At 36.4% G+C, this 144179-nt stretch overlaps 1 protein-coding gene across 1 annotated transcript; it reads left to right on the forward strand.

Moving 5' to 3' along the window:
• Positions 1-21479: 21479 nt before the first annotated feature.
• Positions 21480-118872, forward strand: ahi1 (Abelson helper integration site 1). Its single transcript, XM_088932562.1, has 27 exons — positions 21480-21583; positions 29025-29098; positions 29836-29960; positions 32632-33221; positions 34834-35024; positions 35574-35772; positions 38192-38384; positions 38901-38996; positions 39130-39315; positions 39647-39802; positions 41897-42029; positions 42247-42370; positions 44614-44843; positions 46077-46183; positions 48077-48195; positions 48661-48791; positions 49451-49591; positions 58757-58947; positions 62647-62698; positions 63168-63247; positions 72622-72739; positions 99324-99379; positions 102744-102812; positions 104833-104995; positions 105107-105204; positions 112630-112709; positions 116729-118872. Exons 2-27 carry the CDS (start codon positions 29092-29094, stop codon positions 116937-116939), a joined length of 3846 nt encoding a protein of 1281 aa, XP_088788688.1. The 5' UTR covers positions 21480-21583; positions 29025-29091; the 3' UTR covers positions 116940-118872.
• Positions 118873-144179: the final 25307 nt, after the last annotated feature.

Below are 144179 nucleotides of genomic sequence, written 5' to 3' on the forward strand. Positions count from 1 at the left end.
TTCCCATCTGGGACAATAAAGTAAGGTTTTGCTGTGAATTGTACAGATAAATCAAGATTTCTTACTAAATGCATACTACAATGCATTCCTTTGTGTGTGTGTTTTCTTCCCATAGTTTCTCTCTATCAGTTTGCTATTTATCAATGTTACAAATCAAAATTGCAGAGAGATTTAGGCCCACAGGTATGTGAAATGGCAGCAGCTTCACACCGTTTCCTGTTTTTCAGCAAGAGTTATCCTGCAGGTGATGGGGCATGTGTGTGTGTTGTTGAGGGGGGCACAATGTAAACATGCATTGTTTCTGTATTATACAGTGGTAAGATTCGTTTCCTGTCCTGGAGCAGTGTCCAGTCCAGGGGGAGAGCCGCCATTTGCTCTCATTCCCGCTTTACATGATGTTCTTTTGGGAAAGATTCTTACTTTGCTCTGACACTCATCAGAATAACCGTCTTACCAACCAACGAATCGTGCACTGATGGACTGCTTTCATACTGAGAAAATGCAAAAGAAAAAAAACTGCAAGAAAAATCGCATTTAAAAGAAATTGTGAAGTATGGAGTCCTAGGTGTAAAAGATTATTAATTATTTTTATATGTTAACCTTATAGTTTATGTAAAATTGTTGCACCTATAGTTTATGTTTAAAACTAAGCTGTCCAAGGTTATCTTTACTGTAGGCCTGGGTTACTGTATTGTAGTGCTGAAAGAGTAACCTTTACAGATATGGATAAGCTCCTTTGTTGTTAGTGTTTATCTTAAGCTGTTTAAACTTATTTGTTTTCACAAGAGTTTGTAGTGTTCTATCTGTATAATTAAAGCTGGTTTTAAACACTTATATCCAAAACGTTTCCAAAAATAAGAAGCCAATGCTTTTTCTGTATTAAAAAAAATATAATTCAACAAAGTAATGATACATTTTTGTACTCTTAATATTTGCAAAACATATCTGGGATTTGGTTCACTGATTGTTGTAAATATATGAATAGCATGGCTGCATATTCTACAATTAATTTGCATTGAACCGGCCTTCTTAGCAATTCTTAGTCTCTAGTGAATTTGGATAGACTGTCTGACAGAACTATTAGGGGAAGGGGCTATCTGGGTGCTACTGGACCACATATAGTGATGAAGAGTCATTAAGTTTGTTCACTGTTCGGTCATTTACAGTACATTATCTTGTATGTTTAAATACAATTTAACAGGTAATAATCTCAGGGGTAATATAATCTAAACTACCATCCTCTGTTATGGTCGTTTACAGGATTTCTGACAGAACAGATCAATTTTAAGGCATTGATTTGTTACAGTAATGCACTGGTTGTCAGAACAACAGAACAAGACCACCCACCGCAGAACATAGTCTGCTCCTAATATACTGTACTGTATGTGCAGGCCATGTGACTTACTGCATTACTGCTTTTTCTTGATTTTGGAGATTTTTAAACATTTGTGTTATTCAAGTCTTCCCATTCAATCTTTTAATTTCTATGGTCTGATTCCAGACTACAGTTTTAATTTAACATAATGTTCTCAGCAAAACGCCAGAGATTTTGAATTTTGTATTAAGCTTTAAGTGAAGTTACAAGCTTTGACATAAAAGATTATTTTATATAAGCCAGTGAAAAGGTGCAGAAACAGATAGATAAAAATCATGTTATTTTTAAAAATATCTTATATGGAATCTAAGTATGGTCTATATAAATTAAAATATGGTCTTAACATATAGTGTCCCTGTCACTATACTGGGGCATTAGGACCCAAACAGACAGGGTGAGCGCCCCATACTGGCCCTACTAACACCACTTCCAGCAGCAACCCAGGAGGTTCCCATCCAGGTAACTGACCATGTGCTGAGCTTTAGTTGGTTACTAGTTGTGACTGGCAAGTTGCTAGCTGTATCATTAATCAAAAGGAGCACAAAAAACGGGCAAGGCAAATATACTCAATGTCTTATTCGATTTACTATTTACATTAACAAAATAATAGGTTAGATAGATTACATACTTCTGAGCTAAAATTAATTGTCAAATTTATTATGTTTAATGATTGAATCCAGCTGGTAGCCACTTTAACATACAACATTAAATTACTTGTACATTGTGTCACTGCTTTTTCCTCTATTTTTAATTTTCCCTTGTGACAATTACAAAACTGCCAAAAACAGAAGCTCAGGAAATGCATGCCAAAAATTGTGTATCATCTTACAATTGTAGTGTCGTGCTATGGAGATGGGACTAGCAGCATGATCTTGAAAGGGAAAGAAAAGCCAAGTGTTGGGCGAGGGGAGCTGAGACAGGGGAGCCCCGCAGGCAGCAGGCAGGGAACTGCACTGAGCTGTGCTGAGCACACTGGAGACCAGGCTGAGTGGGCAGCGTGCACCGGAGGGAACTGAGCAGGGAGCTGTACTCACGTGGGGGTGTGGTGCTGTAGGCAGCCTGGGACACAGGGAAGATCAGTCTGTAGCAAAGGGCAAATCCAGGAGTCGAAGTCAAGTTTCAGTCCAAGTCCAAAGCTGGGTAGGGACAAGGTGATAAAAGGCCATGGGGAATCAGGGAGAGTTGTCAAGGGCGAGAGCAAGGGTCAGAGCCAAGAAACACACTATATACAACGAAGCCAAGGAGTGACCCGAGAGATGTGGTGCCACAGCTAGGGAAGAAAGCTTGGGAAACATTGGATCAAGGCTCGAGGGGTCTCCAAGTTAAAACTCAGTGACAGAGCCTCGAGTTCTGTCTGGTCCAAGTATTTGTCTTAAAAAACACCTGGAACGGACGCAGTTGTAAACTGTCTAAAGGTGCTCCACCTGTGTAATTGACTTCTAAGGCAACAGGTGCAGGGTGATGGGTTGACAATGAAGTAACTGGTGTCAAAGCCAGCTCGTCCCGCTGCTCTGCAGCTTTCTTTACAGCCACAAGAGCAGAAAAAAAAAATGTTAAAAAACACATTGATTGTTTCAGTGGTTTTCAACATGCTTTCAGAAAGGTACGGGTTGGAAGTTTCACAGCATGTTTCTCTTATCTCAAATGTGGTTTTGCTTTAGCAAAGTAGGACATTACAACTGGCAACAAAAAATATATACGGGCACATGGAAATAGGGAGTTCAAATTTTGAAATGATGGAACAATGTTTAATTACAAATCTACTTCCGATTGTATTCACTTGTCTCGATCAAACTTTTACCCTAAGAAAGAATGAATCAAATTTAAAAGTCAGATGAACTCATTTGTTTAGCACATAGAAGAAAATCTGAAAACAAGATTGCCTGAACATTGCAGGAATATCTGCTTGTCAACATATTCTTACTGTGAGGAGAGAAAGCTGTCAATAATAATAATCATCAGCCCTAATTACTCTTGAGTTTGAGCATTAAACTAAAGATATCTGCAAACCGTTTATGTCATAGGCTGAAATGTTCCTTTAGTATAGATTTGACGTCTTGTGAATTCTTTCAGCTCTCTTTTCTTACCATAACTGAGGAGAAACCATCATTAATTGTGATGGGGCCTCTTCTCACTTATCATCCAGAAAGGGCTAGAGGAAATGGGGGGGTGGCTGGGTTATGAAACCAACTCTTAACTCCCCTGACCCCATCTTCTTTTCACTAGGCTGTTTCAGAAAACCACAGGGCAAACCACATTCATGCAGAGTGAAACCTCACAAAATCATATACAGAACCTGGCTGAAACAAGAAACGAGTCCCTGCTGACGGAAACAATGTGTAAGACAAACATGGCAAAGTGCATCCAAGGAAAGCAAACTCTACTGTAATATTTCAAATCTTGGCTCATATATTGAGTGTAGATTTAATTAAAGCAGAGGCCTTATTACTTCTTTGTTAATATTGTAAATAAAACCGTTATGGTACCCAAAAGATAACATTTTCTTCAGTCTGACAGACTGTCTCAGTTGCACCAGTATTATGCTTTTCTTGACTCTGACGATCCCCACCAATGACAGTTTGTTGCATGTGTTCACGCAGCATGACTTTTTGCAACTGCTCTTTCATCCCAGCCAATTCATAACCTTTGATACTTTGTGCTTGTTTTCTTAGTTTTAAGAAAGGTGAAACCAAAGCAACGTTTCACATTCTAGTTTTTAATTCAGTTAAGAAGAGAATATATGGTCCAACACTTGTAAGGCAACAATTACGTTTTGCTAGAACACAAAGGCATTGTTTGGTAGTTGCACGTCTGGCTTTTATTATTGATCCATTTATTTAGTGTTTTTAATGATCACTTGTTGTATTTCATCCTCAAGATATTTATTTGTGAGTCTCTTACTGAAACTGTTTCTGAAAAATATTTATTTAGGTTGAATATGTCAGAGCTCTTTAGCATCACTACTGCTTACAATCAGATCTGAGAAATATTTTCCAATTCCATTTCTGTGGGAGCAGATTCTGTAGGTAGCATGGAAAATAACCAAAGCAAAATAGGCAACACAATCACACAAATTGTAAAAATCTGACAACCATAACAAAATGCAAAGTAATACATTTTGACTTCAGTAAAATGCCGCTTATGGGTTGGAGAATGCATTAAACTGGTTTAGATTAATGTTCCCACACAAAAAAAAACATTGGGGTAAAAACAGAGAAGTTGTAATTTCCTAAAACAGAAAAAACAGGAACAATGATTATGATTTAAACGAAAATGCCATTTTTACCCTTCGCCTTGCTAAAAATAATGCATTCTGCAAAGCCAAGATGTAGTGTTATTTTAGAATCTATAGAAAACACAGTGAGATTGTATGAGTTCTGTCAGTGTTGAAACAGTCCTCCCTAGCCAGTCATCTTACATATTAACTCAGGAAGCAACCCCCTTGCCTGTTTGTCACCTTACTTTTTTTATGAGATACTGATTTGCGTCATTTGGGTTAAATTGTGGTCACTGTGGTGAAGAATGTTGTCGAGTTGCATGTTATCCATCTTGCAGATGTTTTACGTATTCAGATCAGCAAATGTTGAGTTCTGGTGTTTTGAATTAGCAAACTAGACTATCTGGTATGCAGCAGAGCTCATTTGCACCCACCAGTTCTATATTTTGTCATTAAAAATAACTTCTAGACCATAACACGTTTTTGCCTTATACAAAAGCAGGATATGTTCTTAAAGGTTCCTTTCAAAAGAGAAGCGAGTCAGCTGTACAGTAAGCAAATATCTTCACTTTGGGGTGCCAGAAGGTCAAAACCAAAACATCTTTCTGACTAAAGAGATTGTAAGATTAAAAAAAACATATATTATTAATTCAGGTTAGCTTAAATAAAGTTGATATTAAATGTACTTTTCCTTTTAAAAAATATTTTCAAAAACTGATTATGGCATACAATTTATTACACAATATAAGAGTATATTTTCTTATAAGCAGATGGCACCTAAACCTTCATGGGCTGTCTGGATGGTCCCTAGAGATCATAGAGACATAGTTTTGTGCAGAAATATAGCAGCAGCTCTGGTATGGTAACCACATTATGGTAATGCATTGTTAACTTTTAATTGCATAAAAAAGCATTAAGGGTTAAACTAATCCAGTGAACCTCTAAGATATTTTAAATGGGTACATGCTTGACTTGTTCCTGGAGTCATGGATGCAGATAGATAATCATATCACTACAGCAATGTATTGGAACGGCAAAAAGTCCCAGTTTCACGCTAACATGGGCAAAATACTAACAGCTGTGAAAAAAGGACACCACTCCTACTGCAGCACTCATATCACCTGCACTTCAGGTCTGAGAATTCATTGTGGATAAAAGCACTATAATAATAATTATTATTATAAACTTTATTTTATATAGCGCCTTTAAAGGTGGCTTCTCAAAGCACTTTACAGAATCACAACAACAATAAATACAAAGAATATACAAGATAAAAACACAATTACAATATACAGAGGAAACTGTGGATGGTGGTAAAGAGGGGTGAAGAATGGAACCAGTTAAGTAAAGGCTCTTCTAAAGAAGAGGGTTTTGAGTCTGGAATTAAAGGAGTTTAGAAAAGGTGACTCTCTGATATCCTTGGGCAGAGAGTTCCAGAGCTTGGGGGCATCTATCTGTCTATCTGTCACCCATAGAATGTTGACGGGCTTGGGGAACAGTTAGGAGACCAGAATTAGAAGAGTGAAGGTTGCGAGGTGGGGAGTAGGGTGATAATAGTTCAGACAGGTACTGAGGTGCCAAGCCATGCAGAGCCTTAAAGGTGAGCATGAGGAATTACAGGGAATTTGACAGGAAGCCAGTTCAAGGACTCCAGGATAGGAGTAATGTGATCACTTGCACTGGACCTGATCAGGATTCTGGCTGCTGAATTTTGAACATACTGCAGTTTGTTCAAGGTAGATTTAGATACCCCAGCGAGCAGAGCATTACAGTAGTCAATTCGAGAGAACACAAATGCGTTGATCAGCTTTTCAGCCACAGTTAGTGATAGCATAGGGCGTAGTCTAGCGATATTTCTGAGGTGAAAAAAAGATGCCACAAGACATTTAATCACAACAAAAATGTACTCATGAATTAGGCATTTAAAAAAGTTATGGCTTGGGTTGTTTAGGCAGTTAGAAAGTTGAAGGAGTGCTTAATTAAGGGTATCGGTATTGTTTTTTATGTGAACAAGGTAAGCTTCTGATGACCAGTGACCAGGTAGCTTAATGAGATGAGTCAGGAATGCCATTATAAGCTACTGAGGAGGTAGCTCCAGTCTGGGGAGAATGGCTAGAAAATTACTATGCGGCGAATCTAAATTTTATGAGAACGTTATGTAGATGAAAGAGAAACCACTTATGAGACACCATGAGACCATTTTCATTAACAAAAAGAGGGACAGTAAGAGACACTCCTTGAGAAATGTGTAGCTGAAGATAATTTAAAAAATATATAAGTGCTGGAACTGAACTAATTTGTTTTGCTTTTCTTAAGGTGAAATGTTAGTGTATCAATGGATAAGATGTAGATATCAGATGTGCAGGGATGAAAAGAAGAAACAAAGGATGTAGAAAAAGCAGTGGATTCTGAGCATCTCAAGAAACCAAACATGGCCAGCACAAAGAGGGGTTCAAAAGTACTATACACCCATAGGGAGTGGTAACCAGCTCTGAGTGCATTGAATGTACTGCATAGTGCAAGGTGGTTAAAATTTGCTGTAAGAGGTGAACGTTTAGAAACAAAATGATTTTTGGATGGTATACTGTATGACATCGCAAGTAGATCCAAAAAGAATTGGATTCCCCTGAGATAGATTTTAATGGTTGATAACCCAATCTTGAGATTTGCCTCACAGTAGCAGATTGCTAGTCTTTTGAAAACCAATATCAAAGTGGATGAGGCCTTTGTGGAGGGAGTAGATGTGGAGGGTGTTGAGAAATTTCTATTATGAGAAAAACATCAAGGAGATGAGGGATTTTTGTGCTGCTCCTACAGATGCATGTTAAACGAACTGCAAAGTTGTTGTTGTTTTTTCCCACCAGCATACTCTGAAGACATGCCAGAGATCATAGTCAAGAGGCAGAATTTTAAAGGCATTGGTAATGTCTGCTTTTGAAAGCCAAGCTCCAGGCCCTGGTTTCTTCATAAGAGACATGGCATGGTCAATGGTGGCAAATCACTATGAATTCTGGGGGGTTGACAAAGTTAGTTATCAGGCAAGTATTTCCAGAATATTTAAGAATACAATCTCAGTGGAGCTGACATTAGTAAATAGGAAAAGGAGGTGAATCAAAGGGGCCAGTCATAAAACCTTTGTTAACTTCGGTTCTAAGTCTTGGGGGAAGGAGGTCGCATATTGCAGATTTTTGCAGATAAAGGGAGAAACAGAAAGGAAGGGCAGATCAGGAAAAAAAAAACATAGGAAAGGCCTTCGAGGAACCCAATCAGGACGATGGAGTAATTTGGAAGCCAGTCTGGGAATATCAATCGGAGTAGAGAGATGAATCATTGGCCGTTTGGGGGGACGTGGTGGACAGTGGGTGGGAGAAGAGTGACAAGGGCACACGAAGCGTGCATTGTGTCACTCGTAACAACATGAGCCCCCAAAACGGATGGAAACATCCAGTATTCTATACATATCCTCATCTATTTCTTGGTGATGGTCGTAAAATATGGAACACAAAATATTTCTGAAAATACAGAAAGCGAGACGGAACTTAGAAATTGTGAGGATAGAAGAGGAATAAAAGTCAGAAGATTTGAGAGTGATGGAAAGAACATTGACCAAAGAAACAGACCGTTGGCTTTGGAGGGAGTCAGTGTAGTGCAATAAAAGATGGCCAAGATTAACATCTGCACGATTTGTTGCCTGAGAGAGAGGGGAACAGGAGGCAGAGTAAGCAAGGCATTAGGAGGAGTAGGGAGGGACGTGGCTGAATAGAGGGAGAAATCTTTATTGAGGGGAGCTGCAACAGAATGCTTGGGATGAGGGTAAATGCTGGCTCTTTTGAGGACATTGGACTGGAGAATGGAGAAACAGGTTGGGTGCATTTGAGAGAGGAACTGCAGAAGGTGGGGGAAAGGGCTGAGGAAAAGGAGATGTCCCTGAGTTATTTTGGACACCAGGGAACAGATGAGAGAGAAGACTTTCTAGGATGGCTACTGACAGAGCCAGATTTGGGATGCCATGGGGACCTGGTGCCACAGGAACTGGGATCGGGGACAGCAAGATTGGAATCCGGACCTCAAGATACAGAACTGAGTTGGATAGCATGCTGGGGACCAAAGTTGAATAGTCAGAAGAGAGCAGAGAAAAGATTGTATATTTAGGGATTTCGACTGGATAGACCTGGAGCCTGAAACTCGGTGGGATGAGAATTTGAGGGAAACTGGGGATTTTGAGTGGAAAGATTAATATGCAGCTGTGGAGGAAAGAAAGAAGTGGCCGCTGAGTCGTTTTGGACACCAGGTGACATAAAAGATCAAAGGACACCTGATGACTGAACTACGTTTAGGGTGCTGGAGAGACCCTGGGCCGAAGAGGTAGCGCAGTGGAAGCACCAAGGACTTGAAAGGAGAAAACTGTGGCTAAAGGCACCAAAAGTGATGCTTTTGGGCTAAATATGATGCTGCGGACAGAGTTAGAAGAAAGAGTGGGAGTTGAGTTAAATACCACGGAGGAAGAAAGTAAACCATGGGGCCTAAGACTCAGTGAGTAGATTGAGATTTTGAAAGAGGATGAGCAGGGCAAGAATGGAAAGAGAAAACATACTGTAGGTTGGGTGTAACCGAGAGAAAGAAAACACCGATATGGAAGCGCTAACAGAGGTAGATGTGCAAGATACAGTACAACGGACTGGAGTTTGGAAACAACTGACTTCACATGGAAAGCTTAAAGGTATAAGGACCCAGGGATTCCTGTCCAAGGCCAAACACACTTTATCAGAGCCATAGTTTTGAAAATCAATTGCGAGATGAAGCAGCAAAATGCAAATTTGTACCAAAGTTCACGCAAAACACATACTGCATACAATCTGAGGGAGAGAAAGGGAATACATATAGTATTTATAATGTTTAGGCAAGAAAATGATGTCAGGACTGTTAACAAATTACTTACAGCTGAGGCTAATTGAACTTGGCTGTTGTCATCCATGAACTGTTGTTATAAACACATAATTTGCTAATTGTTCCTCCGAAAACAAACTTAAAGTTATGAAAAATAGCTGTGCTTTTCCAATAGAAGGGTTTATTTAGCTTTCATTATGAAAATGTAGACAACATTAATTATGCTCAGGTGTTGAGTTTTAATAAGTTGAATTTTGTACTGTACTGTACATAAACTTAAAACGAGCAACAAAATTGTTATTTTGTGAAACTGATGATTATAAAGGAATTTTAAGACCAGTATTTCAATACAAAAACAGGCATCTCAAGAACAGGTTTACAAACACCACATTATTAGTGCAAAGGCAGAAAAAAAGTTATTTTGTTCTGAATAGTAGTTTTCTAAGACTGTTTCTCTTACAAAATATAGTTTTCTTTTTAATTAAAAGTCCTTGGAAATTGTATTCTGTGAGCAACAGACATTTTGTATATCTAGTCTTCTTTCAGGAGCTTTTACTGTATTTCTTATTCCTTTGTGTGGTCAAGAGCTTTGTTCCATAAACAATATTTTCTGAGCCCTTTGTTATTTCTCTTTTATATTTCAAAGAGGAAGGAAACCTTTCTTCTAAAGCACCCTAATGAATTCCTGTTAATGAAACGAAAGAAATATAAACCATCTTGTCATATTAAAAAGAAAATTTCTTTTTAAGTTTATATGCTGTCATACTACTTTGCAGTAAGGAAGAGTTCAACAGATATTATCACCCAACCAGGATGACAGACTGGCTCTCTGAAGACAGATTAAAATTTAACTTCATTTAATTTTATACTGAAGTTTCAATGGGATGAGATGGAAGTGTTACATTTGTCTACTGTACTCTGACTCAGAACATTTTTGCTGTTGGACATATTGCAAGAAACAGGCTATTAGTATATTAAGTACATGTTTAAAAGTAAAGTAATGTGAATTTGATTTACTTACTTATTCAGGCATTTAAAATAAAAACAGTTTTTAAGGAAGGAATTATCTTTGTAAACCAAGAGATGGATGTACAGTATATCATATGGATAAACCGCTGAATTGAAATATGAGTTGCAAAGACTCTGTGATCCACATAACCTGTAAATTATATTTAATGGACTGATAACTCATACACATCATTTTTTATCAGCTCCTCTGATAATAAGTGTTACGCAGTGAAAATCTTGTATTTAGCGGAGCTTTAGTGGTTTTAACCTGAAAATACAATCAGCAAAAGTCAGCGTTTTGGACAAAGGGATATTTTGTGACCAGAATGATGGATACTACTTATCCGTCAGATAACAGTGATATAAAAACATCAAAAATAATTAAATTCTGCAACTATTGCAATTTGTCTTTGAAACGTAGCTAAGTGCTGCTCACAAATCAAGCATGTTAACTTTCCACTCAGTTCTACAGAGAAATTTTGTTTTTACACTTCTCCTGAACCACAAGATGTTGATTATATTTTTCTTACAGTAACTAAATTACTCAGAGTTTGTATGTACTGTACACACAACCCTAAACTAAAACTAAAGTAACTGTATTTTTTATCAACTAGGCTATGCAGCACAATGTGTCAAGCCCTAAAATAAAAAAAATAAAAACAATTAACTTCTGCAACTGCTGATATTCATTCCATTTGATCTGGAATAAGTGATGTCATTAAATGGTCTGCTTACTTACTAGACTTTGGTTTACTTTTTATTTGTATTTCAGAAATGCTCATTGTACTCAAGATCAGAAATGCTTCAAATGTTCTTTTCCAACAACTTCAGAGTACAGACCAGCTCAAACTATTACATTTGCTGCCTAATTGCATACTAAACAGCTCTTAATAGATTATGAATTAACCTTATTTTCATTAATTGAGCATAACACAACCAGCCATGTTTTCCTTACTAAGATCTTAAAATGTCGATTATATAAATTTATTTCAGGAACTGCTGCATTATTTCGCTCCTGCCAAGTTTGAATATTAAAACAGATAATTGCACTTCCTCTCAGTATGCTTGTGCATTTCTCACATAAATGAGAAGATTCTTTCTTTAATCTTATTTCAGGCTGAACACTTCCACCACATGCAAATCTTACCCAATGCAGGTACAGTACACAAATATTCTCATCACACTGTCTGTTCTCTCTACCTAATGGTTTATTTCATAAATACGCTACTGATCAGACAGCGTGAGTCAGCATTTCCATTTTGTTTTTGGTAGGGGTGAAAACAATCTGTCATTGTTCAGTCACTATGAAATATGTAAATCAAACTTCAATACTCAGCCATATGCAAATTAAAGTTAAAGAAGAAGGAAGGAAGCTAAAGAAGAGGAAGCAGGATCTAGACTTAGCTTATTTTTTAAACTGGATATTCTATCCATCCATCCATTTCATAATGGTTTTATCCAATACGGGGTTGCAAGGGAGCTACAGTCTATCCTACAAGCAACAGGCACATGGCAGGATACACCCTGAACTAGATGCCAATCCAACGCAGGGCCAACACACACTCACACCAGGGTCAATTTTACCTAAATCCGAAAAACCTATCAGTGTGTTTTTAAGACTGTGGGAAGAATTGGTACACCTGAAAAAAACCCACGAGAACAAGGGCCTCAGCAGTTCAAGGCAGCAATACTAATAACGGAGCTGCCATGCTGCATTAACTGGATGTTAATGTAGCTTTTGTCCAAATATTTTTGTCCAAATTTTGTCTTAATTAACAAGCAGTTATTTTTTAATACAATCATCCCCCAGAAGCTAACAGAAAAATGCAGCTTGCCGAACCTTAACACCTCCCTCTGTAACTGGATTCTGGACTTTCTGACCGAGAGACCTCAGACAGTCCAGATCGGTAATAATATCTCCAGCACCATCACAATGAGCACCAGAACGCCCCAGGGCTGCTGTTCACATTGATGACTCATGACTGTACTGCCAAGCACAGTTCAAACTGCATCATTCAGTTTGCCAATGACACGATGTGGTGGTCCTCATTAGCAACAACGTCGAGTCACCATACAGAGAGGAGGTGGAGCAACTAGTGGACTTGTGCACAAACAACAACATATCTCTTAATGTAAACAAAACAAAAGAGATAATCATTGGCTTCAGGAGGGCCCACGCTGATCACTCCCCACTGTACATCAACGGCTCCCCTGTTGTGACAGTTAGAAGCACCAAGTTTCTGTACATATTAGAGATGACCTCACTTGGTCCTTCAATACCACCTCCCTAGCCAAGAAAGCACAGCAACGTCTCTATTTCCTGCAGTGACTGAGGAGGGCAAACCTTCCCCTGCTCATTCTTACCACTTTCTACAGAGGCACCATTGAGAGCACCTTGACCGGCTGTATCACTGTTTGGTTTGGAAATTGCAATGCTTCAGACCACAAGACCCTGCAATGAATTGTGGAAACAGCTGAAAAGATCATTGGAGCCTCCCTCCCTTCCATTTCTGTCACCTATCACAAGCGCTGCTTACACAGGACCTGTAGCATAGTAGATGACCCCTCCCACCCCTCCCATAAACTCTTTGCCTTCCTCAACACCCTGGAATCTACTTGCACCCACTCCAATTCCAAAAACAGGGTTTAAATCCCCCCAGTGTGTTGTGTATATTTTACTATGTATATGTCAGTGTCCTGTCTGTACTGTCTGTATTTACACCATGGATCAGGAGGAACAATATTTCGTTACACTGTATACTTGTATATGGCTGGAATGACAAATAAATGTGAACTTGAACTTGAACTAGAGATATCATAACCTTTTTCAAAATTGAAATATAAACATAAAATAATATTATTTAAGAAATCTAGGAGAAAAATTAATTTTACATATGTTCTATACAGGCAGCATGGTGATGGAGTGGTTACCATTTCCGCACCAAAGACACATTGGTAGGTTTGTGTCTTTGGCTTCTGGGAAAATTGGCTGCTGTTGGCTCACTGCTGTGAGTTTGTGTTTATGTCTGTGTGTGCCTTGTGATGGACTGGCATCCCTGAGCCTGTTGTTTGCTGGATAGATTCTGGCTCTTCTGCAACCCTGAATTGGATTAAGCAGTTAGAAAATGGATGCATACATATGTCTATATACTGTATATTTCCCACCTACTTAAAATGCTTTATTATCAAGTTTTAATACAAACAGTAGCGAATCAGACTAATAAATTAGCCAGTGTTACAAAACACAAAATTAATGGAGATTAATACACTCAGTCAGTTACTGTACATTCCAGTTTATTATGGGTATTACTTTAAAACATGTAAAACATCTGACAGTCTTACATGGCACTCCTAGATTCAAGGTCTTCAGACAGGGTAGATAGGGTAATTTCATATGATGTCAAATAATGAGCTGGCCCACTTTTATCACAAAAGCAGGCTATGTCTCACATGGGGCATTAGAAGTATCTTTTAATATGATTCAGCTTCTTTAGGATTTTAATCAGAGGGACTTTGGGGCTTTTGTAAAGAATACATGAAGCAATTTTTCGCACAATACACATTTTCCATCCATATTTACATAATTTTCTGTGTGCAGTTTCAAGCTTTCATCCAGAGAAAACTGTTACAGATTTGAACATTTAATGGAAAATCTGAAGATCTTTGTATCTTAAATTGAGACATTTTAAGATTCCATTGACCTACTTGGTCCAAAAGCTAAACTGCCTATTTAGCATACAGAGATCACATGACCGGCACATTGGGTTTAGAGGTTAAAATGAATCTACGCTGCTTCTGACACATACTGTAAGTGTTACACTCACATTGCAATTTTAAGCGTCTGGTGACCTATACTGTTTCTGTCCCCAATCCTATAATGTCCCAGTGCTAGTGATAGGAGCTCCTCAACTTCTGAACCAATTCTTTCCTTGTTATAAAGAATACCATATGGATACTGTTGATTCTGTGAAACTTCCAAACATTTTCTTAACCACTGCTTCCAGTTCAGGGTTGCAGGTCTCAGAGACTCACACCCAGCAAGCAACAGGCGCAAGGCAGATAGACACAAACACACACGTGCACAAACTTACACCAGGTCTAAGTTTCCCAGAAACCAATCAACTTACCAGTATATTTTTGTACTGCAAGAGGAAACCCACATGAACACAGGGAGAACATACAAACTTCATGAAGACAGCACCCCAGGTCCAGAATTGAACCTAGGGCCTCAGTGCTGCAAGACAGCAATGCTAACCACTGCAAGAGCATCCAATACATTTTTTTCGAGGGCATGAGCCTTTGGGACATTGAGATGATAAAATTTAAAAAATAAAAATAATTTCCATTGCAGGACATACTGTAGATTTATGTGTGTTTTATTTCTCTACTTAACAGACATACAGTAGATGTGTAAAAATAGACAAGAAACAGATAGAAATGGAGCAGGAAGTGGGGCCTCACACTCTACTGGGCTGCTGACCCTCTGTGCAAACTGCCAGTGTAGACTATAGTATTGACTACGAAGACTGCAGAACAGGAGGAGCAGGCAGACATCAGATGAATCTAGAAAACATGTTAAAACGCAGCTAGTGTAGATCAAGTTTAGAGTCCCTGTTGCCTGGCCTACAACTTTTTTTTTGCTGCTGGTCCCCTTGTATCTATACTGATGGAAAAAAGAAACACACCATTTTCTGGAACGAGAATACTACAGTTATAGCTTATGTACTTTACCAAAAAGTTGTCCATTTGATTTAAGCCCCCTGACCAGCAATACAGCTTGTGTAGTGAGGCATTGCAACTTGCCAATCATACGAAAGCTCGTTAGGTGCACTTTTACCCAATGAGGTCCAGGTGGAACAATGCCTGATCAGGTCACCTTTAAAAAAGCCTTAATTCAAAGCTTAGGTCACTGCAAGAAAAAGGCCACACTTAGTCAGTTTTCTATGCATTCCATAATGCCTCGAATGTCACCAGAAGCAAGGGAGAGGGCCATTGGCGTGCTGCAGGCAGGCATGTCAAGGTTTCAGCAGACCAGCAGTACAGATGACCGTCCAAGATCCGGTTGCCCTCGAGTGACCTCACCAGAGCAGGACCGACACATCAGACTGGTCCATCTGAAACATCCTTTAGGATCTGCCACCCATACTGCTGCTGAAACTGCTGGCAGACACAATGCCCACATCAATGACAGTACAGTGAGGCTCCATGCTACTGACCGTAGAGCAAGGCGACCTGTCAGAGGCCCTCTGCTTACACCTCCTAGACGTTACAACCGACTGGCTTGGTCCAGACAGAGGCTGGATGGACTTGCTAGCAGTGGCATCAGGTCCTCTTCACTGATGAGTTACTCTTCAGTCTGTTCCATGCAGACGGGAGGGCCAGAGTGAAGGAGGAGGTGTTGCATTTCTTTTTTCCATCAGTATATACTGTATATCATATTTGTGTCTGTGTGCCATCTGTGCTGCCTGTGACTCCATAAAAAAATGATTTCATGGATGTATCTTTTATAATAAGAAGAGAATCTAATTTGTCTAATTTGTCAAAATAAAAATAAAAATAAAAATGGAGAAGCAGGCAAAATGTGTAAAACAGAGCTGGTGGTGATAAGCTCATGAAATGCTACAAATGGGTGTGGACTTAAACTCTAAGATTTCAAATATTCATCAAACAAGTGATCTTGACATTGGACTTCATCTTGAGTAAACAAGGTCTGAAAATAGGTAGCACGTATTCACACAGCAAAGCTAAGGAGCCAGCAACTCAAAGTGGTCAATCTAGGTCACTCCCATCACATCAACATTCATACAGTGGGACTACTGGAAAGGAAGAGAGAGATGATCCAGGTAGAAAAAATAAGCAATTTATGGTTTTGGTCTGGCATAGTGGGACAGGGAGGTGGAAGAGGTATGCAGACTCTATGGTGACTCCACAGGTGTCAAGCCTAGAGTGTAATTTGAAGTTCCTGTGACATGGAAAGGCAAATGCTTCTGAAACAATCTCAATCTGGCATTATTCACTTCTACCAGGGGATCCGTGCCTTGATGTCATTCAGATTATAGCCTACTGATTGCTCAGCTTAGTTGTGGATTTTCCGGTATGAGAAAATCACTGCAGGATGTGTTTATTGTATCCCATGGTGCCTCCATGCTGTCACACACCGTCTACTTCAGTGCAGGAAATATTGGTCTTCATTACATCTGAAGGGCTTATTTTGTCATCCTAATGGAATTACAACACTCTTGTTTCAAGTATATTCAGGTATTTTCTGCATTACTTTCTTATGGCTACTCCTGTGGGTAAAATCAGACCTTGATGTCTCCTACTTGTTCTGTGCTTTGCACCTTCATTAAGACTGACTCTAGTCACAGAGGCCCAGGTCATGTTATAAGAGGTCAGAGCTTTACATAAGAGATGGTATTCTTTAGATAATCTGCAGTTCCTCTCTTTTTCCATTGTCCAACTCTCCATCACTTTGGTAAAGGCTTACCTTGGTCTCATCTGTTCAGACAACTTTGATCCATACTGATTGGGCTTTATAGGCAATGCAACCAAGGTGTTCATCAGGAAAAAAGTGGAAACTCCTAGACTAGCCAAGTAGGCATCCAGATTTACAATCAGTTGATCATACATTTTGCATGCTGAATAACAAATTGAAGTGAAAACACCATAAAAATACAGTAGGCAAGAACCTAAAGTAGCTGCTTCAAGGCATCTCAAGTGATATCACAAAAAGTGTGGTGATACTGTATCTATACAGTAGGTCAAAGGCTATGTAGTTATAGTCTAACAGACACAAAGTACAGAATTAATATACTATTGGCGAATATCTGCATCTTACACAAAATTAAATAAAGGATATGGCACATGGCTATCAAGCTCATGATTCTCATTCACTAAAAGTTTTTCTTCCCACAGAACGTGATGTTTAATCAAGGAATGCCTAAATCTGGAAGGAGTGACGTCAGCACATTACTCACAAAGTACAAAGGTTAAGCCCATGCTGTGATGCCTCCATTTTTGAGCTCTGTAGCATGGAAATACCCCCCACAAATAAATCTTAGAGAAATTCTGGTGAAGGACTTAAAGTGGGTGTAATAAAAAACACTTCCTTTGAAACACTATTAGATATAGATTTAACTGTTGCTTGTATATTATTTGTGCACTTCATTTGCCCTGCATCTACAAAGTAGAGCTAAAGGAAAATCAAGCAAGAAAATATTAATGAATGGGCCTTTATAATTCTACTTTATCCACATGTTTTAAATATTCCACAACTGTCAGAACACTAATGATAATATATTAAAGGACTTGCACTTTAATATAATATTTTACACTATACTCTTATAAAGTTAGGGTCTCTGGAGCTCATGATTTTAAACATTGATTTTGCTTTCACACAGAACGCCCAAAGCAACAACAAAAAAAAAAGACTTTAATGAAGAGATTGCATGTAACCTAGGAGATATAAAGATGTAGCATAAATGATATGATAAACTCAGCAAGTGACCCCAGCAGGAAGGAAGGAGTCCGCCTGATTTAGTGAACTGGCTGAAAACCGTGCCAATGGCAAAGTTAGTGCTAACCTTCTAGGTTTGGGGAAAGGGTGGAGGTAGATTTGTCTGCTGCCTATTAATAACCTACTGCCAACATATATTTAAAGATGCATTTTTTTCTTTTCTGAAGAATCACAGTGGGTCCCTGGAAAAATGCTGTATATCAGCGTGTTAGCACATACTGTGACACACTGTCAGATGAATTAACTGATAGATAATGATCTATAAAATTAAGACACTCTTATGGCTAACCTGTCATCACAAAATGACATACAGGACAATCTTAAAGAGAAGTCACGGTGCTTGGTGAAAGCTCTAAATGGTAACCCAAACCTAAAATGGAGCTGCTCACATACAATCAAGTTCAATGAATGAAGTACATTTTCCTCTTACAAAAGTGAGCATACAGTAGATCATAATGAAATATAACAGCAATAAATTTATTATAATCAAGTACCCATCAAACGTTCACTAACAATATGTTGAATACTTTAGAAAAGTAATTTAGAAAAGTCATTAATATTTAACAAGCATTTTTAATTTTGTTTTAGTTAAAAAAAAACTTCATCATTTTGAAAGGTTTCCTTTTCATAGAAAAGTGGTTTTGTAATTTAGGTTCTGTGATTCATCTCTCTGATTAATCTCTTAGGTTCTATGTTTTGTGCAAGTCCTCTAAAATGTTTAGCTTCATTGCTTTACTAAAGATTTTGTAACCTGATTTGTAATAGAGAGTGTGGAATAGTAAAACGAGTAGTTTATAGATCACAAGAATCACATTTATTTCAAGTCACAGTACACGTGTTTTAAGAAGGCACAGGACAGTGGTCACAGAGAGAGTGTTATGGTAGGGGTTAGACAGAGAGAGAGTTAGATTCTGGTAGCTGCTTACACAACAAGGGAATGTTTGAGACGAGTGAGTGGACAAGGCATGTAGGAGAGAAAGGAAAGGCAGCCAGCTGCTAAATATGTGAGGGTGAAAGTGGCAACAGATATGAAGCAGGAGAGGGACAGATTATATACAAAATGAACAAAAGAGTTTTCATTAATATGAAAGAGGTGGTGCAGATCAGTGTGGAGAGCATAAAGCAACACAGCTGAGGTAGCTCAGTCTACAAAATGTATGGTTTGGACCAAACGTTTTATGGAGCAGATGGCTAAGAAAAGTATGGTAGAGGATTACCTGGATACTGATGTTCTCAGGGTAGAACAGGAGGAAAATGATGATAATATCAATGTTCTTTGCAGGGATCAAAAGATACAGGGTGATATAATTACACGAACAGAAAAGTCAATATGGAGCAGCATGGTAAGCATTGTTGCCTCACAGCTCTGGAGACTTGGGGTTCAATTTCTGGGATGCTATCTGTGTGGTTTGTATGCCCTCCCCATGTTTGCATGGTTTCCTCCGGGTGCTGCAGTTTCCTCCCAGAATCCAAAGTGAGTGTGTATGTGCATGTGAATGTCTGTGTTTGTGTCAGTGTGTACCCTGGTGTTCTATTCCAGGGTATATACTGTATCATGGTATATCTGGGTTAGGCTCCAGCTCTCTTGGTGCCCTGTATTGGATAAAGTGGTCAGAAATAGATGGATGGAAAAATCAATAGTAAGCAAGGAAGAAGATTAGAGAATATATAATATGTCTGACTTGAAAAATATGACCTTGAAGTAGAGGGGTTATTCCATGAGGACAAACTGTAACTGAAACACTGTTGCACAAATGCCAGAATTATGGAAGAGAAAGGAGAAAGGAATCTGAGCATTGTTAACAAAGAACAAAGAAGTGGTACCTGTGAAATAAGATTAGACAACCAAGAGACTAGGTGTGGAAGTAAATAAGGTGCCTGGGTGCTGATCCTTGCAGAATAACAGCTGTAGGTAAGTTAAATTAAAGAAGCAGTAGAATAACTAGAGAGCAGAAAAGATTACAATTCAAAATCATTGCAAAAAAAAACCTCAAATGCAATTTCCAAAGGAGGAAGGAACCATAATACAGTCAAGTGTATCACAAACCACTCATGGAATTAGCACCTGGAGATGAAGAAATGCCTGGTTGATTTGGCCCTTTAAACCAAAATGTTCCAAGAGACAAACTGAAACAGGTTTCCTGCCAAGTCATAGTTCTGGTTATTTTGTAAAACTAACTGTTTGGAATGAACCATAGACCGAATATACATTCATCCCGTGTTATATTTGGGTACAAGTCGAGGGGAACATGAGTTAAATTCTGAAAAGCATTTGTACAGCAGAAGAGAACAGTGGTTAAGGCCCTGAGCCTCTGAACCCCGAGAGACTTAATGAGTTAAAATCTTTTGGTGGGACTCTGCTGTTGTGCACTTGACATGGAAATATAGGTAAGATAAACAGAATAAGTAATATAAACAGAATAACAAAAGATTAAATTTCAACTCTAAAATAGTTAATGGTTATGGAAAGGAGTTTACAGACAGAATATCTCATAATCAGGCGGCAAATGCAGGACTTCTTTACTTTGGTGGTACCTGATCTCCACCTGGTGGCAACAACACAATGCAGCACAATTATGACAGTGCATTTTGCATTATAAGTGCGTACAGTATATTTATACCAATGATGAAAGGTTTTTCAGTGAAAGTAAGAAAAACAATAAAGAAGATTATGTTCAATAATTTGCAGATAGTTAAATACAGAGATGGTAACAATGATTGCATTTGAACGGTGTTTCTCATACAGTACAGCACAAAACATCGTTTAAATAGGTCAATGTATAAACATGCTAAAACATTTCAAACATTATAATCATATTTTGAAATTTTAAGGCAGAAAATTGCGTATAGAGTAAATATCAATTTATTATTACACTAACCAATCACTTGGTTGAAATATTAAGAAGGCATCCTGTGAAACTGAACGATATAATACTTTCAGTTGTAAGCATTGTACAGCTTGCACAATTTCAAATATGGGCATCCTGTAAGTTTAACTTTAAGTCCAACTCACATTCACCCACCAATTTATGCAAATCTCACACTTTAAATGTGATGCATATGCTATTGTGCCTTAATAGCAAAACGTAAATTATTTGACAACGTTGCAATTACGTGTGCTTCGTGCAGCCTTTCTTGTTTGGTGTTTTTGCACTTTTAATATATACTCTGTCGAGCTAATAAGAATTAACAATGATGTTCATTCACATTGAAACATGACTACGCCTGGAAGATTTAAAAAAGGGCGCACAACAGACCAGAGTCACAAACCCCACTTTCACTCTGGACTCCTGTAATTTGTTGATTTCTATGACCCCGCACGCACAGATTTGTTCCTTGCGCAACTGCACAAGCCACCCTACCCTGCTGTCTGACGCGGGAGAGGACGCTTGATTCTGATTGGCGACGGCGTGGTGTGGCGTCACACGGACAGCGGCTCTCGCCAATGTTGTTGTTTGAGAAACCATCGTGACGGCTTGACTCCATTGATGCGTTTGTCTGTCCTGGTGGCTGTGTTTGATTCGTGTTTTAATACAGTAAACGACACACACAAAAGTCCGCAGAATAACAATGTACACAGGTACGTGTCTCGAGACTTAGCATGCATTTCAGTATTTAAAATATGAGTTCAGCTTGTTTTGATTGTGGGAGTAAAGTTTGCGGAGGATGCTGTTTTCTTATTATTATGTAGCATCTTGGAGTAAATCTTAATCGCGATTTCATGTTTGGGTTATGTTTTGTCAATATGTCACTCGGCAGTGTTGCTAAGGACTAGACGTGAGTCATGTTGTGGTGTCTGATGCCAGTAGGGTTGTACAGTATAGAATTGACTGTTATCTCTCAATCATTCACCGAAACATCACCGTAAAGCTTAAACTGATGTGATGTTGAGATTTAGAGAAGAGCGTTAAAGTTTCTGAAGTCGCTACATAGCTTTGATTCTTCAGTCAAGAATATATGTGCAAAAAGAATGTAGTACTCCTGAAATGTAAACTAAGGGGGCAGCACTGGAGGAGTGGTTGGACCTATATAACTGGAGGGTTGTGGGTTCGAATTTCGTGTGGGACACTGCTGTTGTCCCTTGAGCCAGATTGTTCCAGTAAAATGTACGGCTCTGTAAATGCAAGCTGCACACGCTGTGTGTGGGATAAATGACAAGATGCTATGATGCTATTGAAATTCAAGCCAAACTAATACAGTGGTGTGAAAAAGTGTTTGCCCCCTTCCTGATTTCTTATTTTTTTGCATGTTTGTCACACTGAAATGTTTCAGATCATCAAACAAATTGAAATATTAGACAAAGATAACACAAGTAAACACAAAATGCAGTTTTTAAATGAAGGTTTTTATTATTAAGGGAAAAAAAAAATCCAAACCTACATGACCCTGTGTGAAAAAGTGATTGCCCCCTAAACCTAATAACTGGTTGGGCCACCCTTAGCAGCAACAACTGCAATCAAGCGTTTGCGATAACTGGCAATGAGTCTTTTACAGCGCTGTGGAGGAATTTTGGCCCACTCATCTTTGCAGAATTGTTGTAATTCAGCCACATTGGAGGGTTTTCGAGCCTTAACCGCTTTTTTAAGGTCATGCCCCAACATCTCAATCGGATTCAGGTCAGGACTTTGACTAGGCCACTCCAAAGTCTTCATTTTGTTTTTCTTAAGCCATTCAGAGGTGGACTTGCTGGTGTGTTTTGGATCATTGTCCTGCTGCAGAACCCAAGTGCGCTTCAGCTTGAGGTCACGAACAGATGGCCGGACATTCTCCTTCAGGATTTTTTGGTAGACAGCAGAATTCATGGTTCCATTTACCAAGTCTTCCAGGTCCTGAAGCAGCAAAACAGCCCCAGACCATCACACTTCCACCACCATATTTTACTGTTGGTATGATGTTCCTTTTCTGAAATGCTGTGTTACTTTTACGCCAGATGTAACAGGACACACACCTTCTAAAAAGTTCAACTTTTGTCTCATCAGTCCACAGAGTATTTTCCCCAAAAGTCTTGGGGATCATCAAGATGTTTTCTGGCAAAACTGAGACGAGCCTTTATGTTCTTTTTGCTCATCAGTGGGGTTGTGGGGTTTTTTCTGACCTCTTGGATGAGTCGTCGCTGCGCTCTTGGGGTAATTTTGGTCGGCCGGCCACTCCTGGGAAGGTTCACCACTGTTCCATGTTTTCGCCATTTGTGGATAATGACTTTCACTGTGGTTCGCTGCAGTCCCAAAGCTTTAGAAATTGCTTTATAACCTTTTCCAGACTGATAAATCTCAATTACTCTGTTTCTCATTTGTTCCTGAATTTCTTTGGATCGCAGCATGATGTCTAGCTTTTGAGGATCTTTTGGTCTACTTCACTTTGTCAGGCAGGTCCTATTTAAGTGATTTCTTGATTGAGAACAGGTGTTGCAGTAATCAGGCCTGGGTGTGGCTAGAGAAATTGAACTCAGCTTTCCAAAGATGTGATAAACCACAGTTGATTTATGTTTTAACAGGGGGGGCAATCACTTTTTCACACAGGGCCATGTAGGTGTGGATTTCTTTTTTCCCTTAATAATAAAAACCTTCATTTAAAAACTGCATTTTGTGTTTACTTTTGTTATCTTTGTCTAATATTTCAATTTGTTTGATGATCTGAAACATTTCAGTGTGACAAACATGCAAAAAAATAAGAAATCAGGAAGGGGGCAAACACTTTTTCACACCACTGTACATTTAAAACCACTGGTTTCACAGCTCATGACTAGAACTATACTTGGTGTTATTACAAGGTACATGAAGTCTGGAAGTAGTTCTACAGGTAATTTCCTCTGTGAACCAACCTTAAACATTTAAGTTATTGAAAGATAAGCAGTGCTGAAGCAATGAAACAGACTCAAACCTTGCCTGGTTGTTATTCTCAAACATCCCCAACTAATGTTTTTGTAATGGAAATTTATGATGCACAATATTCTGAATGCTGACATTTCTGAGGCAATACGAAGACCAGAAGAATACTAAGATCTTATTATTAATATTAGAATCTCATTTTTCAGTTACAATTACAACGATTCACAGATCATAATTCCCAGTAGTCCTGGTTACATAAATTCTCATTAGATAGTCTAATACTATTGAAAATTCATATCTGAAACCACTGTGTAGGGTACTAGATAGTGTAGACATTGCAGCTATTTATACAGTAACTGTGACAGTTAAGGAGCTGGACAGAGTACCAGGTGCTCCACCTCCGGTGCTGGAGGACCACTAATCAGTGTTTGTAAGTCAGCAGCACCTGAAGAGCTGGGAGAAGCTGATGTATTGGTACAGTTAAGTCAGTAATGAGATGATTTAAGTGCTCAGTTTGAATGAAAACCTCTGTGCTGACATATATTGATACACCAGGAGCAGCATTGGACCACCTGCATTGCTGCATTGACAAGAACCTGTTACAAAAAGAAGATAAACGTGTAATTCTGAAGAAATGAGGCAAAAAGCCTATACTGTATTCAGTTTCCGAAAAATAATTTGAGCTACATTTGATCATTAGGCATCTAAATGTAATATCAGGTGTAGCTAAAAGTTTTCAAAAACTTTTATGATTGAGATAACAGGGATATCTTATATTTGTTACAGTAGACACCCACTTATTTTGAGTCAGGGTAATGGTAGCTTGCAGCGACATCCTGATTGCTCAGGGTACGAGGTGAGACTGCCTCTTGTGAGGGAAGAGATCAATTCATTTGCAATCAGAGAGCATTAGCACCTGCTACTCCTCTTGTGGGCCCTCTAGCCCTCTCCAGGGCAGAGCAGCCAACAGGTCAGCGCCTGTTTTGTTTAGTAATAAGAGCTAATTAGTAATTAAAGAAGTGAGGAGCTGTTTCTCACGAAGGAATAGATCTGTGATACACCATTTTAACCAGAGGGCTATTAAATCCCCATTAACGGAATAAAATTAGTTCCTTCTGCGGTGTTGTAATCAGATTAACTGTATTAGTTAAAGGGATCTGGACAAAGCTGATTGAGATGAAAACTCTGACACAGAACTTGATGATGGGTTTCTATAAACCTGAAACAAAGCTGGAAATAAGATAAGATCACTTTATTAGCCATATGCTGTACAAGTTCTTGCATTAGGAATTTGTCTTTTCGCATACCCCAGCTTGCTCTCCATGAGACACACAGGGACACAGACGGGGAGAGAGAAGCTTGGGGTCAGAGCGCAGGGTCAGCCATTTATACTGGCGCCCCTGGAGTAGTTGGGGTTAAGGGCTTTGCTCAGGGGTCCAATGGAGTAGGATTTCCCTGACGGCCACAGGATTTGAACTGGCAACCTTCCAGCCACAAGCGCGGATGTTAAGCCACAGTGCCACATGAAGACGTTGCCTTTAACTGCTGCATTTGTCATTTGTGAGAGTCAGTGAGTTGAAAGTATGCTAAAAGGCTAAAGAGATATCTTGCAAACCAAAAAATGTTCCCTTTTGTGTTCCTAACATGTATGAAACTAAACTAATATTGACTATTGATTCATATGGGTTATATTAACCATTACAAAAGAAAATGCAGCATAGAAAATGTGAGTTTTGTACTTGAAAGACTGACATTTAATGCCCTGTTAGTATTTACAACTATGACACTTTTGACTATTTGTGTCTGTTTTGGTGCATTCAGTCTTATTCATTTCCTGGAATTTATGCTGGATGTGGTTTTCTTTTTTACTCTTCTGTGTTAGAGTTCAGTGAAGTTAAGGGAAATGGCTGATGATGATAGCGCATTAATTTCAAAATGTTTTCAAAGGCAGAACTTTATTTAGTTCAATTTGTGTTTATTTTCTGTCATTGCAATGCTGAGAAATAAATCCTCTCCCTTTTCCTGAGGGTATTGCATGACATTGTAGTGGGATTTCTTATGAGGTGAATGCTTTGACCTCTATTCATAAGGATCTGATGGCCCACTAGAGAGGTTGGTGGTCCATATGTCCTTTAATTGTACTTAACAAAAGAAGGATTATTGGCATAAATTTTGAGGATAAGGACAAATGTATTTTGTTCTTTTGTTTTCTTATTTTTTTTGAGGTACAGATATTAAGCAAACTTTTTAATGCATTTCAATGCATGACATGTAGGAAAAAAGAATTAAGAACTATGAATATTTTATTTGTAAATGAATATACTGTATGTGATTAGAATGGGTATACATTTGTTGTGGTGATGTCTGGGAAATACTATATTATGATTTATATCACACTGTCCCCAAATTCTTTACATTTAGGGCTTGTGCAGGATTAGTGAATCTTTGAAACTGTATGCTATAAATAAGGGCATTTTCAAAAGGCAATTTTAATAAATGTAACAATTAAAGTTTATAAAATATCCCCTATAGTAAGGAGTGATTTTGACTGTGGATTTGTGCTTTCTTTGTTCCTGGCAAAGGTTAATGGAGGAGTAATAAAATGAAGACAGTCCTAAAAGACAGACAAAAGTTTATTTACGAACTTGAAATGTTAAAAGTTTGAAAAGGTCTTGTTAATGTTAGTCAACAATGCAAAAGATGTAAAGCAATTTTTGCAAGTTATAAAATGGCTACAAATTTTTATCCTGTTGAGACAGAATCATTCATTCATAAAAGAAAAGCTGTTGTAATTACAGGTCTTGAATAAAAAAGTTGGAACCGGAGAATTTATGTATTTGCAAACTAAGGTCATCTGTTAAATAGGACCTGTAGTCTCGATTTCTCAGACTGGTGATTAAATCTCGGTAACAAAATAAATTCATTGATGGTATAGAAAAATTTAACAAATTTCAAATTAAGCAAGAAATTGTGAACTTTGTGAAAGTACTGTAAGTCGCCATGTTGTTGCAAACCCCTGGTCTCGCCATGGTCGAGAGTGAGGGTTCGTGAGAATTTTGACGTGACGCGGCCCTTCCTGCTCACTAGTCAATGTAATTACTACTGCAATGCGATATACAAGCGAATAAGCACAGGTTGTGCAGCAGATACAGTATTTCACTGCAGAAATGTTCCAACGTGACCTGCATGCAGAGTTAACAAGTAATATTTGTGGACAAAACCATCTCGAAGTCGAGAGAAATATTTCTGTTGGATTAAAAGAGATGTATTTGCAAGCCTGCTTCTTGACAATGTAATAAGGCCACTTCACATCACCGGAACTTATCTTGCCTTGTTCTGAATTCCAAAATACGGTGCAGTGCGTACCTGGAAATGTCGTCTATTTTGTGATGTAAATTGGAGGTTTTATGTGTTACTGTGTACATTTTACTTTTATCATGGTTTGAAATGCGCTTGTCAATGCTGATTCTTTCACACCCTGAAATATAAAAATAGCATTGCTGTTCCCCTTTAAAGGGACAGCTATGTGCTTCTGAGTCACTGAACCAGTAAAGGCTCTCCCCATGGTACAGGTAGAGCTATATGATCACCAGTTTGCGCCAAGGTCATTTCACTAGTCGACTGTGCCAGGGTTACCCAGCAGTGACTCGCCATTGGTTGAGCCCCATTGGGGGTAAGGTAGGATTAGTCCGTTAGGGCTCTTTTGGTGACATGGTGATCCCTGTGGCCTCATAAGTAATTGCTGAATTAATCAGGGAAGCACCTTTCCTGCAATCTTAAGCTGTGGTCGCTTTGTTGTTGTGAAAGGCGACTGTTTCAAAGGTTTTCAGAGGAATCTGCCTACTCCTCCTTCTCCCTCCCCATGTGCAGCTGGAGGGTTCAAAGCTATGTGCCTATGGCATGGGAATGACCAGAATAATCGGCAATACAAAATCATAACCTGTTTTCATTTCAGTTACGTTTTCCATAATCTAACTCGTGAGCTTTTTGAATTTTTTTTAAATGTTGGCACCTTGAGTATTACATTACAGGTGCCCTTTTAGCTTCTTGCGTTCTCCTGTTGGATTGAAAAACATGCTGTTACTAGGAGCTATATGTAATCCATACTGGTATAACGTATATACCCCAGGCACATAACAGCATGATAATCCAACATTTTTTTGCTTGGAGAGAAGGGAAAACTAGTTTAAAGTATCTAATTTGTAACCACGTCATTCAGTTTAAGGTCACAAGGGATAGATAGAAGCAACAGGCACAGAGTCCATCACAGGACAGACACACACACACGCTCACTCTCACCAGTAATATTTTTCCCAAAAATCAGAAGACATTGTAGCCATTTGAGTAGTCCCTGATCATTCGCTTAAAAAACGAAAGTGGGGAAAAAAGACAGCGTGTTTATCCTGTTTATTTTATATGCTGGTAAATCATTGGAAAAGGCTTAATCAACAAACGTTACAAAATGATGTAAATACAAAACATTAAGCTGCTTATAAAAGAATCATGATATTTGTTAAAGATAAAATACACATTCTGATTAGAAATTACATCACTATATATACTGCATGAATTATTTGGTATCAAGGACTGAGCCAATGGTGGAGATGTAGGCCTATAAGCCTTTATAGGAGTGATTATGTACAGTAGTGGTGTATATACAGTATATATGTGTGCAAAGGAACAAGTAATAGGTTTATTCCATGCTGAAAAGTGAAGAGAGAAAACACAACGTTTTGGCTGTGAAGCCTTCTTCAGTTCTCTCAGATCCTCTAAAAAGTGACTGTTCCGAGTTTCTCAGATCCACTACTCCTGTCAACTGCATCACACTAAATGGGTCAGATGGCAATATTTTTGACAGCCTCAATCAGTGATATCATGTCTTCCTGAGGCTGATTTATTTTGTTTTTGTATTTGAATTGCCAATTCTTTTTTGTTACTCTCACCCAATTTGGTGTCTCGGCGCTTAGCTGTGCACCCTGTGATCCGGCATCATGCAAAATCCACACAAAACTCATCATAGTCTGAATAAAACAGGAACCAGAGAGCTGTGAGGGGGAAGAGTTATCTTAATTTTCATGGTCATTCCATCCCCAAATCAAGATGATCACTAATCTGCTTTAAAGTACAGTAGTTGATGACAATTCAGACTGCTTCGTATTTTGCAAACGTTTACAACTGATTCTTTTTTTCTAGTTTCGCTGGACATTAGATGACTGTTGTTTACAAGCAATCAGCATGAATTGTACCTCAACACTTGAAAATGCCAGGTGAGCTCATGAGAGATTGAAACCAGACTTACTGTTATGATTACGTACTAAAAAGAGTTAACTTGTTTGCATCTTACCACAGCATTGTAAGATACAGTATTTGAGCTGTAAATTGAGATGCATCAGAAATTCTGCTGCAGGTGTGTTTTTTTCTAGGTTTCCATTGAAATACTGTTGCTGCTGTAAGCACAATCTGTTGAGCTTTTATGTGTCTATTTATAAGTCTTTCGTAAAAATGTAGATAAAGAAGAAATTCTACTGGAAGGAGAACAGTAGCTATTTCTTTAAGGTGAAGAAGTAAACCACTGCTCTTTGAAAATTCAGTTATCCATCTAACAGGAAATCACAAAGTGATTTTGTTCAGGAGGTCTGTTCAGTTCTTTTTTTAATAGTACAGTTGTTTCTGAATGTGAAAGCAAACAACAAACAAACTGTACTTACATTTAGTGATTCACCTTCGCTCTATGTTTTGCTAAACTGCCTTATATAAATATCACATTTTCATACTTGTTGTTTTTACAAATCAGCAAGTAGAGACGCTACAGCTTTTTGGTCTCTCTTGACAACACAATTTCTTCAAATTAATGCAAGTTCGTGCTTCCACAGTATAATTCTTACTAAAGGGCTTTAGGCTTAATGGTATGTCATAGTCCATGAGCTTTTTTATTATATTTAAAAAACAGCCATATGTCTTAGTCTTTGTGATTAGTTAAATATTGCTTATAATTGTGTCCTAGGGGAGAGTGAAGCAAAAGCAAAGACAAAGGCTCGATTTGAAGAATTATTTAAGACGTACACTGACCTCCCTGCACACAAAAAGAAGTCGAGAAAGAAAAGCACCCGCCCTGAAGAGAATATTGTGGTAAGTGACAACCGGACCTTTTAAAGTAACAGCTACGAATTTCAGTAATCGCTTAAAAAAATGTATGTTCCTGTTTTAAGTGTCGTGCAGCAATATAGGTAGTCAAATAAAGTAGAATTTTATGTTTTAATAGAAATGAATCCTAGAAAGTGTTTAGCTGCTTGTGTCCAGCAGGTGGCTCATTAGCACCATGGTAAATGAATGGTAATGGTATTGATTGAAACGTGATAGGTCAAGCTTGACCTTTTTAAATATTGCATATGAATGAGATTTGCTGGAACAAATCTTCTATGCCCAAGTGTGACATGCTGGGGAACTGTGAAAGTGAAACAGCAACCCATTTCTTTTGGAATTTCTTGTGAAGTTTTATAAGCCTGATGCTCTAGGCTGGTAAGACTACTAAGCTGTAGGATTTTTCTGTAATTATTTAAAAATACACATTCAGTGAGAAACAGATCCAGACAGTAATCCCAGTTGCCCATACATGAAGGTCAAGCCTTTTTTTCTTGATTCAGACTGTAATGTTATTCTAGTTCACTAGGCTTCTAATTCTTTGTAATATATCACATATCTTAATTCCCTAAAATCAAAATGACAGTTATGTCTTTTTAATTAGCTTTTATGTTTCCTTAATGTTTCATTTTTAAGTCTGACAGCTGTTTTAGTATGTTTGTTCCAGCCTGCTTAAACAAGTTTAACAGGATGAAATAGTTAGTGAGCCCTGGCCAGCAATACCATATTCGTTTTAAAATTTATTAGCATGGAAAGTAAGGTAAACTAATACAATGTATTATAAAATGTAATGATTAATATGAAAAAATACTTATTGGTTCTAAGTGTGGTGTATGTACAGTGCTGACTGTAGAAAAGCTATTTTTACATTAGAGAATAATCCAAATGATCAACTTTCACTGTGTTTTGAAACAAAAATGTATTTTCCACTCAGGGGTTATTCAGTAAGTTGTTTCCATTTGGTTGAAAAGTATCCTTTTCTATATTTTGCCTTCTTCCATTTCCTTATCTTCAAATCTGTACTTATCTCCTTTGAGAAACCACATCCTTTTTGTCTGCAAACCTTTGCACGAAACGGATATACTTGGTCTACCTAGCAGGAAAGGGTTAAACACCAATGGTTGATTTATTCTGTCTTTTATTCCTTTCTGTCTCACAGTGGTTATGGTTTTGTGAAGGTATATTTTAGCTATGGAATGTTTTTACAGTTTTAGGTTTTGTGAGACATTAAGGTTATTTTAAGTTGGTACATACTGTATTGTCATCATTTAGTAAAAAACAAACCTCCTAGCTAGGACTCAAAATGTGTTTCAGGTTACACATGTACTGTATTTACAGATCTGCAAATAAGCATGAGCTCTTACGGACAATACTGTAAGCTTACAGACTGCAACAACTGCAAGGATCTCTTTATTTTGGAAAGGCAATAATAATCTGGTCAGCTTTAAACATGACAAATGCTGGCAGTGTTTGATCAGTGAGCCAACGGCATAACCTGGATTCAAACCAGCAAATTCTGGATTATAGGGCCTACCCTACACTCTCAATAGAGTCTATACAGGCAAACTCAAGGGTGCCTCTACTGAATTATCTTGCAATGCTATAACTTCAGTACACATTTCCAGTAAATAAATCTCTGTGTGATCTCAAGCGGTGATATACATTCATCAGAGTTACATTTCTTGCAGCATGTTAATCCCCTTAAGTTTATTGCACATTTCAAAACCCATCCTGTCCTAAAAATTCCCTAGGTTATCGAGCCAAGTGAAAACCCCACACCGTTTTGAGGCCTTAGAAGACAGATTATTTAAAAAAAACGTTGAGGGTTATAAGAACTCCTACTGTATATTATGGGTTTTTCTTTTGGTGTTACTTTCCTTTGCGTGTTACAAAAAGTCTTATATTCATTTTTTGCTTAGTACAATAGCGACAAAAAAGTATCCAGATTGTGTTGTCAAATATCTGTCTCAAAACAGAATACAGTATAATATTATTCAGAAAAATTATAGTAAAAGTCCAAGTGAACTTGGAAATTTGGGGATTATGCTCTTGGAACAGTTTTCACAGTCAAATTAATAAACAATTGGAGAGCAAGTGAAGCCAGTTCTTTATTTTCCTGTTTAAACAAGACAGACTTGTTTGGGGAGTGTTTGAGGAATCTTCTGACAGTAATTTAGAAGTTTATGTCAGAATGCGTGCTGATTAGATAATGGACATTAATCATTATCATTCAATAAAATAATGAAAAGGCCATAATGCAACACATACACACATGAAGTGAGCGCAGGTTCAAGAGACTAAACTCAGCCTTACAGGTAACATCATTTCCACAATAATTTCCTGCAGTGGCAACCAGAAAAAAAAGGAGTTCAATCCTTCTGAGCCATTCCAGGTTAGCTCAGAACAGCCGTTTTGCAGATTTGATGCACCAGTGTTAAATACATATTAAACCCTTGTGTGACACTTCTAATTCTGATTTCATGGGGTCCTACATGCAATCATTATTACTTTGTGAATGAAATGAAACCTCTATAATACTTGTTTTTAGTTTATTATTTGAGCTTTATTTTTGTATTACATCCTACTAGTAAATTGTGGAATGTATACGTACTAATTTATGGATAGAAGAACTGTTGCTAAAAATATTTTTTTCTCCTAGCTTGAAACTTTGAAGAAAAGCCTAGACTTGAACAAGGAGACAGAAGATGATGACACTATCCTCAAAAACACGTACAATCCAGAACAGGGAAGTCCAAGGTATACAAAGAACAAGCTAAGAGAAAAAATCAATAACAATGGTCTGGTTGGGGAGGAGAGAAAACCACCAAAGACTAAGAAGAAGAAAGAAAAGACTGAAGCCATAGAGAGTCAAATGCAATATGAAAAACATCAGTTTCTGACAAGGACAGAGGAAGAAGATAATAGGAAGGGACCAAAATCGAAAGATGAGGGTCTTGAGATTAATGACACTGAAACTAGGCCCAGACGTAAAAAACTTAGAAGTACACAAGAGGAAAGAGATGGGGCGCCAAGGGATGAAGTGGACACGGAGGACGAAAAGCTTATCAAGGAGTATCAGCAACAAATTGCTGAGGTGGAAGAAAATGCGATCAGAAAGAAACTAAAAAAAAAGATTGCACAGAAGATGTTAGATTCTGCCTGGACAGAGGAAGATCCAGCTGTATTACTGAACAATGAAGCAGAAAAGAGGAAAAAGAAAAAACTGAAGACAACTGAAACAGAACCAAGGTAACAAAATAACTTCCTTTGTGAGGTGTCACAACCACCTCATTCTTTTGCAGTGGGGAATATTAATTTCTTAAATCCTCCATCCATTCATCCAGTCTAACTGTTTCAGCAAGCAACAGGCTTAAGGCAGGATACACCCTGGTCAGGACACCAGTCCATTGCAGGGCATACACAGACACACACACAATCACACATGGGTCAGTTTTTCCAGAAGCCAACCTACTAGTGTATTTTTGTGTTTTTGGAGGAAACCACAGCACCTGGTGAAGATGGGCAGAACATACAAACTCCACACAGACAGTACCTCAGGGCTTTTACAACAGTGCTAGCTGTTATATCATTACATGTTAAAATATATTTTATATAATTCATTGCACATTAAAACACTGCTTTTTACTAATAACCATCTGTTTCCATGTAGGGCTTGTATAGTCTGCCATCTGTTAACCTTTTTTTCAATTGCTGGAGGACAGTGACTGAAACTACAGCAAAATTCTCAAAGCAGTTAATTCAGACACAGGAAGCTGTCTCCCCAGGTTGTCAAAACTACAAAAAGAGTTTCGTTGGGTATCATATGCAAAATTTGTGAACCAGATGTACTGTTCCCTTTATGCAATTCAGTCATTTTAACAGTAGTTTCATACACTGTATGCATGCTCTCCTTTTCAAAACATCTATGTCGTTACTAGTAATTAAAGTATATTCCTTTAAATGAACACTACATGCATAAAAATAAAATTTTCCCCCTTTTTACTGAGTGTAACAAAGGGACTGTTCATTATGCTTTTTAGGCCAAAAAAGTAACCCTCGATATACTGTATTTATCAGTAATTTGTAAATATGAAGGAAAAATGTAAAAGGTAATAGTGACAAACATTGTGATGAAGATCCTATGCTTCTTTTGAACCAACATTTAAGGAGCTGTGTATGTTCCATATACGTTGGGTAATTGGTAAGAAAAATAAAAAAAAATTACTGTAAGTCAAAGCAGAGAGAAGCTTTCCTATCAATAGTAACATTACTGTTGAGAAGTATCACAACAACCCTTGATTAGAAGTGGGAAAATCCAAGTAAGAAACCTCTTTGATTCTGTAATTCTTTTGTATGGGAGGGATTCAAAATGCTGGTGAAACTAACTCTGCTTTGATTTTTTTTGTTTCTCTTTTTTTTTATACTTTACTATTCATTCAAATGTCCATCTGAACTAAATATGAAGTTAGAAAGTTAGAAAGTTAGAAATCTTGCACAGGCTAGGAATAGATTATGAATAAAAGGGAAATATAATTGAAATAGTAAAGTTTGTTAAAGATTATTATTAAGTAACTGTTGTGCCCATAATGTATGGAAAACAAGAATATATGGGGGTTTTTTCTGTTTGATTATATGAGTCTTAAAAATACATGAAACAAAGAACAGCTTAAAGGGGTATTTTCCTCTTATTGAAAGGATTTACATTTAAAATGTTGATCTGGAAATTGGATATTTCCAGATATATGTTTATATGTTACATATGCTAACCATTTTTGGTCTATGTGCTTTGGCTCCTGAGAAAAGGCTGCTAGGCAGATTTATATATTAAAAACAAATGTTTACATCTATATTTGCTTTGCAGTTCAGTGCCTTTATCTGAGCTACAGGACAGCCAGCTTGGTGAGGGGAGCAGAACGAAACAGAAGAAGCAAAGGGTTGTGTCCTCTGACGCAGAAAGAGAAAGTCTCGATGCAGAAGAAGAGGGGATAACTGAGAGCAAAGAGGCGGGTGGACAGAAGTCAGTCAAAGGAAAGAAAAGGAGGAAAAAAAAAGGTGGGTAAAAAGTACAGAACGTAGGGTGTAGGACTGACTGCCTTCCTGTGGGTGGTTTTTACTACATTGAATAGAATTCACAGCTTTGGAAGCAGCAGGTGAAATATGTTAAAGGAGTGGGGGTGGAGAGTTGCTGTTTTTTTACTGCTCCATCTTAAGCACAGTTCCTCTCCCCCTGTACTGCTTTCCTAAGAAATGTATGACGTACCGCACTGTCATTATACTCAGATAACTCATTAGGGCACTTGATTAATCAGAGGAGTCACCAGTTTCACTATTTAGTGTTTTCATTTTTGTGTATTGTCAATAACTTGTATATGTTAACTTGTTTCGTTTTCTTCAAACAGAACAGGTCTAATGTGTGGAGTTGTGGAGTTTGATTTCTGTGAACTTAGGGCATCTGTTGTTTGAGGTGTTGTGGCATCATGTGTTGATGACCAACTTCAGTTCACTTACTGCATCAGTGCTTTTCATTGTATTTGTAATACCTATTGCCTTTGTGCATTTCTTTGTTTCTGAATACTGATGTCCTTTGGTACTGTGGTCCAGAATTTACTGAAGATGTTGGTGATGGTCAGAGTGAGGCCCAGCAGAGTCATCTGAGACACTCTTTTGATGACAGCCTAGTGCTCGGAGTTTACATTCACCGGACAGACAGGCTGAAGACAGACCTGATGGTTTCACATCCTATGGTCAAAGTCCATGTGATCGATGAAACGACTGGGAAGTATGTTAGAAAGGAAAATAGGTAATGGTTTAAATATTTTATCCACAGAAAATCTAAATTCAGCATGGCTTCTGTTGCAACACATTCACAGTTACATCTTTGTCTAAATCATGCTGAATTGACCCCATATTTCTGTGTAACACTTATCTATACAACACTTATCTAAATGATAATCAGCTACACAAAATGCTATTTGCTTTTAGCAAAAGCAAAACAGAAGAAATGGGTGACATTTAAGCTAGAATCCTTCATTTGATGCCCGTTTACTGTTTTGATTATTTTTGTGTTCTCACATTAATGTTTCGCAGACTTGATTAATAATCACATAGGAGTAAGAGTAATGCCTACAAGAATATGAAAGCTTCAGTTCAAAATCAATTTTCTAATTAGGTGACTACATCTACTTTTTCTCACAAAACAAATAGTGAACTGTAAGTTGTAAGGGGATCAAGAAATAAAACTTGGGGGAGACATTTACAGAAGTCAATGATACCTAACCAGTAGGTCTTTGGGAGGTGGTTGGAGACCCATTTAAACCTCATGAGAACATGCAAATTCCACAAAGACGCCATATCTCAGTAGCTGTCAGGCAGTAGTTCTGATCACCCATTGCCCAATCTGCTATTCAGAAGTTATGTTTTACATTAGGAAACTAAAAATCTGAATGTTTGATTAATACAGTTATGTAATTCTTCATTATGGATAGTTAAAAAAATCAGATAGATATTCAAAAGAGTCTGCCACCGTTTATTTAGATATGTTACTTATTCAGGTACTGTACAAAGTGCATTTTAGTATTGTACGTCATTATGTAGACAAAAGCATCCATATAATGCAGCTGAAGTGATTTTTATGATTGACCACCATCTTGGAAGTAAACATTGCAGTATTTTTGACATTCCACCAAAAAATGTTGCAAACATCTGTTGTAAGAGGTTGGCTCCAATATTCGCTCTAAGCTGTGCGTGTGTGAGTGCGCACACAGGTTATGAAATCAGTGCACATAGGAAATTGACCTGCGCACAAAAAGTTAAATAAAAAAAGATAATAATAAAACAAACATGGTCATCAATTGAAAAATGCTAAATTGACCACATGAGACTTGCTGCAAGAGGCCCAACTTGGCTGTGTGCATTATTATTGCTACTCGATAATCAATATCTATGCTCTCATAGTCTTGTACCTCACTGCTCATGCCCGCTCGACACTCAGTCTCTATGACTGGGCTTGTTGAACTGCTTTCCCGGTCTTTTGGATCTCCATGCTTCTATGAGAATGACTATATTAACAAAAAATTATTTCAGGTTTTCAATTTTACATACACTCAATTTAGTGCGCACAAGTTTTTGTCACTGGGGAAAAAAATTGCACAACTCGAAATTTTTGCACACACAGGCCATTAAAAATTAGAGGGAACATTGGTTGGCTCCCTAGCGTAGTCTGTACAGTCTTTGGAAGAAATGGGCTGAAGATAGTTTTGTTTTATTTTTAATTACACAACTTGGCATTGCCCTTTTCCTACATTCTGAACATAAGAAAGGTTACAAAGGAGAAAAGGTCTGGTCCTGCACTTTTTTAGTGGCTAGTATCTGATCATAGAAACTAGCCGCTTCTTGAAAGATTCCAGGGTATTGGCTTCAACAATGTAGATGGATTGCTTGTTACACACACCCACCATTCTGTGTGTAAACAAGCACTTCCATTTCTCAATTTTAAATGCACATACATGTTTTAATATATAGAACTGACACACTAATTATTCATTTAGATCTTTGTGCATGATTCATAAACATAGTAGCAGTTAGTTTTCTTGTGTTTCTATAATACATTACCTCCAAAATATACAGGCATGCTTTTGATTTAATTTAGACTTAAGCCAATGCTTTATTAAAGTACCACAATGGCTCAGATAATTTCTGTTGTTTTTATTCAAAATGCATCACAGCAACACACTGCCACATGTACAAGATGTTTATTGCTGTATCTGTTGGGATAGTGGTATTTGTTTATATTTTTATATTTTTGATGATTTAATATATCCACAGTACTGTTTCTTATTCTGTTAGAACAGTATTTATTTATTATACTATATGATTCTTATTTGATTGTTTACTGATAAAATCTGAATTTCTGCTTTGATGCAAAAAGAATATAAGCTCAGGAATCTTACTGTAGTAAAGATTCTCACAGTTACCATGTTCTCGGGTTTTTCATTTTAATAGAAGTGCTGTCTGCTCAGGAAAAACGTAATGTTTAAAAAGCACATCAGTAAAACAAATTTTACTGTTTGTTGGTTTGATTGTTGATTGGTTATTCAAATTTCTGCAACTGTTACAATGCTTTAGTCTGTGTGATTAGACTAATGTACCTAACAGTTTTAATGTTATTCTTCCATTAGTGTAATGAAGGATTAATGGTTTCTGTAAATGTTTTTCTACAGTAAACGCCCAGTTTCCTCATTTTATGAAGACGAAAAAGTGGAGCACATTCTTCCTATCATGACTCAGCCATATGATTTTAAGAAAAATAAATCTACTATGCCAGAATGGGAGGAACAAATTGTGTTTAATGAGAGATTTGGCTATTTCCTGCAGGAAAATGAGGAAAGTCCAAAAGTGATACTGTTTTTTGAGGTAAGAATCATAAAAATATTACAGAATGCATCAAGATATATGAGCTCTAGTCATCTTAGACTAGACTTGCTTTAACAGCTGTAAAATGTCAGTCCATTATCAGAAAGCCCTTTACTCCTGGCAGAGGTCATGGCAATCCTGAGTCTTTCCCAGAAACTTAATTTTCATCACCACTTCATACCACACCCTGGATTGGACACCGGTCAATTGCTAGGGTTTTTAAAACAATTTCAGTTTAAAATGTTTCAGTAAAATGTTGTCTTTAACTCATCTATTGATATTTAAGTTCTCCTATGTAAGTCCCAACCAAGAAAAGACTATGCTGACAGTATGTTTGTCAATTTTTATAAAAGAAGATTGCTTCTAATGAAAAACGTATCAGTTACTTATTAAAGCTGAAATTGCCTTGCATAGTAGCTGTCCTATAAAAAGGTAGACATGTGTAGCGTTATTAGATCTGTAATATTTGAATAGTTGCCAATTCACTTTTCCTTTCTGTGTTTTATAACATGCAAGGTGTTGGATTTTATGAGTATGGATGAAGCAAGGGCCAGCTTTGAGGTAGACAGACATGAACGTGGATTTCGAAAAATTGCTTGGGCATTTTTAAAGGTAAAGTACATTAGCTATGATTTCATTATTCTTTCTTTTTTTAAAGAAAAGTGCTTGCCGGGATATTTGTGGAGTGTTGAGCTTTATTAACAAATCACTGCTTCAGTTTTTGTTATCCTTTAATTTGTTCTAGCTTGTTGGTACAAATGGAGTACTGAATGTAGATGGGAAACTCAGACTTCAGCTCTATTGCCCACCTCCCAGGGGGAAAACGCTGTCGAACACTGTGGAGGTGTTTGAATGGTGGAAAAAATACTCGAGAAATCGATACTTATCAACGCTGTATGTCACCGTAAAAGGCTTGAAGCTACCAGACCACGTGAGGGTTTTTTCCCACAGTTTATTACGGAAATCTGTTTTCTAGTTCTTTTAAAAAAAACTTTCACTAACTTATTCTGGCATTGCAGTTCCTTGCATCAGGAAGTTCCATTAACAAAGAAAATGTTAATTATTGTATTGTTTTACAGTATGTTATGTACAAAATATTTTTAATGCATATATTGATATAAATAATCTTCTGCTGTGTGCATAATGTGTTTGGTATAATCATGACACAAAATGCAAGACTGTACATTCTAAATATTAAGATGTTTTAAAGGACAGTCACATCAATGAAAGTGATGCTACAGTTTGTGTCTGTGCTGTCTCAGGTGGATCCTTCTGTACGCTCCATGATGGCCCTTCAGCAGGAGAGGGGCAGTACCACATACAGTGAACTCCAGAGTGAGCTTCTAAGAAAAGGAGCCAGCCAGCTTCTGGATGAAAAAAGAGCAGAGATTCTGAAGTGGAGCAGAATGCCTGGGCAGGTCACTATGTTTACACACGTTTACCCATCTTTATGAGAAAGCTGCTTGTTCCTAGTAAGAGTCAAGGCAGCCTAGAGCCTGCATGTGAATATATTTGATATATAAATAGATTTATTCGTGGTCCTAATGAAAGAAGGATCAATAAATGTCACATAACAGAATGTTTTGCAAACTGGACAGTATCTTATTTTATGACATTTATTATTGTTGTTGTTGTTATTATTATTATTACTATGATTATATTATTATACTTGATTCATTTCTCAGATGAATGTCATATTTTTCATGAATAATCAGAATCCTTAGACAATAGGGTCACATTTATTCACATTTAGTATTTAGTATTAATGTTACTTTCATAAGATTGACCAGACGTTTGTCTTTGATTTTTATGGTTATCTCCCAAATCGCTTGTCTCACACCTTGTTATTGCCCATTCCGACAGTATGTGTATGTCCTCTTCCTAGGGTTGCCATTACACCAGTAGTTTTAAATGTCTTAATAATACTAAATTGGAAAGTGGTAGTTTCTGGTTTTTATGGGTTCCTTTATAGCCATTGCCCAGCTTGTGCTGGTCAACAACAATTCGTCTGCAGTCTTAAAGAGCTCTCAGCCCTTAGCCATGTTGATGAATGTTACTACTGAATGTCTTTTCAATCCCAGAGCAACTAGAAAATATAAACTGTTAATATCTGGAAGCTTCTATGTAGTTCTTGGGTGTTTATTAAAAAAAAAATCATAGCATTATTTGTTTTTTGTTGATTTTATTTAAATATATACACGTGGGGATAAATGTCAACCTTGTGTTCCGGACTACAATGTACAGTGTAACATTTTTAAAAAGTTTTAAGCAAGACACATTATCCAAACTCAATTTGTTATAAGATATTTGTTCTTTTTCATCAGGGGAATGAATAACTCTGTGAACAGCACTGTCTACATGTCAGCATTTATTTTGTAGCCGCATGGGTAATGATAGGTTTAAGAAAGATGGTCTAAGTTGATTTATTGGAACACTTGAAATTATTTTCTTAGTAAAATTAGATTCAGTTTCTCAATCTACAGTCCTTTCTTTGGAGTTGCATGAAACATTGTGATTTTCAGACTTGAGAGAAAACAAAGGCCATCTTAAGCAGTTTTGTTTTAGCGATATACTGTAGGTATATTTGTAGACTATGGAATCATACGTACTTCTGAATTGCATGTTTATATACATTGTGTGGGTGGAAGGCTATGCTTGAATCACACCATGGTGATTTGCCTTTGCTACTCTTGCAAAAGATAATAGGTGGTTTCCAGCTCATTATTGTTCTTGCACATTCAGTCTTAGGATAAAAGACATTCTAGTTTAAGGTTGAAGACATTTCACTCTGAGTCATAGCTGGGATGAATGACAAGAAATGGAAACAAAGGAATTGTTGCATTTTCAAAAGTGGCACATGCTGTGAACAAGACTATATTTTGCAGAGTGGTAATACTGCTCTCCTGAGATGAGCTCAAATCTAATGTGCGGAAATTAAGCTCTTTGTGACAAAAACATGTGTTTATCATTGATTTTAGGTTGTATATGTTTTACTGCTTCTGTTTTAGAGCTATTTACAAATTAGCTTTCTTATAAATGTTCTTGGAATTATATGCATAACATTTAGAATGTGTTGTGATCTTCACACATTAAAATTCTCAATCCAAATGTTATGTTTTGTCCAAGTACCACTAATATAGGGTTTTATCGAGATGTTTGTAAGGATGATTTGAAGATTTAGTACATTTACCACATCACTATATAAGCCACTGACCATCTTGTCCATAGAGCATTCTTTGACCTTACAAAGCTTTTGAGCTGTGGCGTAAATAACACTGGCAGTCATGAATATGGGGTCACCTGTAAGCTTTACTTCAGTCCTACAACGAAATGGAATCAACAAAGCAGAAAAAATAACATTCTTGTTTTTGCTGTCAAACTGTTCTTTTTCTATTGTTATGGGAATAAGTAACATTTTTTAGAAGGACTAGTCTGCGCTTTAGCAGACACTTATAAATCATTCTAGAAGAAAATACATAGAGGATTAGTTCTGTGTTTTTTTTTCCTTAAAGGTATGCCGCATTCCAAACAAGCCGTTGTTGTGTTTTCGAGGAGGTCAGATGGGATGTTTTGCTGTGCGTTTCTCTCACAATGGAAGGACTTTAGCAACTGCATGTGCTGATAGGGATGGTTACCCTATTGTAGGTATGTTTGAGCTGGTTAGTTCTATTATTATTGCTGAGGGTGTATCTTAGCATTTGAGGAGGTACATCTTTTTGTCATATTCAATGTGTGTTAAGTACAGTTTTGAATTAGCTATTGAATATACTAATCTAATTTTTCTTTAACGAACCTGTATAATGTCTCAACATATTACCTTTTTTGTTTTGCTCGGTTAACATTTTATCTGTTTGTTTTCCAGTTTATGAAATCCCATCAGGTAAAGTGCTTGGAGCTTTCAATGGCCACCTTAGTATTGTATATGATCTCTGCTGGTCCAGAGATGACACGAACCTCCTGTCAGCATCTTCTGATGGAACAGTAAGGTAACTGTCTTTTCAAACCTTTTGCAGGAGCCACATCAGACTTAGGAGGATTCTGGTGGTTCCACGCAGTATTGATATGAGAGCTTTATGAAAATTCTTGAAGCCACTGCAAAGAGGGTGCAAAACCGTTAAGCTCTTAATAGTGCGTGACTTTTATTTGAACTGAACGATGTAATGTGAGTCACAGCACACTGAAAATCAGTAACAGGGTTTGAGGGTTGCTGTAGGTACAGTGCACCTGAAAAGAAAAACAAACTCACAGGACCTATAATTAAATTTCACAGAGTTCTGTAGTTAGTTACTGCTATACAAATTAATTTAAGATATCCACCCTAAAGATAAATATTTGTAAAAAATGGAATTGCTCAAATGTTTGGATGTTATGGATGTGTTATGAACGTATTTGAAAGCATTTGTTGTTTCAGAGTTTATTCATATTACAGTAATTTAACTTGTTTAAGGGTTTACCTAAGTTAATGCTTTGCACATCAATAGAATCTCAGTGAAATTATGATTATTGAGAATGAAGGCTCCTATAGGTGGGGATGCCAACAGTGGCAGTATATTAAGTAATAGCAGTTTTGACCTGTTTGTACCTGTTTCCACTGGGGGGCATCAGTGCTTCACAGAGAATGTTAAATGTTATTGATGGTTTTTGAAGAGACGCAAAAGTTATTTTCCTGTCCATATAGACAGTATCATAAGAGAAAGTATTGCATATGCTGTTTTTGTTTGCCAAAAAGATGGCAGGGAATATCCACCATCTAAACCCACAAAAATAAAAAGAACAAAAACAATAAAATTGTAAAACACCATGGTACTTTCACTTGATAATTTTGGGGGTTTCCCAATTTATCTTACACCAATTTATCTAACCTATCCTACAGTATGTACAGTGCATAGCTCCAAGTTTTACATCTATATTTTTTTTTCTTCATTTTAAGGATAAGATGGGTAGCAAGTGGAAATTTAGATTCAGAACAGAAACATCTGCATTGTGACTATTGCTTTTAATAACTGAATAATTATGTAAAATATATTTTGTTTAATTATTAAACCATTTCAGACAAAGCCAAGGATGGAGTAAACCTAATGTTATTCATTCAAATCCAGTATCTATTTACCAAGTTAGATACTGATTTCAGTTTAAAGTGATACAGTACCAAATGCCTGTATTAGTGAGATAATTTCAAAATTTACTTGTTAAATTTTTATATTCAGCCTCTCAGCCTTTCAGTTAGATCTGTGAACAACATCATTAGGATCTTGGATCTTGAATCTTGATGTTATCCATGAGTTCAGCTGTACAGAGAAACTAAGAATGCGGATCAGGGAATACTGTGTGCTGAATATATTGTATGTCATTTGCATTCTTTACTACTTTGCAAAATAATTGAGCCACACACGGATTTGGAGAGATGGTCTGACAAATGGGATTTATCACCTAATGCCACACCTTATATTTTAAAGACTTTACAGAGCTATATAGTTAGCTTTAGAATAACACAGTATTACTGAACATACTAACAATTGCAAATGGTTTTTGGCGAAAAGTAGTAACTACACTGTTTTTGATATACACCCTTTATTCTTACAGTGCATTTAAGATTCTAAATATAAAATATTTTATAGATGGTATAATTTAAGTAAACAATCTTACACTTGTAATAAATAAGTCTTCCTCTATCCTGTGCTTGTGAACTGTAGATCTGGTGTTTTCCCTCTTGAATTGTTGCCAGTATTCAGCTTTGTCCTGTTGCACTGTTCTTTTTACTTTACTCCCTTTGCTTCCAGCCAGTATCTATGCCTGGCACAGACTCAGTATTAAATAGAACCATGAGAGCAATTATAAACAAGAGGAGGTCATATGGCCCATTTTACCCAATCGATAGTTAGTAACTAATTGAACTAAGGATCTAAAGACCTTTCTTGAAAAATGGCTTGAATCAGCTTGAAGAACTGATTGGATAGCTTGTTCCACACTCCTACAGCCCTTTGCATAAAGTGCCTCTTGTTCTTGGTTTTAAATACACTTCCATTTCATATTCACTTGTGTTCTCTGATTCATGTTTCACTGTTGATTATGAAGAAATCCTCAGGATTCACTTTGTCGGTGCCTTTGAGGATTTTGAATACTTGAATCAGGTCCTCTCAATATGGGAGAGCTGTGTGTGGATTATGTGTAAATATAAGTACGTCTTATTGTAGATTCCAGTGCTGAAGTTCTTTTTTTTTTTCTTTAGAATTTGGAATATTGAGACACTTAAGAGCCTTGCTGAAAAGGTTCTTCCTCATCCTGCATTCATCTATGCTGCACGATATCATCCCTCTGCCCAGCATTTAGTTGTAACTGGAGGCTATGATTGTGTAATCCGTGTGTGGAATGTGACTGTAAAAGACATTAATGGTCATTTGCTTCATGAATTTGATGGGCATAAGAGCTTTATTAACACGCTCTGTTTTGATTCAGAAGGTATGTATTCGTCTGCCTTTTCTTTGTAGTGTGTAGTGTTCTGAATTTAGTAATATGTACAGAAATAATTGTACAGAATTATCAGGCCAGTTCAAAAGTATTCACAGCTCCTGCTGCTTTAGTAAAATTTCCATTGATGAATAAATAATGCCAAGAGAGAGGCTGCATAGCAGTTCTGAGTTTCCTCTGGCTTGTATCCCACTAATTCCAACCATTCTTAAGTATAACATGATCCCAAGCAGCAAAACCCTGCAATCCAGGTGTAAGCTTTCTTCGCCTGTTTTTCCTTTTGATTATCCTTTCATCAGAGAACTGTTGAATCTTTTTACTATTCACAGTTGGCGACTGATATATTGTGCCCTGTGGTAGTTGTAAACTGATAAACTTTATAGAAAAGAATAAAAAAGACAGTCTTACTAATTCTGATTACTGTTTTATAATGTTCCAATAACATTAAAAGAATTTTAAAGTACAAATTACTATTTACCTTGGCTCGATTGTTTTTCAACAATATGAAACAATACTGCTCATATTTTTATTGAGATGTCTTGCATGTTTGAGATATTTACATTTCTTCTCCCACTTCTTTAGAAATTAATCATAAGACATTGGAAGAAAAACAAAGTATGTTTTAAATTAACTGATTAAAGAACACATCTGTAAAAGTAATTTAATTTATGTATCAGTTATTGTGGAAATGATGTTCATCAAATATGGTTTTATTTTCTCCTCTTATGAAAAAAGCATAACATGTTAAAACATTGTTGTAATTTAAGAAAATAGTACAAAAATAATGTTTAAATAAAGTAAAAAATAATAAGTCAAAAATATTTTCATGTAACAAGCTCTCTCGTTATATACAGTATATATGTTCTACATACTGGTGGTAAACATATTTTTATATGACATATATTGCATTGTTTTATTTGATCCAGCATATTAGATATATACAATAAGAAAACCACATTTCCAGATTAAAGTTTAAAACTGCACACAAATGTAGGACAGCAAAGCTAAAACCAAGTTCAAAAGCAAGGTTTGGAAGTATTAAGCAATTTTACCTGTTGCACATTACAATGAAATCATTTTTTCTTTGCAATGGAAAGTTACTCCATAATTATATTCCACATTTTCTTGTAAAAACTAAACTGCACCCGTATGCCTGCTATAGTTGGAAATTGCACACGTTCTCTGAGAGTTTATAGAATTATGTTGGGTTTTTTTTTGTTAAAGGGCTGCGGATGTTTTCAGGAGACAGCTCAGGCCTGGTTGTAATGTGGAACACCGCTGTGAAAGAAGGCTCAAAACAAAACCCAACTCGGCAGTGGTGCATTGAAAAGGTACCAGGAATGCTTTAGCAGAGCCTGAAACTATCTGGTCTAGCAGTTTGTTCCTTTGTGGTTGGAAATGTTAGTTCTTCGTTTCAGTATATTGATCATCTTCCAATAAGGTAAACCACTGCAAGGATGTTGTGTTATGAACTGTCGGGGATACACCTATAGTGTAAGCCACTTAAAGAAATCTTTTTTAAAAAATGAAACGAGCATGACTTAACAGTTTTTGAAATGGCATCATCAAGTCAACAAGAATTGATTGAATAATTGAGGCCGTTTATGAAACTACAAAATGTAGTGCTCACCAAAAAGTCTAGAAAGCTAATTTATCTCAAAGTTACTTGTAGGTACAGAAACAGGTCGGATGAGTGTTAAATTGATCTTTCTTGTGGTTCGGAATGATTCCACAATCTTTTCATAAAGCAATCAGAGGTACTTTTTAGCTAATACCATTGTTATTGAATTTTGAAACAGACTAATATAGTCACATGTGCATTTGAATTTCATAAACTATTGTGCCCATGGTATTCAAAAAGATTTAACTGTAGGATTCATTCATATAGCTTAGATCTGTTCCCACAGTACCTATTGCTTTTGAGTTTGCAGAATGGTCCTTTCACTTTGACTTCATCAATGTGCAATTCGTCACCTGAACAGACTCTTCTCGATAAAAAAAAAACTGTATTGGTAATCCTTCTGGGTCCTATTGCAGTATTTTAAGTAAACATCTGATATAGTACTGATATTTTTTGTAGCGTATGATTTGAGAGATCAGTAAATTATCAGCTTTACTGTATGTATTTTTAAAATAAGGGCTGAACATCACAATCACACCTCTGTTGAATAGTGTAAGTCTGTAGAGACCAAAATTGTTGATAGTTTGTTTACATTCATGATTGTTAAACCCAGATTTGCTTGTGGAAGATAGACGCTCTGTCCAAGTATCTTAAATTAAACATTTACTTGTCTTCAAAAAGTAGGCTACTATGACGCAGTGTACATAAATACTGATTGTGACCTCATGGTTGACCACACCCTTATCTATTGATTTTAAGACTGTAAGGGCAAGACAAAATGGGGACAGTGCTTTAATTTGAATTTAAAAGCTCCTTTGCTTCTAAGTGTGTTCACATACTTTTCATATTTAGGTGCGTCCTGTACAGCTCTCTAATCTGTTAGAATGAAACATTTCCCAACCTGCCAAAATGTGCCAGCTTTTAAAATAATCAAAATAATGCAAACCTTAGCCTTCACAGGTTAGGCCCCTGTTTCTCATGAATAAAGCTGAGAAAACAAGTTTCTTGCTCTAAAATGTGCTGTGAATTTGGTCATCTCGTTTTGCTTGTTAGTTTGGATATTACTGATTGAATTCCGGTGAAGTGTGGAACCATTCATTGTTTTCAATGAATATCATCTGATGAAATTTTTGTGTTAGGAATTGCATTTCCTAACAAATGATTAAATTACAGGACTTTGAACTTCATGATTGATCTAATCTGTCTTGTTAAAGTGTTGTTTTTAAAACATTAAATATTGTAAAAGCTTTAAAGGCATTTCCACCTTGCCTCTGTAGCAGTAATTCATTTGTTTTAACTTTACTGTAAATATTGCGAGATTGATAATGAGAGTTGCAAAATGTTCCATTTCAGTATTCTAAGAATAATGCATTTCTTTCTTAGCTTTCTTTAATTTGGGCATCATGATTTGAAATGTATTGATTTAATCTTTTTTGTTACGTAACACATAACAGCAGGATGTAACAGATGTAAAAAAAAAGTGTTAAAAATTGATCAATTTTAGAGGGCTTCAAATTAGGCGAGACTAAAAACAGTATTTTCTGTTTTGCTCTGGGGGATTTATTATTTTCTCTGTGTATTTAATGTATCTCCTTTTTTGTAGGAGATAAAGGACAGTGAACTGGAGGGTATTCCTATTAATCACTTGGAGGTGCATCCAAATGGACGACGTCTGCTGATTCATGCAAAGGACAGTATTGTCCGAGTCATGGATTTGAGAATGTAAATACTTTCACAGTTTATTTTTGTAAAATAAATATTTTATAAACTTAAGATTTATTTATGCAAATGATATTAGCATAAATAGAATGTGAAATCGGTGATATTGTTGTCTTATGTATATGTTTATAGATTTAATAGAGCTTGACATCTTTCTGGAAAAATGCAGTGTAGAAGACATAATTCCACATCCACATTTTAAAAGACACTATTATGGTTTTATCAGAAGAGATTACAGTTACAGAAAGAAAGATTGCAATTATTAAATAAAGAAGACTGAGCACATACTGTACAGTGAGTTTGCATCAGACGTGCTGCCGAATTTCCTGTGATGCTTTTGAGCACAGTATCCCAAAACCTAAGAAAAACATGGTGTGTGTTCATGTACACATTCTAAACTTGCTGCAGATTGTATTTTTAGATTTTCTCTGCTATGATACAATAAACTGTTTTTGTTATCTTTCATAGTTTGGTCTTCAAAAAATATACAGGTGCCACAAACTATAGAGAGAAAATCCACAGCACGTTCACACCTTGTGGGAGCTTTATTTTTTCAGGAAGTGAGGATGGAATGGCCTTTGTTTGGAATGCAGAGACAGGTACAAAATGAAAAAAAGCAGAGTTTCTGAAGCACTCAGAATTTTAAACTGTAGAATTCTTCACAATAAAGGCACAGAACTGCGTCTGGGGTCTTGTTTTTAGCAAAACAGGTTGAGCTGACAGGAAAAGCAGTATGTTTTTAAGCAGCCTATGAGAGAGTTGAGAAACTTTATATTTCTTTTGCTCATTCCTGTCCTAAAACATTCATGTGAAATAAACATTTTCACCAGTACTGTAATCGGTTTTAAATGCTGGGACAACCCCTCTAAGTCAAACAGTTTGATGTTATAACAGGCATTTCTGAAATGTCTGTATTGGATGCTTAATAAACAGTGAACTGTGGCTTGACACGGGTCACAACCAATTGCTTTTAGTTTGTTTGTTTGTTAACATGTTATTTATTTTTAATAATGTTATCTAAGGAGATTTTTGAACTATGCCTAAAAATCTTTTAGGTGAAAGGCCTATAAAGTATATTACTAGTTTTTTCCTTCCACTGCCCTCTATTGAGCTAATGTTCTTGAATCCCTTTGATGGTTTATATGAAGCTGGTCTTCAGGTGAACATATTTCTAGACTAGACCAGACTTTTTCTTTTGCCAAATGTTTGTTTTCCTCTAAATAATATGTTATAAATTTGTGTTTCTGGTGTAACACAGGAGACCAGGTTGCGGTGTACTCTGAACTCTGCTACCCCTCACCTCTTCGAGATGTTGACTTCCATCCTCATGAGCACATGGTGGCCTTCTGTGCCTTTGGACAGGGCCTGCCAGTGCATGTGTACCTGTATGACCGCAAAGGTAAGCAGTGATGCGAAATCAAGGTATAAACAAGGGAGGCATGGTGATGGAAAGCAGTAGTGCAACCATGTATTTTTCTTTTGTGATCTGTTATGATCTGCAGGATTGCAAGCTTATTTTTCAGTTCCTACTTTCAGCTTTTTTTACCCTTTCAAGTTAAAAAAAAAATGAGCATTTTTATAACATTTTCAAGTTTGTGTGATGTGTAGTATTCAGTTGCTCAGTGTCTGCTCGTTGATTGATTTTGAAAAGTGGACGTCGGAGCTCTAGAAGATAAAGATACCATTTACGATTAACTCCTTTTTAACCAGTACATTTTTTGTCTCAAAGACCACATTTTCAGCAATGTGTATCATAATGTACCCCTCTTATTAATTTTGTAACCAAAACCCCAAACCTTGTGGATGCCTTGCATCAAAGTCAATAAATAATTTGTAACAGTTGTGGTCGTTCTAGTCAAGGCAGAGCTAGCAGTTTTTTTGTATTTTTTCTTTAAAAATGAAGCTGTAGCTTTCAGTAGTCAGTTAAGCTGTGTCTGGCATCGAAAGGGTTAATCATATAGTTCTTCTAATTTTAGTCATGAGTAATACCACAATTAGGACTTTCTTAAGACTTTTTTCTTTCTTTTTTGCTTGTGTGCATACAGTTGACTTTGCATTAAATGTATTTTGAATTTGAAGTTGACTTTTTTTTCTGAAGAAAATAAATGGTGACTCATTCTAGTTAGATATTGACCTGCATTGCATCACACATGACAATCGTGAGCAAAGCTTTAAAAATTTGCCAAATTCCTGTTCAGCAATGTAGTAGCAGAAATTGTTCTTCTAAAGAATCGCATTTCACTTGTTAAGCACAAAACTTATTGTGTTATAGTGCATGTACTGTATAGGTAATTAGCTTTTCCATTTTACAGCGTGATCTTGTTAGTTCTGGCATGTTAGGCAAGGTTTGACCTGGTCATTCCTGGTGTAGGAGACCTCTAAGGAACACTTAGGAGTTGCTTCTTTGAGTGGTGTAGGTGGACCACTTGGATCTAGCTCATCTCTCTGAAGCAGGATGCTAACCTGGAACACTGTGCTGTAGCTGGATCCTTTAGACCTTAATCCGAGGCCCTAGCTATTTTGTCATTAAAGATCCTATAGTACTTATAAGAGCAGGGGTGGTAATACTATTTTGCTGGTTAAATTTCACCCAGGGCTTGTGCAATCTGAATAAAGCTTACTCTTTATTCAGTTGGTGAGGCAGTTATTCTCTCCTTTATAACTGTTCTGTTATGTGTAGTGTTCCTGCTGGCATAACATGCTTTGGGATCCTTTAGGATGAAAAGCAATAAATAAGTGCAATAAATTATTTCTTTATTATTTTATCTGGGTTTAAAATATCTGTATTGTATAATGAACTCACTACGTTGTGTAGTCAGTCTTGTTCTTAAGAGCCAGAACTGTGATTTGTTTTGGTGGTTTGCTTTGTGAAGCTAGTTCACACGATCTGGTACAGTAATTCTCTATTTGTTTTGGATTCTTGTATCACAATGGCATTGAAATTCCCTGAAAATTCCAAAATGTAATATGTTGTTCAATGTACTGAGGCATTTCATTTCAACAGCCTGTTGTACTTGTGCAGTAATTTGTTAAGTAATGGCAATTGATTGTTATATAAAGTTCCTTTTGATTGTATATTGATACTTGCTGTTTGACAGTGGTGTTTTATTTTGCTTTAGAACATATGCAAGAATTATATATACGGTATATGGTATTATACTGTATATAGTTTTATGTACACATTTCCAGCTTGAAAAAAGTTGCTCACAGGCAATATCCCATGTTCAGTGGCACCACGTGACCCTTCAGTAGATGGGTAAAGGGCTTAGCTCTTCCCTACTGATGATCACAATCAGTTGTATCCCTGACAGAATAAAAAACGTGCCACCTGGAATCTGTTGCAGCTGCTCCAGAGGTGATGGCAGAGTAGTGCTCACTGTAATGTCGAGTTTTTGAAGTGTTACACTTACATAGAGTTGCAATAACTAACACTGGCTTTACTAATTAATTGTAAACTGTACATTGAAAACAACACCATTTCAAAAGAAACCCACTTGTGATTATTACAGTATATGTAGTGATTTGCCATTAAAGTGGTAATGTACATGGTGCCCTCTGTTTCCGACAGTAAAATACTTGTTGTTAAAGGCTTGACACAGTGGATATCCTTTGAAGCTCGAGATACACCTACATTTGCATTTTCCCCTTTGGTCAGAATGTGTTACACTACCATCTTCATGAGGTCACTACAGTACATGATGTTTTTGAGCATTAACACTTTGAGAAAACAACCGGGAACAAATTTTGCCTTTTCTTTTCTAGAAATTATTAATAACATTACTGTATAATATATATAGAGAGAGAATCAACATATGCAGTCACACAGGTTTAATGACTTTTTGTTATTTATACTGACTTAATTTGCTGTTCAGATATAAATTAATGTTAATTATGCCTTGGATTATAGCTAGCACGTTGTGATACATAAAAGAAATAACGATAACAAGAACCTCCATCATCAATACTGTTTATAATGGTGCCTTTATCAAGTAGAATTTAGTGATACAACATAAATATTTAAAAACCACAGCATTTGTAGAAAAAAATATGGATTACAGTATACTTCAACACCACATGCAAATATAGTTTTTATTTTTGCAACAATGCAGCATTTAATCACATTAGGTATTAAATATGCTGAATTAATGAATGTGTGTAGAGTATCTGTGCCACTTTTAAATTGAAATTTGTAAGTGTGAAAGAGTATGAGAGTCAAGTGGAAATTTTATTGATGTTTTCAGAACCTTAAGGAGAAGAAGGTGAACAGTAGTCTTTATTCTAAATTAAGATGTTAACTTAACATCAACAACACAGAGATAGAACCTTTGGAGGAAGTATGGTGTCTGATCAAATGCAGCCAAAAGATGTGACTGTTTCTTGAAAATGCTTTTTCAGTGTAAAACAATATACCAGCCGTTGACAATGAAGTTTATAGTTTACACAATGTAATTGTAGAGTGCATTGATTTAATTCAAGTAACCATGCTATACTAATGCACTCATGGAGTCATCAGAGCTGTTTGTATGGAATCCATGTCTAGTTAATTTCTGCCTACTCTGCATCTTCCAGCATACCGCAGCCACCCTTTCTTCCAGCCACCTGAATAAGACAGCTTTTTTTTCTGTTGTGACAGTGTTAAAAGTATTAAAGATAGCTTCTCCTTTTCTTCAAATCTAAATGTATTTCTATGACTTTTTTTAGTTCTTTATCGGCCAGTAAAGGAAGAATATGCGGTACACTATAATATACATCTCCTTTCCATCTTGCTCTAAATTATTTTTTTAATTCCATCATGATTATTGTTTTTGTGGGTATTTCAAAGGTTATAATGTTTGTCTGGGGCATCTGAAACCTCCTGAACCATGCTAATATGTGCTGTTCTATAATTTCATCTTTTTATTGTACAGTCTGTGATATCGGAAAATGCATTGTGTTCTCTTGCTAGCTGCTTTTTGTAAAATTGTGCAGCACTTCTTAAAGACCAGATGTTCAGCAGGAAGAAACCTTTTAAGGTTTAACTTTCTCAGACAAAGACCTGTGGGACTGAAGCTGGTGGTTTCCAGATGATTGTACAGTAAACTGCACAAGAATAGAAAGCAACTTAGTTCTAAAATGACTTTGCAACTGCTCTGGGGGAATTAAAGGGTTAATTTCTTTTGCTATATTGAGCGCTCTTGGTCATTAAACACCCCCATATAAGATGTTTGAAATGAAACCAACGTTTAAGCTAACAGTGATTCTTTAAGATTAATCATAACATTTTTCTTTAATTTAGTGACATTTCTAACTTAATATTTTGCCCACTCATTTTAGTCTCCTAAACTATTTTTTCTTGCTGTTTTTAAGGTTGGAATGTATTAATACTATCTGCTTAGTGCACTCTTGTGCCTTTTAAGTCTTTTTTTGTTTTTGTTTGTATTTGGAAAAATTGAGAATTGAGAAAAATTAGCAAGCTGGCTCACTGTAGTGGACGTAGTGCTTTTTAGTCCGCTGTAGTGTATAAAGTCCTCTGAGCTGAATTTGTTAGTGATTGCAGGAGGCAGGGAAAGCTTTGTAAAGGGTTATGGTACAGGAAATGCTAAAAGAAGAAGAGATGATAACTTTTAATGGATGATTGTTAATACATTTTAACAGTCTTTTACTTTTCTTGAAACCAGGAACCGATTTCTTGAGAGATACTGCAGTACATATGTTTTCTAGTAGTCTATGTCATTTAATACTACTTGAGCTACTGTAAAAAACAGACACATTCTTGACATCTGTTTCTAGAAATTAAGGAAAATAAATGTGTAAACTTACACATATGACAAATCAACTCCCAGAAGAACAGAAAATAGTGCATTTTATACTTGACGTAAGCAAAGACTTATTATAATGTTAAACACCTTGTGGTTTAGAGGGCCAGAAAAAGTGAAACATTGTTACAGTAAATCACAAGGAGAAGGTCATGCACTTAGTTTCATACCTTGCCTGGTTTTTATGATGTCTATCATGAATGACCGCCGATGAATCTTTTTTTTTAAAAAAAGGAATTATCTACTTGAAAGAGGAATGATGCAGTGCAATCTTTTAAAATAAGATAATACAGTATGTTAAGCATGGCTTTCCAAAAAAAAACCTGCCATTTATGGAAACATCTTTGTAATGTAAAAAGAATGTATTTTAAATAGAAGCAAAAATGCATTTGTACTAACCTGTATTAAGTGAACTTCACAGTAGGTATTGCATGAGGTTGGGGTTATTACATGCGGTCAGATTGCTCCCAAACTTTCCATAAATGTAGTTTTTGTTTCATCATAGTTTATTGAACAACACTAAATTATAAGATTAGAAGTAGTTTAATCTAGTCCTTTTTGTTGTTAATGCTGTTTCTGAACAGACTGTACCCACCACCAAAATGTGAAGTGGTTGAGATACTTCCACACTACCCTTACGTCTGTTTAGACATAAAAACACAAAATGTTCTCTGTAGTGAATTATCATATTAACTTTTGTTTCAGATTTGATGAAAAAATAAAAGACAGTGTCCTGCTAAAAATAATTTTAGTAAATAGCACAACATTCTGTCAAATAAAAAGCTTTAAACTTAAATTTCAATTGGAAGTATTTTTAACTGGTTCTGTTCATATCTGACTTGTTGATAAGACCATGTCAGATTATACGCAGCCATGGTCTTCAGTTTCCTTGTTATGCAGATTATACTCAGATTTACATTAAAACTTCTTCCTCCTCTCCCACCTATGTCACATACTCATTTACTGCATGACATCTAGCGCTGGTCGACTTCAAATTCCTTGAAACTAAATAGTGACAAAACAGAAATTTGACTGGTGGGCAGCAAATGTCAGCTGAAAAGGCTGGATAGCTTTATAGTAATGGTGAAGGGTTCCCCCATCCAGGTGTCAGCCATAGTCAGGAATCTGGGAGTCACACTTGATGCTCTCCTGTCTTTTAAGCACCATGTGAACATTTTGATAAAGACCTCTTTTTTTCACCTTTGAAACATTGTGCGCTTTAGGCCATTTCTATCAGTATCTGATGCTGAGTGCTTGGTTGATGCATTTATAAGATCAAAGCTTGATTTAATAATAATAAACTTTATTTTATATAGCACCTTTAATGGTGGCTTCTCAAAGCGTTTTACAGAATGACATAATCAATAAATAAAAAGAATACACAAGATAAAACACAATTACAATATACAGATGAGACCGTGGATGGTGGTACTAAGAAAAGCAGAGGGGTGAAGAATAGAACCAGTTAAGTAAAGGCTTTTCTAAATAAGAAGGTTTTGAGTCTGTATTTGAAGGAGTTTAGAGAAGGTGACTCTCTGATATCCTTGGGGAGAGAGTTCCAGAGCTTGGGGGCATTACAGGAGAAGGCCCTGTCACCCATAAAATGTAGACAGGTTTGGGGGACAGTAAGGAGACCAGAATTAGAAGAGAGAAGGTTGCGAGGTTGGGAGTAGGGCGATAATAGTTCAGACAGGTACTGAGGTGCCAAGCCATGCAGAGCCTTGTAGGCGAGCATGAGGATTTTAAAGTCTACATGGAATTTGACAGGAAGCCAATGCAAGGGCTCCAGGATAGGAGTAATGTGATCATTTGTACTAGACCTGGTCAGGATTCTGGCTGCTGAATTTTGGACATACTGCAGTTTGTTCAAAGTAGATTTAGATACCCCAGCAAGTAGACCATTACAGTAGTCAATTAGAGAGAACACCAATGTGTTGATCAGCTTTTCAGCCACAGTTAGTGATAGCACAGGGCAGTCTAGCAATATTTCTGAGGTGAAAAAAATATGTTTTGACAAAAATGCACACGTGGGTCGAATGTTAAGCCAGAATCGAATATAACCCCAAAGTTCTTCAATTTAGATTGAAGCTCAAGTACAGACCCATCTACATATAGAGTTACAGGATTGGCTTTATGAAGTTGATGGTGGTGCCAATAAGTATGACTTCAGTCTTGTCGCAGTTAAGATGAAGGAAATTTTGAGTCATCCAAATTTTATGTCAGAGATGCAATTAGATAGAATAGAGACAGTTACATCAGTGTCAGGTTTGGTATGGATGTATATTTGAGTATCGTCAGCGTAGAAATGATAGCTGAGGTCATGTGATCTTAAAAGCTGACCAATTGGAAACATGTAAATGCAGAATAGCAAGGGGCACATTATTGAGCCCTGAGGAACATTAGACTTAGACTTAGTTTCAGACCTATACCCATTAAGAGAGACAAAGTGACAGCGATCAGTGAGGTAAGACTTGAACCATTTGAAACTCACTCTCAAGATGAGAAAGTAAGATGTTATGGTCAACAGTGTCAAAAGCAGCACTGAGATCAAGAAGGATGAGTATAGAAAGAGAACCAAAATCAGAAGCTATTAGAAGATCGTTAGTGACTTTGATCAGGGCGGTTTCTGTGCTATGAAGTTGACTGAAGCCAGATTGGAGGGGTTCGAAAAGGTTGTTTGTCATGAGGTGGTTATGTAACTGAAGTTTGATAGCACGTTCTAGAATTTTTGCAAGAAAGGGTAAGTTGGAGATGGGGTGAAAATTGTTAAGCTTGTTGAGAGCCATGTTAGGCTTTTTTGGCACAGGGGTAATGGCAGCAGTTTTGAGGACCGTTGGTACAGTGTCAGTGCTCAAGGATTCATGTATAATATTGAGGACAATGGGACAGAGAGAAGAGAAACAGGACTGAAATTAAGTGGTGGGAATGGGATCTAAAATAGATATGGTGGGTTTCATATGTGTAACTAGTTTATTGAGGGATGCTAAGTCAAGAAGAGAGAAGCTGGAGAGAATGGAACCAGAAAATTTGGATGAGGAGGGAGAAGGTATGGAAATGATATGCGTAGTGAAGAGAATGTGATGCCGGATGTTGTCAATCTTAGAACTAAAGAAATCTAAGAATGTGTTGCAAAGTTGCGATGAGACAGGCAATGTGGTGGGGCAGTTTGGCTTGAGCAGTCTGTTGGTGGTGGAGAAAAGATGTCTGGGGTTGTTTTGGTGCTTTTCAATTTCTGCAACTCTTTGCTCTATGGGCCTAACACGTTTCTTTGTAGGTTGCAATATGTCTACAACTATGCAGCTAGACTTCTAAGTCACTCCAGACCCTGGCAGCATATTACTCCTACACTTAGGTCTCTACATTGGTTGCCTGTAAAGTCACATTTGCAATATGAGATTTTGTTACTGGCTTTCAAGACTTTAAATAATCTGTCTCCATCATGCATCTCTGAGCTCCTTCACGCTTGCACTCCCTCTCTCATTGTACCAAGGACTAAATCTCATACACGTGGTGAGCATGCTTTTTCTGTCGCTCCTGCATTGTTACAGAATGCCCTTTCTCTGAATCTTTGAGTGACAAATTGGTTGACTCTTTTCAAGTCTGAACTTAAAACTCACCTTTTTACTTGGGCCGGTGTCTGATTGTCTTGTAGTTTATCCTGTGTGTTGCAATTTCTTTTTTTTTTTGCTTGTTGTTGTATTTTTGTTTCTATTTTTCTTCTTCACAGGCAGTGTAAAAACAGGGCTTGTTTCTCAGATCACAGAAGCCCAAATTCTGTTTTTTTTTTTTTGCCAAAAAGTTACAAAGCCGGGAACAGATTTATGTGCCAAAACTGAGTAGCTGGAGACTGCAGTCAACAATTTAGACTATATGAATGGAGACGCTTTTAAAAAAAACCTTCCTAAGTATCTTCTGTGATTCTCTTCCTACAGAGTTCTGCCTTAAAATGTGCACTCTCAAACATTGTGTGACAGTATCCTGTTCTACTATAGCTTCTACTTGAGTAACTGCATCTTACTATGATGTGTACTGTAGAAGGGTACACCATCACATACTGCTTTTTAGTTTTCTCTTTGTGCCTGGTGTTTCTTGCCATACATACTGTATCATTACATGGAGGCTGCTTTTTTCATGGCAAGGCCCAATGCAGCTGAAAATCACCTACCCACTATAGTTGTGTTCTCCTGGATCACCAAAACCTTTTTTCTTAGTAATTTCCTACACCATCTCTTCCATTAGTCAAGCACCTTGACAATGTTCCTCCGGACAGCTGGTGACTCGGCAGCATGATTGTTGTGATTAGTGAATCGGAGAATGTGTCATAGACAAACAAATGATGTACTACTTCCACAGATCATAGTACAGGCTTCAGTGACACTGAGCTGACAGGTGCCTGAACTGGCAGAGCAGCTTCAGATAAGTGGGTGACTCACTTCTGGTAATTCAGTAAAATTGATCTTTGGGTTTCCTCTTTTTCATTTTAAAACATACATATTGTAATCCTTCTGATCTAATTAGATTTCCTAATGGGACTATGTAATTTAATTAAGATATTTAAGGTGTTTTCTTTTGCCAGTGGTCAGTCATGAACTATTTTGTTGCAGTATTAATCAGGGAACTGTGTCTATGTGCATCCTGCAGAGGAGGGAGACCAGATTAATTTTATACTGAAAAAGCAAAGAGGAAAAAAACGTGCTTTCTTATTACCATGCAGTGCAGAATTTCCTTGTACCTTTAAATTCATATATATGTGTGTGTTTCTGTTTTAGTTGCTCAAATGGAAGCTGAAAGCATGAAGAGGCCAGCTGGGTCAATGTCAAAACAGCCCAAGATTTTCAGTAGTACCAATGATGCTTCGGCTTTGCAAGACTCATCCGTGTCTTCTATTGATCACTTTGCAAGTTCAGCAAGGGCATCATTGAGGCTGCAACAAGTTAAGCAGAAACTAGATTCTGTTTTGGTAAGTTTTTCATTACATTACATTACATTACATTGTCGGTGTGTGACTCAAAAAAAGATGCAATGATGTCAGGGAATGAGCAACTCCAGTCCTTCTGGAGTTCTGTTTTTTTTTTTCCCCTTTCCACCTATAATCTTACGTAATGAAATTTATTGATTGGAGAAATTTTCATGTTACATTCCTAATTGGTTTTAAGGTCTTAGTCAATTACTAATTAATAATAATAATTCCTTACACTTATATAGTGCCTTTCTGGAAACTCCACTCTTAGCGCTTTACAGGTAATAGGGACTCCACTCCACCACCACCCCTTCTCTTTTCGACAAACGCCCTGGGATTTTTAATGACCACAGAGTGTCAGGACCTCAGTTTTATGTCTCATCCGAAGGACTGTGCAGTTCTGACTAGTGGAGCTTGTTAGCTCATTAACTGGCCAATGAGAATGTGATGTTCATCACATTCTAAGGCCTCACCATCAGCAATAGGCAATCAGTAAAGTATTTAGGCAGACCCAGTAGATTTTTAGAAATGTACATCTTGCAAACCAATTGGGAAATCATCTTTACTATTGCAGTCCAAAAATGTGAAGTTTAAAACACGTGGATGATAAGTACCCTTTTATTTGATCAAATTTTATATAATGTTAAATGACAGAGACTTTTTAAACTGCTTTCAGAATTGGCAAAGACAATGGAGTTAACTCCTCTTCCCTTTTTTGAGTTTTAACTGGTCCCAAACTTCTATTATGTGTCTGAAAGCCTCCAAGTCACCTCTTGGGGAGTATTGCATGATGTTGAAGAATAGTGTTGTAATAAAAGAAAAATATTTAATAATAACAATGCTCTTGTGTTTTGTAGTATTTTTATCTGCTTCATTTTTTATTTCTCAATCATGCCAATATATGTTATTATTTCCAAACTAGAAGTATTATCATATTTGTCCTAGTTTAGGAGGTATTCCCATAGTGCCTCATAATTAATGAACTACTGTAAATTATTTATTATTTCGTTGTGACTCCATAGTAAAAGAGGGATGTGTGCTCCTTGCACAAATTACACCACTTTGTGGTTCTGAACAAGGGAAGTTTGCCAAGGGAAGTCAGTGGCATACAAATGATCAAACATTTCCATTAAACAAATTTATACCACAGGGAGAAAACGTTGCAAGGCTACTAGAGCAACAAAGGGAGTGGAGCCTTACACTTGGAAGAGGTATAGATCAAGGGAGTAGGTCCTTCTTTTTGTCAATTATGAGATGATGAAGATTAAAAATAATGTGGGCTCCTAAGAAGATGTTTGTTCTATTTTTTAATGAATGCAGAAGTGGCATTCTGTCATAACCTTTCTTTTTATACATGCTCTTTTGCACAGTTTTTTTGTGAGTGGGTGAGTCATTTAATTCCGGTTTAACTCCCAAATGTTCAGGGAGCTCTACTTGTCATGTAAGACCTTAAAGAATTTACATTTCACTATTTGTGTATACACTTTAAGCTATATTTGTCAATTACAAGTATACTTCAAATTTATTTTCTGCGTAAATGCATCTCAAAGCTCTGTATTGGCCACAGAGTACTGAAAAGGTCTTGCTGTAGGGTTTGCTGTCCTTCATAGGAGACATTAAAACAAGGGTCCAAACTTCTTCTAGTCTTTCAAAGTCCTGTGGCATTGTTCATGGAATTAGCTTTCCTAACACTGAGCTTCTGGCTAAATTACAGTTCAGTCTTTCTCAGTCTAACCTTCATAAACCTCTCCTTCACTTTAATTATTCACTTCTCCACTTTAAGTGCTGTATAATGAGTTGCTGGCACAGAATAGCCACATGTCACCTTGCTAGGGGCTCCATTTAAAGGTAGATGAAGTGTGTCCTCTTGTAAACTCTTTGTGATTTGTCTGAAGAAAAAGTACTCAGTATAATGCACTGACTTATTTATAAATGGAGATGAGCACATTTTTAAATATTCAAAAACAGAGAATATATTAACAGGTTAAGGGACCTAAATCTTTTCCGTCTAGAAGAATGTTAAGAGGAGATTTGATGAAAGCATATAAAAATCCTGAGGGGTATAGACAGGGAGTAGTGCAAAAAGGACAGGGAGTTACATTTGAAAACTAGAAATTCATTTATGAGGAAAACACTTCTCTACCTACAGTAGTTGCGTATAGCTGGATTAAGCTTTCCTGCCAGGTAGTTGAGGCCCAAACTCTGAACATTTTCATGAAATGACTTGATGGAATTTAAACATTTACTTAGCTACTAAACTAAATCAGGAAGACTCTGGTTTGCAACCTTCCCTATTTTTTGTGTTCCAATGTAAAGTAACATAAATGCTTTTGTCACAGGCTATATTTCACCTAAAACAAATTCTAACTGCTATAAAGTCCGTCAATATTAAAATGTATAACCCCCAAAACAAAAGAAGAGAATTGTTCCCTGGAACTTCTGTGCGCCTTGTATAATTATCAGGTTTCTGCACGCATGGCCACGTGTAGATAAGGAATGTATTTGTGTGTGCTCCATTTTGTGTAGTCAGATTTGTAAGCTACAATATGTCTTGTGTGAATTGCACTCACTCCTTGTGAAATTTGAGTGCACTTTAAGGTTATCCTGTTCACGTTAGGCACTTCATAAGTATAGTCCAACACGTAACCTGAGATCTGCTGATTCAAGCCTTAACTGCTTATTGCTGAAGACCTGACTCCACACAATGGGCTGCAGAGTGTTTACACACAACTATGGAATTGTCCAAATCCGTGAAACTTATCATTTAAAAAAAAAGTTCAAAACTTTTCTTTTTAACTTTTAATGTCTAGTTTAGTTTTACTTCTGTTTTTGTTGGATTTTTATTGGAAGTTTTTTATTGGGTTTTACTGTGCTGACTTTTCTCTTTTTACTTCTGTTATGTGCTTTCTGGATGTACTATATCACCATACAGCATATTTTATAGGTTTTTTTAAATGCTTATAAATAAAATGTTAAAATGTGTCAAGATCACTCATTTTAATATGAAAACGCTACAGTATGTGTTACATACTGTAGTAACAAATATTACTAACTTTTCTGAGTAGCTTTTAATATGATACAGCCATTTGTCTCACTTAGGTTGAAAGCCTCTCCTTTTTATTATGAACTTGAGTGAGTGCCAGGTGAAACAGCTTCTGCACCTGGCTTTGTGTTTTATTACCACAATAAAGTGAGGCCTAATATTCATATAGTAAATGATTCAGTATTTTGCTGAAAATTATTGTTCTACTTGCTGAAATGGAAGTTTCCTTTTTCACTGTTGTTTTAAGCACTTATAAGTAGCAATAGTATACTTATTGAGTACACTTCAGATTTGGGGCAAAATGTGTTGAAGAATAGTAGCACTTCACTTTTGTGAAAATATCCTTAAGCTTATACAGAAAATCATACTTAGAAAAAACATGAAAATGTAAAATGGCACATCGGCCTTTTCTGTCCCTAAATGTTTGGTTCATATTGAAACAGCAGAAGTTTATATTTTTCAGAATAGTATGATAACCTTAGCATGGAAGAATTTGCTTAGTAAATGTGGACTTTTGTTTAGAATTTTATTTTTACAAAAGGAGTGTGCACATACACATGTACAATATTTAATTTCATATAATCTTGAATTTAAGACTCAACTTAACCACTTCTAACATTTTTTCTGAATTCCCTGTTGGATGATTTTTAATTTAGGAGCCGGTGAGTCGAAACCTATCTGCAGCGGGATACCTGTATGACAAGCAAGGTATTTATTTTTTAAATTGTTTTCCATGGAGTTCACCATTTTTTACAATATATGAATCTTAAAAAGCAACATCAGAGGGATCTACTTCAATGAGGTGTGATGGAACGTCTTTTGTGAGGATTAATAATCTTACTTTTTATTCTGTGCTTTTATTCTTTAAAAAACATGATCATGCATGGTCCAAAACATTTTAAACAACTTTGTATACAATAATACAAATAAGAGCAATAGGCATGTTTTAGTGCATACTCATTTAAATCTATGAGACTGGCTGGAATAAGTAATACTGCATTTTTTATTGCTTTGGCTCCTCAACATACAGTAGCTATTCTTTCCCAAATGGGTTACTGTACTTGTTTTGCAGCCAGCCCAGAAAACCTTGTGGAGCTGATTGCCTTCAAAATTGCTGTGTCACTTCTAGGAAATCAGCAACAATTTCATGTTCCTCTTGGTTTGTTTGTTAACACAGGTGGGGTTCCTTCTGCAGCAAGGGATTTGCCACTGGAGGCTGGCTTTGTTAGTCCAGTGAGCAGTAGCTATTTTAACACAGTAAGTATTTAAGCACAGTAAAACTAATGTTTCTTACAGAATTCAAGAACTAGTTCAAGCCTTTGTAGGGAGAAGTTAACATAGGCTAAAACCCAATTTTGTCCACAAGTGCACAATATTCTTCATATTCTTAACTTTCCTCATATTGACTGTATCTTAGTGACAGGGTAATCTTAAATAAACATCAAAGATCTCAAAGAGTTATCATTCTAGCCAGATATTAGTGATTTCAGAACTGTGCATTGTTTAGTTTTATTTTTTTAAAGAAAGTGGTACATAAAAAGCTTTTACTGTATATAGGCTTTTTTACGTGACCAAGCCCTTAATCTAATTTTAAGAAGTTTTTCTTCCAACATGTATAAATTTAGATATTTTACAATATTGACCTTTTCCTTGTTTTTTATAGCAATATGTAAACATTCATTTTATATAAAAGTTCTGTACAATGATGCTTTTACTTTAATGTATGTCTTGAAATCTAACAAAAATTGTTTTCATAAGAACACATCTGTCACTGATTTTGTCCTTGTGAAAAGGGTTGCGTGGCCCAAAATTATGTCAAATAATCTCATTACTCTCATATTATTTCACTAGAAAGGTGATGTTATGGAGATGATTTGACAGAAGTGGTGTGTAGAGTGTGTCCCAGAAATGTTTTTGTAGGAAAAAGACTGGAAAACCTGGTGATCAGCACTTTTTCCACTTGATTTACAGCCCCCTTTGCAGCTTTTAATCTAAATACAGGAATGCTGATTTTACGGGGGTTATTTGAATACAGAATAACCTGCAGGCAGAAAGCCCCTGCTAGAGAATGAATACATGATGGGCTGATAAGCAGTGGGAACGGTGAGCTTATTTGACTTGCAAATGTTTATGCAAAGTTCTCTTATTATGTGATACTGGGGTCATGACTTGAGAATGATCATTCAGGGCTCTGTTGATGCCTTCTTGTTGGGTCATGTTAAAATACACTTTTTTCTTCCTTTACACACTTTAAGTATTGTTTTGTTATGGAAATGTTGGATCTAAGAAATATTCGAATATTTACATAATTTGCATAGGATTGACGTGGATAAGAAAAGTAATGCAAAGTAGAAGCTGGCAAGGATTACTTATTTTCACTAGTTTGTTCCTTTTTATTGAAACCTGATTATACTTCTTTGTTGCATCACACCAAGCCTTTAGTAAACAGGGAAAGATGTGGTCCTTTTTTTTTCCTTTCACTGCATGTTGTGAAATGAGAAGGCCCCTCATTACCTCTCTTAGCGCAATATCTTTGCACAGGCTTTTTTTTCTCTTTTGAAACAGAGATTGCTTCATTCATTCATCGCAGAGAATGAACTAGGGAAATATTTTGAGGAAGTTTTAAAAGCTTAAGGGTAGCTAGGGAAATGTGCAATAAAAGATTGCTTTGACCATTGTTTTCTTCAGTGGCAATGTATTCCTCATTTTATAGGTGTGTGTACAGTATGTGTGTTTATATCCATGCGTTTTCGCATCTAGCATTTGAACCAACAAGGAACTAAATCTATCCTTTATAAACTACATTTGTCAAGTCGACAACTCTTCTTAGTGAATTGAGCCCACATTCATCCTAGTAGGTGTGAATTTACTAATTTAAGATACAGGATTTCAAAGTTTATTTGTGCAGCTCTGTAGGTGTTGCAAGTTGTAGATATTGTACAAGAACGTACAGTATATTTAAGAACATGAGAGGAGGCCATTTAGCACATTTGGGTTTTAGAAGGTGATTGATATCAGGATCTCATACAGCTATTTCTTGAATGAATTCAGGTTATAACCTCCAAACATCTGGCTGGGTGGCTTGTTTTTTAATTCTTTGTGTCCCTCCTATTCCCACTTATAAATGCAGTTACCCTTAGTTTTGAACCTTATCCTCTGGTTTCTGTTTCACTGTCAATCCTAAAAAGGCCCAATGAATTGACTTTGTCATTGCCTTTTTTAATATTTGAATTGAATTCCTTAACAATCTTTTCTATTCATGACTTAAACCGTTCTGTGCAACATTCTTTCAATCCTGGAAATGTACCTGGTGTCTCTTCAAAAATGTTTTGTTTTGTTTTGTTTTGTTTTGTTTTGTTTTGTTAAGTGGTTACCAAAACTCTATGCAGTATTACAAGTGAGTCTCACTAATCCATTATACAATTTTAGTATAACATTGCATGTTTTAAATGCTTAATTTTTAACTTTGTATTCTAACATGTTGTTTGCTTTTTTTCCTCCATCACTTTATCGAGGAATTGTGAACATAAATAAAATCTGTCACTTCAGTTAACCTACCAAAGACCCATCTTTGTGTTTTAATATGCAGAAATAGATGCATATTAAATAGATGTGTTTTAATATGCAGAAGTGTGCATTTGTCTAACAATAAATAAAAATGTGTACAGTATTTGGCTCAGAATAAAAACAAAAAATAAATAAGAAAATATTCCCCACTCAGCCCAGTAGAGGGTGGTCCCACTTCCCTTGATGACAAGGGTTAAATACACCACAGAAATAAAATGCACATGGCTTACTATCAGTGTCAACTAGATGACAGCCTTCTGTGTTTCCTTGTTTACTGATGACATGTTTGCTTATGCAAGGGTTATAAATGTTTAAAGTTGTTCTGTTGTAAAGTGTCAGTACTGGTTTAAGATGGTAAATATCATTCCCCTCCCAGGTAAACTCTTATTTGAGAGGCATTTTTAGAAATATTTTCGGCTTTTGTATTTTGGGTTATTTGGCAAATAAAACTAAACCTGAGGATGAGTGAGAATGTTAACCAGCTTAAGAACCATGGCAGATTTTGGGGCAGAGGGGTTCGAGAGTCTATTTCTTCCCATTTTGAAATAATAAAAGAAGTGTGCGGCTCCTCTTAAACAACCAACTTGTTTTCAAGCCTTTGTGTTCACCCAATTTAGTGAATATGAAAAGAAAAAGTAGATAATATGGAATTATCCTCTATACTTGTTTAAAACTGGCTTTTTGATATTTCTTATTTGCCGCCTGTGCAGTGTACAATGTGGTAATCTTTCAAAAAATAATAAGAATGACTATTTGTTTCCTTCCCCTTAAAACAAATATAATATACATTTTTCTGGTACTGTTGTTTGAATGAGTTTCCTGTGCTGGTTTATGAACATTCTATACTTAAGGAAACAAGGATGTTTTACATGCATCTTTATCTAGGACCTTTCAAAAGACACCTCAGCCATGGATTTCTAGTGAATGGAAAATTACAAAGGTGTCCTTAAAAACTGTGGTGAATTTAAATCTATGTAGTTAATCTGCTTATTTAAATCTGTGGAAACAGCAGTGAAGAGTTAAACTTCAAGATTCCAAAAGACAAATTATTAAAGGGGGTAATCAGATTGAGTTTAGAAAAACTGTGTCTTGCTCAACTAACTTTTTTTGACGTCTTTGAGGATCAATATCAAAAGTTAATGAAAAGCTGCAGTTTTCCAAAGTAATACTTGGTTTTGTATTAAGAAGTGGTTAACTGAAAGTGCCACAGAGAGCTGTTTTAGGTACACTAAATTTATATCAATGATCATGATTCAGCTAAAGTTTGTAAACCTGTTAAATTCATGGATGGAATAGAAACTTGGGTTTACAGTTTACAGGCAATTAAAAAGTTAAAGTGTTATATTAAAATACAGTTGAGAAAGTAATTATTAGAAAAATGAAGGATGATGATGATGAAGAGAATACTTTTGTACATTATATCTTTACACACAGGAGGAAATCTACTTTATCCACCATTGTAGTGAAGCACCCACATGGGTGACATATGGCAGCCATTATCCTTTAACAGCTGCACTACACAGCAGATCAGGTAGAGAAAATCAAAACTGCTGCACCAGTTAAAGTAAAAGGAGAACCTGTACAGGTTCAATCTATATTTTAGGATACCAGAATTGAAACCCCTACTCTCTCCAGAAGTGCCACGCTAGTGACAACCAAGGTGTTGCATCTATAGCACAGTAACCCTTGTCACCATACTGTAGTGAATAATATAGTGCAGCATCACTATAACAGTATGTAATAGCAACACTGTTGTATCATTAGGTATACTTCAGAATGTGTACCCCATTGTAATGGTTATGGACAGTGCGCTATAACTTTTTATGCATTATGGTAAAACCTTTATTAGGAGCACAAAATGGAAGGTGTGGATGGACAAGAGTAGAAACATTACAAAAAATTATCTTATGGTATTATAACTTTAACACCAGTTATCTTGTGTGTTCATATTAAAGATCGGTAGTAGTTTTTTTTAATTGTGGTAGAAATCAAGTCACAAAAACATAAAACCAGATGATCCTCTTGATTTTTTTTTGCATGCCTGTACCTATTTATTGCTCATTGACCCATTGATAAAATGCTCTTATTTGCCACCATCCTTTACAACAGTTTGCCACAGTGTGATTCACAGATTTGTATTTGAGTTAAATAACAACAGTTGACCATGTGGGTCCAAAGGAAAGAAAAACAGGAACTCTCAAGTGGGAAGAAATAAACATAATCCCGAACATTTTCTGCATAGTCTAGTCATGGTCATCTGAGTGAAGTAGTGAAGTATCTTGGATCCTGGAGCAAACGCAAAGCACACATGGTTAGAAGTTTCTTTGAACTCATTTACAGGTGTTTCCTACTCCTTCTGACTGATCGTTTTCTGTCTCTGCCCCTTCTCCTAGTGGAGAAGTGCTAGTGTTGAAGCATTGATGAACATCCGTCCCATGGTGTTACTGTTTGTTGTAAAATAGATACATTTACACATGTACCAGCTAAGCAGTCAATTTATTGATTTGCGTTACTCAATGCATGCAACATATATTACACTCGAAATGACAGTAGTTATAATTATCCAAAGATTTGAATAGTTTCCAGATGTGTGTATTTATAGTATTAATACCACAGAAAATAATATATTTCACAATTTTGATCAATTTTAATAAAATATAAATGAGAATTCGTTTAGCTGTTGTGAACCTGTACCTGATTGTGCTTATGAGTCAGTAAATTTAATTTAGTTTGTTTTTTAATTTACTGATTAATTTACATTTAATAAATGTGTTGACTGATCAGAATGTTTATAAGTTGACTATGAAGGTGGTGTATACTGTATATAGATGGAGTCATTTAGCAACCATAGCTTTTTATGGTACTTATTTTTATGGTATTATAAAATTCATCTTTTTGGACTGATTTTATGGTATTTGACAGGCCTTGAAACTTTTATATTGATATTGTTCCTCTGCACCACACATTCAATTAAAGTTTACATAGAGCAGACATGATATATTTACTGCCAATTTGAATGTGGAGAATAGTGCCCGTTCATCGTCGTCATACCGTAGCACTGTGTTGTAGTGAGCTTTACAGATTTAATACTGCTGGTTCAGATACTTTATCACTATAATTTGTTTTTCCTGTGTGAAATTTAATTGAAATTTCAGTATTCATTTCACAGAACAGACCACGTTTTGAGTTGTCTCAAAATAATCCTGATATTCCAATATTAGTAATCTTCTGGAATTCCAAAACCCCCAAATCCAACTTTTACAGCGTGTTTTTCAGGGTTTTTTGCTTCACAATGAAATGTATCCCTTTTTTAATTACAGTAATTGTGAAACACAACAGGTGGAAAGCTGGTAAAATTATTTGTATTGAAATATAAATAGTTTCTCTCGACAAAACCTTTAAAAATTAAGTTTTTAACATCTGAATCAGACTGCAAAACAAGATCTGGAGTGGAATATTAACATTCTGATGTCCTGAAACATACGGCTTCAAAACACCTGCCCCCTGAGTACACAGCATTTTGGCTCAGTAAATACATTATTTTTTGCCATCTGGTTTAAATGGTACCGGCCCAAGACAGGAAAAACAACATCAAATTCCTGAACCTCTGGTTTGTCTGCCTGTAAAAATGAAAGTGAATCTAAATTGTAGATAAACAAGATGCATTAATGCAATTAGATTTTTTTTAAATTCATCATTGCATAGTCACTTTCTGGTTAAATTGCCTTAAGTCCTGGAGGTCATACAGAAATCTGTCTCTCCTTGTTTATTTCTTAGAATCATCAGTACAAAAGGAATACATACTGTGTGAGGTGGCCAGGAGTCTATCACAACCACTCCTGTAAAAATCTGATTGTATTAATAAGGTTCAATCAGTGGCCAGCTAACTGAACAGCTATAATCACAGTTCAGTATGTAATACTTTAAGCTGTTAAAAAAAAGCCTTGAGAATGACTGCAAATTATTTTTGTACATAAGCATTTAATGTAAAATACAAATAAATGGTAAAGGGAAAGAATCCCTTTTCTGCCAGACTTCCTACAGCTAAACAAATTAACACACACAAAAAAAAGAATTTCAGATTCAGAGATACTTATAAAATGTCAGTCCATTTCTGCAGGGTTTTCCATTTCCCCAAGGAGTCTTAAGAGACAATAGATATTCTTTAAATCTGTGTCAATTCAATTCAGTACATGATGCTTATTGTCAAGTCAGGTTCTTTTTCCTGCAAATAATGTAGTTGCAGTGACTCGAGGATTCACAAAGCAGAAAAAGATTGCTTATACTCAAGCTAGAATAATCTTTTTTTTAAAAAAAGTCTTTTTCAGACTTGTTTTCAAAACAAATCACAAACATTAAAGACTTTCAGCCTGAGGCCATCATCAGTGATTGTAAGGTCCATGAACTTCAATAGAAGTTCACTTTATTTAAGTCAAAATTGCTGTCTGATAAGAACAGCAATTATAAATTCTGCAGTAAATAATTAATTCATTGTCAGTAAAATATTTGGGAACAACAAATAATGTGATTTCCCTATTACTTTTTGCGACATTGTTTGCAATGTTCATAAAGACTCCTACCGAGGTAATTTTAATTTAAATCCCCATTTAAGTGACCTTTTCTGCATCTACAAATTTTAAAGCACTTTCTTTCCAAAAAGATCTCTTGCTGTTGGGAAAGCTCCATCCTTGTTAAAGCTTCTTTAAACTTACAAGATAATAGTTTTTAATAAAGTGTTTCTCTATATATGTTTTTGAAAAATTGTAGATTTTAACTTCAGAGGCAAAAGGCAAACAAATATAAAATCTAAAACTGAAAACTCCTTTTTAAAAAGTAAAAAGTTCAATTCCCTACCGCCAGTTAAGTACAGTACGCCTCTGTAGTAGGAATTTTACAGCAGATGGGTCTTGGGTCATAGACTCAGAGATGGCAAGCAAGATGAAAAACAATGTGTTTATGTTCAAAGTGGAGAAAATACAAAACAGGGAAAAAACATCTACCTTATTTAGAGGAATAACTAAACCTTTGTCGATAACATCCACTTCTGACATCGAACTGGGCTGCTGCACTGTTTACTAGCACCACTTTAAGTAAACCTTCCCTTGGTCTAAGTTACTAAGAAACTCCAAACGTTTCACCTTGTCCAAAGCACTGTCAATGAAATTCTCATTCATTCTTGGTTGTTTCTTCCTCTGGTGTAGCACATGTCAAACGTTCTGCTCTGTTCTCTGCTTCCTGTGTTTTAAATTGTCATTAACCGATCCTCTTCCCTTGACATGCCCCTGTTTGCCTCCTCCTACCGCCCTGTGCTTCCTGCTTATCTCAATAAAGAGCTATTATTGAATTATAATTCAATTTTAATAACAACCACATTTTTACCATAAGCAAAATAAATTTTGAACAAGTTACCTTTTTTTAAGTAACTGGTAGTATATTTCTTCAGCTTCTGAAAACTCCTAATGAGTGTTTTGATGGTTTTTTTTACAGTAGTTCTGGTGTCCATAATCCCCATCTTGGACTATGGCAATGTGGATTGGATTGGCCTGTAAAACAGCTTCTGAAAATTTCAATGTCCTGTACTGTTTTAAATTAATTTACACCCTTACAGGTTATTTCACTGTCAATGACTGAAACAGTTTGCAGAGTGATCTAAAATGATCTGTCTTCGTACCTGATGGTGTTTTCAGTTGTATGGCTAAATCATGTCTGCGTGCCACTTGCACTTGTTAGCACTTGTAGTTTTTATTGATCTTTACAGTGCAGTATTCATGCTAGTGTCTTGACCTGTTCTCTACTCAGTTATGTGTTTAAATAACTAGTCATTATTATTATTATTATTATTTATTATTATATGTTTAGAAGACATTCATGCATAATATAATGTCACAAACATTAATGTTTACAAAGGAACAAGTAATAGGTTTATTCCATGCTGAAAAGAGAAAGAAAACACAACGTTTCGGCTGTGGAGCCTTCTTCGGGTGTAAGAAGATGTTTTATGTTTACATGTAAACATAATGTTTATGCTAACTGTGAGCTAACATAAAATGATCAGACTTTGGGCCAGAACAAATGCATATGGGTCAAATTATTTCAGATACTGTGTAAGAAATACATTATTTTATGTTGGTATAGTGTCATGCAAAATACATTTAATATGTACAAAATAATTCAAGACCTATTACTAACACTTTCTCCATTCTATTGTATTTTTTTTCCTGTGTTTGTTTGTTTCTTAGCAACACAAACTAGGACAATCTTATCTGTGCATGAATGTAAATTACTGTCCAAAGCACACAGGAGCACAGGAAAACTGTTGTGCGCTTTAGCTCAAGAGTTTCATTATTCCTGCACATTTTAAAGATTCATATGAATGTCAAATGGAATTAGGCTGTGACCTGTTTATCCTTCTAAGTTGATTCAGTTTGATCATTTGTTTGCATTTTGTAAATATTATATAAATAGTAAAAATTCATTTCTTTAACCTTCAACCTAAACTAACATGGATAAAATTAAACTTAAGGAAATATCTGGAAGAAATGTGATACACAGTAGTATTTCTTATATAAACCTTGTAGCTAAATTACCATTGTAACTTTTAAAGCTGTCTTTGATATGTCACTGATGCTACACACTCTGCATATTGCAGTACATCTTTCTGGACAAATAGAACTAAGAACCCCTGATTAAATCAAGGAGTTTTTTATGTCAGTTACATACTGATATGGATAGAATCTGTGAGCATTAGGGAGGAACAAAGATGTGCATACTCTGATGGAGCTTTTATTTCCATATATTTGTGCCTATTCATTACTCTTTACTTGTCCTTTCTTATTAATGCACTGGACTGTTAAATTTGAGTGTGTTCTTGCACTTCCTGATGGATTTGCAAGGTCTGATGATGCATTCTGTCTGCAGTTATTAGTTTCTTGTTCAGCCAGCAGTTGTGAACTTGGATTGCATGGTCATTTACCAAAAAGCCACTGCTCTTTTCCCCTCGGCTTGCATCAGTATGTGACCCAGGAAATTACGTTCTGTGTTCTTATTTGCCTTCCCTATTGCAGGTCGGCTCAAATCTCTTGCTTCCTGCTCCATCACTGCTCTCGCCACACTCAAAAGTCAGGCTCCCCAGCTCTCTGGGTGCTCAGCTGATTCCACAGCAGTCACTGACCTCACAAAGCCGTGAGTACATTATCTCATTTGCTTATGACTTTAGCCATCCATATGCTTCACCAGCAACAGTGCCTGAACTTGACAGTCATACAGCTTGAGCTAGATATTAATTTCAGGGTAAGGTGTCTGTTTTAAATTCTAAGGGTGCAAAATATTTCTACCTTTTAGTTTGGGTTTGTATGCTGGTGTGTGTTGTCCTTTTATGTAGAAGTAAAAACAGCGTGAATGGAAAAAAAAACTTTTTATTAATGTATGTGTGTGTATTTATATACTTGGCTCAAAAAAGAAACGGGATATGAAAGTATGACGATGTTCTAAGGTGCACTGGGTTGCCTGAAACTATTGTTCATGCGGATGAACAGTTACTACACTGCAAAACATAGAATTTTGAGATGAGGTCTGATTTGACACAAGGTTTTACTGTATGTCCCCAGTTTCAGTCTCTTGACAAATGTACAGTGAATAAAAATAATTTTAATCAGGAGGAGATGAAACACCTGTCAGTATGGAAACATTATTAAAAAAGTGCAACCTGTGTCTTCATGACAGTTCCTCATTATTAGATATTTTACTGTAATTGCCAGTCTGCCCACTGCTTTTGTACACGTCTACTGTCTACATATTTAGAAAGGCTCCAATTCATACTGAATGTAGTAATATATGAAGTAGGTATCATTGACTCACAGTAGTCTGTTTTTGTCTTCACATCACTCATTTTATATTGATCAATTTAATTTGCCAGATATAAAAAAAATCACCTTTGCTGTAGAATATATATTTTGTAAGATTTTGATCTCTCTATATGTATTGTGGACTAACGTCAAAATGTTGCATTGGTAAAACACAAAGTTTGTTTTAATCTGTTTTCACTTGAACATAATTGTTCATTCTTCTGTTCACAAAAGTGTGACATTCAGGTAAAAACTATATACCGTATAACCCTTTTTTTGCATTTGTTTATCTTTACACTGTCATGTTACCTGAATCCATATTCAAGAGAGAATGTATTGTTTTCATGACTAATTAATACAGGTGCTGAGTTAACAATAAACAAAAGAAGTGTGTTATAGCACACTTATATAGTAATATTTCAAAAATAGTTAAACGTGCAAATACAACATTTCCATTAAGATGAAGATGAAGAAAAGATGCATAAAATAAAATGAAAAAAAAGATAATGAACAGTCCAAAAGGGATATACAAAAGCCATTTAAAAATGACAGATACAAAGGAAATGACAAACTCTCACTTGTGACGAGATCAGTGTTTCATAAAAAATTAAGTAGAATAATCTGCAAAATAAAGAGGAACCATGGGGTCATTAACACTAAATAGTGTGAATTTGGTGTTTGCTCTGTGTTGTGACGTTCTCACATACAATATATTGAAATAGTAGCTCTGAATAATGTATTATTCATACATTATTATTATTATTATTATATAACTCTTTGTTATACTATCCTGTACCTCTGTTTTGATCTTGTCTGTGATCTTTTATAATCTTTGTTGCCTTCTTTTCATAATGTTTTAAAATATCACACACATTTTGCAATTGTAAAATGTAAAAAGTAGCACCTTTTAGATCGTAAAATGAAAGCATACAGTAAAATGCAGCTCTAAAGCCGTGCTTGAGAGTCTCATTTAAATTAGGGTGTATTAGCATTCATACTTTTCACACATTATGTTCCATATTCAGGGCCACATTTTGCTAGCGGTGTTTAGAGAGTAACACTAATGTATGGCGCAGAAAGCAAAGGCAAAAATAGTTAACTGTCCTAGCTTAGACTAACTAGAGGTTTCTTAGCAATGGTAGAAAATAATCCTGTCTTTCCTTAACAGATATTATTTGTTCTTTTCAGTTATTTTCTGCAGGCAAACAGATATATTTTCAAAGAGTTGTGGTATGTTCAGTCCAGCATTTTCATTTAAAGAAATTATAACTTATAACATTTTTTCTTATGGATTCTAATATATGACTTTATTATGTCATTGTTTTTAGTTTAAAGTCACAAGGTATGCTTTGGTTACCATAATTTATGTTAGCAGCCATATTCTAAAAATGATGGATCAATGGGTAGAGGATGTGGTGACCCAGAGCTAGCACCTGAAGCAGAGCACAAGGAAGGACCCTATCCTGGATACGGATGCATAATTTATACAATTTAGAGACAGCAGGAGAACCCTGAAAGGCAGCAGTACTTACCACTACACTACTATACCTCCTCTTTCACGTCTCTTTTAGATATCATGCTGACCTGCATGTTTAGGTCATGCTGACCTGGAAAAAACACAAGAGTAGAGTTGTGATATGCATTATTAGCTATAGTAGATGCAGCAGAAAAGCTCCTAGATGAGAAGGTGTTAAATTTAGCTTCTTAACCCAGGTTGTGAAACCATCTACTAGTGAAGATATACTTGTTGATGTTTTCAGGATCTAAGTAAGGTAATAGAAGTGAACTATTTTGGAATTGTAACACTGTTAACCACTGATACTTTAGTCTGAGGCTAGAATTAGTGCTTATGATCTTAGAAAAGCAGACTGTTAAGGAATGAGACAGAGCAGTGAGCTTGGAACTGACAGATTCAGAGCTAATATGATTATACTTAAACATAACATTATCTCAAAACAAAATTATTCCTGAAATTCATGTGTGCAGTTCTATGAAAATATGCCAGTTGGAAGAGAGAGAGATGTGCAGACTGTATAAAGAGTAGAAAGAGTTTTCAAAGGCAGAAAAATAATATAGTAGTCTACATAGACAGCTGAAAATTTTCCAAGAGGGTAGAAAGAGCTATTGCAACAAAGAAAAAATAAAGCATTTTTCAACAGCACTAAAGCAGTACTACAACTATAAAAGCAAATGCCAGTGCGAGATAATAGCCGATAATCTTATCTTTTTCTGTATTATCTGCTATTAATAAAATAATACAGAAAAAAGTGATCTAAAAATAATAAAAATGCTAAATGAGTAATTCACACACTTTTACTCAATAGAAGACATCAATAGCGTGACCCATTAATCAAGAACTTCATCAGTATTGGGTAATTTCAAATACTGTCACTGAGGTTCTACAGGGGCACAATCATGTGTGTATAAGGAAATGAGAAGTGTTATTTACACACCCTTATTTAAGTCAGTTCTCACTAATGATAAGATGGTTTACAAATGTAACATCAAATTAATAAAAAAATAGGACAGCACTTCAATTGCGATACTATACAAAGAGTTTAGCTAGAAATATGTTTATAAACAATGGCATTTTAAAAGTTACGAAAACAGAAAAAAAACAATTCATCAAACAAGCAACAAGGACAGTTGCTAACATTAAAGACTATGACATGAAATGCTTAGTGTCCTAGAAGGTTTTTGATCGGGTTCCTCATAAAATGTAAACCTTCAAACGTTGTAGCAATGGGCATGAATGTACTTTATGCATATGCATCAAGAATTGATGAACTGACAGGAAAGAGTGCATCATCTTAAGGGGTGTAACTTCTGATTGGGCTGAGGTAAGCAGTGGTGGAACCTGTTTAGGCCTGTTGCTTTTCCTGATCTTTATCAACAGTTTAGATTAGGCATCTGGTAAGCAAATAATAATAAGAATGTATGAATAGTTACAAATGAGAGGAGTCCATTTAACCCATCTATCCCATTGGATAGTCAGTGGCTAAATGATCCAGTTATCTTGTCTAATTGTTTATTGAAAGAAACAAGGGTATCGGCTTCAACAGCATGACTGGGTAACGTCTTAAATAATCCCATATAATAGATTCTTGTTTAGTTTGTAAACTATTGAATATTGCACATGGTACTTAAATGGTACTTAAATAGGGGGGTTGGCAAATACATCTTCAGAAAGCAAGGTAATTATATAAAAATTATTGATTTGGCAGAGACATGGCAAAATAAATTTAATTTGCATGCAAGCAGTCCAAGAGGTAAGAAAATAGGCTATGCACATTGCTTGTGTGATTGAGCTGTAAAGGATCCAGGTGTTAATGTAGATTCTTTAATTTTCTCATCAAAACAATATGTAGAAGCTATAAAAAAGCAATCAATGCATGGGTGTGTAGCAAAAATGCAGTTTAAATCAAAGGAAATTATGATCAAGCTTCACAACATGCTACAGTAGTTGTGTTCACCTTTGGTTATGATGCAACACAAAGGAAAAAGTTTCCAAATTTTATTGCTGTCTTAGCGGGCAGTCATGACACTTTCAAATAAAAAAATAAAAATACAATCTACACAATGTAGAAAATTAGAACATCGCTTATTTAAATTAATTATTTAATTTCCTTTTCTACCACATCCTAAACAAGTTAGGTACAAAAGAAGGTTACGTAATTAAGTCCTTCTGTTTCTGTAAGGTATAACAGCTAGATATTGAATATCAAGCCACTACTCACACGGTGATGAGATAAATTCACCATAATGACCAAGGAGGCTTCCAAACAAATCAGAGATAAAGCGGTCAAGAGGCACGGGTGAGGAGCAGGCTACTATACCTGCAGTAGATCAGGTTACTCTTCCACAGTGAGCAGCAGGGCAGGCAGGAGAGGGAGGAGATTGGCTAGAGATGCTGCTGTGAAGTCAGCAATGACTTTCTTCAGTCTGAATTGGTGGTCACTGTTCATTCATTGACAATATCCATGTCCCTACACAAAGCTAACTTGTGTGGTTGATAAGAAAAGAGGCCTTTACTTAAAGTTCATATGAGATTTAACATGACGCCACAGACATGTGGCAGAAGGTTTTATGGTCATTTGAGACAAAAACTGTTTCGAAAAATTGACGTTTTTCAAAGGCATTACTTACAGTGCAGGTCCAACTTGGCACTTACCCCAGTCAGTACTATCACAGCTGTCAAGTTGTTATAGGGATAGTTATCATGTTAAAGGGACTGGGGAGCTTGTGAGGATTGAGGGGGGAACAGATAGTCAAAGTACAGGCACATCCTAGAGGAAAGCCTGCTTGAGTCACCCAAGAGTCTAGAACGGGGTCACAAATTCACACTTTGACAAGAAATTGACCTAAAGCATGAAAAAAAAGCTCATTTGAAAACTAAACTATGCATTATACATTATACTGACCAAGCCTAAAAGCCTCTTGTTTGTAACCTTTCACATGTTGGTTTTGATATTAGCAAGGATGTTTAATTATGATCATCGATATTGTTTGTTGAATATGTAGCTATAACAACCACTTGTTGGGTTTGGCACTCAAAGCTAGATATTCAGTATTTGCTACTCAAGACAGCAAGGCACTTATTTACAGATTACTTAATTGGTATGCTGTATGCACATTCAAGTTTGTCATCCTTTAAAGCTTCTTCATTCTTTTAATTCATGCCTAGGTCCTGTTCAGGAATGGGTCATATTCAATTTTGGTGACTTTCAGTAAAAACTATTTAATGGTACTGTCTTTATGTGGTATTCCAAAAGAATGCACAGACAAACTATGGAAGCAAAAGTATATGCAAAGTAAAAACGTCATCAAATTCATGTATGAATCAATGCAACGTGGCTAACCTCGATCTGAAACCTTGAAAAGTCTCCAGTCAATGTGATATAAAGAATAACATGTCCATAAAAGTTGTGCTTAGAGAATTCTGGAATACACAGTAAGCATCAAAATAAAAATAACATTTTATGTATTGTACAGTATATGCGTTCTTAGAAGAAGTACAGTATGCAGATTTTGAATCTTGATTATGAATGTTTCCAGTGCAATTTTGGTTAATTGATAATTCATGACTCACTGTGATGCATCTATGTGACTTTGTTGCAAAATCACTAAATCTCTTCGTTAGTCAAAGCTGATTGGTGATGATGTGGTATCTCCTGTTAAAAGTCAAGCCTGCTGGAAATCAAAAAATAAAAACGGGAACCGGTGCTATTGGTGTAGGCTGGACTATCGCACTGTTGTTGACCATCCGAAGTGTTCACAAACAGCAGTTTTAAACCTGGTAAGACATTAATGTGAAATGCATCAGTGATTAGAATGGAATAGAACCTGGGAGACTGTGAGCCATAGCACCTTACCAAGTCTTTACAGAACTGTAATGGTTGATCACGACATTTAACTGAAGAGCTGCTGCTTTGCTCACGTCCTGGCCCCTCATTTTCTGACTTTCTACAGGCTCATACCGACGTGACAAACAATTCCAGCAGGACAACACATGCCCTCACTATTCTTATGTAACAGCGTCTTTCTTATGACATGAGAATAAGAGCATAAGAATCATTACAATCATAAAGAACCCCTTCAGTTCATCTGGCCCCATTGGTAGTTAGTAGCTACTTGATCCAAGATACCTTGAAAGAAGCCTGGATATCGACTTGTAAACATGGTAGGGACACTTGTTGCATGCTTCCACATCCCTTTGGGTAAAGAAGTGTCATCTGTTCTCAGTTTTAAATTAACTTTCACTTGCGTTATCTGCTTCATTCTTATTCACTGCACATTCTGAAGAAATGAGATGGTCCCCTGACAGATCGTATCTGTTCAAGATTAAAGGTTCAGTTGAGTTCAGTCTGTCAGTGTAGGACTTTCCCTTAAGCCCCGAGTGTATCTGTTTGATCTTCTCCAGACTGATTCCAGAGCAATATCTTTTTTACAACGTGGTGTTACAAAGTATTCTAAATGAGGTTTTTCAAATGTGTTATACAATTTTAACATAACATCCCTTGATTTAAATTCTACACTTCTAACTATAGTATATCCCCTAACATGATATTTGCCTTTTTATTAGCTTCCCAGCTTTGTCTGCGACATGTACTGTATATGATGTGTTAACATAAACACCTCAGTTTTTGTACTTAAAATGAGTTCAGTCTGTCAGTTTGGGACTTCCCCTTAAACCCTGAGTGCATCATTTTTCAGCATTTGCCATTTTGTATTAATCATTTGTTCTTAGCTATCCTGAATGCAAGACCCTGCACTTAAAACCCTGTCTACGTAAATGTTATCAGTCAGGTATTTACTCAAGTCTTTAATTTTATCTGCATCTTTTTGAAATTCATTTTCTGCTTCCATGGTGTTTTTACAAAGTCCCCCTAATGTTGTATTAGCTGCAAATGTGATTAGTTTACTACCTAAAACAGAATCTATATCATTGATTCTAAATTAAGAACAACAGTGATAGTAGTACAGTTTCCTGTGGTACTTGACCCCAAATCCACACCTGAATAGTCCTGACTGTCTACCATCTAAAAACTGTTGAGAATTAATCTATTATGAAGACCTGTCAAAAGTGAATCAAGAACATAACAAATAGATGTCTTATGTGCTAGACGTCAGCCCCATTAAATATTTTTGATGGACTGGGAAGACGTACTGTACAGTATGACACCTAAGGCTCAGAGACTAGGGTACAGGTTTGACATGTCTGTTCAATAAATGTCATTGCACCTAAGACACTGAGAATGTCATTTTCCTGATATTAAGTTTGTTAATAGTTATAAGCGTTTTCTAATTATGTAAAATTTGGTAAGCTTTTATTTGACTGGAATTTGTCTGTGTTAATATCTTCTTGAAAATAATCATGCAATGGAACCAAAATTCTCAGATACAGTTTATGTGTTTAGAATTTATGTAGTGTAGCTGTTGTTCCTCAGATTAGGTTCTTGTGTTTTTAATAATGTCCATGCTATAACAGATCCATGAGTACCTTATTGTATGTTGTAGTTGGGCAGGCCTAAAAAATCGTTTGGAATATGACCCCTTCAGCCAAAATAAGTAACCCAGTGGATGGAAGGCATAGATGGAAGGCATACTGTACGTACACCCAGTTTTTCAAACTATGAAATTCCAAGAGCTAATTTATAACCATTATAAGTCATATCGTTTGAATTAGATTGATACTGTTACGTTCCCATGCTGTTACTTTTACTGTTCCATGTTTTTTTGTTTTCCGTTAAACTTAGTTTATTATAGAGTAGAAAGATAGCTTGCCAAAGACTTTTCTTTAGCTTTGCCACCCCTTTCTAAAGAGACAGGTTTAAGAGCTAAGATAAGAGTTCACTTTATTGGCCATATACAATTTCTTGTATTAGGAATTTGTTTTTAGCATACCCCAACTTGCTCTCCATGAGACACAAAGACAGGGAGAGAAGCTTGGGGTCAAAGCACAGGGTCAGCCATTTATATGGCACCCTGGAACAGTTAGGGTTAAGGGCCTTGCTAGGGGGCCCAACGGAGTAGGATTCCTCTGCCGGCCGTGGGATACAAACTGGCAACCTTCCAGCCAAAGATGCAGAGCACAGAGCCACTACTCAGTTAGCGGGTAATTAGGTTGTAGAATTAGTTGGGGTTTTTTTATTCACTTACCCCTGTGTTTTTTTTTACTTCCTAGCATTATCAGCTATACTACACATAGTTGTTTGTATTTTCATCCATTAAACCCTGGCTCATATGTTAGTCCCCATTTGCCTCTAGACTGAGCCATATTGGGGATGTAACAATACCAATCGATGTCCATAGCATTGTCTGTGTAGATTAGTTCATGCATTTTCAGGCAGGAACCTTCATGACAGATATTGAACATTACCTTTTGTTTGGTGTCTCTTGTTAGTCACATATTCATTATTGAGTATTTGGACCATTGTTAAAAGAGCTGTGGCCATCCTCTCTACCTGTCCTGCTTTTTTTATTTTCAACTATGAACTCTAAAATACAAACTAGGACCTCTATGTTACATAAAAGCAGGCAATCAAGAAGCTGAAAGAAAAAAAAAAACAGTTGGAGCCATAGTACAGTAGCTGGGCCTTCTAACATCAGCAACTTGAATATACTGAAAATGAAAGAAACCACCGGTATATTAACTAATCAGCCAAGAACAGGTTGGCAAAGTAAACGAATCTCCAGCTGATGACAGAAACATTATCCGACCTGTCAAGGAAAACCCTAAAACAACTGTCAAATTGCCAGCTACCTCCAGATTGCAGAGATGAAGGTATCAAAACCCCCAAAACCTGCAGCAGTGCAGTGTAGCCTTTGCAATTCTGCTGTCCTGCCACATGTCTGCGGTGTCATGAGCATCAAGAGCAGAATAGCCAGATTAGAATTTGCTCAGAAGCCCAACAATGAGTTTGGGCCATTTTGGAACAAAGTTCTATGGAAAAATGGGTTGAACGGTGTTCATGGGATAACCCAAAAATAAAACTTGCATTGTACTTTGACAGGTACTGTACATATTGCTTCAGTGTAAAGCACAAACAACAATCTCAGTACCTTTGGATGGCACTGTATAAAATATCAGTTAATTATGTTAAAATATCACTAAGTTATGTCTAAATCAAATTTATTATCATCAAATTAATGTCCGTTATTGTCATTTATTAGACATTATTATTTAGCCAGCTCATAGATGTTGTGTTGATCTTTTTGATTATTCAGTACTTTAGTTTTGTTTCATGCTTTGGATCCTAAAATCTTGACATAGTGTATTACAACCTCATGAACTGAAACATTCCTGAGAATTTCTAAGGATGAGATGGCTAGGCTAATGCGAAGTAAGGCTGAGTGAGCTTGTTGAAACACGAATTAGCTGACACAAGCTCGCAGAGGTCATGTCTCCCACTTGTCAATAGTTTTATTGTATTCATCCTGAAAAGAACATTTATTTGTCACTTTTTGTTTCTCAATAACATGCATGTTAAAACTTGAGCCATAGAGAGTAATTTGTAGTATTACATGTGGAATGAACATGTGAGCAACCTGAAATTCAGGATTCCATGCAGGACCTTACTGTGAAATCTTCATGCTGCATATCTGGCTAAGACTTTCCCACGAGAAAACCTTTGGCAAAGTTTGAATGATTGCATACCTGGATCCATGGCTGGAAAAGGAGCTGCAGGCTTTTCCTATATTGACATGTTTTGACAGTACCACGAGTGGATACAGGTACATTAATTCTTCTCCTGAAGGTGTTAGAACACTTTTTGTTTCATAATGACATTCCCATACAAAGATCCCTGAATGAATGCCACGTCATTATAACAAGGTCTTATCTTTACTGGGCCCACTTCGATTTGAAGTCAGAGATGTGCTGAGATACTGTGTCGTTATGTATGGTTTCAGGATTAATGATATTTTTGTTGCTAAAAGAAGAAGGTGTTGTCCAGATATTCCCAGTTTCAGCAAAGGAAGTTCATTTATATGCTTTGAACTATTAAAGCCAAATGAGGAAACACATTTCTAAAACAAAGCACACATCGGGAAGTGAAGTGCTTGAAAAGGATAGATGTGGGAACTGTGAAGTTCCTGAATCTGAAAGAAAAGGATAACTCAGGTGCATGTGAACTGTGTTGTGGCAGATGTTGCTATGATTTAAGGTTGAGGGAAGCCCCACCTGTCAGTCTGCATTAGGGTGTGGATGAATCTATGCATTACCATTTCTTGTTAAATGGGATGAATCAATTTGAACTAAACCAGATACGGGTTGTGGCCTAAATCACGAACACCCATCACAGCAGAAAGAAGTGTTTGAAAAGATGCATAAGGACCTTTATGCTACTTTTCTTGCTGTTCCCTTCCATAGTGGACACACAGTAACTTGTGGAAATTGCGTGCAGGTTTATTACCTTTTATGAGATTTTACAATGGGATTGGTTTACTTCCTTTACAGACAGGCCTCTGACCTTCATATAAGGTTACATTGGTTACATGGATATGGAGTTTTGTTCATGATAAATGTGATCAGCCATGTTTTTGCCTTCTTTCCATTCACTCGGAGTGAGGTGACCTCCAGAAGGCAGCCCCAATTCATGTGTGACTCAGGCACCACTGAGAAAGACCTCTCCTTCTGCCACGTGCAAATGTGAAAGTGAATGTGTCACTGGAAATGAGGCAATCCAGTTATGTGCAAATTTATTGCAATTACCACAACATAGGTAATTTATAGAAGAAAGATTCTGCTATATGTGTGCTATTGAATTATTTTGAAATTACCGTATATCCCCTTCCAAATTGTCATGTTTGTTTTCCAATTATTGGTCAGCTTAGCATGAGCTTTTGAGCTGTTGTAAAAATAACAATGCAGTACATATGAACATTTAGCATTTTATTTAAAGACCTACTTCCTGTGCTCAATGCTCTCTTCAAAGATTTTGGTTCGGTTGTGACACATAATGCTGTTTCATACCCCAAAGCTATGTTCTTGACACCCACCAGCCTTGTTAACCTCACCTCTAAAAAGTCCTGTTTTGCAGAGGTTTCCAATAAATTGTAGAACCAGTTTTATCTCTCATGTTCACATGTCACGCAACACAATGTGCTTATTAATAGGATTTTGTGCTAGACTCAACATGTCCAAAGCCCATGTGATTTATCTGCAGGGCCCCATGAGAAAGACAATGCCCCACCTTTCTTGACTCATGCTAGATTTTAAGTTTCTAATGTGATGTCATAATTGTTTTCAGTTCAGTTTTAGTCCTCATAGTTTTAAAGAGTACACTTCCATTTTCTCTGGCTCAGAATAATTCAAATACATGATATTCATGTTTGGCTTTTAAATAAAGATTAGTTTTGAAAGTTATTAAACCAATGTACTTCCTCTCCAGAATTTGCCCATTAATCTGTGATGTCACAAAGGAGAAGACTCAAGATGAACATATCAACAAATTATCAAATATAATATGACACCAGCTCTGATACAGACTTAGAAGTGAGTCACAGGTGTCCTGATGCATAGAAATTGATGAAAGATAAGACAAAAGCAGCGAGGATGGAAACAAAGTTGTACTTCACTTAGATGACATTATAGAGCCATAATGTTGAGCAATATGTGAGTCAAGTGTACAAAAGTGAAAATGTGACCTTCAAAAGCAGAATGCAGTGTGCTTTGAATGAAATATTTATGGACCACTGAGTCCTTCACTTCTGTGGGCTTTATTAGTATGAATGTGCAGTGTTAAAATGAATATGTTTGTCGAAGAAGGCAGAGATAGCTCTATAAATTGTAATCTTTTCCACAGAAACACTGAGAATGTTGTCGTAAGGAGTTTTAAAATAAATCACACTGAAAGGGCAGACTAAGGGAGGAGAAGAGCATTGAAAACTTATTCATTTTCTTTAAAGCGCAAATACAGAGAAACAATAACCATGACAATATTTGACAATGTAACACTGCAAGTGTAATCTTTACTGTAATTTAATAAGATTTGCATTTTCAATTGCAGAGTGGTGGGTAAAAGTGCAGGTTCTGAATTTTGTAACATAATTTTAAAAATTGCAATAGGGAAGACGTTTATTCAAAGATCATTTTTATCATTAATAATGTTTCGGCACTTTTTGAAAATCAGGACTATAACATGTAGCTCCAACCCATTCTTCAAATAACCTAAGAAGCTATCATAACCATAAAATGATATAGTCTTTTAGAAAATGGAAGCCTAAATGGAGAGTGAAATCTATCTTAGTTTTTATGAAAGAGGCTATTATACTCTCATGGTGGTATATGGTCCTTATAAGCTGCAGTGCAGGGCGGAAAATGACAAGGATATTTTCTCAGTCAAGGAATTATAAATTCTTCTTGAGTTTCTCATCTACTGTTTTTTCTTTCTGGTAAAGGATGATTGGCACAGTGGTGTCACAATCCTACCATCTTATAGCACTTTGGTTTGATACCTTGAATATCTCCATAGAGTTTGCATGTCCCCTCCATGTTTTATGGGTTTTTGCTGGATGCTAAAAGTTTCCTTCCATCTCCCAAAGGCATGGTGTTTAGTTTTAATTGGAAATTCTAAATGGTCTGAGCTCCCCAAACTATTTTAATTGCCTTTCCTGAAACATGAGTGGCTCTGCTCTTAAGAGTCACACATGAAGCCAGGGACATGCTAAGGTAGCAGCACATTTACAAAACAATAAACTGAAGATAAGGATAAACTATTTCTACACATTACATAACATAGAGAAATAGTCAGACCAGCTAGAGCTTGTCGTAAATGTACATCAGGAGAGGTTGATAGTGAAAGAACTGACCTAGTGCCCCATGCAGTGCTTCCCCCATCTTTTTAATATTTTCACCCAGTGTGAGTCTTCTTGATTCACATGTATAGTGAGCAATGAATACATTTGTGCAAATAAGTGTCAGCTGTTTTCTAGCTTGTTTGTCAATGATATTTAACAGATCTTTTCTTGTAGTGCATCAAAGTGGGCTGATTTCATTTGCTTAACCCAGTATTTAATGGAAAGGCTAATAGATGTTCAAAATGCTATGTTATGTCAATTCAGGAATGTTCAAATATTGTAACTCAAACTGAACAGATGAATTTGGTATTGTGTTCTTGCAAATAGAATGGAAAAGTAGCTGCATGGTATTTGGATGAGGAATTCCTTGGACTCAGAACAGAAGACCTTCTTGAGAAATTTAAACACCAAATAAATTATTGCAGATTATCATGGGTGGTTCTGGAATAAATCTGGAATTCCTAAAATATATTGAGGCAGATAAGAAGAAGGATGATGCAGAAATTTCAAATCTCATTAACCTGGGCAGCTGTGGCCTCTATATTGTACATAGAAGTCTTACATATGGCAAAAATACAAGCAGGAAGAGCTACAGTACATAGAACACTGTAACAGCTATTCCATGAGACATCAGCTAGATGCAACTACAGAGACTAAGATGACTACACTAAATTAACTAGAAGTATGATATTTCCTCTTATATTTTGTACTCAAAGACACAGATAGAAGATTTGATAGCATGTACGATAGCACTTGAGCTGTCGCTAGCCATAATTCAGTTCATTAGCAACAAGAACATAACTTTGGCATATCAAGAAACAGCTGACCCCTGTTAAAAAACGAAGTTCCTTGCTTTGCTTTCTTTGCTGCAGTTTAAAAAAAGCTACTACAGGTATATCACTACTATATCCTATGGTGAAGTATTTGGTTACACTTAGTCTCCTGTCACACATAATGTCAGAACAGGATGCCACATAAGTGTTTAAAACGTTGCTCCATATTCTTCTCAATGCTAAATTCTAATTTGGGATAGAACGTTTTAGAACTGCTGAGTTTTTGGCATATCCTTCAAGGGTAGAACTGAATTCAGGACATTCTGGGATTCCTTCAAATACCTTTTGTTGCTCTGCAATTTAATACTAATTGAGAATTTAAAATTATTTTTTTTAACAATGTGCATGATTATTTTGTCTTCAGAAGGAAATCATACATGCATGACCAATACAAAGAAACTCCTGCAATACATACAGTAAAAGCAGCCAGAATAAGGTACAGTTATTCTAAGAAAGTAAGAAAAAAAATTTAATTGAAAATGTACAGACATTTCGACAGAAAAGTATTAGTATAATGTAGCAAGAAGATGATAAAATGGCTAAAAGTTCTGAAAAAAACAGGTCGTTACTCTCCTAAACCTAATTAAATACTTTGCAAAGAAAAGGCTACACAGATTTTTGTTTTAGTTATTCACCGTGATTTATTTTTACTAATTAAGCCCATGGCTTTATGTACTGTAAAACTGCTAGAGAGGATAAACTACTTGGTTAATATGCTTCAGTATTACTATGCTTCAAATCAGGGAGGGTGACATTGTTTGAACAATAGCATAAGCCTTCTTGCCTTTCTTTTATGTATGAAGACAGCATCTTTGTTTTGCTCTAATATGTACAGTATGTAAGGTAATGTGGAGCAGTCAGTCAGGGCTAAGGGCTTAGACAAGAACTCTAAGGTTGTGAAACGCCTTGAGAGGAGTCTCCGGAAAAGCTCTATGTAAGTGTAAGGAATTATTATTATTATTATTATTATTATTATTATTATTATTATTATTATTAAATGAAGCACTGCCATTGTACCCTTAAGTTCTTATTAGAGGGTACGAGTCCTTCACTTCTTAAATATTATTATTAAAAAAAGCTTTATTAATATGACTGTGCAGTGTTCGAATGAATACAGTTGTGAGAAAACATTTTTGGACCCCTTGGAATTATGTGGATTTCTGCATGAATGGCTCCTAAAATGTGAGGTGATCTTCATCTAAGTCATAATAATTAATAAAGTCAGTCTTGTTTAGCAAACAACACACACAACATATTTTAATATCTTTATTAAACAAATGGTTTAAACAATCATGGTCATTGATGGAAAAAGTCTGTGAACCTTTAGGACAGTGATTCTCAAACTTTTTCGATGACGGAAACCCTTTTTCTGTCAAAGCTGATGTCGCAGGTCCCCAGCAACCTTTTTTCTTACATTTCAGGATTACCTATGGTAGTGTTCTGCAAAAAGCATTCTAGGACTGCTATTCAAAGGCAATTTAGACAATTATTAAGGAAGAAACTATCGATTGCTTTTGTTTTAATTGTAAGCATTGCATGAGCCCATTGAGTTTATTTCAGTCATTTATGAATCACATGAGGCTAGCAGCCATTTCACCCTGCAACTCACAACTGGCAACCCACTGAAGCTAAGCAGGTGTGAGCCTGGTCAGTACCTGGTTGGGAAACCTCCTGGGAAAACCTGTGGTTGCTGCTGGAAGAGGTGTTAGTGAGACCAGCGGGGGGTGCCCACCCTGCGGTCTTTGGGGGTCCTAATGCCCCAGTATAGTGGCAGGGACACTATACTGTAGTGGGCTCCGTCTTTCGGATGAGATGCTAAACCAAGGTCCTGACTATCAGTGGTCTCAAAGATCCACAGGCATTTCTCGAGAACAGTAGGGAGTTATCCCAATTTCTGGGCCAAATTTCCCCCCTCAGCCCTTACTGTGGCCTCCAGATTGTCCCCATGTATGATTGGCTTGTACTTACCCTGCAATGGACTGGCGTCCCGTCTAGGGTGTACCCTGCCTTGCGCTCTTGCGCTCGTTTCTTGCCGGGTAGGCTCCGACTTCACCACGACTCTCACCAGGAAAAGCGGAAGTGAAAATGGATGGATTAATCACCCCTACAGTTCAGTGAAGCTGAATCACTGAAATACTTGTTGAGAATGAAAGAATCAAAGTTCTAACCACCAGTTCAACCAAGTTAGAAGAAATCCAGAAGGGTTTCCTTCTGGTTTGAAAAAAAAATATTTTTTACATTGTTAACAAAGGAAAAAAAACTAATAGATTTATAGAACCAGACGACACTTTATGTGGTCTAACTGGGCGCAAATAGGAAAAGTTGATAGCAAAATGACTAAGTAAAACACAGTGAGACAACAATACATGAGGTTTTTAAAAAAGAGTACTAATAATTTTTAATTAACATTTACTTCAAACCAGCAGAAACAGAACAATCACAAAGTGTGATGAGTGAGTTTGCCCCTTCTACAATTTTTTTTTATATTTGGTTACTGTATGGATGTGAGTTGCAGTCTCATGTTTGACTCTGAATCCAGTCTGTTGCGATACTTTGTTTTTGTGGACACGTACGATGAAAATCCGGTTTCACACAGATAGGTGGTCACAAACGGGTGAAGAACAGAAAGAGCTTTCTCTGATAATCAGGTGGATGCTGCACATTGGTGGTGTTGGAGGGGAGTCCCCATTACCTGTAAAGCGCTTTGAGTGGAGTTTCCAGAAAAGCGCTATATAAGTGTAAGCAATTATTATTAATTATTATTATAATACTGGATATTCGTTTTTGGTGCTGCACCAAAACTCTGCCAACTGCACTTCATTAAAAGCTGTTTGTAAGGAAGAGTCTGAAATCAGGTCAATGAACTTCTTATATGCTTGTGACGTGAAGTCTCTACGTTTTTTATTGTTTTTCACATTTTTTCTTTCTCTTTTTTTTTTCTCTCGTGGTTGCAGTAATTTCTAAGCAATCCTTCTACCTAGTAACATGCTGTTTTCTCTAATTACGAGAGATTTTGAGATTTGCCGGATGGCGAAATGGCAAACATTTTTATCTCCAAACAAGATAGAAGAGCAGATGGAAGAGGAAATTTCATCCGACACCTTTGAGGTACCTTCTGGCTCTAGCAGCAAAAGTACAGAAATTTATTCAGAGAGTGAATTTGAAGATGACGTTTCAGAAGATATGCCTAATGTTTCTGACTTCTTGGAGCCATGCAAAGCCATGGTAACTCACATTTTTTTTTTATTGATAGCAAATTTTTATTTTTCTTGTTACCTATATGAGAGCTCACAGAACCCCAAGGGTTCCGCAGGACAAAGTTTGAGAACCACTGCTCTAGGATACTGACATCTTGAAAAGAAGGTAATTGGAGCCAGGTGTTCCAATCAATTCAGGTGTGGGTTTGACCTGCCCTGCTGTGTAAAAATGCACACAATTGTGGTTACCTGCTCTTCACAACAGAATTCTGTTGAAGTGTAATATGGCCCAATCAAAAGAGATTTCAGAGGACCTCAGAAGAAGTGTTGGTGAAGCTCATAAGACTGGAAAGGGTTACAAAAGGATTTCTAAAGGGTTTCTCAAGTTGGCTAAAGACCACCTGGATGTTCCACAGCACTACTGGAATAATGTTTTGTGGACAGATGAGACAAAAGTTTTGGAGTAAACAAAACACTGCATACCAACACCAAAACCTCATCCCAACTGTGAAGCATGGTGGAGAGAGTATAATGGTGTGGGCCTGCTTTGCTGCTTCAGGGCCTGGACGGCTTGCAATCATTGAGGAACCAATGAATTCCAAGTTGAATCAGGAAATTCTACAGCAGAATGTCAGGGCGTCTGTCTGTGATCTAAAACTCAAACCAATGCTACATGGAAAGTTTTTTTTGTCTTCTGTCCTACTTAAATTTGTGCTGTATATGTTGAATGTATGTCTCATCTATGTTCTTTGCTATACTGAAAGCAAATTCCACCAACTATTTTTGTGTGGCAATAAAGGATAATGAAGAGGTTGGGTCATGCAACATGAGAATGATCCAAAACACAGGAGTAAATCGACAACAGAGTGACTGGGCCAAAATACCTCCTAACCACTGCGCAGGTCTGATCAGCAGCTACAGAAAGCATTTGATTGAAGTTATTGCCAATAAAGGAGGTTCCACTAGTTACTATATATAAGGGTTCACATACGTTTTCCATCAATGACCTTGATTGTTTAAACCATTTGTTCAATAAAGATATGGTAATGTAAAATGTTGTGTGTGTTGTTTGTTAAATAAGACTGTCTTAATTTCTTATTAACTTAGATCAGATCACATTTTAGGAGCCATTCATGCAGAAATCCATATAATTCCTAAGTTCTTACAACTGTATGTTTATCGAAGACAGTGATGGGGGGGACGTAGTAAAATGTCCTACTATATGAAGATAATTTGTTATTTGTTGACTAATCTTGTTAAATGAAAGCTAACTGTATTCTTATTACAGTTTTAGATTATTGCCTGATTTGATATTATTTACCAGTAATAATAAAATTGAACAACTGACTGAACTGAACCATGAGTTAATTTGGTAAACAGAAATTGAAAAGGTACAAGGGTGTGGTTGACATGTGGTGCTTTGGAAATGACCCAGAAAAGTTCTGGAAAATTATTCTTAGTAGAGAGTGAGAACATTGATTACCCCTCTCTCTGCTTCATTATGAAGAACGGGCATCTCATCCAGGAGGAGAACAATTGTGTTCTGTTCCGCCCTGCGCTGTATTCTTCTGGGATAGGCTCCAGCTTGCCATGATCCTGGCTTCTGATCATGGATGTTTCTTAATATTTAATGATGTCATGCTTTTTCTAAAAGGTCAGATCACTTTTCACAACTTTAGCTTAAACAAAAGCTAAAAGGGAAACCTTGTAGTTTTTGGTTTTGTAAAAAAAATTAATCCATTTCACGGTACTGCCCCTGGGATAATTTCCCTCTCCTGACAAATGCTGCATACTCAACACTGAAAGTAGGCCGGGCCATGAGATAATGGTCATTGTGGCTGGTTAGTCTTTGTGAAATAAAGTTGAGGTATCTACTTTCCAGAAGCTTGCGTGGGTTTTCAGGAACTCAAAGCCTTCACTTGTTCAAGTGACAGAGAGTTTTACTGCCGTGCCCTTAATTTGAGATTTTAGTCAGCAAGCAAAAGTACTTTGGTTTAAGTCAGCAAGCATAGGTATTCAGCAGGGCTGATGAGAAATAAGTCAAGTTAAAGGCTGAGGCAATGGCTACATATTTGCTTAACCTCAGTACTTTTGCATTGCAAATTATGCAGGCTTAGCTACTGAGTATAGATACTCACCGTAGAGTGCCTGCCACACTTTATTAATCTTTAACCATTACAACTTATACTTTTGTTTTATCACAGGTTAAAACTGATGGAGAAAATGATGTCTGAAGACATTAACTCTTACATACAGTAAACGTGTATTACAGAGCATTTTACATAGAAATAGTTTGCTTTTTTAAAATGTTTTTTCAGTATGTTTTATCTCATTTAGAATCTGTTGTACTTGTTTGGTTTGTTTTGTGTTTTTTTTTCATTAGACTTCCATGTTTTTCCTGCCAGGAAGGAATCGAGATGTAAGCAAGTTAAATGAGTTCCACAAAGTCACGAATTGTCTCCGATGATAGATGAACTGGTTTTTAAAGATGAAGGGGGCTGGTGCACACGCCTCAGTTCAGCACATTTCACTTCTATGCTGCAGCCTCCTCGTTCTCTACAAGCAAAAAAAAACTTTTATCAATGGTTGGTTTCCTGTTGAGCAATCACAATGAGCTTTCCAAACAAGTTCTTCTTTTTTTTACCGCTGTTACTGAATCAAGAGCTCAGGTCCTGCTTACCATGAATTTATAAGAAGCTTAAATATACTACTTGTTTATTTTTATTTTTATGAGTCAAGCTATTCTGCGACACAAAGACATTGGTGAAAATGCATATACTGTAGGCTATATATTGGAAATAAATGAAGAATCGGATTTTTCTGCTTTTTCTCTTTATCTCCTTTGATATCAATGCAGCATATATTGTGTAAACTGAAACTCAATTTTTGTCATTTTCTGTTTGCATTTGTTTTATATTTTCAGGTGCTCTTCCATAGTTTAAATTTTAAAAATGTAGTTTTATCTGACCAGTGTTTGTTGTTTCTAATTAGCACAAAACATAGGTTTTAGTCAATTAAGATAACTTACAATTTATTTATCATGAAAAAAAGTTGAATGACCTGTTTTGTAAACACTTATGTTTCCAAGGACTCCGTTCTCCTGGAGACAAACTACAGTTTCATAAAGTAGTGAAATGCTCTGCTAATTTTCTGCAGCAGCTCAGATACCTATCTTTATCTTATCTGCACAGATTTGACCTACATGTTTTGCACCTGTCTTGTCAGAAAGGTATCAGTAAACATTTATGGCTTACCTGATTACCTGATATCCCCATTGTGTACAATACAGCACCCGTTGCAGTCTTTCTTCTAAGAAAGGTCTGAGCTGGGCCTGTCCAGTCTGGAGTACATGGATGCCATATCAGTTCCATGTGAGCTTTTCTCATTAAGTGAACAACTGCTGAAGACTCATATATGAAATACAGAATAGATTACATTGTCGATTGGGGGGTTGTATGAAATTAAATATGAATGTATAAAAGAATCTTCAAAGATCAGAGAATTCTCTTGAAAATGTATAACTTTATAAATCTTTTTCTTAATTCTTATCTTCAAAGATTAAATTATCTTTAAAAGTCATACAGAATGGGTTTAAAACCAAATACATTCCATTTCTAGTGTGAGATGACCTGTAGTCTTAGAACTGATAAACTGTAGTCCCATGTGAAGTTTTTAATGTGTGTTTTGTGCATTTTATAATTTTGTATGTTATTGTTTTTCCTTGCAAATAATCAGATATCTTTTTTATATCATATGAGTCCATGTACATGTAGCTGCATATAAGACTAATATACTTGTCAGCATATAAGACTAATATAAAGACTAATATATTTTCAGTACATTTATTCCCCGTAGGAAATTTACAACCGTATAATCTAGGGATGCTCCGATCGAATGGCTGCCAATATGAAATCGGCCAATTTTCACTATGTGGTCTCTAAATTGACCGATCCCAAAAAACGATTTTGCAATGACGAAATTTCCGATGTTACCAGGACATAGCAACATGTCCTCGCCGGTCTCTCAGTTTTACCACACTTCTACAAAAGACGAAAAATTAGCAGTTTGCAATATATGTGCAAAAGAAGTTGACATTCAAGACCAAAAAGAATATGCAGAGTATGAAAAATTAGCATATGCAAAGGCTGCGGCAACTAGTGAGCCGACTCTCGCTCAACCATCAACACTTAAACGGCAACACTTATTGAGTGACAGTGGGAGTGACTAATTGAGCCTTACAGTAGGGATAGCAAGAAAACCGAAAGTACTACGGGCAGGATCTTTGCAGGCGAAGTATGAGGAAATTCTGACTGAAGATAAAAGCAATGGTTAGGACAGGAACAAGTCAACAGCATCGGAGATTAATCTCTACCTCGGTGAGCAACTCATCCCGAGAAGCGCAGACCCAATGGCTTTCGGGAAGAGCAATAAAAACCATTTCCCTGCTTTGGCAGAAGCAGCTCGGGTCTACCTTTGCTCTTCTTGTACGAATGTGTACAGCGAGCATCTATTCAGTACAGCAGCGCCCATTTTGTATGAGAAGAGGAACAGATTGTCTTCAAAACATGCAGAGATGTTCATATTCATAAACAGGAATCTGCCCTCGATGATTAGTAAACAATAGGCTTAGTAGCTAAAGAGCATTTAACAAATAACAATGAAAATTATTCTTTGCAATCATTTATTCAACAAAAAAGTCAGAAATGCAGTTGTGTGCTGTGGAAAAAATAAGTACACCCCCTAGCTTCAATAGCTGGTGTTGCCCCCTTTGGCAGAAATCACTTCTTATAGGCATTTCTTGTAATAGTCTATCAGTCGCCTACATCGTCTTGGAGAAATTTTTGCCCACTCCTCCTTACAGAACTCCTTCAACTGTGTGATGTTTGAGGGGTTTCTTGCATGTACTGCCCATTTCAAATCCCCCCACAGCATTTCTATGGGGTTAAGATCTGGACTTTGACTTGGCCATTCCATAACCCTCGATTTGCTTGAGTGTTTTGGGTCATTGTCTTGTTGCAAGGTCCAGTTATGGTTCAGTTTCAGCATTTTGACAGATGGCCTCAAATTTGGTGGGACGACCTGGCCTGGATAGATTGCCAGTGGTTTGAAATTTTCTCCATTTGTAGATGATCTTTCGGAGAGTGGAGTGATTGACGACAAATTGCTTGGAAATGGCGTTAAAACCCTTCCAAGACTCATAGGCATCAACAGTCTTTCTTCTAAGGGCCTCAGTGAGATCTTTTGATCTTGGCATGATGTAGCCACACACCCCCCTCCCTATTGCTAAGACCAAACCAGACCACAGGTTTCTGATTTTCATAGAAGGCAGTGTCCTCCAAGTTACTCTCTAATGATGTTCTAATCATTTGCACCTGTTTTGGTGCACCTGATTCTAATTTTAGGCATTTAATGCAATGATAAAGGTAGGGGTGTACTTTTTGAGCACAATGAAATTGCATTTCTGTTGATTTAAATAGTACGAATTAGTGCAAAATGTAATTTTTTAATGTTATTTTTTAAAATTAGATCACCTTTATCAGTATTATTGAAATTACGATCAAATATCCTTTTGTCCAGAAAGGTAAAAAAAGACAAACCTTTTCATGGGGTGTACTTACTTTTTCAGACCACTGTATGTATAAATGTTTTGTGTACATGTTTTATTAGTAAAGTCTTTATTTTACTTTAAGTGATTATTTTAGTAAGAAGTGTTTATCTTACAGTAATTGAACAAGAAGCCCACTACATTTCATTTTAAGAAAAAATAAACAAATTACCCTGTAGTCTATAGTTTATTTTAATTGGAAAAAATAACAAGGGTAACACTTTACCATGTGACATGAGGCTTGTACATGGCTGGTTAAGTAGGAGCTTGATGTAATGATTTTTAAAAGAAAAAAACGGTATCGGCTGATTCTAAAGGCATGGCCCTAAAAAGCCTGTTTGGGGCTTCCCTAATAAAATTTATTTAGGATACTGTTTAAGATGCACTTTGGGTAAGTTACAAGCAAAAAAAACAATTAATGGATTACTTTAAAGTTATAATGTTGTCATTGCAAGACTTCAAAATAAACTTTAACCCTGGAATATTTGCTTTTTCCATGCTTGCATTTTTTCGTAGTCTTTGCATTTACGTTTTGTGCAAACTCAGATGGAATTAATCTTTTAAGAGACACTTCATGATAGTGTCTGATTAATAAATGTCAGACTCAATGAAGTTGTAGTTTCGGACACAGTGAAGTTTGACATTTTATTTAAGTATGTGAAACAACAGAATTTCCACTGTGTCTGTACCCTTTTCTACCAGACAATTTCAGAATAGAATCCTGCCCATCCTGCATAAGGTGTGTGAGTACTGTGTACTTGGCATGTCTCATGATTGTAAAGTTGCCTCAACTCAGGCCTTTCCCTTAATGTGCTGTGGGAAAGAGACCTCATGCAAGCATGTCAGCATGCTGACGCAGCTACCCACCTGAACTACTCAAGCAAGCATGATTGTTGTTGCATGTGCTTGTTGTGCATTGCTTAAAGCAACAGGAGCCCTTGGAGATTTGTCTGGCTTTAGAAATGTACTGGCAGTGGTAGATAAAGAAGTCTTTGGTAGTATAATATTAGTAATTGGCATATTGCACCAATATAAATAAACTTGACCACCAAAGTTGATTACATTATCAGATATCATAGCCTAATAAATTCTCAAAGAATCAAAGAATGTAGCAACCACAGGCCAGTTTTACTTATCAGTGCAATGTATTAGCCACATTGAGCGTGTCTCTGTTGCCATTTTGTCTTTCATTTTATTTCATTTCTAGTCCTTATTAGAAATGGAAGAACACACCAGATTGTAAATGGTTTTCAATCAAAAGTACATTTTCCACCTTAGCAAGAGATCATGCACTTAAATTGTCCCAAATGTTGATGGTGGAATTGATGAGCCAGTCCAAGTGAAACTTTTTTAATGTGTGTCAGCATTTCGCAGTTTCAAAGAATAAAGACCATGAGTAAGAGGTGATAATGATCATCTGAATTTCACAGATCCAGTTTTGAGAAAACTAAGCATTCTCTCTCTACTGATACTGCAGTGATCTAATGAGTTATGTAGTATCTATATTGTAACTGTTCTAGAGCCAGTTCAAACCAAATATCAGGGGTGTCCACACAGGATATGAATAATCCTGTATTAAAGATTTAATTCCGCAGCTCTGGTAGTTTTTGGATGATAAGATGTTGTTTACTTCACTGATTTTGCCAGACACTTAGAAATGGGAGTCACTGATAAGTGGCACTTTTTCTGTTAACATTATGCTCAGGTTCATTTTCACCTGTGTTCCAGCTGCACAGCAATGAAATCAGTTTAGGACACACTAATGCACGGTGCACACACCTCAATCCACGTTCTGGTACAGTGGGAGTGACAGCCATTTCAGAGCTGAAAACATGCTGCTTGATAGAACCTTCTTTGCTGAAAAGGACTGCACTGTTCAAATTCTTTTACTACTTAAGTGTCATGAGTTTACCATGCATGTGGCGTTGTGCATCTTCTTATTGCTTTTGGGATTTTGAGTGTGCCTATTCTGAGCAAGCATGTGCCATTCATGATTCAGTGTGGATGCTACTGTACATCACATTCTAACAACAGCAATAGATTAATAAGAATTTGTTAAACTGCGTGTGAATTCAGTTGTGAATACAACTGTGCCTGAGTTGTATTTAAACAGTGACAAGTAATAGGTTTATTCCATGCTGAAAAAAAGAAGAAAGAGAACACAACGTTTCAGCATGGAATAAACCATATTACTTGTTCCTTTGCAGCCTACGCATGCTGACGCAGCTACCCACCTGAACTTTAAACAGTGACTTCAAATTAGGCTTTTGTGTCAGGATATACTGTACACTAAATCAGTTTATATGGTAACTGAGCTGCCCAAAAAGACAGAGTTTGTTATGGATGTTTTTTGAACATATATTCACACCTATTGCATTGCATAATATGAAAATGTTACTGGTTTTGCAAGCTGCACAGTGTAATGGTGTTCGTGCTTGTGGTTTCACATTGCCATTTTTATGTGCATTTAAAATGTATGAAGATATAGAACAATAGAAACTCGAGCATTGTGTTATGTGCACAATAACCTTTGACAAGAAACAAGAAACTTTGCCCTTAACCGAGATTTCATGTAATTTGATTTGTTCTAGAACACCAAACAATTCCTGTCTCACTAATGACTTAAGCTACTTAAAACATATTAAACTTTTATGTATATACAGTATACATTCTGCATTTTCTCCCAAAAATAATATGACTCTAGATAAAGATAAAGTAAGTGATAAAGATTTTAGATAACAAAATAAAGACAGATGATTATTTATTATTCCATGTAAAGAAAGATCACAGTTTTGTACACCCTCATAACTCAGGGTTGATCCTGAATATTTGTGATTTACAAAATCAGGAGGCAAAAAAAAAGTTTTGCCTCCTGTTATTCACTGCAACAGGTCACTTTGTCAGTTTAGAACAGAATGCCCAGCATTGTAGTTACAGTTTTCATTTCACATAAGAAGGGCAAACAGTGAGAAGGTGATTGGCAGTAACATGTAAGCAGATAACACATGTGCAAAAAGAATTGTCACCTACAGTAGAACTTCCTGCTTATAATTAGCTGTCTTGAAGCATTACATTTAAGCCAACCATGTCACACCTGTTTTCAGCTGTACACATTTATTGACAGTGTGTATTTATGTAAATATGCTATTATACAACTAAGGTAAAGGAACTTAGTAAGGAACTAAAACTTTTTTTTTTTTAGTTTTTACAAAAGAGAGGATCACATTGTGTTAAACTATTTTATTTTCATTTCAGTTCTTTTTTTTTCATCAGAGTCAGCAGGACCTAGGATTCTCAGCTGGATTATTTGCACTGTTTGCATATCATGCCACCAATGGCATTAAGAATATTTAATTGATGTGCTTTATAAGAACATGAAACTGCACCTTATTTTTGATTTTGCTAATATGTGGTTTTCAAAAGATTTTTCAAAGAAACATTATAGCTGTTCCAAACAGGTAACTTATGAAATCTGAGTGTTTCAGGTTCTACAGCATAATGTACTTTGAAGCTCATTGATAATGTAGTTTTCAGTGACTTCTTCAAGTCAGTTTCTAGTACATTATGTGATTCCTTTCCAGGAAGTTGTGGTAAAATATCAATGAAGTTTAACACTGCACTAGAATATATTATTATTTCCATGTGTTCAGCTGTATGATAAATTTATCATTTGACAGGTATTTTTTTTTTAATAATCTTTCTTTTAAGCAATTTAGTTCGGTCTCGTGTAATTTAATTTTCAGTCTGTTCCCTGCAGCATTTGCCAGGCATATAATCAAGACATGGAATGACTGGCAATGTATTTTATTCAAACTCTCAAACCAGTTCAGCTGTTTCAACAAACATTAAGATATATGACGTGAGTCATGCCAAAGACAGTGCTTCCTAGTGTTCAGCCATGTGAATGTTTGCTTATTTTTCATTCTGTGGGACATGAGAGATGTCTTCAGGCTCAGCTCTTACAGATGGCTGTCATTGTTTTTGCAGGTTTCAGTACTGTGGGACGACACTTGAGCCATGCACCATCTCTTAGGCTGCAAACGGTAAGAACCTTTCCTTCTAAAGAGCACCTCAGTCACAGCGAATCCAATACAGAGCTAGCTCCTGGCATTAAGTTGTCTTAGTTTGAAAATCTCATTCCCATTATATATATCCAATTATACTGTATATGATATATTCTATTATACTGTATATGTACCTCCCATTCCTTGGAACATACATGACATACAAAATCAAATGGTTGAAAAGTTTAATTAATCTTGATTTTTTTTTTAACATGGATCCAATAATTGTATTATATTGTTTTGTAAACCATCTACATATCTTTGTTTTGGAAACTAGTGACAACCCTACTTTAGCATTGCAGTGAACTCAGCAGATTTTTGCTACTGTCAAATCAGGTCAGTCTTTTTAAAACATGATGCAACTCATGTTGTATGACTAAGTTCATAAAGTGACATGATTGAAATTGTTGTGTAGTGCAGTGTGTTAGGTTTCTCACTTACGCTGTTTGCCCTTAGCATCATTTCATTATCTCTCTGTGATCCACTTCTGCTGAGTGACCAGATGTTTTTGAAATGTTTTCTAAGGGTATAGACTGCCTCAAATTTTGATGAAAATTACCTTAAAAGCTCAAAAGTTCTTAGCAGAAAAATGTAATATTAATGTTATTTTTATTTTCTACGTTTACAGGTGTCCATAAACTTTCTTTTACCTTTAATAATCTGTCTTTCATTCTCATTCAACTTGCTTCTTATTGGCTAGAACTTACCATAGATACCTTTCACATGATAAAACCAAATAGTATATTTTATTCTGAATGTGAAATTATTCAAAGTGGACATAAATGTTAACGAAAAAGACTAGAAATGATTCAGTCTTTTTTTTTAATTGCCAGGAGTCAAGACTTCAGAAAATAGCTTCAGGGGCAAAGTAATTCAAAAGGAATAAAGTCTAAATAACCAAAAAAAAATGACAAGAATCAATGGACAGAAAAGAACATCCTATATATCTTTATGTTTAGCCATCCAAACAATGGCTTCAAGTTGAAGTTCTTTGCACTATTGTAATTATCGTAAATATATCAGTTGACATGTTTTTAAATACTACTCTTTCTTACACTAGATCATCTGTATTGGAAATAATCTGCCTCGGGAGAAAATGTCTGGCATACACTGTGTTATCAGAGTCTTAATATTAGCAAAAACCACATTGCCCAAATTTGAAACGCACTTATAATCGAACATCATTTTATTCAGGGAGGAGGGGTAGCTACAACTACTGTAGGTGCCTTTGTCCTTTTGTCAAAGATACTGTATTTTTATTGGGATCAATCTTAAGCAGGTGTTTTGTTTCTACCTACTGTATTACAGTAGGTACTTTCCTTGTCACCTCACTTCCTCTTTCCACTGTTTGTTTAATTTGTTCTCTTGGAAATAGCACCAAGTTACTTTTGTCAGGGAGACTTTTCAGAGGTTTATTCGTTTTTGTTTCTTGAATAGCTTTCACGAAGAACAGCTTATAAAGAGTCAGTAACTGCAGTTTCAAATCACCTTTTTTTCCATCTCCAACTAAAACTGTACCATTTCAGTGATAGCAAAGCAATTTTCAGTGTACAGTATTTAAGGCATTTGTCCTCTTTGTCCTCAGATGGACTCCTGATATTCATATCTTCACAATATGTAATCCCTTATTTGCCTTTGATGTTTAAAATATTTTTAGGAGCAAAACCACATGATAAAATTAGAAATGGGAACATTTATGCAACATTCCTAGATTTTTGTGCGGATGGTATTCATTAAGCTCATATGGAAAAAAAAACTGTCTTGTTCTCATTTTCTCAGTTCAAGATCAAAAGAAATTGACCAAATGCATTTTAGAAAATTGAGGTTGTTCTTAGAAAATACTTTGTATCAAGAAATCACACTACAAACGTATGCCCAGCTTGCTAGCATTAATGTTTGACTCACTAGAAAAAGTGCTCTTGGTCTGGTGATTGAGAAACTTTGAATCCATTGTAAAATACAGTGAAAGATCTTTTGTGTTCTTTTGTTTATATTAAATAATAAGTATTTACTGTGTAGGCACCTGTGTAGGTGTGTCTTGGTTTATAATCTAGATTTTGCTGTTTTCTGAAAAATTCTCAACCATGTTCACTGTTGAGCAATGTAGCCTACTATCTCCTGTATGTCTAAATCTCACTAGCCTTGACTGAAAGTAAAATTTTCTTTGTGATATTTAGTAACATGGTTAGAAGTAATAAAGTGAATCAAATAATTAGACAAATGAAGCACTTAAGAGTTTAAATGTAGATCTATCCATATTCTAAATACAGGGTTGCAGAGGAGCCTGGCAAGTAGTGGGTAGAAATAAGGACACACCATAGATGGGACTCCAATCCATCACAGGGCACACACACACTCACACCAGGGCCAGTCTTCACAGTAGCCAGTTAAACTACCAGTTTGTCTGTGGGCTGTGGGAGGAACAAGAGCACTCATCAGAAACCCACATGAACATGGGAAGTACATACACACTCCACACAGATAGTACCCCAGGTGTGGAATTGAACCCTGGGCCCCATCACTGCAACGCAGCAATGCTAACTACTGCATCACCATGTCACCCACATATTTTAATGTCATTTTATACAATTAACTGTCAAATCTATGTATATTTTATGATTGTGATTAAATATATACTAAGCTTCAGATGATCTACATAAGATTGTATCTGTTTTTTAGTTTGATGACTGGAATTTGGTTTGTACAGTATATGGAATTATGTAAATTTATTGGAACCCATCAATTAGAGAAGGCTAATATTTAGCCTTCATGAGAAAAGGAAAAATTTACCAGTTAATTACATTCACCTTGCATGGAAGTAATATGGAACTAACAACCTAGTGTAAGGTTGTGTGTGAGGCTGTCTCGTTGCATCAAGAACTTGTGTGTTACTAGTATCCTTCCTAATGAAATGTAATGCTTTAGTACATGGATTGGTTGGCATTTCCATCCATGTTGTTGTTGGCCAACACCAGTCTCTTAAGTATTTTCCTTCTAAAAATATAAAATTGTTTTTCCCTGTTTTGTGTGAAGTCCATCCATCTATTTATTTTCCAACCATATTATCTGGGGTTGGGGGAAGCCGGAGATGCATAAGATGCCAAGATGGATGAGCCCTTGATGGGACGCCAACTTAGTAAAGGGACATCTAATATAAATAAGGAATATTTGACAATCATCTGAGTTTTCATGTCCAATGATTTTTGTTTTGTTTATCCAATGGATCCTAGCTACAGAACGTTTGAGGTGTTCCAAGAAGTTACTGAATGTAACTCAGGCACCTTAGACACCTAATCTATTTTGTGTTTTACACGTTTAAAAGGTTCCCTTTTTTCTTCTTCAGAGTTTTGCTGATCCCTCAACTTCATTTCTTAGAGTAGAAGCTGATTCCTTTGTACCAGTCCAACAGACAGTAAGTTTATGTGAATTCTGTCTTTTTACTTTATACAGTTATTTGCTACTTAACCCAGCTCTACTGAGTTATTGTAATATTTGAAACACCTCCTTTGTGTATACTGATTATGTGTAACTTGCCAACAGAATTGATGTTTTAGATCGTATTTTTTATTCAGGTGAGGTTTAAAATCTCACCTTAAGAAGACAAAGTCTAAACTGTATCTACCTGTGTATTTATTTTGATGTTTATCCTATCATAACAAAATAAATTTACTGATTGTCATTAGTAACCAGAGCCTTGCTACATTTCTGAAAAGTGTAAAATACCTGTTGTTTTAAGACCTCGCAGAAAAGATAGAAGAAGGCTCTGCTTGTTGGGATTTTTGTAAAAACTGTGAAACACTGTGACTCAGATCTTCCACCATTGGTTACAGGATTTGTCATGGAGGCGTTAAAGCAAATTGCAATAGCAAAACAAAAATTAAAACTAAAGGACATCGCTGTCCTTGTTTCAGTCTGTGAATGGTCAATTCAAACATTTAGCAGTGATCTGATACAGTATAAAAATATTCTTTGTGTAATCATTGTTAATAAATAATAGAGTTTGCAATATTGACACACATTCTATTCATTCAAGATTTACTGTCATTATTTTGTTACACAATTGTTAATACTATAGGAAACCATAACAGCTACCGTCAAGCAAACATTAGTGATTTCATTTCTCAGACATTTACCTTATTGTAACCAGTAACTTTATGCAGTTCAGAAATATTGATAATCATTTGCAAGAGTGTTGCTGATTTTGTGTCTTGAAAGCATTCCCTTGATTTTAATCTAGTATTTTGATAAGATGTCATCTAATGATAAAAGTGGCTAAACCATTTAGCAGAAAGGATAATGAACGTGGGAGATTTTATGACAAAACTGGATTTTGTGTCCCTTGTTACTTTTAAGGAACTACCTTAAAATGTATAAACAGTGCTTTCATTAAAAACAAGTTTGAATACTGTAGTAATGGGTATAGTTAATGGAACTAAATGTTTCTCTTATTAACATATTAGAGCTCTAGTAATTCCTCTAAGTCTTTGCCCACCATATTAGCAGTTACAAACTACTGTGAGGCAAGAACAGAAGAGTGTAACACTATGTGCAGTGGCACCAAATACACTATGTTTGTATTGTGGCTATAAATATACTTGTAATAGTATAATTTGTATAATTTCTACTTGACCATTAATGTAGTCCACATAACAAGTAATTAAAAAAACTACTGTGCCCATTTTTTTAGATTGAGTACCTTAGACTGGCAGATTCTGTCCTCTTTTTTGACATTTAAAAAGTGGTGACTGTGGTTTCTATTCCTGTTAGTCATCTTCTGTTTGCTGCAGTGACAAATCAATATGGACAATCCCCAAGGAAGTGATTGGAAATTGGAAAAAATTAACAGTGATCTGATTTTTGAAAGCCATTTAACTTTTTTTTAAATACATTTGCAAAGTAACTGATTTCAAAAACATTTTGAATTTAAAAAGTTGAATTAAAAAAAAAACTTTGAACTTTAGAAATGTTTTAACAAATTTTAAGCTTTCATCAGAAACCAGTGGCAGAAAAATGTGCTTCACATTGCTTGTAAAGAGTTAAGTTTTTTATTAGATTGACAACAAAGCATGTGGTACAGGAGGTGGTGTCACAGTTCTTAGAATGTATGTGCTTAGAGCTTTTTAATCTTCCTTTCGCAAATTTAATCATTTACTGAATGCGTAGCAGCTGCCTGAAAACTAATCTTAGCACAATTAAAGTTTTTTTTTCTTTTTTCTTAAACATTTCTACAGTGCCACAAGTCCTTTATCTCACTGCTCCTGATGTCTTCCCACCACCTTGAATCCCTTTCAGAAAACCCTAGACAGCCTCAGCTCTTACCAGAGCAGCAGCTTTGGTTTCTGCTGCTGTACTGCAGGAGGAAGTGAATGTTAAGTGTTTCTCTCTGTGGCACAGGTCTGATAAAGCTGTGGTGCTCTTATCTTCCCCCTTAGGTTGTGTCCCTGTATGACTACACAGCGAATCGATCAGATGAGCTAACCATACATCGTGGTGACATTATCCAAGTGTTGTACAAAGATAATGAGAACTGGTGGTTTGGCCGCCTGGCAAATGGACAACAGGGCTACTTCCCGGCTAATTATGTGGCAGATGAAAGTAAGCTGTTTTTGTTATGGTTTTTTTTCCTTTTAAGCTTGGCGAGAACAACCTCTGCTGACACAGTGGTTTTGGGTCATGTGTTCAAACGCATCTGTGTTTCCACTGCAGGAGGTTTTGAAGAGGAGCTATCCCACACACTAGAACCAAATCCTGTTCTGTCTGACCAGCAGAACGAGACAGCTGACAGATCGCCAACCCCAGCTAAGGTAAATGATTAGAAAAGGGTAAATGATTTCAAAAACGCTCCTGTGCTGTGACATGCGTGGATCTTTATGGTCTTCACCCCAAGTGAAAATGTTTGCAAATTCATGTGTGAATCATTTATATTGCAGTTCCAAAAGGAGCTCAAATGAGAAACATGAATTGCTGATCGGGTGGAGCCGCATACAGTACACCACGAATGAATCTGACAGTTATTGTAGATGGAGGAATCATGAAAGTAGATGATGGAGCGTTAGGTTCAATAGTCAGATGGATTTTCTTACGTCATGAGTACAGTACCTTGTTTTGCATCATGTCATGTTTCCCCAAGCAGGCTGCCCTTATGAAGTAGTGTGCTGTCAACCATGAGCAGGTGTGTTGTGGAATTTACGGAAGAGTCGCACCCATGAAAAATGATTAAATTAAATGTGTAAGTGTAACAGTGGTGGGATCTGATAGGAGTGTTCTGGTCATTGTTTGTTCATAGAATAGAGTTTGGATTACCCAATCCTAACACCTGCCCAACTTCCTCACTGCAGCTAATCATTTCTGATCTTTGTTGTATTTATCTAATATTTAACACCAGACCTCATGTGTTACTAAGACCACACAAAGTGCATAGCACCAGCCTGTAGAAACATTAGAGGTAATTCAGTGAACAAATATGACCCAGTAAACCTTTCTTACAAGATTAGAATCCTAAATAGATATATGGGGAAAACAGTAGTCTTAAAACATTCTGTGCTTTTTGGTTTGATAATGTAAGTGATAATGTTAGCAACTCAAGATTAAAGCAGTGTGTTTTGTTTTATATGTGTAAAGTCATATCAAAAGACAAGTTCTTTACTTTTCAAGATTATATTAATTGTGATTTTATATCTACGTGATAATTTTATAGGTTGAAATAAAATATTTTTAAAGTCTGATTTAAGTAGCCAATTATCTTTATTTAATTTAGACCTACTTATGGTTCATTAAGTTTATAGTGGCACATTTTTTATAAACCATCTGAAAACTATGTAAACAAACTGATACTAAAATGTAAGCGCATTATCTCCCATTTCACATTTTTGACTCTTAAAAACCATGCTGGGAAAGTTTTCAGGGTAGAGACATTACCATCATTGATTTTTAAAACAAAATTAAAAATTCATAGAGGGAATTTAGTTTTACACAGAGCGGAGAAAGAATCCAGTACAAACTTTATATACTCATATCAAGACTTAAATAACACCCTTTTTTTGGATAAACAATAAATACCCATCTCCAGAAAATAATTGTAATATAAAGGGTGCAGGCCTGACTTTGCCTCACAAGAAGGCTTTGCTGAACTCTTCTCTGTGATGATTAATTGAGCTAGGGGTTATGCCATCAAGGAATATGTTCTGGTTTATGTAGATAAAATTCATTGTAGTAAGACTTGTTTTGCAGTTGTTTCTGATTGTGAAATAGGACTTGAACGTTTTTGTTTTCATATTTATTTTTTTAGATATATGCGAATTAGGCAACATTGCTCACAATTGTACCTTAGACTGGAATAGGTTGGGAAAGAACTAGGAAGACCATAGAAAGTCCTAAGATTTAAAAATAAGACTCAAAATTAGACTTTGGCTCCTAAACGCTCATGACAACAAGAAAGACTGTATATTATAGCAGGTATTCATGTCTCACATGCAGTCATTTAGGATATTGTTTAAAATTAGTGGCTTATTGTTTGTTTTTGTACTGAATTTTGATGCAGTCTCCGGAGTCGTAGCTTGTAGGTCTGTGGACCCTGTCGTTATCCCCTTGAACGAGGTCCTGCATCCCAGTTGTTCCAGTCTTCCCAGCTGTATAAATGGGAACCAGGATTGCTGGGGATGATCCCTGTGATAAAGCGGTGTCCCATCCAGAGGAAGAGTCAATTGCTCTCTTATCTGCTTAACAATGCTGAAAGCCTGGATGAACTGATAAGGCTCAAACAGGAAAATGGACAGCTCCTTTGGCAGTTTTTTATAACCAGATCTGTATTTCATCAGTATTCTGCCAGATCTTACAGATATATATTTTTAATCCAAACTTTGTTATCATCAGCTCTTCTTTCCATTTATAGATGATCCTTCTTTACAAAAAGCTCCAGACTGTATCTAGAAATTGTTGAGTTTCAGCAGTCAACACTGGAGACCGTGTACATTTTACAAAGGCCATAAAGTGATAGTGTTTTTAGATGGGTAGCTGCGTCAGCATGCGTAGGCTGCAAAGGAACAAGTAATAGGTTTATTCCATGCTGAAAAAAAGAAGAAAAGAAAACACAACGTTTCGGCCGTGGAGCCTTCTTCAGGTGTGAGGGCGTGCTCACACCTGAAGAAGGCTCCCCGGCCAAACGTGTTTTCTTTCTTCTTTTTTTCAACATGGAATAAACCTATTACTTGTTCCTTTGCAGTATTTTTAGTTGTTTTGTTTTGAAAATTTGTCTAATATAATATATTAAATTCTAAAACACATGGTCTGAAAAATCTAAAACAGTTGCAATATTAAACGTGAAAATATAAAGCTTAAAAAATGTGCGACAATGATTAACTTGCACAATATAATATTACTTGTATTTTTTAGCTGAACTTTGTTGCAGTGTTCTTTGGTCTGTGGTTCTTTTTTCACACCTTAATGAGAACATATATGTGAATATGTTATCACACTAACATTTTCTTAGCCATGTGGTTTAATCACTCAACACTAATTTTGTGTCCTTATCCTTTGCATCTTATCTTGTCACCATAGTATTTGTTAATCTTTGTGACTTATTTAAAAATGACCTTAGCATCCACATCCACAAAGCAAAGCACATTTGTAAACATAGAACTAGATGGTAATGTTCAAGAATCCCAGCAGTTCTTCAAAGCAACCAAACCAGCTCCAGAATTGAAGGAATCCTCCTGTTTTTCACCCTGTAGATGTTGACCTGACATTACTTATTGCCGGTTTCACAAGGACAAGAGGGGGACTTTGAAACCCAACGTATCACCATGGCTGTTTTCTGAAGATTTTACCTATGAAATGAGAGGACAGAAGCACCAATATCGGGTTCTCTCTAGTCTTCTCACCTCCAGCTTTGCTCCTTTGCATTGGACATGTTAGATATCAGACTCCAGGCTTTCAAAAAGGTTCTCTTTTGCCAGCTTTGCCAAGGCAGTCACATCAGAGGAGGCCAGAAGAAACATTGAAGAGACATGGCAAAAGCAAGCTTGCAAAAATGCGACATAAATTTCGCCTCCCGAAAAACTGTGGCTCATGACAGAACCAGATGGATGGAAAATATCTGGGAAGGAGCTCAAAACTTTGAGAGACATCCAGAGATGTAAAAATGAGAAAGAAGAGTGAGAATGTTGAAAAGAACTCACCATGATTGAATTGTAAATTACACAACCACACATCTCCCAAGACAGCATGTGCTCCACCTACCAGAGAATGCACAGATACCTGGCCTATCAGTCACGTCAGGTTCATGGAAGACAGTCATCCTTCTCCACTGAAGATAGGAGATGATATACTAGTATTTTAAACATCTGTAGAAAATCAAAGCTTTATCTGAAAATAGTGGTAAGCTACATGTCTTTACAGAAAAATGTTCATATATTTTTGGCAGCTGAAAATGCACCAAATCTGTATAAGATAATATACTTTATAGTATCGTGTTAGCATAGTATATAATTTATAGTTCATAGTATTCTTGTATTATCAGTCATTGTCTCCCTATATATAATCTACCACTCTTTTAAATATACCCCTTGCACATTTTTAAACATGCTACACAACAGGAAAGTGAGTTGACACCTCAGATAGTAAGACTAGAGAATGTGTAAGCATTTGTTTCATATATGTAGCTCATAGCTCATACTGTATGTCTGGCCAACTACATCACACCTATCAGTTTTATTATTTAATGCTATGTCAAAGCTTCTTTGCAAAACTGATACATTTTCACCACCTTCATATTACATTTGACATTTATTTTTACATTTCAACACTTTTGTATTCAAAATTCAAAACTCAGACCACAGAATTAATGAAAGGTATGTTTTACTTTGAACGATTGTAGATAAGAAACATTTTTGTTATGTGTCGTAATGTTTTAGAAAAGTGCCAGTGCTCTTGGTGTTTTACTGTTAATTTTGATATTTTTGTTTTGGAAGTTATGTATTATGAAGTAGTTCAGGTGGGTGGCTGCAAAGAAGGCTCCACAGCCGAAATGTTGTGTTTTATTTCTTCTCTTTTCAGCATTGAATAAACCTATAACTTGTTACTTTATGTATTATGTATGTATTAGGTATGTTTATGGTCATAAATATGCTGGAAGGCATAGTATCAGCTCAGCTCAAGTGGACAAGTGGATGGTACATCTAAATTCATTTTTCAATCTGCTTCAACAGTCTTAGTGGTGTCTGGAGCAGAAAAGGATCCCCACATAATAATGTCACCTCTTTCCTGCTTCACAGTAGAGACAGATTCTATTCTTAGAATGATTTAGTTGTCTGGCATTTAACATGTCGATATTTAAAAAACTCAGTTGCAGTCTTCCAGACATCTCTGGGTTGTCTAAAGGTCATCCTCAGGAAAATTAAGCCACGCTTTGTGGGCTTTGGCTTTAACTATGGCCTTTTTTCTTGCTATCATTGCAAAATCTCAATCAGTGTATGAATTCCTCCTCACTGTTGAGTCAAGGACATGAACTATCTTGAGTTATGGTGGTTGATGTCTCCTTTCACTTGAATGCTTTTGGTGAAATTTTTCCCACTTAATGATAATTTGTTTAATCAATTTCAAACAATGCTCCTGTCTGACTAAAATTGTAAAACATGTCTATTTCTATACCCATCACTTGCCTTGTAGAAGTTAAGTATTTCTGAGTTTCTTTGATGATTCTTTTGACCTAGACAAAGCCCGCTGTTACCAAAACTTAGGAACCATTTTCAGTAATATCTACATAATATTATAATGTCTCACCGGGCATTGTTTTATGATACAAATCGTGAATATTTTTGCACACCATCAATTTTCATTATTGACTTGTATCACTTTTTGACATGCCAATACTTCTCTAAATGACAAACAGTGGCTATCAAAAGTATCTCCCCCCCCCTTGCATTTTGTCACATGTTATTTTGTTCAAATATGGAATCATCCATATTTAACCGTTTCTTACAATTCTGGGTCATGGGTTTTCCCAGAAGCCAATTAACCTACCTAAGCCAATTAACCTAACCTAGTCTATGTTTGGACTGGAGCACCTTGAGGAAACCCACAAGAACACAGGGAGAATAAATGAACTCCATGCAGATAGCCGTCCCATGAATTCAGGGCCCCAGCTTTCCAAGGTAGCAATGCTAACCATGGTGCCTCCATGCCACCCATATAAAATCCTGATGTATTTAATTGGCATTTTTTGCCTTTGATCGACACAAAGCACTGTATGTCTAAGTGAGTACAAAATGTTACAGATCCTCTTAAATTATAAAACAGAAAATAAATGCACAGCATTACAAATGCTGTATCTTAATTGTGGATGGTAGTAGTAATAAAATATTTCTAAAGTAAAAATAGAATTATAATTGTGGTTCTGACGAAACAGCTTGTTGTATAGATGTAAAACATGAAATCACATTCTCATGTCTGTGTACAGGCCCCGACAGGAATTACATCTATCACTAATCACCCTTTGTACATTATTGATAGACAGTGATTAATGTACACTGTACATTATATTTCTCCTTGGTTCACCAGCTAGGACCCCTCTCTCCCCTGCTCAACCCTGGCTTTAGCTTAAAAAATAAAATTAAGGATCACTGAAATGTTTTCTTCTCTGATCACCTGATTTGCTACATTGGAGTGGCTTTTAAAACATTGTGGCATTCAGTCCATTAAGCAAGCTGTGCTGAACATCTGTAAGACCTTTGTGGGACTCTTTGAAACAATGCAAATATTTTTCCAAGTTGGAACTTTTAAAACAATGTTTTAAGTCGGTGGACATGCTGTAAATTTAACTGTAAGGTTGTAGACCTTGAAGGAGCCTGAACACCATAGTGAAATAAATTCTGTGGAATTGACAAGTAGGTAATAGGTGATGTGTTAGGAAGATTGCAGACACATTGAAAACTGACTAGTGGTTTAACAGCCAGTTAAAACAGTGTACCGTGAATAAAGGTTATTTTATTATTTCTTAAATATCTATTCCATCGTCCTCTGAGCAGTTACTGCACTTAAATCATCTAGGCTAATGCTCTTTAGTTGTTTTTTTATTTAAATGGATATAACATGTCTGTCATTGATCAATTCCTGATAATCTGTCAATCAACTCTTTCTTCTGTGTTTGTAGGTCTTTAAGACCTTTTTTTGTTAACTCATTCCTGTGGTTCTCTTAGACTTCATGAATATCATTAGCAGAACATCCTGGTTTCAGAAGTTACAGTATAGTCAACTCAAGCATTTCTCATTTGAAATTGTAAAAATTCCTAGATAGACATAGAGTTACTGGTGCAGCCATGCTACTGCAGACTCTTCTGGATTCGTATCAGCTAACAGCTGTTATTTTAAAATGGGAGTTAACTACTTTTTATTGTTTTACAATTATCTGCTTTCCACAGTCATACTATCTAGTCATACGTATATAGAATACCCTAACTTCTTATTCACTTTAACTATAGCTTCATGTAATACAGTAAACAGATTCTTTTGTGAGCTCTTTTTCTTTGTATTCACTACCTTCACTAATCAATGGTTAATCACCTCTTTGATACAATCAGACGTTGGACCGATTTTGAAATCTTCCATTTGTGAATTCAAGCCTACAGTATTTTATTGGTGGATGATTTGAATTGAAATAGCAGTAGACATTCTGAGCTGCATAGAAGTACTTTTTTAACTTCTATGTTTATTTGATAAAATCTGCAAAAATAAATTAGAAAAAACACTTTTTAGCATTTTATGTTAGAAAATACAACAACCACTTTCCTGTATAAAAAAATTCAGTTGTTCAAAATGTTAAGGACAGGGGGGAATTCTACTGGATTATCCTTTAAGATTTCCTTTTTCTTTATTATAGAACATTTTTATTTTTATGTTGCTGGCTTCATATTTTAGCTACAGAGACCAGTCTCTCTCACATGTTTCTCTTTCTTCCAAAATGAGTGCTCTGAGTACTCTGGTGATTTAAGCAATAATTTAAACTACCCCAAAACATTTGCTTTGGATAGATTGTAATTTTTTGCCACTCTAGTTTTGAAATCATTTGTAACTACGCTGCAGTAAGGACTCCTAAAGTGCCAGACACTGCTTTGATAACGCCTGAAGACAATGAATGTACAGGAAGCCAGTGGGTTTCTACACCCTCACACAAAATGTGCTATCCCCTTTGTTTCCCTTTCATGTCAAACTTTTCTACACTTATTCTCTTGCAGATGTCAGCAGCTGTCAGCTACTCGGGGGAGCTCAAATTCATCTCGGAGCACGATACAGACACAGACTCACCTGTGACCACGTGAGTAGCATTCGGAAATTGAAACTCACTGTAAGAATTTTTGTTACAGTTGTGTCACAGGGCGGCTGCAACACCAGCATGTTGGTTTTCAATGTTCTGAGTTAAAAACACTTTTTCACTTCCGTAGTTTCCTACCCCACCTTTATCCACTTGTCTCCCTTGAGTAAATGTGTTCTTTAAAAATTCATCCTTATACCACTGGAAATTAGTTTTTGTTTTACCCTTTCTGAAGCTTGTTAAACCACAAAACTTTCAGAGAATATTTGGAAACCTTATAGCAATAGATAAAAAGGAATATACAGTAGATAACGTAACTTGTGAGCATAAAGTTTGGTAACAGTTAGGAGAAATCAACAAATGGATTGTCTTTAACTTTTTTAGTTTTCCTGTTTGTCATGACTGCTCACCTGTTTTGAAAGCACATTTTACACATTCAGTGTTGCAAGCCAGTGCCACCGGAATGGCCGTATTGTAGTAGACCGAAATGAAGTGAATGAAATGAATCTCCAGTAGTGTCTTCCATTATCAGCCCATGTGAATAATATACAGTAATACAGTAGGTTTTAGTGACATCGGGGTCATTGTGGATAAGCCAGACACTTTTTTTCCCCCTTTATTCCTTACCCATGGGAATAAAAAGGCAGTATTTTTCCCTTAAATTATTTATATGCAATATGAAGTTACACAGTACATTCTAAATGTAGCATTGCACTGTATGATGTACTTCTCTTTTGAGAAGAATCTCATCAAACATGAAACCATTGTCATGTTGACTGATTATTTTTTCTGAATTGCATTTATTTTGCCATTATTTTTGTATGAACATTTATTTTAAGCAGAACTTTCATTCAAAATGCTGCATTTGTGGGAACAGCACAGAATAGTAGTTTAAGTCCTCGCTGGACAATGGTGGGTTCGGTTCCCCACTGCAGACTTGGCTGCTCTGTCATTGAGCTCCAGTCCACCCAACTGTAGAAACCGAGACCAGCTGGATGGTGTGCAGTGCTGGGTGGTTCAGTGGAATAGCGCCACATCCAGGGGGAGTTACATGCGCTTAGTACTATAGAAACTGGGAAAAGCTTTGGCCTGATGAGCCTCTAGGGTTGAGTATAGGCCATTCAATTGCTATACTGTCGCTGCGTTATTCAGGAAACCATAGGTAGACACAGAGGGGTACTGCAGAAGCAGATCAGTGTTCCAGTCCTGAATTCATTCATTGTGTTTCAAGTAAACTTACAAATGCAGGCCCTATAAAATATTATAAGGGCTATTCACACTACTGATAAGAACTCTTATCTTCAATAGAGGCAGGTGTTTTGTAATCTCCTTTTAGTAGAATTCCCTGTGCACGATTTTACCTTTTTATTCTTTCTTTGTGTTTTAACATTACCACTATCACCCTTCGATATTTAAAGAGTAGTTTCACAGGTTTCCCATTCTCTAAAAGCATTTCCTATTCGGGGACATTACCCATTTTAGCAAAAATGTTACTGCTTTTACTATATCTTGAATCACATTCAGTAAGATGGAGGTTCTTCCAATGCTTTTAGTTCCTTAGAATTTTAATAAGGCATATGAAAACATCTGTTCTGTTTATAATGACATTCTCAGTTGCTTTTAAAGACATTTTCATTTATTAGACACAGAAATACAGTATTAAAATTCTTTCCTTACATGGCCTGTTGATCTTTAATGTAAGTGTGTGGTAGCAAATGGACCTAAATGGAGAGTGTGGGTGGTAGTGATAGCAGCGAACTACAGCTCTGTACAAAGGTGAAAACAGCCCCAGGTGCAGGTGGAAACCCATCTTATTTTTATTTGGACTAAACATTCCAGGTTTTGCCATATTGTGAAACTGGTTTAGAGCATTTAAAATATTTTTAACATGGAAAAACATAATTCAATTATATATGTAGTTACGTCAGTCATAGATGAGTATAAAAGCTCTTAGCCTCAGGGAAAAAGACAGACAAAATGCAATTACTAATGTGTATTCTGGAAAAAAAATAAATATAAAATCTGGGTTTGGAATAGAGACTGCATCTCTAACCCACTATATGAATATTTTGATGAATCAATTTGAAATAATATTAACATTGCTTGGTGTTTACTCATTTTGCTTTAGAGCATTTAGCTAATCTTACACCTTTGGTTTAGTAGCTTAGTGAATCTAAAATCTTGTCTAGTTGTTTCTTAAAGGCCCAGAGTTGAGGAGTCAGCACTTGGCTGAGAATCCTGTTCCACATACAGTACCCACAACACTTGTTGTCACCCATGTTAGGGAGGTTAAGCAGAGAAGTGCTCTGCTTGAGTCTTAGTCTGTTCTGGAGATATAGGTCCAAATCTCACTCCTCATGTTCTCACAGCTCAGAATCTCATCCCATCTGAAGCCAACACCCTAGATTCTTAGTAAATTAGTAAATAATGTGATTAGAATGGATTAATTGGCTACTAATTACATACTTGTATACTTTCTTATATTTAAATGTAAAGTTGTGTTTCCTGTTCTTCGTTCTAAAATAAGAATACCCTTAGAGTACTGTATTATTGTAACAGAATCGTAGTATATTCTCTTTTTAAAATTTAAAAATGGAAAATGAGTGACTTAAAGAACAAAAGAACAGGAAGCAAACTATTGTCCTTTGCACAAAATACATTTTGAAGAAGAAATTTTAATATTTTAGAATCTGATTGTAATAGCAGTAATTGGTAAGTGTAAAAACCAAAGCTATAACTAAACTGAGTAAATAACTGAGATCAGGGTTCTCTGGATCAGAGAAATTTGTGAAATTGAGCTGACAAACATTCAAAGATCATATATATGCATGACTAAGAAAAGCTGGGGGTGTTTTAATTGGCAATTAATCTTTTTGTCAATACTTCTTAATAACTAGTGTTTGTTAAATTAAATACAACAATTGGTCTGGGTTAATTCAATCTTTTCATAAATGCATCTAAACATTATTTATATATATATACGGTAAGACTCATTACAGCAAAATTCTCCATTTTAAAATTCTTTTTTTTTCTCTTCTGTTAAAAAAGTACAGTCAAAGAAATGTAGAACTGTGCAATTGCATTGTGACCCCCCCAGTACTCATAACATTTACTGGAAATTGTGTCAATGCAAACAAGGAATCAGGAGTCATCTACAGAGATGTGAACAACATAACAGGTCATTTCTATTCTTTTATAACCAGTTTAAGGAAAGAGTTGTTTGTTGTCCTTGCATCTCGAACCACAGAGCACAGAACTGAGTTTTCGGTAACATCTAGTGACAAAACAGTTTGTCATGTGTACTTGTCTATAGAACTCATGGCTATCGCTGTTTCTGAGCTCTGAGCTCTGAAAGAAACATATGTGCCAGTGCCGATTCCTTGGAATAGGGCAGGATTATGAAAAATGGCAGCACTAAAGTCTGACAGGGACCATGTAAATGCTGTAAAATACAAACAAGTTTCTACCTCTTCCTTCACACTTTTGCTGTCAGAACTGTTATACAGTAGTAGACTGCAGAGTGTCCTTATCACTGCACAAGACAAACTTAAGACTTTATCTCAGACAAAGATAAAGCAAGGCTAATTTGACTTGTGATATTTGAATATCATGCAAAGAACGTATTTTTTAATGGGGGCTAATAAATTCAGAAAATAACAGTCATGCAGACTGTTATAACAAAATATACTGTTGTAGTGTCTCTCCATCTTTTCAAGAGCATATTTCTTTGATAGATGAGGGTGGGGGTATGAACTTGTGTTTTATCTGGGTGTGACTATATGTTGAATACATTTGAAAACAGAAAACAGGGTATTTACAAGGATAAATAAATCACATATCTTTTTCTTCAAAAATTCATTAAACATAGCCAATAAATATATTTGATCAGCAACACAATTAGTACATGTAAAAAGCGTTCGGTGGTTTTCATTCCATTGTAAAGATTGCTCAGATTGCAAAGATGAACTTTCTGGATTGAACTACCACCCTTTTTTCAGAAAATATACCTGTATCTCTTGTAGAGTCCAAAAGAAAAAGAAGAAGTTGAAGAAGAAGTCCACAGAAGGCAGGTCAGAGGCTCCTGCTGTCACTGATGTCGAATCATCCCAGACTGTCACTGCTGGTGACGCTGCGGCTCCTACGGCGTCTGTTAGAAAGAAGAGGTCGAAGACTTCGGCCAAGACCATCCACAAAGGAGGACAAGCAAACAGTGCTTTTGAGCCAGACTGTTAGATAGATGCCAGCTCTGAGAATGTACTGTACGCACGTGTATCAGCAATAAAGGCTTCACAGCCCTGCAATTTGAGTGGTGAGTGCCAGCCAGGACATTGTGTACAAAAGTGTGTATGGTTACTTCCTAAGCTTGTAGAGGGATTAAAAATAGTGCCTATTCCTTTATGAGAAACACTACTTTAATACGTTTGAATATTTGCAAAGGGCTGATGTTTTGTTAGGAGACTGAATGATGAATATCTAGCCCAGTTTGCTGCTATTTTTGTTCCTTCACTTCTGTCGTTACTAAAAAGCCCTGCTGTACACTGAGCATGGAAAATCTCCGGGCATTTTTTTTACTGTGGTACCAAGAATTTTACATTTTTGATTTTGTACTAATATTTTGATTTTATTTGTTTTATAGTGTTGTATTTTCCTGTTGTTTTGGGTTGGTATTGTTGTGTGTCATAGAGTTGTAAACATGTAAAATGTGATTGTATATGATTCCAGGTTTTAAAATTGAATGTGGTATATATTTTTATATGTTTTTCATATTTTACAATTTCAGTTACACAAATTATTAATTGATACTGCAGTCACAGACACAATTTCTGGTGCCCACCATTTCTAATGATGTTATTCACAAATTTATTAGCTGTAAGTGTTATTACTTTGTTTCAAACTACGATTATTCATCAATGTGTTTATTAAATACTGACTTATCCTCGCAACACATAAGTAGAAGCAAAGTAATTCATGAGACAAGGAATTAATTCTTATTTCTGCAATGTTATAGAAGTTTATGAAGTCTTATAAGTATTCCCTCTGTCATTAATCATTATATTAAATCTTAATCAAGATGACTGAATGTGCACCTCTTCTAGAAACATGTAAGCAATATTGTTATACGCAATAAATTGGTGAATAACATTGTTAGAGATTGTGAGTGATGAAATATAATGCCTCTGAATCTACACAATTTTCACTAAGTGCTAAAAATTTCATGTTTTTTTGTGTGAATTTTGAGATATTTTCATATTTTTCTATTTTAATGATAGACACTAAATTTCCACGTGGATGTTTTATTCATTAAAAGAGTCATCTGATTCCACTTGAAGTTGAATGAATGTATTAAAACTGAAAACCAAAATAAAAGGCATCCTACTGTAGGTACCTGTTACAGAAACACGAATATTATGCCACATCTACATAAACAATGAGTTATTTGATTTTTTTTCCTGTACTGTATGTACATTTCTCACTTTTTTACAGTCGTTTAGAAAACAGTATATTTATTTGTGTCCTAAGTATTTCAAGTGATTGAAGTTTATACTGTATATTCACAGTATGTATGCTATAAATATATGCATACAAGTTTGGAAAAAAAAGCAAATTTAATTGCTTTATTTATGAAATGTTAGAATTTTTAATCATCTGGACTTTTCAGCCAGACTGAAGGTTTCCATTAGTAGTGGCACTTTATTATTTACATTATTTGTTTCCTATTTGATTTAAAACATTATTAAATGCAATACATCCCCTAAATACAACCTATTATTACAAACAAAAACTTGTAATTTTTATATACATTTGTTTTATATACTTTTTGGTCATTATTGTGTGCCTTTCTGTAACAGATGTCCTACATTCTACTTTCTGTTCAAACAGATCAATGAATAGTTTATGTACTTCACACAATAAAGTTAGATCCAAAGTCAAACTGTACAGTACTAGATTGTCGTAATCTTCACCGATCTTCACCAATTTTCACTTCATCGTTGTTCAGCTTCACCGAGCTGTGACCATTCTCACAGTACGTTACAACAGAAGCAGAAGGCTTTCATATTATATGGTAAAAATTTTAAATTATATACTAAAAATGTATAGTTAATGTTAAAATAAAATGTCATTGGCTTGCATAAATAAAAAATTATGAAAATGTGTTGCACCTAAAGAAGGCTCTACTGCCAAAACGTTGTTTCTTTTCTTCTCTTTTTGGCATGGAATGAACCTTTACTTGTTCCTTTGCTGCCTCAGCATGCTGACGCAGCTACCTACTATGAAAACGTTTGCTGGTTATCATTTTATATCTCATGTTTGATCAGGTGTAATTTTGCTTTACAGACGTCCATCGGCCTTTTTCATTATGGCGCTCCTCCTGATCAGGTGGATGGTGGGAGCATGCTAAATAAAGAAAGCTTAACTTCCCTTTCCCCAGCAACCCCTTCCAGCTCACCCTGGGGATTCCCCGTTCCCAGACACAGAGATGTGTGATCCTTCCCATGTGTCCTGGGATGGCTTTGAATAATCCACCCAGATGGTAATTCCTGGAAGAGCTCCAAAGGGAGCCTGCTTCTCAGGTGTCCAAGACACTTCATCTGGCTTCTCTTGAGGCTCAAGAATAAAGACTAAACACCAGAGCTCTCCCAGACCACTGAACTCCACATCCTCCCCTGTAGGGTGAATCCACCAACTCTGCAGAGACACCTAATTTTATCTCCTCGTACCTGTGATTTTTTTTCCTTCTTCAGACTGATGCACTACCCACAGCTCATGTTGAGGAGATATTTAAAGTCCAATCTTCATATGACTGTGGAGCACTTTAAGGCTGAATACTACTATATGTTGTTGTTTTCATTTAGAATCAAGTAATCTAAAGCCCTTTCCTTAAAAGTGGCTTTAGCATTAAGTGATTTATTATTAATAAAGTGGGAGCAAACATTTGAATTAAGATATTTTTTAATAGAATGTAATAGCCTTGTAAGATCATAGGTGCAACCACACTTCTATGAATAGCAGCAACATATGTGACAAGAGGGGCCTGGTATCCTCTACCTTACCAGGGCACTATTTTAAATTCCTGCAATTCAGGTACTCTAATGCCTGCACTGAAATGAGGAAGCAAGAACAAAAGAGTGAGTCTGAAAACTGGAACATTAAAGTGTTCCATTTAAGTAAAACAATAAAATAGGGCTTCCAAGTGTGTTTACCTCCCAATAAAACGCAAAAAATGTTGATCAGAATATTAAACAGCTGCTGACTGAAAATTAAAATGATACAGAAAACCTCCTTTAATCATGATATAAAATGTATGTGGTGTATTAAAGATACAGAGGTTGTTGGACAACTGATTGAAGATGCACAAATGTCAGAAAACAAGCACTCTAACGATAAGAAGAATTATCTGAACTCATAGTGTTATAAATAACAAAAATGTGTGAACAGACCATTGATAAGATGTTCGCTCTGAGTAGATGGATAGCACATCTGTGATTTTGCACTGAGGCTGCATTACAGGGTGACCGAGCAGTCAGACGTTGGTTTCGCAGCTGACCAGAAGTCCAGTTTAGGTGAGAAACAAACCAGCTTGTGGCTACTGATACACTTGGTATACAGTACCTCGCTCTGTTTTCATAATTTGTATACAGTAGTATAAGTAACAGTATATGATACATACAGTATAAGTGCCTTGCAATAGCATTAATAACCTAGAGGTTTTTACAGGTTGTTGCTTTAAATCTTGCAGTCATGACCCTTTGAAGTAGCAGGTTGTAAATATACGTTACAACCTACACCACTCATTCAAAAGCAAAAAGAAGTAAGCAGATAGTGTGAAAGAAGACTGGAAAAGTCATGAGCGCTCAAGTATTCAAGGCTATTACTGTGGCAAGCCTAAATTAATTTATATGCACAAAACTACCTTCATAAGGTACACGATGAGTTGAGTGGCCTGCATCTTTGTGCAATAATAATAGTAAACATGATTTCAGAATAAATACACCTGTCTCTGTAAGGTTCCTCAGCCAGGAAGTGAATTTCAGGCAACCATGAAGACCAAGCAAAACAACTCAGGGATAAAGATGTATAGTGACACAAAGAATGGTGTAAAAACATCTCAAAGTCACTTCATACTGTATCTCTTTGAGTATGGTGAAGACAATTGCTAAGAGGAAGACACCCAGAGTTGCCTAGATCAGGCTATCTGGACAAGAAAGAAACAGGTGTGAGACCAATGGTAGTTTTCTAAGAGTTACTGATCTCGGTGGCCGACATGGAAGAAAATATTAATGGGCCAACTATATGTCTGTCACTAAACAAAGGGTGTTTGAATACAACTGAAAAAGGAACATTAATCCTGCATGGAGTTTGCAACAAAGCACCTAGGTAATACCACAAATATGTGGCAAAAGGTTTTGTGGTCAGACAAGACAAAATTGTTAACTTTCAATGCAAACTTTCATGTTACTTGCTTGTTCCTTCTGTTCATTATTACGTAGCAAAGTGGTGTCCCAATGGACAACACACACTCTAGATTAAAAAAAAAGACCTAGATTCCAATAGTTATTATAGAAGTTGACGTTTATGTCTGAGAACAAATCTACAATTTCACATTTAAGTCTTCCTAAAACATAAAACACTGATTGTCGAATCTTAATAGAAATATTTGAGATGTAAGTAATGGTATATAATAGGTATACAGCCATCTATTTTTCTATCAGTTTTATATAATACAGGTTTGCGGGGGAGCTGGAGCCTATCCCAGCAAGCACTGGATGCAAATCAGAGTACACGCTGGACAAGATGCCAGTCCATCACAGTATAATACATGCACAGTGCCATGCAAACAATCCTTGAATATATTTGATTTTTTAAGTAAAGCTTGCTGTCATGACACTTTTAAGGAGTAGTTAGTATTTGTTACAAGTCATCCAGATAGTTGATTGGCCTCTGTGTGCTATAATTGTGCTCAATTTATTTCAGAATTGAAATATGTTTCGGTAAGGTCCTTCAGTCAAGTAAAAAAATAGCCACGAAGACAAAGTAGCTTACAAAACAGAGTGGGGATAAAGTTTATAAAGGTACAGAGTGGTTAACGGGTATTTTCAATGACACTGAATATCCTTTTGAGTGTGGTGAAGTCAATCACCAAGAATTGGGAAACTGCTGAAATCAGGCTCTCCCTTCAAACTGAGTAGCTGATAAAGAACACTGAAAAAGTTCAATGGCTGAAATAGAAGAAAATGTCTTGGAGTCGAAGCTGGCCTGAGAGCCAAGAAGGAAGCAATTACTTTAAAAAAAACTCCTGTGTGCAGTTTGCAAAAAAGCTTTTAAATGATAATACTCATTGCAAAATTTATTTTGTGGTCAGACAACACAAAATTGGAACTTTCTGGTCTAAATGCAAAACTGCGCTCCCCATACACAACACCACCCAGTCAACATCATCCTTTCTGTCAAGCATGGTTGTGGCAGCATTGTGTTAAAGGATTACTTGTCATCAGTAGAGACTCTGAAGCTTGTCAGGAATGATAGAAACAATGATGAAGCAAATCTGGAAGGAAAACCAGCATTAGTTTAGCTAAAGACCTAAAACAGGAGCAATAATTTACCCTTAAACAGGGCAATGGCCCCGGGCACAAGGCTAAAGCTACACTAGAGTGATTTGGAAATAAGAAAGTGGATGACCCAGTCAAATTCCTGACTTGAATCTTGTTGAGAATCTGTGGAAAGACTTGAAAAACTCCTGTCCATAAGTGATGCCCAAGCAACCTGAGAGAACTAGGGTAAATCTGCCATGCAGAATGGGCAAACATTGCACCAAGCTATTTGTGCAAAGTTGATAGAGATTCATAAAGAACTGCAGCTGTAATTGTTGTCAGAGATGCTCCCACCAAATATAGAATTCATGGGTCTGAATATTTATGCAATCAACATGTTTGATTTTTTTTCTAGTTTTTGCTGATATTAACTGCAAAATTTTTTCACTTAAAAGTCTTCCATTTGAGCTTTCAGGTTTTTAAATGAAATGTTAAGTTCAAAAACATGTGTATGCATAATTTTATAATGGCACAAAATGTAGCACTATGAAAGGGTCTGAATACTTTTGCAAGGCAGTGTAGATACAGTAATAAGCAGCTGAGCAAACTCCACTCCTCCTGTGTATCTTTGGTAGATGCAAACAATTTGAAGTGCAGTCCTGACAGACTTTGTGAAGAACACAGGAGAATATTGTGGAAGAATAATGTAAAAATAAATCAAATTTAAGAAATAGGTTATCAGGAGAACTGCATTCTTCCTGTCACTTATGATAAATTATTTTTTTATCTGTGCTAAAGGCATTAGCCAAGTCAAACAGGTCACTATTAAAGAGCATGTTTTATGTAAAGATCATGTTTTATGGGTTGTTGTTTTTTTTCCACAAAAAAAGTTTTCTTTGTTCTAAGAGAAGCAATGATACTGTATTTCATGCTTTTGTGTGTTCCTTTAAGCCAAGGAAAAAAACTATTTTAAGAAGTTTTGTTGATGATGTGGTTTAAGTCATTAGCGGTGAAAAAAAGTATACTGAAACCTGAATTTTGAAAAATGGGCCTCCTACATCATATACCTTCTGGCCCCACTAGATCTAAATAAAGCTTTCTGGAGTGACTCTGAGGAACCTATTACTCTCTCTGATATGTTTGCTGGTTTTCTTGCATTTAGTAATCCACAAAGGGTGATGACAGTTCATTTAATAAGATCACAGACGATCTCCTTAACTAAGCTCCCACAATTTAAGACACAACTTAAATAGACGTTGAGGTTTTGCAAAGCAGTCTGAAATTTTAACTTCTATATTTCAAAACAACAAAAAGAAATATGAATATGAGTCCTGCGAATCAAGTACACTTCTAAATTTTATACCCTACACATTTATTGGAATCAGCTTCGAAATATCAACTATGCAGAGACGTATTTCAGGTCCTAAATGTAAAATACTGTACATCCATAAAAATAAAGTATATTAGCTCTTCCTTTATATGGCTTAGGATATATTCTTAGGCTTCCAGTAATGGTTTTACCGCCGTATAGTATGTGCAAATATATAAAAAATCTAGCAGTTGAAAATTACTATTACATTGTATATTTAAGTTGAAAAATCTGTGGTGTATTAAAACTGAAAACTTTTTGTTAAAAAGAAGACATTGCTGTAAGTGTCCTCTAGCTTCAAAAGAACAGAGATAAATGTGATAGATCTAGTAAGTGGATTGTGTTAACAGCAGGTAGTGGTATTTCTCTTCTCTTTTAACTACTGTATAAAACTAACATGTCATGTGTATACAGTATCTAGTAAGGTGCTATTTTTGAGACTGATGGTCAACGTTTGGACAGAGAAGGGCTGACTAAAAACAATCTGTTTCCTGTCACACAAGTAGAGAAGCACGAAATATGTGAAGAAGCCACAAAATGTTTTACTGCTGGTTTTACTGAATGAGTGGGAGAAGGCAGAAGGTCATGACAGAAAATGCAGATTACATTATCTAAGTCTAAAGGTAATAAAAATTCCCTTTGTGTCGGGCCAATTAAAAATACAAAAGATATACCTATTATAGGTACAGTATATATTGCTATACCTGCACAGTATTATACAAAAAATGTAACAAATTGCAGAAGGAAATCCCTTTTATTGTATTCTACTGTATACGGATTAAAATCCCTTTTAAATGTACATTTTTGAGAGCTTGAATAAAAAGATGTTTGCAGTTTAACTTAAGGTAGCTTCGTTTTTTAAACAAAGTCAACCAGAAGAATCCAGATGCCTTACAATTGATGTCACATTGTATTCTGAGTCACCGAAACCTCAATGCATTTTGCACTGCGCCATTGTTTTTCACAATTGTGTGATCGAATGCAACGAGGAACCAGTGAGGTTCATTTTTAGCCAGCTTTCTTCTAGAGAGTGGACAAAACAAAACACTCTGTGTAACTTTTAGATTAAATACTTGGAGGAGGAGGCATCATGAAGATGGCAAAAGGCAGGGTTTTGCAATATCATTGGAACAATGAAAAACAAGACAAATGGGGGAAGGTGGCACTCAAGCTGGGAGGGATTGGAGAACAGGGGGGCACAAACACTGAAATTCCCTGATGACAAGCGGCCTAAATCTGCTCGCTGGGTCCAATTGTCTGCTGGTGAATTGAATGTCAGGATCACTTAGGGTTAACAATGGCCATCGAAAGAGGCACTGGACAGCAATGAAAACATAGCTGGCATGTTAGACGTCCGCCAGGGCTCAAGGCTGTGGAGTTCATAATGAGCTGCTTCATTCATCGCTTGCTTCTGCTCTAATTCCCGAGGTGAATGGGCTGCACTTTGGCCAAGGCGGGAAGAGTTTGTGGCGCAAACAGTTGTTTTATAAACACAAGCTGTGTTGTCAGTGAGAACTTGGACCTTCAAATTATGAGCACGATCCTGGAGATACAGCCGCTGTCGGTACTGCAAAGACAGCACATTAGTCACTCCCTGTCGTATTGATTTCCATGAGCTAGCAAGCTTTTATCATGAAACAAAGATTAGCACTTGTCATAAAAACAAAAGACAGCACAAAGCAGGGCACACTCAAGAACCGGAATTGTAGGCCACCACTTTCTTCCAATTTTTTTAAAGCTAAGCTTCACTTCACTCACCCTGTGACAGCAAACCCAAAATATTACCTTTCTACAGTACAAGTCTGATAATACAAAACTGCTACAGGTGTGCAGAATGTGACAGAACAGGTACAGAAATTGAAGCATAAATACATTTTTCATTGTCTTAAAATGTAATATAATGATATGTACTACATGAAATGCAGTCGGTGTATATCATATAACATAAAATATTTAATCATTTCTAGCAACAGAATCCCAACAAACTGAAAAGTTAATCAATGGTTTAATTAAAGAGATCATGGAAAGACAAACAATCTACAAATAAAATACTGAGTTCAGAGTGTTACACTTCCAAAATAGCTTGAAGTTAATATAGATTATTACCAGCCAACACTGTAACTTTTTATTTAGCTAGCTTTTCTACACACAATCTGCACATTGCTTCTTTAGATTTTTAACTTTTATATTAAAAAACTAATATATTTAACTCATATATTAATAGGAGATACATTTTCTGTCTGCTTTATTCAGCATAAAAGGAAACATATTGCTTGCCCTTAACAGGTTTGTGTGTTGGTGGTTTTTGTTACAGACCCTCTGAACAATCAATAAGACAAATCAATGAAGCATTAAAACAAACCATTTCATCCAAAATAAAGAATATGTTTTCAAAGGTAAACTATCTCTGCCTTACCCAGCAACTAATGGAACATTTTAAGGGCTGTAAACTAAAGAGGCCATTATATAACTTACTTGGTTCCAGCAGTTGATTGATCTAAATATCTCATCCAGATGTTTCTTGAAAGAAACCATTGTATCATGGCTGGGCCGCTTGTTCCAGACTCCCACAACCCCTTGTGTAATCTTGTGTTCTCAGGTTTAAATTAACTTGATCATAGTTTCCACTTGTGACCTCTGGTTTGTGTATCACCAAAGGTGTTGAACTGACGTTACTGAATGATGACACTTCTGAGTTAAAAAAGTAAATTGAAATAAAAGTAAAACTAATTTTTAAAATTTTAGAAAGGACCATTTTCATTTACATTTCAATATTTTTACCCCATTATAAAAAGTAAAGCTGCAAACATTTTTGTGGATTGTTTGATGACGTCTTTTACAAACCTCCATTTACAAGACCAATACAAACAACAGCCATGACAGAAAACATGTTTCTTTACACCAACCTCTTGACGGTGAATCTGCTTAATCAGACACTCTAGACTGGTTCATGAGAGCAAAAAACTGTCAATTGGAAAATATGTTATGTGTGGCTTACCAACATCAGGTGGATACTCCATAGTAACACATAGGATGGTGTCTATAAACCTTTTTGTGTCACATTATTTTTCATTTTAACTTTTTTTGCAATAACTGATAGCAAAACAATTGTGTTGTTCTGAAATTATTTCTGAATACTTTATCTTCTTCATTTTGGATTAAATCATCGGCCACTGATAATAATGCAAAAATGTTCAAACATGTCACACTAAATTCACATATGTCAACCTTTGTCTCATTGTCTGCTCTTCTCCTCTCTCCCATATACAACTACAAAAACCTTCACTGCCAACATGTTACGTCCGTCCTTCATACTTTCCAGTCTTGAATTAACCTCTTTTTGTTCCTGTGCTGCTCACACGCCGACACAGCTGACAGCTCAAACCTCTTCACAGATGCCATTAACTAGGTAAGCAACAGGTGCAAGGTGGGATACATCATGGACAAGAACCAGGTCACATCACAAACACACACTCACACCAGGGCCAATTTACCCAGAAGCCAATTAACCTGCCAGTACAGGTACGTCTCTGGACTGTGTGAGGAAACCAGAGCACCTGGATGAAATCCACAAAAACATGAAGAGAACATACAAATTCCATACAGATAGCACTCCAGGTCCAGAACTGAACCCATTTGGGCATTGTAGTCTAAACTGGTATTTTCACCATAAACTCTTTTTAAAGTAAACCTAAAGCTGGGGTCAGAGGTAACGGTGATTTATGTACTGTAGTCTAAATTAAAGCAATTGTCTAAAGTTACTTTGAAAATAACATTCATTACCTATTACTAGCAATTCCACCTCATTATTATTAATATTGTTATTATTATTATTAATAATTTTAAAAATGTAATTACTTACAGAAGAAACTATTAACTGTAACTGATTACTTTAAAAAATAACTTTCCCCATCACTGAAGGTTCCCTGGGTTATCTGGGGATATTTACAAATAAATGATGGAATACAAAGGAATCAAGTTGTTAGATGCTTGATTTGAGTATTAATGGGTTTGTTGACAGAGCTTTCTCTATACAGCAAGAAGACTTATGATAGAAATCAGGATGCCAATAAAACATACTTTTTGCTGCTTGGGTAAAATCCCCAAGGGCAGTTCTTACACACTTCCAGATTGTTTAAGTTCTGCTCTTTATACACTTTCTCCAAAAAGTACTTGGGCATTGAAGTCTAAACTGGTATTTTCACCTTAAAATCAAAATCACCAAAATCTTTAGTATTTGGAGTCTACAGTGGAAAGTCAAAATGAAAGCCAAATAACTTTGTTACAGAACAAGTAATAGGTTTATTCCATGATGAAAAGAGAAGAAAGAAAACACAACGTTTCGGCCATGGAACCTTCTTTAGGTGTGAGGCCTTCGCGAGCCGTCTTCAGGCTCCATGTCTGAAACATTGTGTTTTCTTTCTTCACTTTTCAGCATGGAATAAACCTACTACTTGTTCCTTTGCAGCCTACGCATGCTGACGCAGCTAACCACATTTGTTACAGAACATCAGGCAATTTTAAAAACTCAATCAGAACCATGGGACAGAAATTGAACATGCCAGTCTGTCATAAGACAACCATTTACTAAAGAAGAAAAGCCACAAGCACAATTAGCCCAAGACCAGGTAACCTAAGAAAAAAGTTTTGCAGTTGATGATGGAAAAATTTCAAGAGCCAAGGAAAACCCTGAAACAACTGTCTGGGAAATTACCAACAACCTCCAGAGTGCAGGAGTGAAGGTATAAAAATCCACTGTTTTTAGAAAACTGAGAAAATAAAAGCTAAACTTTCAATCATCTGCACCAATAAGACACAGTCAGATTAAAATTTGCTTGAGAGTACAAAGATGATAGTTTTCATATGAACGTTTATGGACAGATGAGCCCAACACTTCTTTACCAAAGTGATGGGAAGGTTAAAGTGTGGAGAAACAAAGCAACTGGAGACGCTCCAAGAATGCCATCTCATCTGTTCTCCTGAAGCATGGAGGAGGTAATGTCATGCATGAAAATTCCACCTCTGAAACTGACTCACTCTTCTTTATTGATGTAACTGATAATGGCAGTGGAAAAATGTATTCTGGAGTTTACAGAATTGTCTGTTTATATACTGTAGAAGTACAAGCTTCCGTGCTTGGCGAGCAATGCCTCACCATGCAGTACGACAATGACCCAAAACGTCTGACCAGTGCAACCTAGGAGCCCATTGGGAGGGAAAAAAAGAGGAAAATCTTAGAATGATCAAGCCAATCTCCAGATTTAAAGCCGACTGAGCAGCACTCAGTGGGATACAGACTTCATGTAATAATTGCCTTATAATACTGGGCAAACAAATACTTTTAGACTCTGAAATGTGCTTCCAAGGTGAATGTGTTCAAGTCACTGGAAATTACTTGAACGTAAAGTTACTTATAAAGAATGTCCTTGTACTAATTTGAGCAAATGTACTGTATGCATGGAATTACTCCAAAATAAAAGCAATACTTACTGTATGTTAAACTTATTTGTACTCATCTAATAAATACAAAAACCTTGCCAGTAAAGCAAAAAAAAAGGTTTTGACTATGAATGAACACAGAAGCTATTGGATGTCTTTTTAATTTGACTTCATATTAGACTGACAGTTTTCTTACAGAAGATAAAACAATTCCCTTACAGACTTGAGTCTAGATACAATTCTGAATCTCTTCAATTACTATACCATTTGACTTTCTAAAGAATGCATCTATTGTTCAGTTATAAACTAACAAAGAGCTCTGAACCAAACTCTGCCTACCTGAGAGTTCATAAGGCACTTTCATAGTTCTTTTTATATTATATGTTTGAAGCACACATAATAGGTTAAGACATATTCTTTGTTCTCTGTCTTTCAAAAAACTTGTGTAGATAAAGGCTAAGTACATTTTTGTCTTAATAAATTATTAATTACTGTATACTGATGGAAAAAAGAAACGCAACACCTCCTCTTCTACACTCTGGCCCTCCCATCTGCGTGTAACAGGCAGAAGAGTGACTCATCCGTGAAGAGGACCTGATGCCACTGCTGATGAATCCATCGCCGCCTCTGTCTGGCCCAAGCCAGTCAGGTGTGATGTCTAGGAGGTGTGAGCAGAGGGCCTCTGACAGGTCGCCTTGCTCTAAGACCAGCAGCTTGGAGCCTCACTGTCCTGTCACTGATGCGGGCATTGTGACTGCTGGCAGATTCAGCAGCAGTTTGCTCCATAGTGTCTGGCAATGCTGGGCGCATGCCATGCCATGCCTGCCTGCCTGCCTGCCTGCCTGCCTGCAGAATGCCAATGGCCCTCTCCCTTGCATCTGGTGACATTCGAGGCATTATGGAATGCACAGAAAACTGAATAAAGGCCTTTTTAAAGGTGACCTGGTAAGGCATTGTTCCACCTGGACCTGGACCTGGGTGAAAGTGCACCTTTCATGTGATTGGCAAATTGCAATGCTTCACTGCACAAGCTGTATTGGTGGTCAGAGGGCTTAAAACAAATGGATACCTTTTTGTGAAAGTACATACAGTAAGCTATAACTATAGTATTCTCATTCCAGAAAATATTGTGTTTCTTTTTTCCATTTGTAAATATACTACATATAGGTATTGGTACACTTTTTTAATTGTTCCTTGGCATGAGGGATTTCATACAGCTGTCTTTCAACAAACACTGCCAGTCAATGTTAGGTATATAAATTAAAAATTAGTTGATTAGCCATACAAAAAGACACAATTTTAATTCACGCAAGATTAAACCACCATGCCTGGCATGGGTGATGAAGATCACCTGCTTGTTATTGACATGATTGAAGGCAGAAGGCCAGTTCTGTGAGGGGCAGACCACCCTCTGAAAGGCAAAGGGATCAACACTCATGTCCAGCGTGTTCACTAGATCCTTCTGAGTCATCATTTTCAGGCTGCATTTGCTATAACACAAAAAACACATTGATATACACTAATGCACCTTTCATGTTGGAGGGGACCCACCCTTAAGTGCAGCCCCACCAAACATGAGGTCAGGTAGGCGTTTGTGTTGCAATATTTTATTCCTTAACATACGAATAGATTAAATCTAGATTCCATGAATGAGAAGGAAGAGTAAAAGCATTCCAACTGGTGCACTAATTTCACTGCTCCCATGAGCTTAACATTAAATTAAATTAAAATAAAAAATAAAATTAACTTCATATGAGTGAGAGAGTGCAGCAAGCACAAATATACTCTGGGAGATTATCAGAACTGCACAGGGGTGATGCATTGCTACACTATGGTGATTTAATACCTCAATGCAACTGTGATTCCTGAGAGGACAAATTTCTTTAATGAAAGAAATGTTCTTCAACTTGTCAGAAAACATTTTTTTATCATGTTTTGATAAGGTTTGTAAACAGTAAATTCCCTATTGTATTCCCTAAAGTGTCTCCCTTCAATACTGACTTGTACTTAATGTGTTCTGTATCAGTAGCTGAGGCCATTAGTTTTCTATGTCATGACCTTTGAGTTGCAGTCTGACCTGCATTATCAGTCTCTCCAGTGACTGACCAGGTAAAGTTGTGGTCTAGTGATGACAGGTTCTTGTTTTTGTATGAGTTGGTGAGAATGTGGAATGAGCCGAGTGTTTTTTGATGTCTGCAGTTTCTGGTTTAGTAGTGTGCAACACATTTGCTTGCTGGAGTTTTTGGAATATTTTTACTGCGAGCAACGTGATAAGAACATCTTGAACTTAACAAACTAAACAAACTAAGTTACTGCCTAACATATGCAGTACATTTCAAAAGTTTGTAAAGGTAAAAATGTAGGTGTTCACCTACTAGTACTAGTACACCTAGTAATATACGGTACGTCTTGGTCGCACTTGTCAATATGGATCAATTTGAGAATTCCCAATTGTGTATGCCATAACTGCAGCCAAACATTGTCCTTGTTCTTCACTTTGTGTTCAACATAATGTTACAGCCTCACCATGCCGGTAAAGAGCAATGATGATGATAAATGGCTAGAAAATAAGATTAGATATCATAGATATAATTATTAGATAATGATAGACATACCGTACATGGACAGTGATCCTGCCAGTTGACAATTCATGAAAATGCATTGTTGGAAAACAAAGCACATCATATGTTCTCCAAAGTTTTGTTTTTACCACAAAGTCTTTTTTGTCTATAAGTACAGTATTCCACTTGCCCTGATTCTACACTCTATTGTTTCTTTTTTAGAAGCAAAAAAACACTTTCCCATCCCCCATCCTTTATCTATGTGATTGTGCCAGTAGGGTTTCATAAACAGAGTGCACAAACACACTCTCACATGTGCTCACAAATACACACACACATTTCCACACACACAGGCAGCCATCCCCACCGCCTGTCATTAGTATTGAACACGCCCCCTGCGATCTCTCCTGCAGTGACCCAGCACTGCCACCATACTGGAGCACAGAGATAAGGAAACCTTCCCTATTTTGCCTTCTGGGGTCTGCTGTGGTGAGGAAAAACACTACATTTTGAAATGGTTCTGGAGGAATTTTGAAATAGGGACGCAGCAGGCCCGAGTCGCTCATCCCCTCTGCTCCACGCCACAAGAAACGCGTTTATTTACTGCCTCTAACGTCACGCATCATTTTTTGTGGACTAAAAAAAAGAAAAAATTCCATATCTAGATTTGATTCATGAACAGAAAAGGCCTTCGCCCTTGACGCATTTGAAAGTTGCTTGCATGATATCTCTTGAATTTAGCAATTAATCTCAAACAGTCATTCGAAGGCTGAGTTTAGAACTATATATTGCTGTTGCGATTAGGCATACTGTATATCATTCTGCTTTCATTAGCAGAAGTGCTCTAAATTACATTATCAGTTATCGAATGTAATGACTATTCTGCTAACAATTAATCAACCTATGTATTACGTTACTAAAAATATATAATAAAATGAATCAATTGTTAGTCAATCTATCCATCCGTCTACAGTATTTTCTAAACGTCTTTATCCAGTACAGGTTCGCAAGGGGAGCCAGAGGCTAACTCGGCAAGCAATGGGGCACAAGGCAGGATACACCCTGGAAGGGACACCAGTCCATTTCAGGGCACACACATACTGTATACACACTCACAAACCAGGGCTGATTTTACAGAAGCCCAATTAATCTAGTGTTGGGGCAGTTGGAGGAAAACGAAAAATGCAGAGGAAACCCACGTGAACACAAGAGAACATACAAACCCCCTGCAGATTCTTATCCCAAACTTAACAAGGTATCTTTGTTCATTCGATATCTAAAAGATGTCCAAACCCTCTGGGAAAGCAAATCTGATGTGTGTCTTTATTGCGGAGCCTTAATGCAAAATGGACTTTCTGTTGGTGGCTGGAACATTGAAGTATTTCCCAAGATTCTTAGAGCTCATGTTTAAAACTCAATCTAACAACAAGTGAAATCACTCTCTGATGCTCTTATAATTTCCCTTTTGTCACCATTAGGTCACATCACAAAGATGTTCCCACTGTTAATTATTAATATTCATCATACCAAGGGCTGCATCTCTGCAAAGGTAAAACAAAACCAAGAACCGCGAGACATTATAAGTGATTGTTCACCAGTAATGTGGTTAGAGGTCTGAATTCCAGACACGAAGGTTGTGGGTTGAAATCCTGGGTGGGATGTTACTGTTCTACCCTTGAATAAGGCACTTCATGCAAAGTGCTCTTATAAACTCCCTGAAGCATAAACAGGTCTTCTCTCAGTTAGAAACTTGTTTACAGTTGATGTATGTGCATCAATCTTATTTTGGATTATTCTGAAAGGTTCTGTAACTCAAGAACATCAATTTCTTTTGAATTTCTTTCCATCCACCTAACACACAATTTACAACTATAACGGATGTATTTGGACAATTTATTTAACGCTTACTTTGCAACTATTATTGTCATGGATTTCTAAGAATTATTTTTTCCATATACTGTAGATATACAAAAAAGATCCTTTGGCACTTAGATCCTATCTTGAAACAGCCTTTCGATCTGTGTTGTTTGAGAGTGGGTGGCTAGTTGTCATTTTTATTATACTCAGATGTATTGTTAAGCACATCACTGGGGGGGACTCTCTTTCATCTCTGAAATCTTGTCATGCAAACAAAGCGACTGCAGATACACCCTTGAGGACAAACAAAACACCTTGTAATGTTTAGACCTAACAACTCTCAACAGCTTTTCTATGTACCTTTTTTAAAGGCAGCTGTCTTCCAACAAAATGCATTTTTTTCGATACATTGTAGATGCTGCATATTTCACATTTCTGCTCAAGAATATATATTTTTTTAAACTAAAACACCACCTAGTTTATGTGATCTGTTATCTGGTGCCAGAATAGCTAGTTTCAGCACTGGTGATATTTTTTTTCATTTGTTTTACTCCATTTTCCAAATATACCACACAAAACAAGTGCGGATGATCCAGATAGAGACCCCTGATTGTCTGTTTGTCCTCTGATTAGACTTGCAGTGAAGAATGTTTGTCTGCAGTCTGGATGATTGTAATTCAGGCGTCTATTGGATATGTAAACAATGAATGTTGCAGCAATATGTACACAGTATGAGGTGACTTACTTAAGCTTCAGATGAGGTAGAAACTTAAGAAAGTGTTCTTTAATACTTTAACACTGTCTGCCTCCTGACTTGTTTGGGATAAAATCTTTGCTTTTTAGCTGTGACATTAAAGAAATGTCTTTTTTGTTAACAACCACACCTTCAAGCACACCATGAAAGTGTATACAAAATTGATGACTGTTTGAGAAATACCACTGATAGCCCTGCACAATTTGAAATGTTTGCTCCAACTGTGCTGGTGAAAAGATTGTATTGTCCTGCTGAAATTGTGTTTTTTTTTCAGATCCTCTTTAATGATGCAGTATCCGAATACAGCACCTGTTACCCTACAAAAACATACATATTTTGCATTAAAATATCTGGGGAAATGCTGCTGGTAAATGTTTGCTGAAAACTCTATCCAGCAGCTGTGTTCTTCCACTCTGACTGACACTTAGATGAGGATATGCACTCTTACAGCACTTAACACCCGAATGATACTCAGTTCTCATATTTAGAGTACCTGGCAGTCTGCAGCAGCTGTAAAGTTCTGTGGATATCTCTGACCACAAATAGATAGAAATGGGGAAATTGGCTATATTAATCTATGCAAGATGTATATGCTTGAACAAAGCCACTTCTGCAATATCCTGTAATTAATTTATTGTGACAGGTCTAGCAAACTGAATTTCTAACCAAACCTGCTTGCGACAGAGGGGTAGGGGTATGACTTCTTAAAATAAAAAAGGAAAATGCACCATTAAAATAAGTGCATGCAAAGAAATGCATCAGAAAAGGTATAAAAAGCAAAGATTCATTCTTTTTCAAAGTACTCGCTAATGTACTTGAAGTGTGTGCACAGAGAATACTGTAGATCTTTTGCATTACTATTCAAAATGTCCGATTTGTTTTCTGAGAGTGTTTTTAATGAGTGATTAGTCAAGAGTGTTCTCAGCTAGAGTCCAAGCTGAGCTCCATGATTGCAGGTTTGAGCCTGGGTCTCATCACTAACTGACTGTCAACAGGATTCCCCAAGCTCTCAGCTCTCAGCAACTCCTCAGCAACACTTGGAGTGACCCCTGTGGCCAGCTGGGTGGTCAGATGTACAGTAAGGTACAGTCAGTGTTGTTGGCGACAAGGGACTCACCTCTTCTCCAATCAACTCTGAACAGTGCCTGTCACGTGTTAAAGCACAACTGGACTGAAGGTGGGCGGGTCAGAAGAGTCTGCCTGTGCTTCCTCATACTCCTCTGTGAGCTTTCACGGAGATTGTAGCTGCAAGTCGAGACATGAAAAACACACGATTGACTATTCCAGTTCGGATATCACAGAAATAACTGGCGACTCTAAACTAAAAAGTGTGTTCATACTGTTCTCAATTGTATGGTGAGCTGCATCATCTACATAACAAAGATATAGCGATGGAAAAGGGCTCCTGCTGTACAGAAGTGTGATATTTCAGGTTTGAAGAGCTGCAGCTGGGCACTTCATGTTTGCTACCATATTTTAAGTAAATATTTATAACAAGTGCAGTAAATAAATATAATGAAATCATCAGTATGATTTTTACATGCACTACTTAAAATCTTCAATGAGCCCATCTGCTGCGGCTGTGATATGTGTTTTATCTGGCATAGTTTAACTCTTGCATCCCCATCTTCTGTGCATGCGAGAACAGCAACAATGACAGACTTCAGCTCACGGTCTTCGTCAAATTAGAAGACAATCACAGGATGCAAAGACTGACACCGAAATGAGGGGAAATGCTGAGCGTAAAGGAACCCTGAAGCAATAGGAAGGCTTAGAGCTACACTGTCCACACATGAGGTTGGGAGAAGATTACACTGCCACCACATGACTGTTGCAACTTTGAATGTGTTAACAACAGACAGGAAGCTCTACAGACTGCCCCTGCTTTCTGCTCACTTACCAATGCTGAACAAAGAGGGCAAAGAACGAGGGCTCTTTTCCCATGTTCAGTCACCTTGTGTCTCTATAGCGTGAATAGGAAGATGGACCTGCCTTACTGACCATCTGACCAGGATTTTGGAACTGCTTTTCAAGAGCCATCAGATTCTGAAAACAAATTCCAGCAGGACAACGCATATGGTCTGTCAGGTGGAATATGTCTAGCGTACCTACAGGAATCTGAACATTTTATGCTTCCTTGACCAGCCTTGCCAGCTAACATTGAACATCTTTTTGAAGAATCTGAATATGGAATGCACTCATACAGTATTTAAAGAATAAACCTAGACCATAGACTTTCATAAGACACCGGCATGATCATTTGTAAAATGATTACAGTGTACTGAAATCATTGGTGCAATATGAACCTATTCTCACCATCACACCAGAACACGAAGTGTAGATATAGATAGGCATAGATAGTTATGAGATATGAATGCAAAGACTTGCCTACAATGCCACATTGCCCTCTCACTGTAGGAATGGGTAAACACTTGTGTTCTTGAAAGCACAATATATTCAGGGTGAAATTTTATTCATTTAGACATTTTTGCAAGATTCTGTTTAGCACTTCATGTTGTAAATTAATTACATCTGAATGAATTGTATGTGAAAAATGTACAATACAAAATTGATAGGATTAATAAATTCTATTTGTTACTTCAGTTGAGTTTGGTTTTTTCTCAAAAAACAAAACAAAAACATCAGAAGAGAAGATTTTTTTTCCTATCACAACGGGACACAAGATCAATGATGATTTCAATGGGTGCAGAATACTGTTCAGTATCACTCACAGTGGGCAGGGTGAATTGTGGCACCCTTATCTTTCTCTCCAATGAATCACCCTCTTTTCACAACCAATTGAAAGTGTTAATCTAGGGTTTCTTGCCAGTTATTCTTATTGGGTGTGAAATATTATTTTTACTCTTGTGCCATTCAAGGCAAGCAGCTGGGCTTGTTCATTTTCCATGTGTTCTTTTCTGATCATTTGCATACTGCAAGTATGTTACTGTATGTTTTAGTTTTTTGTAAATTACATTAATGATTATAACCACAATAATAAGCTTTATATTATATACTGCTTTTATGAGTGACATCTTAAAACATTTAAAAAAGTAGGTGTAAAAAAGTAATAATAGCAAATTATAGAATAAGCGTATAAGAAACTCAAGTGGTTAGAGGTACAGCAGAAGATACATGGTCATTTGAAAATGGAGTGAACACAGATATCAATTCAATAAAAGCCTGGAAAGGCTTTTTCCTGAAAAGAAAGAAGAAAAAGAAAGAGGGTGTGAAAAGAAAGAGTCCAGATTTAAATGCGCTCAGGGTAGGTAACCCTCTGATTTACTTGAGAATAGAATTCCAGAGCTTTGCGGCATAGCAATAGAAGGCCCTATTAGACTAATGAAGGCTGCATGTTGGGGAGTAGACATAATAAGATCAGAAAGGTACTGAGGTCTCAAGCCATGATGGCTTAAAACCTGATAGGAAGCCAGTGCAAGAACTCCAGGACAGGAGTAATGTGAGCACTTGCACACGGCCTGGTCAGGATTCTCACTGCTGAATTCTGAACATATCGGAGTTTGTTCAGTGCGGATTTAGATACCCCAGTGAGTAAGGCATTGCAGTAATCAATTCTAGAAAAGACAAATGTATTGACCAACTTTTCTGCTGCAGTCAAAAACAACATAGGATATAGTCTGGTGATATTTCTGGGATGGCAAAAATATGTTTTTACAATATTCTGCACTTGAGGGTCAAAAGTCAAACCAGGAATAAATATCACCCCCCAGTTCTTCAATTTTAATTGAAATTCAAGTACACAGCTGTCTACATATACTGTAGGCTTACTACATTGGCTCTACATAGGTGATGGAGGATGCTGAGAAGCATGACCTCAGTCTTGTTGCCATTTAAGTGAAGGAAAGCGAGAAAAGTGACAGAAATTGAGTCCAGCTGGGTTTTATATCAGAGATGCAGTTACAGAGTGTAGAAACAACTACTTCAGTGTCAGGTTTAGTAAAGATTTGCATATGATCAGCATAGAATTGAATATTGAATAGCAGAGGGCCCAGTACTGAGCCTTGGGGAACACCAGATTTCAGAACTAAAACCCCCAAGACGAACAAAGTATGAGTGGTCAGTTAGATAAGAATTAAACCATTTAAGACTATGTCAGAAACTACAAACACAGACTCAAGAAAAGAGAGGAAAATGTCATGATTAACTGTTTCACAAGCATCACAGGTCTAGGAGAATTAGGATATATAGAAAACAAGAATAAGTTGCCATAAAAGATTGTTACTAACTTTAATGTCAGTTTATGTGCTGTGTAATTGCCTGAAACCAGATTGGAAGGTTTCGAAGAGGATATCTGCTATAAGGTGATTATTATTGCAACAGCATGTTAGATAGAGGACAAAAATTGTTTAGGTTACCCAAGCCAAGTTTGTATTTTTAGGCATAGGTGTAACTGAAATCATTTTAAAGGCCATTGGTACAATTTAAGTGCTCAAAGATTCATTTCCAATGTTGAAAACGGTAGGGAAGAGGGCTGAAAACAGGATTTAAATAAAACAGATGGAAAGGGATCTAGTAGACAGGTGGTGGGTTTCATACATGATATACAGTAAGTTTACTAAGGCATGCAGTATCAAGTTGAGAGAAACAAAAAAGAGGAGAATCAACAAAATCAGTAATGCAGGGAGAAGGTGTAATAGTAGCAAGCGTTGTGGAGAGAATGTGATGCCAGATATTGTCAATCTTTGTTGTAAAAAACTCTAAAGACGTGTTGCAAAGTTATAATGAAGCAATTAATGTAGTAGGGTGGGCATCTGGGATTGTTTTTGTTATTCTCAGTTTTGTTATTCTCTTTGATTCTTCAATGAATGCAACTGATTGGTATTCCATGAGGCACAGCATGAATAGGAGATGGATCGATTTTTAAGAAGAGCTAAGTTATCAAGAGAAGATAAAATAGAGCTATTAAACATTTGCAACTTGTCATTCAGAGTATCAGAGATAGGAAACCAAGACAATGAAGAAAGAGCAGAATCGGCAAACAAATTACCACAATTTGAGATAGGAAGTAGCAGTAATATCTCAATTCACTTGAAGATGATGCACTTACACTCAAAGTGTGTAAATATCCCTGTTGTAGTTTAACTCCAAGTTAAATGTTAAGAAAGCTAGCTAAACAAAATTGAAAGTCCTGATATATTGTTTCCTAAGCCTCAAAATGCTCCTTGTTTGCCACCCGGCGCTCTGTATTTTCAATTTTGTGTTATTGATGGTTAAGTAGAGCCAAGGTAATAGGTCTCTTTATATCCATCTCTTAAAGTACACCTACAGACATTAAATGTCTTAAGAAAAATCTAACATGAGTTTAAGGATTTACTCCATAATCAATTCACCAATGTTTTTTTGTGTTAAATCCCTAAAGCTTCAGGTTTAGCCCAGCATTCTTTACCAGTAGAGGAGAATATAAATATCAAGATTTCTGGGAAGCTGCAAGAGTCAAGAGATATTATTCATGTCAGTAGCCTATCCACTGAGAGGCATTGAGTATATTCCATTGATTTCCTGCTTTATCAACGTCAAGACTACTCTCTGCTGAGTAGTGTCTGAAGTATGTAATTATCTGTTATCAGAGCAAAGCCCTGCCCTGTTTATCTCATCCACACTTTCTGATAGATACATCTGGCTGTCTTTACACATACCTGCACACCATAATCATTTTCTGATGAGCAAATACTTGTCATATATTCTTTGCTTTGCAGCAAATTTGCGTTCATTTTTTAAAAATTAATCTTAAAACCTTATTTGCGCTCTTGGGGTAATTTTGGTCGGCCGGCCACTCCTGGGAAGGTTCACCACTGTTCCATGTTTTCGCCATTTGTGGATAATGGCTCTCACTGTGGTTCGCTGGAGTCCCAAAGCTTTAGAAATGGCTTTATAACCTTTTCCAGACTGATAAATCTGTTTCTCATTTGTTCCTGAATTTGTTTGGATCGCAGCATGATGTCTAGCTTTTGAGGATTTTTTTGTCTACTTCACTTTGTCAGGCAGGTCCTATTTAAGTGATTTCTTGATTGAGAACAGGTGTTGCAGTAATCAGGCCTGGGTGTGGCTAGAGAAATTGAACTCAGCTTTCCAAAGATGTGATAAACCACAGTTGATTTATGTTTTAACAGGGGGGGCAATCACTTTTTCACACAGAGCCATGTAGGTTTGGATTTTTTGTTTTCCCTTAATAATAAAAACCTTCATTTAAAAACTGCATTTTGTGTTTACTTGTGTTATCTTTGTCTAATATTTCAATTTGTTTGATGATCTGAAACATTTCAGTGTGACAAACATGCAAAAAAATAAGAAATCAGGAAGGGGGCAAACAGTTTTTCACACCACTGTACATTTTTGTATATTAATTGCTTCAAACATCATGTGTTATCCTTATTAATTGTATTTAAATTAATAAATCAAGGTGACTAAAAGGCCATAGATGAATCTGACATAAAGTCAATTCCATGAAAGCTTACAAGAGATGTAAGTGTGAACCACAGACCTATATTCACATGTACAGTACCCACTCTGCCAGTTCCATCTTAGGTCACGTATTGCATGGGCATGCCTCAGTGATAGTCATTTCAATAGGAAAGCTGAGCATACAGTAGTTATCACACTACCCTAATTTAATTTAGAATTATATTAATTGAATTATTAATTATATTAATTGAATTGTGTAGAAAAGGAACATAATACACTTCAAATCAAGAATCTTTGATGTTCTGTTTTTTTTTGTGTAGTAAATGATATGTGAGTTCTTTCTCACATATTTGCATTCTTCAATTCTTACAAATTTGGTTTTCCTTATGATTTAATTGAAGTTTTGAAAAGCCTGTTTAAACAATATACTGTATGTATTGTATACCACACGTAAAGCAGAGATGCTCAACATTTGGGGATGTCTTTTTAAAACATTTTTTTAGAGTTCCCTCAAAACTGAGAGCAAATCATTCTGTAAAGTGAACTTTAAATGTTTCCCAAACTTGATCATCTTACACGGTGTGAAACAAATTTTACTATAATTATCCATCCAGCCATTATCAGAAATACTTTACTCCTGGTAAGAGTCACCTGAGAGTCTATCCCAGAAGCACAGGGCACCTGGATGACACCATGGACGGACATCAGTCTATCACAGGTTACACAAACATGCACAAACACATAGAACATGGGAGAAATTTAAAGACACCAATTTATCTAGTGATCATGTCTTTGGTAGAAGGGAGGAAAGCCATGTGAACATGGAAAGAGCACCACACAGAAGGTGCCAAATGTGTTCTGTAAAAAATGTTTAATAAATAAATGTCATTTATTTCTCTTGATTTTCTTTAAGCTACTTCTACTTTACACTTGCTGTTCAATTGCATAAATTAATGTACTGCCCTAATTTGCAGAATCGCCCTGGCAATTTTACATTTGTTTGACTGATTAAAGGAAGAACTGATTAGCATTATATGATCAAGAGGAGACACAAGAAAGCCAGAACAATTACAGTTGACTAGGAACAAAATAAACAGCGAAGACTTCCTGAAAGTCTGCAGTATGATTTAAAACCAATTTGTGCTCAGTGAGCTCCAATATCAGTAGAGAATTTAATGCTTTATTAGTTTAAGTCTGGTGGAAATTTCAGAAACACAAATCCAATTTATCTTAAATTCTTAGGTCATCTGGTCCCATTATTTAAATCTTACATTATTATGGACAGGCTGTAATATCGATACTACTACGAAACCTCTAGACCTACTGTATGTGTAGACATTCCAAGTTACATTTTTGCTCACTCCTGATGCAGTGGGAGAGACAGGAAGCTAACTTGCCATTTTAAAAGTAGGTTCTTTGCTGTAAGTGGATTACTGTTTCGGGTGGTCATGAGATTTAATGCATTCTTCTTATTTGAGTTCCTTTTGGCACAAATGATCATCTACAGTACAATTTGTACAATTCATATACTTATGTTGCTGGTGAAATTAAGCAACAAAGATTATTCTTAATTTCTGCTTTAAACAAAGAAGTTGGATGTGGCTGACAAACAAGTGTAGCACACCTGCGACCTAATGTTTTTGTTTTTTGTATTTCTTTAAGGGCATCCCTTCATACTGTAGCTATTTTCAAAGCACACAGAAAGTGTGCTTTAAGCCAGCTGTCTCTTCAGCTTCTGCAAGCAGGTGTGCAAGCCATGGAGTTTGTTGAGTGAAACAATAGCATTGTGAAAGTCTGCTTCTATTTGTTAATTCCCCTCCACAGACCCACACACAAATCCCAGGAGGCAAAGCAGGGTTCCTTTCCCCAGGGGTTATAAACTGTGCTCAAGACACCATGAAGCAGAAACACAGTGCCTATGCATGACTGCCAGCTGATGAATACAACCTAACCATAGGCTTACCTGCCTGTACGAATAGCACTCCTTAGTTCTTTCCTGGGAATGTTAGGGTTCCAAACATTATGTAAATTAGGTGCAAGTTTTCCCAAATAAAATGAAAATGTCATGTGGACCAACTCTACTTTTGACCTCACCCAGTCTGGTTCTGCCCTGGCTCAATAATAAAGCACTCCCTTTTCATTTGCATTATCAAAGAATAATTACAAACCCTTAAGCTGGCAATGTCTGGCCACATGCACACGGTGATAGTGCTGTTTTTCCCCTCAGGTGAATTAAACTCTAAGCTGGAAACACACTTATAGCATTATATATATATTATCTGAAGTTAGGGCATTATTGGAGTTCCTACATCTGTATGTAATTTACTACTTTTGCTGTTTACCTTTACTTTATTATCAGTGTTAATCTACATCTGAATATACTGTACATACAGTACAGTACGTACACTGTATGTACTGTACATACACTGTGAAAGTGTATTTTTCTCATCATGAATCTTTGACCTTGGTGGTTACATTAAAAGAGAAGATGCAAAGGTGTGTTATTCTCTAGCATTTGGGATCATTAAGAATAACATTCTATCTACATTATGTGTGCAAACCTCACATTAGAGAACATACTGTAACAGCCTCTACTCTTCTGTATTCCTCTACTCTCTCTTACTGTAGCATTCCAGAGCCTTCCAGAATCCGTGAGGACCAACAGAGATGATAAAGACCATGAACTCTGCAGCTGTAAGCTGGACACTAACATTGCATTTCATTGAACATGCACAGTTTATTTAATGTTTTCCGGTTTCAACAAATTGCCATCTCATCCATTGGTTGGATCTTGGCACAGCTTTCAATTGATTGATAACTGCTTATGTCATACAAAGGAACTTGTTTGGCCAAAAATCTGCCTCTATTTGAGTCCGAGTTGGGGGTTTTGAGGTGATGGAATTACAGTATAACTAGTTAACTAGTAAAGGGGATCTTTGTGCCTAAGCAAACAGGGAACCATCTTAGATTCAGTTTTATTTTCCAGAAAGCTTCTGGTATAAAGGACAATTTTCCAAGTCTTGCTAAAGACACCTGAATTACTGAAATCTTTAAAACAACGTCATATGGTTCTTGAATCTTCCAGCAACCATACATTAAAGACAGGCTGAATGTTCCACTGACTTGTAGTGCATATTCTTTCTGCACCCCTCTGTGCAGGGGAGCAGGGCTTTGCTGAGGGGGAGAGTTATCAAGAGCCACAGTGGTGTTTGTGACAGAGGGGGTGACCAGCGGCCACACCCACTGTTTAAACACCAACAACTGTATTTTAGCTCTGCTTGGGGCTGCGGATTATTCCCTTCCTTCAGAAAAGGAACCTGGCACCTTTTTTGTTTTGTTTGCTTCACTGTTGTAAAACATGAAATAACCCTAAGTGATGGACTTTGTGCACACATAGAATGCTGGAAACCTTTGAGAGCAGATTATGATTTGTCACGTAGATTTCATGAATTATGTTCAAGACGCAGAAGGCTGAAAAGGCTGTCGCCTCTGGAGTGCTTTAGACTGTTCTAACCTGTAGAAGCCAGAAGCAGCAAATAT

This window comes from Atractosteus spatula, chromosome 2 (genome assembly GCF_055471065.1).
Source record: "Atractosteus spatula isolate fAtrSpa1 chromosome 2, fAtrSpa1.hap1, whole genome shotgun sequence".
Classification (NCBI taxonomy): Eukaryota; Metazoa; Chordata; class Actinopteri; order Semionotiformes; family Lepisosteidae; genus Atractosteus; species Atractosteus spatula.

Excerpts from the sequence above, each read along its gene's own strand:
- ahi1 (XM_088932562.1), top strand. Across the intron at positions 49,592-58,756 it reads GTACCTGTATGACCGCAAAG|TTGCTCAAATGGAAGCTGAA; the intron begins GTAAGCAGTGAT and ends TTTCTGTTTTAG. Across the intron at positions 102,813-104,832 it reads TTGTACCAGTCCAACAGACA|GTTGTGTCCCTGTATGACTA; the intron begins GTAAGTTTATGT and ends CTTCCCCCTTAG.